The sequence below is a fragment of the Triturus cristatus genome, chromosome 12 (assembly GCF_964204655.1).
Source record: "Triturus cristatus chromosome 12, aTriCri1.1, whole genome shotgun sequence".
NCBI lineage: Eukaryota > Metazoa > Chordata > Amphibia > Caudata > Salamandridae > Triturus > Triturus cristatus.
The window spans coordinates 378,540,726-378,684,904 of NC_140595.1; positions in this window are offsets into that span (position 1 = coordinate 378,540,726).

Here is a 144,179-nt window from a genome sequence, read left to right on the forward strand (position 1 = left end):
GATTAGCATCTTTAACTAATTTTGCAAAAGTGACTGTTTTACTCTCTGGCAATGTCAAATAAATAAACCTTTCATTATCAACAATAGAGCCACATATATTATAACAATTATCACAACTATGTTCCCATTTATAAGAGAGACCAAAAAAAATGTCAATGGGAACTCCTTCTTCTTCCACTACCTGAAGAAAATACATCAAAAATTCATGTGCATCTTGCTGTTCATTTTGAGAAAACTGTGTTCGTCCTGAACATACATCTAAAAGTTTTCTAATGTCAGTAGCACTTTCTATCTGAGTTTTATCTTTACTCAGCTTTTGAAAAAGGAGACTCAGCTCTGAACAGAATCTTTTTCCCTGATTTACTATTATCTGCTCTTGCAAACTTTCCAGATAAAATGCAACATTCAGCACTACATTTGCGTAGCAGTTGACACCAGAGCTATTTTCAAAATGACATCCTACAACCTGTTCTTCATTTTCCTTTTTCTTTTTGCTTGCAATTACATCACTCCTCTTTTTTTTCCTCTTCTCTACATCTTCACTACAGATATTCTCATTTTTTCTTTTACGAGAAACTACACGTTTCTCCAACACAGGATACTGACCTAAATGAGGAGCATAGCTTCTTCTTAATCTATTATACTCCTTTACACAGTTTGTATCAGCACTAACTTTTGACTCATCAAAGTCTATCATGAATAAACCTGATAATGTTTTGACTCGTGACAAAGCAACATATGCCATACCTTCTTTGAACACAGTTGAACCAATGTTCACAAATGCACAATCTACAGTCAATCCTTGAGACTTGTGAATAGTTACAGCATATGCTAGAGAAAACGGAAACTGCTTCCTACGTACATATAAGTCTTTCACAAGCATAAAACGAACTGTACAACGACAAATATCTTTAACTTCATCTATCTGATCAAATTTTATTTTTAAACATTCAACTCCTTCTTTTTTCTGGTAATTAATAAAACCCACAACTCTTCCCATCGCTCCATTAACTAAACCTTTCTCAACATCCAAATTTCTCCTTAAAAACACTCTACAGTTCATGCAAACATATAGATTTTTTTCTAATCCAGCTGTTTCGGAGATGTTCTTCTCTAGTGAGTCCAATTTATTTTTCAGTTTGCCTGTTACTGTGACAGTAATTCTTCCATCCTCAATTTTGTCCACTGCTTCCAATTTCCTGATCTCTTCCTTTTCCAATTTCAAAAGCTCCTCATTGAATATTGAGCATTCACGTAGAGTTGGCATTAAGCAGATGACACTTTTGTTTTCTGCAATGTTCTTGTATATCTTCTCTGCAACTATTTCTTCCTTTGGAAATAAATTATGTAGCAGCCGACTCTGTAATGCTTTTTTGCCAACTTCTGTCAGTAGTCCAATCCTGATATCTTTCAGAATACTTCCATATTCTTCATCGTTTGCTTGCCTCATATTAGTAGTAAGTTCCTTGTACTCAAAGAAGGACCAAATATTTGTATTTCCGATGCTTCCCAATGACTTCTTCGTGTCTTCATGTGTCACAGTATTAAACACTGGTTGTCCTTTAACTGGAGTAAGTTGCAAAAGATCTCCAAAAACTATGACGTGTTTTCCACCAAATAACATGTCATAGTCTGTCTTCAAAATTTGCTGCATTCTTAAATGCACAAAGGCAAGCATTAGGTTTGATACCATGCTCACCTCATCAATAATGAGAACTTGCATCTTCTTCAATACTCTTGAAACTTCCAAGGATGCTTCTCCAGTTAGCTTGTTGAATTGTATTTTGTTCTCATGCTCCACTGGTAACATTAGCAAACGATGTAAGGTGATTCCTTTTATGTTATATGCTGCTAACCCAGTTGGAGCAGTAACCACACAAGACAAAGTAGAATCCGTTTTTTGCTGTAGGTAGCTTCTGATGACTTTTATTAGGAAACTTTTTCCAGTTCCAGCTTGTCCGCTTACATACATCCTGATTGGATGAAATGATGTGCATGAGCACTCTTTTTTTACATGTAGAAATCCGTGATCAATTTTGTTTTTGATCTCTTCATAAATTTGTTGCTGCTCTTGATTCAGTTGTCTTTCCAAATTTTCTAAGTCTATAAATTCTTCTTGAGCTTGATTCATAGCCGTTTCCACTTCATTCATGGCTATTGATGCTTCATTTTCAATGATTGCTTGTCCTAGGGGATCTTGACTGTGTGTTCCTGAACTTTGGCTGTCCTGAGAACTGTCTCTAGCTATTTCTGCTGCAATTGTAGTTTCCTGTTCAATTTCTTCATTTAACATTTGCAGATAAGTTGTGAATGTATTGCATTGTATGCTGTCTTTGCAAGCATTAAATGAATCTTCATAGCTTTGAAATTCTCCCAGTAGTTCATCCTCTGTACGCCATGGTTTAAACAACTGTAAAAGAGCCAAGTAGTAAAATTCTTTCTTGTCAGTAGTGTCGCAACTCAGCTTCCGGTGATTTATCAAACTTCCTTTTGTTTGCTTCACCAAACATCCTTCTTCACCAACGACTTTATATTTTCCATTATTGATGTCTTCTGTGGCTTTCCTTGAATAAATGTAGTTCTGCAGCACTTCATAGAGACACATGTTCTCCAGATGTTGACTTCTCTTGGGATAATATGTGTCCAACATGTTTGTTTTCAATATATCTGTACTTTCTGGGTCATTCTCGACCAAATATTCAATTTCTCCTACAGATTTCAGTACCCGATTTCTCATTGCTGCAAGGCCTAAACTTGCCCAAATTATTCTTCTTGACTTCGAGTAGAGACTTGCAGAAGATAACCTATCTGAACATTCGTAGGATCCAATTTCTCGATGCGATAACATCTTCAAACTGAAACTGTACAGCTTCTTACTGACAGTCTTCTCGTGAGAAATCTCTTCCCACATTTCCTTCAATTCTGTTTTTTCTGATTTCGTAATGTAAGACGTTACATATCGTGCAACAGCAATGGAATTGTCAGCTACATACTGTATATCCATGTTAGCGTTCCACATGGATAAAATGACTGGGTTGTAGTCATTTATATTTTTTGATTCTTCTTTTCTTTTAAGGTTGTAGGTATTCTTAGGTGATTTTCTTGTGATAGTATGTCTCACAGCTGACATAAAACTGTTTACTCTTCCATTTGAAAGAACAGGTCTAGGAAATCCAAATCGACATTTAGTGTAGTATTTTTCTTTGCTCTTGTATTTCCGTCGACAGTATTTTCCACACCGATGACTTTGGAAACGTAAAACTTGCTCCTTTAACTTGTTCTCTTCTGTGCTTTTTGGTATAGCACATGTTGCATATTCTTGAATGTAAGATAACACTGCTTCATCAGCATCTGTTCCAAACTTTGGGGCATCCTTGATCCACAACAGCATATGAATATGAGGAGCACCTCTTGCCTGGTACTCTTTTCTCCAAAAGAAATCCACTACTTCTCCAAGGGGTGGATTTTTTTTATTGCAGATGAAGGACATCATAGCCTCAAATCTATGATTGAAATATCTGCAAACATTAACCGGATCCAATGAGCACAGTTCTCCTGCTGTCTTGTATTCGATGTTTTTAATGTTTGAATTGGCCTCTCGTAGAAAATCCAGTAAATCATCCCAAGCGTACTCGGCACAGCTTAGGGTAAGGAACCATGTTGGTGTTCCTAAATTCCGTAACATGCATTTTAGTTCACCATGGCGTCGGTACCAATATTCATTTGTCCCACGCTGACAAGCCATCAGATTGATCAGTTGTGTTTCCAAATGATCATCTCGGTGCTGCACTTTCTCCATAAAATCCTTAGCAGACACATTTTGTAAATGTACTCCACTTTTTAAAATGTGATTTACTGCATAAGACAGTGCAGACAAGTCGCTTTCAAATAAAAGATGGAACAAATAAGGAATACTTTGTCGAAATCTGGGATCTTCAGCATATAGTCTTGTTGTCCGATACTCTGAAGCTGGAATCTGTTCTGGACGTTCATCGTATCGTCCTCCTTTTCCTTTAGGAAACAGCTGAGGAAAACATCGAGCTTCCAAGCTCTCCTCCCATACACTCACAGGAGTTCCTTTTGCTTTCTTCATCTGAAAGAGATCAATATTGTCTCCCATAACTTCTTTCGAATGAAGAGGATGTATGCTAAAATGTTCATAAATTTCTTCTTCCTTTGACTTGTCCACTTTTTCAATTTGTCCAGTTGGTGTTTCTGTGTCTTCTTGAAAATCTTCTTCTTCTTCTTCTATATAAATTGATTCATACCATTTGTTATTTTTTTTCAAATACAAATTTGCTCTTTGTACTTTCCGCACATCTACCAGCTCCTGCCAAATCTTCTTATTCTTTGTAGGTACACCATTAACCAGAATAATTAATGGTTCAGTTTCCAAAGTATCCGCATCAATAGTTTCCATATTTTTTTTCAAATCCAAGGGCAAATACACCACTCTACCTTTTAAACCTCTCAGTAAATCTGAAGGAGGTAATTTACCAGTTTTGGGCTCCATACGTACTATGGTCTGGAACGGATGAACACATTGAATGAGTATAGACTCATATGTATTTAATTCAGAAAGTTCAGCAGGAATAGCATCCAATTCTAAATTATTATGTACAGCTCTGGTCGGCATTCTATTTTCCTCTAACTTGTTGTAACAGTATTTACAAATACGCTGATCTTCACCCAATTCAAAACAATTTTCTAGAAATATATATGTGGCAAAATCCTTCCACTTATAATTATCTTCATTTTCACTCTTTCTGTAGAGATCAACATTCCTAGTTTGTTTTCTATAATGAGTTCTGCGGCAACAAATACAAGTAACATTTGGTCTTTCATTAGAGACTATTGCAAATTTTGTTATGTGATCATTAAATGTCTTACTTACAGAAGGTTCTACATTCTCTTCCACTTCTTCCTCATTTACTGTGTCCTTCTCTGCACTGTTTTGTTCAGGACCAAAGTAACAAAACTGAATTTCATCAACAACCTTCTCTACATCTGATACCGTTCCTCGGAACAGAGCCCTATTCAATTCATTTAACTTTATTGCTGGACTTTTGGCAAAATACAACCGTCTCACAAACTTTCTCATTTCAGTATGATGAACAGCCAGCATCCTAAAATGATGGAAAACACTATTGCACACTTTTCTAGATAGACAAGCCAGAGAATGACCCTGCAAACCAGTATTCTCTCTCACTCTGCATGGATCCAGACTTTGAAGCACCTTAATCTTCTGTTTTACACTTTTTTTACTATATTCTCTAAGAAACTCTCGAAATTTGTCAATAGAATCCTGACGCACAGTGCAAATACTACTACAATTCCAAGTGTACACTGGGGCTTTAGGACGTCTCCCCATTGCCTCATCTGCCATCACTTGTACCTCATCTCTTGGAACCATTATCTCCTTCTCCATTATGCAACCATTTTTCACTTCGTAAGCACGACCTTTGGTGTCAACTGCATGCAGCAAACTATTACTTTGAAAATAGCTCTCTTCATTAAAAAAAGGTTCACTACTTGAACTATGCATCCACTTTCCTAAAAACACTTTACAAAAGTTTGTTCTGTTCACTACTCTTTTGCTTTTGCTTTGTGATTTCAGTACATTAACCATTTTATCTAATGTACGCATCCTATTCAAAATTAATATGAATAGTTTCCTTTTTAATTCTAATGCCTTTGCTGCAATGGCTTCAATTTCTTTTTTTCTCTTGTAATATTTTGCCTTTTGCTTATATTTCTTCACATCCTTTATCAAATTGGACATAACTCTTCTCTGAAACATTTTTCTACGTATCTCTTTAAACGCTGTTTTTCTGTTTATGTAAATCTTTTCAGTTGCAGAAGGTATATTTGCATTAACTAAATTCTCAATTTTTTCCTGTTCTCTTCCTTTTGTAACATTCTTTCCAGTACAGACATTTTGTACATTTTTCTTTGTTTTGAATATATTTTTAAGAAATTGTTTTTTCTGCTTACCAGAAGATTTTTTCTTTTTCCCAACATGAGCATCTTCTACTAACTTTGGTCCTCCAGTTGTCTTCAAATATAGTTTTTTTTTTAGCGTTTTTTGAACTCTGGATTTTGTAGGCATCTTAAATTTTGTTCACTGCTCTTCAGCAATACCTGAAAAAAACTAAAAAAAAAATCCTTTATTGTATTTAAATATATTACTACATTTCTTTTCACAATAGTCACAAAACGAAATTTCTTTGCCAATTTGAATGCACACAAACTGCTCTTTTTTTTGGGCAAGTGAAAATCACTTTTACAAACTGTCACATTATGAAACCACTTTTCAGATTTTTTAAAAAGCCCATGTCCAGAGTGCTACACTCCAGCAAGGGCAACCAGCCTTAGTGATGCTGAATGTATTTGCATTACAGACTGAAACCTGAAAACCCCACTCGCTTGTAAATACTGTGCATGACTATACATGGCAAGCACATGGGTGTGTGCTAAGACTCTGCTTCTTCCCCCAAAAATTCGCTCCCCCTTTCCATCTAATGCAACTGTGAAATCACCAGAGCAATACGCAATAAATCTCTGCCTATAATTCCTCTCTGCACACAGAGTCATGTTTTCACATTAGTCCCAAAACTAAATTTCTTTGCCAATTTGAAAGCACACTTACTGCTCTTTTTTTTTTCGGGGCAAGTGAAAATCACTTTTTACAAGTGAAAATCACTTTTACAGACTGACACATTATGAAACCACTTTTTTTGATTTATTTAAATGCACATGTCCAAACTGTTTTTTCAGACCACCACCATGTGTATTCTCGGTGACTGCCTACACTCCAGCAAGGGCAACCAGCCTTAGTGATGCTGAATGTATTTGCATTACAGACTGAAACCTGAAAACCCCACTCGCTTGTAAATACTGTGCATGACTATACATGGCAAGCACATGGGTGTGTGCTAAGACTCTGCTTCTTCCCCCAAAAATTCGCTCCCCCTTTCCATCTAATGTAACTGTGAAATCACCAGAGCAATACGCAATAAATCTCTGCCTATAATTCCTCTCTGCACACAGAGTCATGTTTTCACATTAGTCCCAAAACGAAATTTCTTTGCCAATTTGAAAGCACACTTACTGCTCTTTTTTTTTTCGGGGCAAGTGAAAATCACTTTTTACAAGTGAAAATCACTTTTACAGACTGACACATTATGAAACCACTTTTTTTGATTTATTTAAATGCACATGTCCAAACTGTTTTTTCAGACCACCACCATGTGTATTCTCGGTGACTGCCTACACTCCAGCAAGGGCAACCAGCCTTAGTGATGCTGAATGTATTTGCATTACAGACTGAAACCTGAAAACCCCACTCGCTTGTAAATACTGTGCATGACTATACATGGCAAGCACATGGGTGTGTGCTAAGACTCTGCTTCTTCCCCCAAAAATTCGCTCCCCCTTTCCATCTAATGCAACTGTGAAATCACCAGAGCAAGACGCAATAAATCTCTGCCTATAATTCCTCTCTGCACACAGAGTCATGTTTTCACATTAGTCACCAAACGAAATTTCTTTGCCAATTTGAATGCACACAAACTGCTCTTTTTTTTGGGCAAGTGAAAATCACTTTTACAAACTGTCACATTATGAAACCACTTTTCAGATTTTTTTAAATGCACATGTCCAAACTGTTTTTTCAGACCACCACCATGTGTATTCTCGGTGACTGCCTACACTCCAGCAAGGGCAACCAGCCTTAGTGATGCTGAATGTATTTGCATTACAGACTGAAACCTGAAAACCCCACTCGCTTGTAAATACTGTGCATGACTATACATGGCAAGCACATGGGTGTGTGCTAAGACTCTGCTTCTTCCCCCAAAAATTCGCTCCCCTTTCCATCTAATGCAACTGTGAAATCACCAGAGCAAGACGCAATAAATCTCTGCCTATAATTCCTCTCTGCACACAGAGTCATGTTTTCACATTAGTCCCAAAACGAAATTTCTTTGCCAATTTGAAAGCACACTTACTGCTCTTTTTTTTTTCGGCGCAAGTGAAAATCACTTTTACAGACTGACACATTATGAAACCACTTTTTTTGATTTATTTAAATGCACATGTCCAAACTGTTTTTTCAGACCACCACCATGTGTATTCTCGGTGACTGCCTACACTCCAGCAAGGGCAACCAGCCTTAGTGATGCTGAATGTATTTGCATTACAGACTGAAACCTGAAAACCCCACTCGCTTGTAAATACTGTGCATGACTATACATGGCAAGCACATGGGTGTGTGCTAAGACTCTGCTTCTTCCCCCAAAAATTCGCTCCCCCTTTCCATCTAATGCAACTGTGAAATCACCAGAGCAATAAGCAATAAATCTCTGCCTATAATTCCTCTCTGCACACAGAGTCATGTTTTCACATTAGTCCCAAAACTAAATTTCTTTGCCAATTTGAAAGCACACTTACTGCTCTTTTTTTTTTCGGGGCAAGTGAAAATCACTTTTTACAAGTGAAAATCACTTTTACAGACTGACACATTATGAAACCACTTTTTTTGATTTATTTAAATGCACATGTCCAAACTGTTTTTTCAGACCACCACCATGTGTATTCTCGGTGACTGCCTACACTCCAGCAAGGGCAACCAGCCTTAGTGATGCTGAATGTATTTGCATTACAGACTGAAACCTGAAAACCCCACTCGCTTGTAAATACTGTGCATGACTATACATGGCAAGCACATGGGTGTGTGCTAAGACTCTGCTTCTTCCCCCAAAAATTCGCTCCCCCTTTCCATCTAATGTAACTGTGAAATCACCAGAGCAATACGCAATAAATCTCTGCCTATAATTCCTCTCTGCACACAGAGTCATGTTTTCACATTAGTCCCAAAACGAAATTTCTTTGCCAATTTGAAAGCACACTTACTGCTCTTTTTTTTTTCGGGGCAAGTGAAAATCACTTTTTACAAGTGAAAATCACTTTTACAGACTGACACATTATGAAACCACTTTTTTTGATTTATTTAAATGCACATGTCCAAACTGTTTTTTCAGACCACCACCATGTGTATTCTCGGTGACTGCCTACACTCCAGCAAGGGCAACCAGCCTTAGTGATGCTGAATGTATTTGCATTACAGACTGAAACCTGAAAACCCCACTCGCTTGTAAATACTGTGCATGACTATACATGGCAAGCACATGGGTGTGTGCTAAGACTCTGCTTCTTCCCCCAAAAATTCGCTCCCCCTTTCCATCTAATGCAACTGTGAAATCACCAGAGCAAGACGCAATAAATCTCTGCCTATAATTCCTCTCTGCACACAGAGTCATGTTTTCACATTAGTCACCAAACGAAATTTCTTTGCCAATTTGAATGCACACAAACTGCTCTTTTTTTTGGGCAAGTGAAAATCACTTTTACAAACTGTCACATTATGAAACCACTTTTCAGATTTTTTTAAATGCACATGTCCAAACTGTTTTTTCAGACCACCACCATGTGTATTCTCGGTGACTGCCTACACTCCAGCAAGGGCAACCAGCCTTAGTGATGCTGAATGTATTTGCATTACAGACTGAAACCTGAAAACCCCACTCGCTTGTAAATACTGTGCATGACTATACATGGCAAGCACATGGGTGTGTGCTAAGACTCTGCTTCTTCCCCCAAAAATTCGCTCCCCTTTCCATCTAATGCAACTGTGAAATCACCAGAGCAAGACGCAATAAATCTCTGCCTATAATTCCTCTCTGCACACAGAGTCATGTTTTCACATTAGTCCCAAAACGAAATTTCTTTGCCAATTTGAAAGCACACTTACTGCTCTTTTTTTTTTCGGCGCAAGTGAAAATCACTTTTACAGACTGACACATTATGAAACCACTTTTTTTGATTTATTTAAATGCACATGTCCAAACTGTTTTTTCAGACCACCACCATGTGTATTCTCGGTGACTGCCTACACTCCAGCAAGGGCAACCAGCCTTAGTGATGCTGAATGTATTTGCATTACAGACTGAAACCTGAAAACCCCACTCGCTTGTAAATACTGTGCATGACTATACATGGCAAGCACATGGGTGTGTGCTAAGACTCTGCTTCTTCCCCCAAAAATTCGCTCCCCCTTTCCATCTAATGTAACTGTGAAATCACCAGAGCAATACGCAATAAATCTCTGCCTATAATTCCTCTCTGCACACAGAGTCATGATTTCACATTAGTCCCAAAACGAAATTTCTTTGCCAATTTGAAAGTACACTTACTGCTCTTTTTTTTTTCGGGGCAAGTGAAAATCACTTTTTACAAGTGAAAATCACTTTTACAGACTGACACATTATGAAACCACTTTTTTTGATTTATTTAAATGCACATGTCCAAACTGTTTTTTCAGACCACCACCATGTGTATTCTCGGTGACTGCCTACACTCCAGCAAGGGCAACCAGCCTTAGTGATGCTGAATGTATTTGCATTACAGACTGAAACCTGAAAACCCCACTCGCTTGTAAATACTGTGCATGACTATACATGGCAAGCACATGGGTGTGTGCTAAGACTCTGCTTCTTCCTCCAAAAATTCGCTCCCCCTTTCCATCTAATGCAACTGTGAAATCACCAGAGCAATACGCAATAAATCTCTGCCTATAATTCCTCTCTGCACACAGAGTCATGTTTTCACATTAGTCCCAAAACGAAATTTCTTTGCCAATTTGAAAGCACACTTACTGCTCTTTTTTTTTTCGGGGCAAGTGAAAATCACTTTTACAGACTGACACATTATGAAACCACCATGTGTAACTACAAAAAAAACAATTTCCATTTCTATTATTCATTTCTTAAGTTACCACATACATCCCCTCTCAAACTGTAAACTCACCTTTAAAATTAGTTAGTTGTGAAAGAAATGTGACACTCAAACAGCAGATTATCAGAGCCAGGATCTCTGTTGTGTTCACCTCTCTCCTCTCAGCAGAACCAGATAATGGCAAACTTTCCCTCTATTTTTCCACACATATACTTGTAAGTTTCAAATCTCAGTGCTTCCCCCTTTTTTTCAAATGTAATCACACATTTCTATTGGTTGAAAACCAACCCTTTTCCAAAAGTACCCTTCCCCCAACTTGACTTCTGCCTAGTACCCTTCCCCCAACTTGACTTCTGCCTGCTACCATAGCAACAGCTCATGGAACACTGCTGTGTTGAGTTAGGTCAGAAGTTCGCCAAACAATGTTTCAATTCCACAGAGCAAGAGTGCTTGACTTTTCAAACCTAACAGCAAATCCATAGTACTGTTCTTTGGTTACACATTTTTTTTTACCAATACAAAACAGGCTTCTATTAATTTACACATACAGCCTAGTTTTTATTCTAGAATGGTATGAAACAGCCAATCAGTTCTTTTTGTTTTGAAAAAAATATGTATGCCTCCATTTCCAAACTGTCTTTCTTTTCATATTGCCATTCTACTGAAAGACACCTCCTGAGTGCATCCAGTTCTCCTTTGAAGATGTTCACAGTGTGGATTGTAGGGCACAGCTATGTCTTCTGGAGTGAAAAGTTTGCAGAGAAAACAGGTATGGTGAGAGACCTTGCTTTGCCAAATGTAGACATTAAATGGATTGGTCAGAGAGGGTTAAAGTGGCACCAATTGATGCCATTGGTGAAATCCTTCATTCAAATCCAACACCCTGACCTCATAATAGTGCACTGTGGTGGCAATGACCTAGGCACTTTGACTGGGGTAGGTCTGGAAATGCTTATGAAGGACACCTTTGCACAACTGTTTACACTTTTCCCTAAAACTGCCTTTGTGTTTTCCAACATATGCCAAAGGCAAAAATGGAACTGGTCCAATCATTTCTGTCCACAGATTGACAAAGCAAGAAAGCACGTCAACAAATCTGTTTCTGCTTTCCTCCGTGACTATGGTATGGGTGCCATTTACCACAACAACTTGCGTTATGACATGCAAGACATTTATAAAGGAGATGGTGTGCACTTCAATGATGAAGGGAACAGAGTCTTCCTCTTGAACCTTAGACTCTGCATCGGTACTTACTTGTAGGTACCACTAAAAAAATGACTTCATAAACACAACAGCTCTTTTTAGAGCTCCCTAATATCTAAACTCTTAAATCTGCTTTTCATTTATTTATTTTTATTTTTTTTACCGTACGCTTACCGTAAGCTTACCGTACGCGTACCCCGTGATTTTTTTTAAAATCAATAAATGTTTTTTTTGTACTTTTCTGTCCTTCTTTGACCCCCTTACAAATGTTAGGGGGTCTGTAACTCTCCTCATTGCCCCCTTTCCTTGTTTTCACTCTTTTTTTTCAGAGTGAAATACACAAAATGGCGGCCGCCGCTTCCTGGTTTCGACCGATTCGAATGTTTACTAAGATCTAAGAGCCAATCAGAATCGCGCTCGCGCACGCCACCGTACGCTTACCGTAAGCGTACGGTAAGCGTACCGTAAGCGGGCTCAGATATATATATTGATTTAAAGGCTATTTTCTCAGAATCTACTGAACAGATTTACACCAAACCTACAAAAGGCACTTCCTTGACCTAGGGACTACCTCTCTGCCAAATTTTGAGTAATTCTGTTCAGCCGTTCGGGCTGTAGCTCGTTCTAAAGGTCCTATGGAAAAATGCATGGGAAAAACGCGTTTTGGGACCCCCCTTTTATCTCAGCCCCCGCTTGACGGATCCCCCCGAGACTTTCAGGGTAGGAGCGGAGCGTAGCGCCCCACCTATTTTGAGAAATTCGCGAGGATTCGTCGACCGGCGCCAAAGTTATTCAAAATAGAATGTTGAGGTTTTCCTATGGAAACGTGGTCCTAACTATAACTACCTACTGGCGACCGCCAGTAGGTAATATACACATATATATAAATGCATATGCATATATATGCATATATATATGTGCATATGTGTGTGTGTGTGTAGAGAGAGATAGAGAGAGGTAGAGAGGTAGAGGTGTAGAGGTAGAGGTGTAGAGGTAGAGAGGTAGAGGTAGAGGTAGAGAGGTAGAGAGGTAGAGAGTGGAGAGTGAGTAATAGAGAGTAGAGAGTGAGTAGAAAAGAGTGGTAGAGAGTAGTAGAGAGAGTAGCAGAGAGTGAGTAGTAGAATGTAGTAGAGTGAGTAGTAGAGAGTGAGTAGTAGAGAGTAGTAGAGAGTGAGTAGTAGAGAGTAGTAGAGAGTGAGGAGTAGAGTGAGTAGTAGAGAGTAGTAGAGAGTGAGTAGTAGAGAGTAGTAGAGAGTGAGTAGTAGAGAGTGAGTAGCAGAGAGTGAGTAGCAGAGAGAGAGTAGTAAAGAGTGAGTAGTAGAGAGTCATAGAGAGGGAGTAGTAGATAGTGAGTAATGGAGTGAGTAGTAGAGTGAGTAGTAGAGAGGGAGTAGTAGAGATTAGTAGAGAGTAGTAGTAGAGAGAGTAGTAGAGAGTGAGTAGTAAATAGCAGTAGAGAGTGAGTAGTAGAGAGAGAGTAGTAGAGAGTGAGTAGTAGAGAGTAGTAGAGAGTAGTAGACAGTGAGTAGTAGAGAGAGAGAGTAGTAGAGAGTATTAAAGAGAGAGTAGCAGAGAGTGAGTAGTAGAGTGTAGTAGAGTGAGTAGTAGAGAGTGAGTAGTAGAGAGTAGTAGAGAGTGAGTAGCAGAGAGTAGTAGAGAGTGAGTTGTAGAGTGAGTAGTAGAGAGTAGTAGAGAGTAGTAGAGACTGTGTAGTAGAGAGTAGTAGAGAGTGAATAGTAGAGAGTGAGTAGCAGAGAGAGAGTAGTAGAGAGTAGTAGAGAGTGAGTAGTAGAGTGAGAAGTAGAGAGTAGTAGAGAGTAGTAGAGAGTGAGTAGTAGAGAGTCGTAGAGAGGGAGTAGTAGAGTGAGTAGTAGAGAGGGAGTAGTAGAGATTAGTAGAGAGTAGTAGAGAGAGAGTAGTAGAGAGTGAGTATTAGAGAGCAGTAGAGAGTGAGTAGTAGAGAGTAGTAGAGAGTGAGTAGTAGAGAGAGAGAGTAGTAGAGAGTATTAGAGAGAGAGTAGTAGAAAGTGAGTAGTATGGAGTAGTAGAGAGGGAGTAGTAGAGAGTGAGTAGTAGAGTGAGTAGTAGAGTGAGTAGTAGAGAGGGAGTATTAGAGAGCAGTAGAGAGAGAGTAGTAGAGAGAGAGTAGTAGAGAGTGAGTAGTAGAGAGTAGTAGACAGTGAGTAGTAGAGAGAGAGAGAGTAGTAGAGAGTATTAGAGAGAGAGTAGTAGAAAGTGAGTAGTAGGGAGTAGTAGAGAGGGAGTAGTAGAGAGTGAGTAGTAGAGTAGTAGTAGAGAGAGTAGAAGAGAGTGAGTAGTAGAGAGTAGTAGAGAGTGAGTAGTAGAGTAGTAGAGAGTGAGTGGTAAAGAGTAATAGAGAGTAGTAGAGTGAGTAGTAGAGAGTAGTAGAGAGTGAGCAGTAGAGAGAGTAGTAGAGAGTAGTAGAGTAGTAGAGAGTGAGTAGTAGAGAGTAGTAGAGAGTGAGTAGTAGAGAGTGAGTAGTAGAGATTGAGTAGTAGAGTAGTAGAGAGTAGTCAATCAGTGTCAGTCAGTGCCAGTCAGTGTCAGTCAATCAGTATCAGTGTCAGTCAGTGTAAGTCAGTCAGTGTCAGTCAATCAGTGTCAGTCAGTGTCAGTCAGTCAGTGTCAGTCTGTCAGCCAGTGTCAGTCAATCAATGTCAGTCAATCAGTGTCAGTCAGTGTCAATCAGAGTCAGTCAGTGTCAGTGTCAGTCACTGTCAGTCAGTGTCAGTGCGAGTGTCAGTCAATCAGTGTCAGTCAGTGTCAATCTGTCAGTGTCAGTCAGTCAGTGTCATACAGTCAGTGTCAGCTAGAGCAGCTCTGCTGACCTGGTTCTCTGGCTCTAAAGCAGCTCTGCTGACCTTGTTCTCTCCCTCTAAAGCAGCTCTGCTGACCTGGTTTCTCTGGCTCTACAGCAGGTCTGCTGATCTGGTTCTGTAGCTCTAGAGCAGCTCTGCTGACCTAGTTCTTAGGCTACAGAGCAGCTCTGCTGATCTGGTTCTCTGGCTCTACAACAGCTCTGCTGACCTGGTTCTCTGGTTCTAAAGGAGCTCTGCTGACCCGGTTATATGGCTCTAAAGTAGTTCTGCTGACATGGTTCTCTGGCTCTAGAGCAGCTCTGCTGACCTGGTTCTCTCCCTCTGGAGCAGCTCTGCTGACCTGGTTCTCTCTCTCTAAAGCAGCTCTACTGACCTGGTTTCTCTGGCTCTAGAGCGGCTCTGCTGACCTGGTTCTCTGGCTCTAGAGCAGCACTGCTGATCTGGTTCTTCGGGTCTAGAGCAGCTCTGCTGACCTGGTTCTCTGGCTCTAAAGCAGCTCTGCTGACCTGGTTCTATGGCTCTAAAGCAGCTCTGCTGACCTGGTTCTCTGGCTCTGAAGCAGCTCTGCTGGCCTAGTTCTCTGGCTCTAAAGCAGCTCTGCTGACCTGGTTCTCTCCCTCTAAAGAAGCTCTGCTGACCTGGTTTCTCTGGCTCTACAGCAGCTCTGCTGACCTGGTTCTCTGGCTCTAGAGCAGCTCTGCTGACCTAGTTCTTAGGCTCTAGAGCAGCTCTGCTGACTTGGTTCTCTGGCTCTACAAGAGCTCTGCTGACCTGGTTCTCTGGCTCTAAAGCAGCTCTGCTGACCCGGTTCTATGGCTCTAAAGCAGTTCTGCTGACCTGGTTCTCTGGCTCTAGAGCAGCTCTGCTGACCTGGTCCCTTGGCTCTAAAGCAGTCCTGCTGACCTGGTTCTTCGGGTCTAGAGCAGCTCTGCTGACCTGGTTCTCTGGCTCTAAAGCAGCTCTGCTGACCTGGTTCTCTGGCTCTAAAGCAGCTCTGCTGACCTGGTTCTCTGGCTCTAGAGCAGCACTGCTGATCTGGTTCTTCGGGTCTAGAGCAGCTCTGCTGACCTGGTTCTCTGGCTCTAAAGCAGCTCTGCTGACCTGGTTCTCTGGCTCTAAAGCAGCTCTGCTGACCTGGTTCTCTGGCTCTAAAGCAGCTCTGCTGGCCTAGTTCTCTGGCTCTAAAGCAGCTCTGCTGACCTGGTTCTCTCCCTCTAAAGAAGCTCTGCTGACCTGGTTTCTCTGGCTCTACAGCAGCTCTGCTGACCTGGTTCTCTGGCTCTAGAGCAGCTCTGCTGACCTAGTTCTTAGGCTCTAGAGCAGCTCTGCTGACTTGGTTCTATGGCTCTACAAGAGCTCTGCTGACCTGGTTCTCTGGCTCTAAAGCAGCTCTGCTGACCCGGTTCTATGGCTCTAAAGCAGTTCTGCTGACCTGGTTCTCTGGCTCTAGAGCAGCTCTGCTGACCTGGTCCCTTGGCTCTAAAGCAGACCTGCTGACCTGGTTCTCTCCCTCTAAAGCAGCTCTGCTGACCTGGTTCTCTCGCTCTAAAGCAGTTCTACTGACCTGGTTTCTCTGGCTCTACAGCAGCTCTGCTGACCTGGTTCTCTGGCTCTAGAGCAGCTCTGCTGACCTGGTTTCTCTGACTTTACAGCAGCTCTGCTGACCTGGTTATCGGCCTCTAGAGCAGCTCTGCTGACTTGGGTCTCTGGCTCTAAAGCAGCTCTGCTGACCTGGTTCTCTGCCTCTAGAGTAGCTCTGCTGACCTCATCTCTCGCTCTAAAGCAGTTCGACTGACCTGTTTTCTCTGACTCTACAGCTGCTCTGCTGACCTGGTTCTCGGCCTCTAGAGCAGCTCTGCTGACCTGGTTCTCTACCTCTAGAGCAGCTCTGCTGACCTGTTTTTCTGGCTCTAGGGCAGCTCTGCTGACCTAGTTCTCTGCCTCTAGAGCAGCTCTGCTGACCTGGTTCTCTCCCACTAAAGAGCTCTGCTGACCTGGTTCTCTGCCTCTAGAGCAGCTCTGCTGACCAGGTTCTCTGGCTCTAAAGCACTTCTGCTGACCTCGTTCTCTCCCTCTAAAGCAGCTCTGCTGACCTGGTTTCTCTGGCTCTAAATCAGCTCTGCTGACCTGGTTCTCTACCTCTAGAGCAGCTCTGCTGACCTGTTTTTCTGGCTCTAGGGCAGCTCTGCTGACCTAGTTCTCTGCCTCTAGAGCAGCTCTGCTGACCTGGTTCTCTCCCACTAAAGAGCTCTGCTGACCTGGTTCTCTGCCTCTAGAGCAGCTCTGCTGACCAGGTTCTCTGGCTCTAAAGCACTTCTGCTGACCTCGTTCTCTCCCTCTAAAGCAGCTCTGCTGACCTGGTTTCTCTGGCTCTACAGCATCTCTGCTGACCTGGTTCTCGGCCTCTAGAGCAGCTCTGCTGACCTGGGTCTCTGGCTCTAGAGCAGTTTTGCTGACCTGGTTCTCTGGTTCTAGAGCAGCTCTGCTGACCTGCTTCTTAGGCTCTAGAGCAGCTCTGCTGACCTAGTTCTCTGGCTCTACAACGGCTCTGCTGACCTGGTTTCTCTGGCTCTACAGCACGTCTGCTGACCTGGTTCTCTGCACTCACGATGCATGCACCCTACTTCGCGAAAATATATTTAAAAATAATATAATTTATTATAAGTACAAATATGTTATTTTTATGACTATCTTATATAATCTCTTGCCCTAATATGTATATTAAAGACACATACATATCATTTTGGAACATGACATTTTTTTGCAGGAGTTGCGCACCCAGCACGTCCCAGCACGTATATGACATCACGCGGGACCCACCACCGTGCAAGCATCTCATACCGCAATGCGCATGTGTCGTGAATGCACGGGAGCAGGAGTCGCGGACTGGTCGCATATCAATCGCGCACATCACGTAATATTAAATGTATATGATGTAGCTGAAAAACACACAGCCGTCGCACACTGTACGCGAATCCTTCACGGCTTTTCTAAAATAGCGGCTAGAATCCACGCACCCACCGTGATGGGTACGCTTTGAGTGCGCGACTCCAAATTTTTTGGGGAAAAAACATTTTTTTAAAGAAAATAAGATAAATATATTAAAATAAAAAATGAAAACAAAAAAATGTATCAATAATTCAGTTTGAATTTTTTAAAATGTTTTTTTTGCAATTTTCAGAAAAATATATGTTATTTAATGAATAAAATATTTATAAATGAACAATTAAAAAACTGTAGAAAATCAGTACAAAAAAATAGGTATAACTACTATCGCCCTTAAAAATTAGCATTTAAAAAAGCTTTGAAATTCACAGAAAAAAACATAGGTTTTAGGGGTGTTATAGTTAGCTGGCCATTTAACTTGTACAAAACCATAGAAATTCCTCCGTTATAGATAGGTCTGCTAACTCTAACTCGCGTGCCCGCAATGCACTGCTGATGATGTCACATATTGCATCATTCATGACATGGTCAGTGACATCACTGATGACATCACTGATGACATCTCAAATGACATCACTGATGACATCATCCACGTGACAATCTGATACACCTCATCATACACTAGTATAACCTTTCATCACTCACTGTAAAATACAGAGTACCATATTTGAAACCATTGACACACCAATACCAGTTACTACATACCCTCTCACTGATTCCTAAGTCTACACACACAACTACCCATTCAACAACACAATCATTTATACATGCAGTCACTAATTAATAGAACACTATCAAATGCACTTATACACATATATAGACATTGACACATCAGCAGTCATCCTATTCGGTTATGCAGTCATCCTACTCACTCATGAAAAAAATCAATCACACTTACATTTACTCACTTACACAATTATCCAACAACACCTCATTTATTCAAACACATAGTAACTCATAGTTAATATTTTAAAAAACTCACCATTACAATTATACACACATTCATATAGTTACTCTCACAATTACTGACTCTTACACATACTTATTTATATACACCAACTCTCACATACAATGCCTTTTATAATTTTACTTTGTTGAAGATGTACAACTAAAACATATATTCGCTCACCAACACACAAATAAATACGCTCAGTCACCCAAATAACTGTTTCCACATGCACTCTTAAACCTATACACCTAGTCAATCAACCATTCACACATCTATGCATAGAGTTATACACACCCCATCCAACCACACACAAACTCAGTGTCCCATACAAATACTCACCCAACTAATCAATACCTAATATACACACTCATGTAGTTAGTGACCAACTGATGCAGCATGTTATACAACAACAGAGACAGTGATGCACACATTCACATAGTTTAGATACTAATCCATGTATTAAGTGAGACACTTTTAATTACTCACTTAAACAGACAGTCAGACAGCTACGAAATCCTCCATCCAGACAGTTATATATCCACTCAATCTTCAATACAGATTGGTATATATATATAATACATATTTACATTTCAAACTAAACTACATTCACTGAATGATGTCATCAGTGATGTCATCAGTGATGTCACTGACCATGTCATGAATGATGCAATATGTGACATCATCAGCAGTGCATTGCGGGTGCGCAAGTTATAGTTAGCAGAACTAACTATAATGGAGGAATTTCTATGGTTTTGTACGAGTGAAATGGCCAGTTAACTATAACACCCCTGAAACCTATGGTTTTTTCTGTGAATATATATATATATATATATATATATAAAAACATTTTTTATATTTTGTTGACTATATAATAACAGTTATTTTCAGAACTTTAATCACTTATACTGTTGGGAATGTAAAAATATATTTATGTTGCTGTTGTTTTATTTTATAGTCACCAACGATTTGTGGAATACATGTGAGTGCTATTATTCTTTTGCCCTGATGAAGAGAAATATGTGTATCACAAAAACAGGTGGTAACATGAGTTATGAAATGATTCCTGTACAAAGTGGATTATTAATAGATAGAGGTGGTCACCATCAGCTAGTAATAATACCACAATCACTATTAGGTCCAGTCAAGTCTCAGTAAATGAATACTTGTTAAATTCTTGGTAGCTTGGCAAATGAACAGTCAGGCTTAACTTAGGAGACAAGTATATGTAAAGCATTTAATATCACCAAAAAAGTAAATAAGTAACAGATGCAACACAATAAAAATCCAACACCAATTTCTAACAATAGAAACTATTTTTATCTTTAATATGACATCAATATGACAAACATCGAATGAACGGAACCGGAGATATGAGTTTTTAAAGTTTAAATCAAAAATTGTGCATTCTAGCACCAAAAATCTAAAAGCGCCACTCGTGGCAATCTGGTTATTTTGGACCAGGACAAAGTCAACGTTTTAAGCCAATTACAATGGAGAGTAGGAGCGTGGGTCGGATAGGTTGAGTAATAGGCCACGGTCAAAAGTTTGCTACCAGACTTAGTCTTATTCTTGAAGCTTTCCTCTCAAACTTGATTCTTTAGGTACCTTAAATCTGGAGTTCCATTTGACAATGGGGACCTGCTGCAGCACAATACCTAAGTGAGCCTTTGGAAGTCTTTGTCTTCGATGGCCAGGATCTCTGGCGCTTCCAGCAGGGTAACCCAGCATGGTCAGGCCGATTCGCAGCTTGACATTGGCGGCTTGACTGTTGATGACGAGACAGTCTCCTCCTGGAGTTTTTCATCAAATCTTTGTAGAAAGTTTTCAGAATGTATTCTTTGTTGGTTCCTTTGGGGAGATAAGTGCCCACTTGCAGCAGCCAAGGGCTCAGATACTCTGGATTGCCTCTTGGGGGCTAGGACTCAATCTCCCACAATGTGGCTGTACAGCCCAGGAAAAATCCAGTAGCAACTGGTCAGCTGGGATGATGCTTTCTTTGGGGTTGCAAGTGACTTCTTCCAGCTTTGTTGTACATGATGCGGATCAGGGTTTCTACTCCTTTTCCTTTGAGTCAGGCACAGTCCTTTCTTTGCAGAGCCTTGAGAGTGCAGCAGGTACAGTCCTTATGAGGGAAAGCCTTCTGTGGTACAGTCCAAGGGTCGAGAAGGGAAGTCCTTCTTCTTCATTTGTTCCAGGCAGTGTTCTGAGCAGCTCCTGCAGCTCTCCCGTATTTTTCTCCATTCTGGGCTGGCAGGAGGGGAAACTCCCCATCCAATAGGGATAATGTTATCTCCCTCTGTTATGACCACGTCCTGCGAGGTGTGGCATCTTTTTAATCCAGAATGCACTGCTCTCCAAAAATCAAAATGGAGAAAATCTCTTCTTGATATGTGTGTCTGTGTAACCCAAGCCAACGGTGAGGCTAACAACTCACCACACTCCCCTTCCAGCCCCTCTTTTAATCTTATTATTGGGGTTCCCAACTGACTGGGAATCAAGGAAGTGGGGGCTCACCTGGGTCCTGTGACAAATGTTCTCCTTCCTTTGAAGTCCAACTTATCTCCCAGCCCCTCTCTCTCCCTAGCTTCCCCAGGAAACAAACCTCCTCCTACCAAATGGGTCTATTGTTTCAGCCCCAGGCCTCTTCACACCTACTCAAGGAGAAGCTTGGCTCAGGCTGTTAAAGGATGGCCAATCAGAAGAGGCAGCTACAGGCCTGTTTTAGGTACCTTCAGGATGGTAAGTTCTAAAACTACTTTCCTGTAATAGTTACATTAAATCTAACCTTGGCAAGTTGTTGAATTTATTGAAACCACCATTTTGATAATTTGGTTGAATTTTCTAGCTAGCGCCCAAAGCAAAGGCAGACTTTTTTAAGGTTTATAAAACCTTCTCATGTCAGCCTATGGGGCTGGCAGCACTATAATAGAGAAGAACGGCATTGGTTGTTTTTCACTACCGGGGCATAAAAAACATTTTTTATATTGTCCCTGATTTCATAAAAATGAACTCTGCTCTTCAGGCACCTAGGGGAGACCTTATGGGTGACTTGTAAGTTAGAAAATGGTAGTTTTGGACTTTGGAAGTACGTTTAATTCCAAGGTTGAATTTAAACATAGTTTTATATTAAAACCAGCCTGCAGGGCAGGCCTGGCTTTAAAATGACACCAAACACCACAGCAGTGCACACTTAAGTGCAATAAGTCCACAGGGGTCTCTAAACCTACATGCCCTACTTACAGGTAGGTTTTCTTTGTTAATCAGAATTATACCAATAACCATATACCCATAGCAGTGGCCCTGAGTCTAGATAACAGAGCCCAGGGCACTTTCAGAGTCAATAACCACCAACCTCAGTCAAAAATGGGGGTGATCAGGGCAAAAAGGATGACTTTCCTACCATTCCTAAATTCTGTGAACTTCCTGAATGTACTTAAATAGAACTCTCATTTGAAATAAACCAAAATTATATTTAATTCTGTGTTACTTCTGTAGTTAATTTCTGATTTACAGTGCCATGTTGTAATTTATTGGAATATGCGGTAAACCAACTTTAATTTAATGTAACTTTCCATTGAATTTGCATTATGAGTCAATGCCACTGTGAGTAATCTGATTTATCCACATCATTGACGTAGTAAATTGACAACATGCAAACAAAAAAAGTATTATTCAAACTAGCAAAACGCTATTGGCAATTGTTGGAAACGGGCTGTGCAGAATATTCCACATTTTCGTAGAAATATCTAATGCTGGAGATAGTATCTATAAAAAACGTAGAAACCTCTATAGAGTACCGCATATTGAACTCACATAACATTCCAAATTACCCTGACAATAATTTGGTGAACAGAATAATTATTTTAACCATTTCATTGTATAGGCTTGGCCAGCCGGCCTAAAAAGAGAGACAATGGTTCATCTTATAGGATTTGTACTTATTTTCATTCAGAAGCAAATGGTGTCTGGATGCCAATTTCAGGAAATAAATCTCATGATCAGATTGTATAGTAAAAAAAAAATCACCAAACACAGTGTTTTTGAGATAAAAACTGTATACATGATTATTTTCCATAAGCAGGTGCTACAGCAGGAGGTGATGAGGTCACACAGGTTCCTACAGAAGGCAAGATTAAACTCTATTATATATACTTATAACGCCTCTTTCTGTTTACTGGGCGGGAGCATATGTTTATTGTGCTACTGAAAATAAATAAAAATAATAATCAGCGTTATTTTGTTGTGCCCTCTTGCATGATTTAAAAGGAACATTGTGCACATGCCATCAGCGTCAGATGATTTATTTAGAACATTTTGAGGCCCTAAATTATTGTACACGTCGGTAGTAGAAATGTCAGTCCAGTTTTATTTTTCTATACACATCACCATAATCGAAAACTCTCAAGAGGGTTGTCCTTTAAAGATGACAATAATTGTAAAGCCGGCTTCAAAACTGGAACACTTTACAAGCAAAATATCATTTATACTGCTCTCCTCGATATTTTTTCTCCAAAAGATAGCTGTTGCATTTTTGATGAGAAATGAAAGTCTATAGTTGCTAAATATTGATGTATTGTCCTCATCCATTATTCATCTATCTAAACTATGTTCTTCAACCACCTCTAACTTTTAACAACATATTTATTATAGAAAGGTTAGCATCAAATGTTTTTCCTAAACTCTGCTTCATATGCTTCTGGATTACAGTAAATGTGTACCCTAGACAGAATAAAGAGCTGGGAAGAGAGTGTTTTCCAAACAAATGCAAGACAAATTGAAAGAAAATGCTTGATAGTGAATAGCAGCGCTTTCAAATTCCAAATGCCTGTCTATTTTCTTTTTAAAAGGCAAATATGTGCTCTACTGCCAATTGATTGAAAGCAGGACTTGGTGGTTTGCACAGTGATATGAAAAAGACCTTAAAGAAAAGGAAGATAGGATGGGCCAATGAAGTGATTTTCAGAAAAGTCAGATGAGCAAATGACAAATTATTGCAGGGAGGTGACATTTGATATCTGTTTGCCATCTGGTTTGGTAACTGGTTTGAATCTTGGATTTAAAATGAAACATTTTTTAATTGAAAAAACAAAACTTGAAAAAATCCCCTAGAACAGTGAGCTGTTTATCGTAAATATATTGGTTTTATAGTACTTACATTAGAATAATCTCCCTTTTGGGAGAAATACTTTACTTTGGACAAAGCCATGAGACTCTGATTGGTTTATAGAAAATGCAGCACAGATTGGCCAACAAAGAAGACCACCATTAATTACTATGCTTATATAGCACACTCAGACATTAACAGGTGTTGATTATTGCTTGTCAGTGGTCTCAGTTTATCAACCTTAGAAGGATGAAAGGCTCTTTCTTTCTTTCTTTCTTTCTTTCTTTCTTTCTTTCTTTCTTTCTTTCTTTCTTTCTTTCTTTCTTTCTTTCTTTCTTTCTTTCTTTCTTTCTTTCTTTCTTTCTTTCTTTCTTTCTTTCTTTCCCTTTCTTTCTTTCTTTCTTTCTTTCTTTCTTTCTTTCTTTCTCTCTCTCTCTCTCTCTCTCTCTCTCTCTCACACACACACATACACACACACATAAACACATACCCCTCCAGGCCACAACCTAGGTTCATCATATTGCACACGATCTATCCACCTAATATGTGAGCCTATCTCGTCCATGACCAACCACACACAGACACACCACTCTAATCCGACCCCTCCTCTAACTACAATACCCACCATCATTATATTTCACTCTCTTTAATCCCAATACACCAAAGTGCCTTTATTATTCATATCAGGGGTTCCATGCCGGAGATCTGACTTAGAACCCCTTCTTCTTTGCAGCTATGTATCCCTAGGTCTTGAGTTGAGATTGCTCTGGCAACTGTACAATTAAAAAGATAGTGCACCGTGGGCACCACTATGTTGGTTCATTTATTTTGTAGGTTTTATTTGCTACAGCATCTTTGTTCTTGACACTAAATTAGGTCTTTAAGGACATTACAGTTTTTTTCATTTTATTTATTTTTTATTTTATTTTGACTTGTTTATTGAAACTTTGCTGGAACAATTGTGCTGGTTGATTGCAACTTATGTTGTATTGAGGGAGCTCAGGAATGTCAATGGATATGCTTTAGTAGAACCCCTACACCCAAGTGGTGTTCTCTTTCATTGATCATTGATTCATTGATAAAATTATTTTTTATATTTTTCTTGCTTTCTAAGGTATAATAGCAGCAACACCCATCATAAATTCCAAAAATGGGACCTTCTCGTTGACCCCCTATAATGAAGTCTCTCAAACTGAAAAAAATGAAAACATAAGTAAAATTCAGCAACCCTGTTTCACTGGAAACTGAAGCCTGCTTACCTAGGAAGATGCACTGCTTGAGTTCCATTATTCACAAGGATTACCACTAGCAAGGCCTATCACTAAGCAAATTGGTTAATTTAAATATATACATCTAGGAAATCAGGTCCTTCTCCCTAAATATCATGATTTGAATATCCTGTAGCGATGAAGGAAGATGGCAATATAAAATGAACACTGCACAGGCGGTTCTCGCAAATGAAAAACAAATATATACAAAAATACTACCAAGTCTTTCTGCTTCAAATTCTTCCCATGTGAGACAGCGTCAGAATATCAAGCACAACATTTTTGTGCTACAAATACATTGGAGACGAAATATTGTGAGAATATGTATTGATTGTTGGAAGGTGGTTTATTAGTAGGTGTAGGTAGGTACTTACCACTAGTAATAAGGCCACAGTCACAATAAAAGGTCCAGTCAAGGTCTCAGGAAATGATTCCCTAGCTCAAACCTTGGTAGTTGGCTGTGAGCAGGCCGGCTTACCTTAGGAGACAGGGGTGTAATGCATTTAAAAACACCAATATATAAAGGGGCTCATTTATGAGCCCCTGCGTCACTTTTGCACCACAGGTGAGTCACTTTTTGTGATGCACCAGTGGCGTAAAACATGCGCCATGTTGCGCCATATTTACGAAGTGACGCATCTAGGTAGATGCATCACTTCGTAAACCCCTGTGCTACATTACACCTGCGCCAGGTATAATGTATGCAGGGTGTGCGTACCCCCGCAAGAAAGGGTCATCGGAGTGGCGCAGCGAAATCTATGAGATTTCACTGCGCCACTACTAGGACGCCAATACGTCAAAACCTTACGCCTGCCTCATGGCTTGCCCCATGTGAAAGGAACATTGCTGGAGCTGTGTCAGGCTTCCGACACAACTCCAGAAATGCGCCACTTTTTCAATTCAATTCAATTCAATTATCTTTATTCGGATATAATATATATCCATAAAAGTACAACATCACTGCTAATGTACATGTAACATACAATCTTCTCTCAAGCATAAAAATAGTTAAAATAAGATCAGACGATAAACTTGTAAAATTAAATGAGTAAATTAACCAATAATTCATAAAGAGACCAGCAGCATTACTGTGCAAAAACGCAAGATGAAAGCTTTAAACACTGTGCAAAATAAAATTTGTAGACATCCAACTGTGTAAAAAACGGGCTTATCACATATATTACAGTCTATTAAGTAGCATAAGCCTGGTATGTAGCTGAGGTGATAAGTGCAAATGGGCGATAGGTTTGCCTTATTTAGACCATACAAGTGCCGCCAGCATTACTGTGCAAAAATCGCAAAGATGTAAATATTGATCATAGTGCAAATAGGCAAATTATAACATCCGACTTTGTACAAGGTGGACACATCATAAACAGCATAATCAGATAAAAATATTACAAATTAATAACATGTTTCAAGGGGCATTCATAGAGGCTCGAGATTTAACCGCTGCTCGTAAAAAGGAGCTTACACGGTAAATCATGACCTCGCAACCCAATTGCAATATTTCTTGATATGCCAAATTATGATTAGACATCTCGTTTGCCTTAAAATACGGGATTAAATATTGTTTTGTGTACCTTACATAAAATTTGCAAGAGAACAAGAAGTGCGGCATTGTTTGTTTGCAACCATCACCACATGGGCAAAAAGTCTCCTCCAGATTTTTGTTAAAACCAATCGGAAAGCAGAGTAGATATTTTACGCTATTGTCCCTAAGACGAAAGAGCAAGCTCCTATTCCATCTCCCTATGTTTTTCCTTAGATACTCCTGTGGCTTAAAATAGTTGTTACCTGATGTCCTCAGGATAGGAATATATCTAATGATTGATGGCTTACGAAGCTCGGTCTTTTCTCTGTCTTCGCGATATAGATCATATAATGCGCCCCTCGCTGCTTTTAGATTTATGTTTTCGGCAGTTGAGGGAAGAAAAAAAGTATGTTCTAAATGAATGCTGGCTAAGCTTTTATGTACAGCACTAATCCAAGGTATATGTTTACCCCTATCACAGCTAAGGCAATCTGTAATGATTTGTTGGGTTAGGGTTGCAGCAGGGTTTTGCCATAACTTTAACCAAAATAAGGCAGGACGAGATTTGATAAAATCCTCCACATAGTGTAGGCTTAGTTCTTTATGGCATATAAAGGTGGGTGATGAGATTTGTGCCCCAAGTACCCTTCTACAGAATCTGTTTTCCTCCATTTGTATGCCACTGCAGTCTACGTACCCCCACACTTCGGCACCATAGGTGACGGTAGGCAGACACTGGGTTCTATAGATCTGCAGTAATGGGATCACCACTTCTGCCTTTCTGGGCTGTCGCAGGCTAATTGTAGAATTAATTGCCATACCAAGTTTATTTCTGCCTCTGGCTACATGCGATCGCCATGAACCCGTGTCAGAGAAGACTAGACCCAAATAGGGGAAATTGCTGGTGCTTTTTAAAAAGTCGCCTCCAGTCCTTATGTTCTTTATGCAGTACTTTTTAGGTCCACATGACATTATAAAAGATTTATTAAAATTAGTACAAAGTCCCAGCTCTTCCATGAAAGAGACAAAACCTGAGATTAAAATGCATAATGTTTTAGGTGTGCGGCCCATAAGGACCGCATCGTCAGCATATAAAAGTGCGGGGTAGAGTTGACCATTAATTTTCGGTACATCACTAGTCAGTTCAATCAGGGAGTTATTCAATTCATTAATATAAAGGATAAAAAGCAGGGGGGCCAGAATACACCCTTGTCTGACCCCCCTGCCAATTGAAATATCCCTGGAGACCTCTCCTTCGTTATTGATCCTCACCCGCGCTTTCAGGTCTCTGTGCAAATATGCCAAAAAGTGCACTAGTGCATCGTCCAACCCATAATTTAAAAGAATCTCTCATAAACGTGAACGATTAACAAAGTCGAAGGCCGAAGTTAAATCCATAAAACCCAAATATAAAGGTACCTTTTTAGCTACAGTATATTTCCCCAATATTAGGTTCAGATTTAGGCAATGTTCAACAGTTCCAACATGACTCCTAAAACCCAATTGACAGCAATTTAAGATTTGTTTTTCTTCTGCCCAATTTCTGATTTTATTAAAAACAACCCTGCCCAATATCTTCAAGGAGTTATTAATCAAGGATATTGGGCGATAACAGCTAGGGTTAGATCTGTCCCCTTTCTTAAAAATGGGCACTATTATACTCGTGGACCAAGTTTTTTGGATTGAAGTATTGGCCAGATTATTAAAAACATTACATAAAAGAGGGGACCAAAAGTCAGGTTCAGATTTGATAAGATCAATTGACAAGCCGTCTGGGCCAGGAGCTTTATTCCCTATGCTTTCATGTATTGCATCTTCAACTTCAGATAATAGTATAATCATGTTGAAGGGTGGGGGGAAACTATCGATGCTTACTGTTTTAGCTGACTATATTTTTGAAAAATGCTCCTCCCATGTATTACTTGGTATATTACAATTTAGGGGAGTGATGTTTGATCCTGTGGATCGCATTGCTTTCACCTCTCTCCAAAACCCCGTTACATCTTTGAGGGCAGCAGTGCAGACAAGGGAGTCCCACCGTTCCTTTAATACCACCTCTGCGCGTAATTTAGTTGCTTTCTTGTAGCGCTCTCTCAAAAGTTTTACTACTGCCATGTCCCTTGGTTCGGCTTTTAGTGCATCGCGTACGGCCCTATTAGCCCTAGAGCAAGTGCCGTCAAACCATCTGGGGTTCTTGCCCTGGGTCGTAACAGGTTTGGAGATTTCGTGTTTAATTCCGGCACATAACCTGGTAAAGGCCTGGATTATATCAGTTCCAGGGCATGTGCTAGACAGGCACGTCTCTATAAGTGATCGATGGGATTTTATGGTGCGAGCCAGTAAAACTTTGTTATCTATACCTTTCCAAATCACTTTCAACTTATCAGTGGATGGTGTCAGATCTTTTGCCCCTATTTCTTTACGTTTCCTAAATTTATTAAAAAATCTAATAGTGGTTAAAATTGGGTTATGGTCGCTGTAGCTAGTGCCTAAAACTTCGGCCTTTACTAAAAAATTCTCAAGGGAGGATGAGATGAAGATATAATCAATGGTGGATGAACAGCCACGACCCCTATAGGTGGGTAATAGACGGTTGTCTGGATCATGTCCAGCTTTTGCCATTACATTAACCAGATCGTGAGTAGATAGGTAATTAGACAGTTCTTCGCCTCTTCTACAGGGTATTTTCCTGACACGTCTTAAAGCAGATATATCTGTACTATTATACAGGTGGGCATTAAAATCCCCCCCCAAACAAATACCGTCTAGTCTACCATATTTATCTTCATCCGCCAAGTTATCAATGAATTCGAATAACTTGCTAAAATTTTTATTAGGCAGTGATGTAAAATCATTATTATAAAAATGTATTAGGCATACCGTGATCCTATGCGTGTAAATCAGGGCATGGACATTATCATCATTGGTCTCTATGGGTTTTATGATGATACCTTCAGTAATCTTTATCCATAAAGATAGGCCCCCGCTTGGTCTGCCAAAGTCAGGAGTGGGTGCAATTTTATTATGGCAGACAAATCCCTCGAGTAATAAACCACTAGTACACCAAGTTTCTTGAAACATCAGAATATCGAATCGACTAACCATATTAACCCATTCTTTTATAGTCATTTTGGCATTTAAGCCTGCAATGTTCCAGCTAAGTATGTTCAGGATTTGTTCATTGGGTCTTGATACAATGGTCACAGGAAGAGTGACCAATGATGGTTCTACCTGACATAATTCTTGGGAGTTTTCAATGGAACTGCATTCAGCTGTGTCTAAATGGTCCTGCAAAGGACTCAATTGTTCTGTTTCGACAACAACGGGTCTATATATTGGTCAATCCTGGTTCTCTAGATCTGATAAGGTACTAAACCTATTGGGTGTCTGTGGTATCTGGGTGAAAGTATTATATGACCTCGGTTGAGGTCTATAAAAGAAACCTAGTGGTACTAGGGTAATGTTTGTAAGGCTAGTGAACGGGTTAAATGGTGCATTCAACAGCCATTTTGCCAGTGAGGGAGACCTTAAGGACACAACTATGCAATCTCCCGTAATGTTTTTAATAGAAGGTCCCACCCAAGCCACCCTACGCACCATTAGAATATTATTAGCAATCTCCCACCCTGCACCCTTATGTTTACACAGCCAATCAATACATTTATTTTTGAGCTGATCCCAGGACTCAATTTGATCGTGTCTAAGGGAGGGTACGCCGGCTAATATTATGAGGTAAGGGCTGGCTTCTGGGGGCAACTGGAGAATGGCTTCCGCACACTTATTAGCCTGTGAGATGGTGTCGGGCCTGCTAGTTAACTCAGAGGCTGTTTTCACAGAGCCTAACATAGGTGCTATGGTTGGTGCTGCAGAGGGAGGTACCAAATTACCAAGGGGGCCATTCACAGTATGTACTTTTTGTAATAACGGCATACTAGACACAGTGCTAAGCGGGGGATTAGTTGATGATGAATTTAAATTTGCCCCCCGATGCATTTGTTACATACACTAGTTAAACCAGACGGTGCACTACTGCTATTACCCTCTGCAATTCCTTTATTAATAGCTTCCAGATCTTTTAATAGCTTGTCACCCCTGATTTGTTCTATGGTTATAGTCCCTTTTCTCTTTGTTTCCTCTTTTTTCACCAGGCTCTCCAGTCTATCAAATCTTTTAAAGATGGCATTGAATTGTTTATCCATTAAATCCTTCAATCGATTGAAGGTGGAGTCCACTATAGTATCAATTAAATTTCCAATCGGCCTTCCTTGTATATCATCCCTCGATGCAGACTCAGTTTGGGTGAAGGCAGAGGTACAAGCAACTTCCGCTGCAGTAGGGTCTAAGGTGATGGTTGCTAGTTGCACGGTGCGGCTAACAGGTACCCTGCTAGATTCTGCTGCACCTCGTGACCACATACTCATCGGCGTCAGTTGGAGTTTGTTACAAGGGGGCTGTTTCCTCTTACATCTAAAAGGTTTTCCGGGACCCCTCTTCCTTTTCTCCCCCAGAGTCTTTGCCAATGTGGCCGCTGAGTTGATGTTATTTACAGCATTAGGACTTTGCTGAGAGACAAGGATAGCGATCACGGCATCGGTGGTCACGGGGGCCTCGGGTATGGTTTCAGAATATAATGACTTATTAAATATTACAGTTGGTGATAGTGGGAGAGGGGCCGCAGACCCATTTTCCCATGAGCCCCCGGACGATGGTTGATGAGGATGTATGTAGCCCATGGAGAGTCTCCTCTCGGTGTTTTCAATCTCTTTGTTTACCCTATTAACTGCGTTCTCCAACATGTTCTCAAAGGAGGATGTAATCATATTGAGACTTCTAGGTACCGGAGCAATAGGGGCGGCGGTAGTGGTGGAAGTTACACGTTTACCCATGGCTTTGGTGTATATCCACTTACCGTCACTCACTGGTTAGAGGGGGGCACCAGCCCAGCCTCGGCCTGCCCCGGACGGCCACAAACGGCCCGCCCTTTGCCCGGACAAAGTCCGGCGCCGCCAGCGCGCGTCCCGCGTCGCGGGGGATGTCCGCAATTATATGCGCCTCCGGGCGCGATGATGACGGTGGCGGGCTTCCGCTGCTGAGGAGCTTGGGGGCTGTAGTCCCCCCTATGCACTGCGGCCGCGGTGGAATGTAGAATGTGGCTGCTGCAGCGGCGGCAGGAGGGAGAAGTGTGTGCCCCAGTGCTGCTCTGATGCGAGGTGCAGGAAGACAGAATGTTGCGGGATATTGCAGGAAACCACCATAGACGCCCGCTCTGCCGGGGATATCCGCAATTTTATGCGCCTCCGGGCGCGATGATGACGGTGGCGGGCTTCCGCCGCTGAGGAGCTTGGGGGCTGTAGTCCCCCCTACGCACTGCGGCCGCGGTGGAATGTAGAATGTGGCTGCTGCGGCGTCGGCAGGAGGGAGAAGTGTGTGCCCCGGTGCTGCTCTGATGCGAGGTGCAGGAAGACAGAATGTTGCGGGATATTGCAGGAAACCACCATAGACGCCCGCTCTGCCGGGGATGTCCGCAATTTTATGCGCCTCCGGGCGCGATGATGACGGTGGCGGGCTTCCGCTGCTGAGGAGCTTGGGGGCTGTCGTCCCCCCTACGCACTGCGGCCACGGTGGAATGTAGAATGTGGCTGCTGCAGCGGCGGCAGGAGGGAGAAGTGTGTGCCCCGGTGCTGCTCTGATGCGAGGTGCAGGAAGACAGAATGTTGCGGGATATTGCAGGAAACCACCATAGACGCCCTCTCTGCCGGAGATGTCCGCAATTTTATGCGCCTCCGGGCGCGATGATGACGGTGGCGGGCTTCCGCCGCTGAGGAGCTTGGGGGCTGTAGTCCCCCCTACGCACTGCGGCCGCGGTGGAATGTAGAATGTGGCTGTTGCGGCGGTGGCAGGAGGGAGAAGTGTGTGCCCCGGTGCTGCTCTGATGCGAGGTTCAGGAAGACAGAATGTTGCTGGATATTGCAGGAAACCACCATAGACGCCCGCTCTGCCGGGGATATCCGCAATTTTATGCGCCTCCGGGCGTGATGATGACGGTGGCGGGCTTCCGCCGCTGAGGAGTTGGGGGCTGTAGTCCCCCCTACGCACTGCGGCCGCGGTGGAATGTAGAATGTGGCTGCTGCGGCGTCGGCAGGAGTGAGAAGTGTGTGCCCCGGTGCTGCTCTGATGCGAGGTGCAGGAAGACAGAATGTTGCGGGATATTGCAGGAAACCACCATAGACGCCCGCTCTGCCGGGGATGTCCGCAATTTTATGTGCCTCCGGGCGCGATGATGACGGTGGCGGGCTTCCGCTGCTGAGGAGCTTGGGGGCTGTCGTCCCCCCTACGCACTGCGGCCACGGTGGAATGTAGAATGTGGCTGCTGCAGCGGCGGCAGGAGGGAGAAGTGTGTGCCCCGGTGCTGCTCTGATGCGAGGTGCAGGAAGACAGAATGTTGCGGGATATTGCAGGAAACCACCATAGACGCCCTCTCTGCCGGGGATGTCCGCAATTTTATGCGCCTCCGGGCGCGATGACGGTGGCGGGCTTCCGCCGCTGAGGAGCTTGGGGGCTGTAGTCCCCCCTACGCACTGCGGCCGCGGTGGAATGTAGAATGTGGCTGCTGCGGCGGCGGCAGGAGGGAGAAGTGTGTGCCCCGGTGCTGCTCTGATGCGAGGTGCAGGAAGACAGAATGTTGCGGGATATTGCAGGAAACCACCATAGACGCCCGCTGTGCCGGGAATGTCCGCAATTTTATGCGCCTCCGGGCGCGATGATGACGGTGGCGGGCTTCGGCTGCTGAGGAGCTTAGGGGCTGTCGTCCCCCCTACGCACTGCGGCCACGGTGGAATGTAGAATGTGGCTGCTGCACCGGCGGCAGGAGGGAGAAGTGTGTGCCCCGGTGCTGCTCTGATGCGAGGTGCAGGAAGACAGAATGTTGCGGGATATTGCAGGAAACCACCATAGACGCACTCTCTGCCGGGGATGTCTGCAATTTTATGCGCCTCCGGGCGCGATGATGATGGTGGCGGGCTTACGCCGCTGAGGAGCTTGGGGGCTGTAGTCCCCCCTACACACTGCGGCCGCGGTGGAATGTAGAATGTGGCTGCTGTGGCGGCGGCAGGAGGGAGAAGTGTGTGCCCCGGTGCTGCTCTGATGCGAGGTGCCAGGAAGACAGAATGTTGCGGGATATTGCAGGAAACCACCATAGACGCCCGCTCTGCCGGGGATATCTGCAATTTTATGCGCCTCCGGGCGCGATGATGACGGTGGCGGGCTTCCGCCGCTGAGGAGCTTGGGGGCTGTAGTCCCCCCTACGCACTGCGGCTGCGGTGGAATGTAGAATGTGGCTGCTGCGGCGTCGGCAGGAGTGAGAAGTGTGTGCCCCGGTGCTGCTCTGATGCGAGGTGCAGGAAGACAGAATGTTGCGGGATATTGCAGGAAACCACCATAGACGCCCGCTCTGCCGGGGATGTCTGCAATTTTATGCGCCTCCGGGCGCGCTGATGACGGTGGCGGGCTTCCGCTGCTGAGGAGCTTGGGGGCTGTCGTCCCCCCTACGCACTGCGGCCACAGTGGAATGTAGAATGTGGCTGCTGCAGCGGCGGCGGGAGGGAGAAGTGTGTGCCCCGGTGCTGCTCTGATGCGAGGTGCAGGAAGACAGAATGTTGCGGGATATTGCAGGAAACCACCATAGACGCCCTCTCTGCCGGGGATGTCCGCAATTTTATCCGCCTCCGGGCGCGATGATGACTGTGGCGGGCTTCCGCCGCTGAGGAGCTTGGGGGCTGTAGTCCCCCCTACGCACTGCGGCCGCGGTGGAATGTAGAATGTGGCGGCGGCGGCAGGAGGGAGAAGTGTGTGCCCCGGTGCTGCTCTGATGCGAGGTGCAGGAAGACAGAATGTTGCGGGATATTGCAGGAAACCACCATAGACGCCCGCTGTGCCGGGAATGTCCGCAATTTTATGCGCCTCCGGGCGCGATGATGACGGTGGCGGGCTTCGGCTGCTGAGGAGCTTGGGGGCTGTCGTCCCCCCTACGCACTGCGGCCACGGTGGAATGTAGAATGTGGCTGCTGCACCGGCGGCAGGAGGGAGAAGTGTGTGCCCCGGTGCTGCTCTGATGCGAGGTGCAGGAAGACAGAATGTTGCGGGATATTGCAGGAAACCACCATAGACGCCCTCTCTGCCGGGGATGTCTGCAATTTTATGCGCCTCCGGGCGCGATGATGACGGTGGCGGGCTTCCGCCGCTGAGGAGCTTGGGGGCTGTAGTCCCCCCTACACACTGCGGCCGCGGTGGAATGTAGAATGTGGCTGCTGTGGCGGCGGCAGGAGGGAGAAGTGTGTGCACCGGTGCTGCTCTGATGCAAGGTGCAGGAAGACAGAATGTTGCAGGATATTGCAGGAAACCACCATAGACGCCCGCTCTGCCGGGGATGTCCGCAATTTTATGCGCCTCCGGGCGCGATGATGACGGTGGCGGGCTTCCGCCGCTGAGGAGCTTGGGGGCTGTAGTCCCCCCTACGCACTGCGGCCGCGGTGGAATGTAGAATGTGGCTGCTGCGGCGGCGGCAGGAGGGAGAAGTGTGTGCCCCGGTGCTGCTCTGATGCGAGGTGCAGGAAGACAGAATGTTGCGGGATATTGCAGAAAACCACCATAGATGCCCGCTCTGCCGGGGATGTCCGCAATTTTATGCGCCTCCGGGCGCGATGATGACGGTGGCGGGCTTCCGCCGCTGAGGAGCTTGGGGGCTGTAGTCCCCCCTGCGCACTGCAGCCGCGGTGAAATGTAGAATGTGGCTGCTGCGGCGGCGGCAGGAGGGAGAAGTGTGTGCCCCGGTGCTGCTCTGATGCAAGGTGCAGGAAGAAAGAATGTTGCGGGATATTGCAGGAAACCACCATAGACGCCCGCTCTGCTGGGGATGTCCGCAATTTTATGCGCCTCCGGGCGCGATGATGACGGTGGCGGGCTTCCGCCGCTGAGGAGCTTGGGGGCTGTAGTCCCCCCTACGCACTGCGGCCGCTGTGGAATGTAGAATGTGGCTGCTGCGGCAGTGGCAGGAGGGAGAAGTGTGTGCCCCGGTGCTGCTCTGATGCGAGGTGCAGGAAGACAGAATGTTGAGGGATATTGCAGGAAACCACCATAGACGCCCGCTCTGCTGGGGATGTCCGCAATTTTATGCGCCTCCGGGCGCGATGATGACGGTGGCGGGCTTCCGCCTCTGAGGAGCTTGGGGGCTGTAGTCCCCCCTACGCACTGCGGCCGCGGTGGAATGTAGAATGTGGCTGCTGCGGCGGCCGGAGGGAGAAGTGTGTGCCCCGGTGCTGCTCTGATGCGAGGTGCAGGAAGACAGAATGTTGCGGGATATTGCAGGAAACCACCATAGACGCCCGCTCTGCCGGGGATGTCCGCAATTTTATGCGCCTCCGGGCGCGCTGATGACGGTGGCGGGCTTCCGCTGCTGAGGAGCTTGGGGGCTGTCGTCCCCCCTACGCACTGCGGCCACAGTGGAATGTAGAATGTGGCTGCTGCAGCGGCGGCGGGAGGGAGAAGTGTGTGCCCCGGTGCTGCTCTGATGCGAGGTGCAGGAAGACAGAATGTTGCGGGATATTGCAGGAAACCACCATAGACGCCCTCTCTGCCGGGGATGTCCGCAATTTTATCGGCCTCCGGGCGCGATGATGACTGTGGCGGGCTTCCGCCGCTGAGGAGCTTGGGGGCTGTAGTCCCCCCTACGCACTGCGGCCGCGGTGGAATGTAGAATGTGGCGGCGGCGGCAGGAGGGAGAAGTGTGTGCCCCGGTGCTGCTCTGATGCGAGGTGCAGGAAGACAGAATGTTGCGGGATATTGCAGGAAACCACCATAGACGCCCGCTGTGCCGGGAATGTCCGCAATTTTATGCGCCTCCGGGCGCGATGATGACGGTGGCGGGCTTCGGCTGCTGAGGAGCTTGGGGGCTGTCGTCCCCCCTACGCACTGCGGCCACAGTGGAATGTAGAATGTGGCTGCTGCACCGGCGGCAGGAGGGAGAAGTGTGTGCCCCGGTGCTGCTCTGATGCGAGGTGCAGGAAGACAGAATGTTGCGGGATATTGCAGGAAACCACCATAGACGCCCTCTCTGCCGGGGATGTCTGCAATTTTATGCGCCTCCGGGCGCGATGATGACGGTGGCGGGCTTCCGCCGCTGAGGAGCTTGGGGGCTGTAGTCCCCCCTACACACTGCGGCCGCGGTGGAATGTAGAATGTGGCTGCTGTGGCGGCGGCAGGAGGGAGAAGTGTGTGCACCGGTGCTGCTCTGATGCAAGGTGCAGGAAGACAGAATGTTGCAGGATATTGCAGGAAACCACCATAGACGCCCGCTCTGCCGGGGATGTCCGCAATTTTATGCGCCTCCGGGCGCGATGATGACGGTGGCGGGCTTCCGCCGCTGAGGAGCTTGGGGGCTGTAGTCCCCCCTACGCACTGCGGCCGCGGTGGAATGTAGAATGTGGCTGCTGCGGCGGCGGCAGGAGGGAGAAGTGTGTGCCCCGGTGCTGCTCTGATGCGAGGTGCAGGAAGACAGAATGTTGCGGGATATTGCAGAAAACCACCATAGATGCCCGCTCTGCCGGGGATGTCCGCAATTTTATGCGCCTCCGGGCGCGATGATGACGGTGGCGGGCTTCCGCCGCTGAGGAGCTTGGGGGCTGTAGTCCCCCCTGCGCACTGCAGCCGCGGTGAAATGTAGAATGTGGCTGCTGCGGCGGCGGCAGGAGGGAGAAGTGTGTGCCCCGGTGCTGCTCTGATGCAAGGTGCAGGAAGAAAGAATGTTGCGGGATATTGCAGGAAACCACCATAGACGCCCGCTCTGCTGGGGATGTCCGCAATTTTATGCGCCTCCGGGCGCGATGATGACGGTGGCGGGCTTCCGCCGCTGAGGAGCTTGGGGGCTGTAGTCCCCCCTACGCACTGCGGCCGCGGTGGAATGTAGAATGTGGCTGCTGCGGCAGTGGCAGGAGGGAGAAGTGTGTGCCCCGGTGCTGCTCTGATGCGAGGTGCAGGAAGACAGAATGTTGAGGGATATTGCAGGAAACCACCATAGACGCCCGCTCTGCTGGGGATGTCCGCAATTTTATGCGCCTCCGGGCGCGATGATGACGGTGGCGGGCTTCCGCCTCTGAGGAGCTTGGGGGCTGTAGTCCCCCCTACGCACTGCGGCCGCGGTGGAATGTAGAATGTGGCTGCTGCGGCGGCCGGAGGGAGAAGTGTGTGCCCCGGTGCTGCTCTGATGCGAGGTGCAGGAAGACAGAATGTTGCGGGATATTGCAGGAAACCACCATAGACGCCCGCTCTGCCAGGGATGTCCACAATTTTATGCACCTCCAGGCGCGATGATGACGGTGGCGGGATTCCGCCCCTGAGGAGCTTGGGGGCTGTAGTCCCCCCACGCACTGCGGCCGCGGTGGAATGTAGAATGTGGCTGCTGTGGCGGCGGCAGGAGGGAGAAGTGTGTGCCCCGGTGCTGCTCTGATGCGAGGTGCAGAAAGAAGAATGTTGCGGGATATTGCAGGAAACCATCATAGACGCCCGCTCTGCCGGGGATGTCCGCAATTTTATGTGCCTCCGGGCGCGATGATGACGGTGGTGGACTTCTGCCGCTGAGGAGCTTGGGGGCTGTAGTCCCCCCTACGCACTGCGGCCGCGGTGGAATGTAGAATGTAGCTGCTGCGGCGGCGGCAGGAGGGAGAAGTGTGTGCCCCAGTGCTGCTCTGATGCGAGGTGCAGGAAGACAGAATGTTGCGGGATATTGCAGGAAACCACCATAGACGCCCGCTCTGCCGGGGATGTCCACAATTTTATGCGCCTCCGGGCGCGATGATGACGGTGGCGGGCTTCTGCCGCTGAGGAGCTTGGGGGCTGTAGTCCCCCTAAGCACTGCGGCCATGGTGGAATGTAGAATGTGGCTGCTGCGGCGGCGGCAGGAGGGAGAAGTGTGTGCCCCGGTGCTGCTCTGATGCGAGGTGCAGGAAGACAGAATGTTGCGGGATATTGCAGGAAACCACCATAGACGCCCGCTCTGCCGGGCATGTCCGCAATTTTATGCGCCTCCAGGCGCGATGATGACGGTGGCGGGCGTCCGCAGCTGAGGAGCTTGGGGGCTGTAGTCCCCCCTACGCACTGCGGCCGCGGTGGAATGTAGAATGTGGCTGCTGCAGCAGCGACAGGAGGGAGAAGTGTGTGCCCCAGTGCTGCTCTGATGCGAGGTGCAGGAAGACAGAATGTTGCGGGATATTGCAGGAAACCACCATAGATGCCCGCTCTGCCGGGGATGTCCGCAATTTTATGCGCCTCCGGGCGCGATGATGACGGTGGCAGGCTTCCGCCTCTGAGGAGCTTGGGGGCTGTAGTCCCCCCTACACACTGCAGCCGTGGTGGAATGTAGACTGTGGCTGCTGCGGCGGCGGCAGGAGGGAGAAGTGTGTGCCCCGGTGCTGCTCTGATGGGAGGTGCAGGAAGACAGAATGTTGAGGGATATTGCAGGAAACCACCATAGACGCCCGCTCTGCCGGGGATGTCCGCAATTTTATGCGCCTCCGGGCGCGATGATGACGGTGTCGGGCTTCCGCCGCTGAGGAGCTTGGGGGCTGGAGTCCCCCCTACGCACTGCAGCCACGGTGGAATGTAGAATGTGGCTGCTGCAGCGGCTGCAGGAGGGAGAAGTGTGTGCCCCGGTGCTGCTCTGATGCAAGGTGCAGGAAGACAGAATGTTGCGGGATATTGCAGGAAACCACCATAGTACCCCGCTCTGCTGGGGATGTCCGCAATTTTATGCGCCTCCAGGCGCGATGATGACGGTGGCGGGCTTCCGCCGCTGAGGAGCTTGGGGGCTGTAGTCCCCCCTACGCACTGCGGCCGCGGTGGAATGTAGAATGTGGCTGCTGCGGCGGCGGCAGGAGGGAGAAGTGTGTGCCCCGGTGCTGCTCTGATGCGAGGTGCAGGAAGACAGAATGTTGCGGGATATTGCAGGAAACCACCATAGACGCCCGCTCTGCCGGGGATGTCCGCAATTTTATGCGCCTCCGGGAGCGATGATGACGGTGGCGGGCTTCCGCCGCTGAGGAGCTTGGGGGCTGTAGTCCCCACTACACACTGCGGCTGTGGTGGAATATAGAATGGGGCTGCTGCGGCGGCGGCAGGAGGGAGAAGTGTGTGCCCCAGTGCTGCTCTGATGCGAGGTGCAGGAAGACAGAATGTTGCGGGATATTGCAGGAAACCACCATATACGCCCGCTCTGCCGGGGATATCTGCAATTTTATGCGCCTCCGGGCGCGATGATGACGGTGGCGGGCTTCCGCCGCTGAAGAGCTTGGGGGCTGTAGTCCCCCCTACGCACTGCAGCCACGGTGGAATGTAGAATGTGGCTGCTGCGGCGGCGGCAGGAGGGAGAAGTGTGTGCCCCGGTGCTGCTCTGATGCAAGGTGCAGGAAGACAGAATGTTGCGGGATATTGCAGGAAACCACCATAGACGCCCGCTCTGCTGGGATGTCCGCAATTTTATGCACCTCCAGGCGCGATGATGACGGTGGCGGGCTTCCGCCGCTGAGGAGCTTAGGGGCTGTAGTCCCCCCTACGCACTGCGGCCACGGTGGAATGTAGAATGTGGCTGCTGCGGCGGCGGCAGGAGGGAGAAGTGTGTGCCCCGGTGCTGCTCTGATGCAATGTGCAGGAAGACAGAATGTTGCGGGATATTGCAGGAAACCACCATAGTACCCCGCTCTGCTGGGGATGTCCGCAATTTTATGCGCCTCCAGGCGCGATGATGACGGTGGCGGGCTTCCGCTGCTGAGGAGCTTGGGGGCTGTAGTCCCCCCTACGCACTGCGGCCGCGGTGGAATGTAGAATGTGGCTGCTGCGGCGGCGGCAGGAGGGAGAAGTGTGTGCCCCGGTGCTGCTCTGATGCGAGGTGCAGGAAGACAGAATGTTGCGGGATATTGCAGGAAACCACCATAGACGCCCGCTCTGCCAGGGATGTCTGCAATTTTATGCGCCTCCGGGCGCGATGATGACGGTGGCGGGCTTCCGCCGCTGAGGAGCTTGGGGGCTGTAGTCCCCCCTACACACTGCGGCCGTGGTGGAATGTAGAATGGGGCTGCTGCGGCGGCGGCAGGAGGGAGAAGTGTGTGCCCCGGTGCTGCTCTGATGCGAGGTGCAGGAAGACAGAATGTTGCGGGATATTGCAGGAAACCACCATAGACGCCCGCTCTGCCGGGGATATCCGCAATTTTATGCGCCTCCGGGCGTGATGATGACGATGGCGGGCTTCTGCCGCTGAGGAGCTTGGGGGCTGTAGTCCCCCCTATGCACTGCGGCCGCAATGGAATGTAGAATGTGGCTGCTGCGGCGGCGGCAGGAGGGAGAAGTGTGTGCCCCGGTGCTGCTCTGATGCAAGGTGCAGGAAGACAGAATGTTGCGGGATATTGCAGGAAACCACCATAGACGCCCGCTCTGCTGGGGATGTCTGCAATTTTATGCGCCTCCAGGCGCGATGATGACGGTGGCGGGCTTCTGCCGCTGAGGAGCTTGGGGGCTGTAGTCCCCCCTACGCACTGCGGCCACGGTGGAATGTAGAATGTGGCTGCTGCGGCGGCGGCAGGAGGGAGAAGTGTGTGCCCCGGTGCTGCTCTGATGCGAGGTGCAGGAAGACAGAATGTTGCGGGATATTGCAGGAAACCACCATAGACGCCCGCTCTGCCGGGGATGTCCGCAATTTTATGCGCCTCCGGGCGCGATGATGACGGTGGCGGGCTTCCGCCGCTGAGGAGCTTGGGGGCTGTAGTCCCCCCTACGCACTGCAGCCGCGGTGGAATGTAGAATGTATCTGCTGCGGCGGCGGCGGCAGGAGGGAGAAGTGTGTATCCCGGTGCTGCTCTGATGCGAGGTGCAGGAAGACAGAATGTTGCGGGATATTGCAGGAAACCACCATAGACGCCCGCTCTGCCGGGGATGTCCGCAATTTTATGCGCCTCCGGGCGCGATGATGACGGTGGCGGGCGTCCGCCGCTGAGGAGCTTGGGGGCTGTAGTCCCCCCTACGCACTGTGGCCGCAATGGAATGTAGAATGTGGCTGCTGCGGCGGCGGCAGGAGGGAGAAATGTGTGCCCCGGTGCTGCTCTGATGCAAGGTGCAGGAAGACAGAATGTTGCGGGATATTGCAGGAAACCACCATAGACGCCCGCTCTGCTGGGGATGTCTGCAATTTTATGCGCCTCCAGGCGCGATGATGACGGTGGCGGGCTTCTGCCGCTGAGGAGCTTGGGGGGTGTAGTCCCCCTTACGCACTGCGGCCACGGTGGAATGTAGAATGTGGCTGCTGCGGCGGCGGCAGGAGGGAGAAGTGTGTGCCCCAGTGCTGCTCTGATGCGAGGTGCAGGAAGACAGAATGTTGCGGGATATTGCAGGAAACCACCATAGACGCCCGCTCTGCCGGGGATGTCCGCAATTTTATGCGCCTCCGGGTGCGATGATGACGGGGGCGGGCTTCCGCCGCTGAGGAGCTTGGGGGCTGTAGTCCCCCCTTACGCACTGCAGCCGCGGTGGAATGTAGAATGTATCTGCTGCGGCGGCGGCAGGAGAGAGAAGTGTGTGCCCCGGTGCTGCTCTGATGCGAGGTGCAGGAAGACAGAATGATGCGGGATATTGCAGGAAACCACCATAGACGCCCGCACTGCTGGGGATGTCTGCAATTTTATGCGCCTCCAGGCGCGATGATGACGGTGGCTGGCTTCTGCCGCTGAGGAGCTTGGGGGGTGTAGTCCCCCCTACGCACTGCGGCCACGGTGGAATGTAGAATGTGGCTGCTGCGGCGGCGGCAGGAGGGAGAAGTGTGTGCCCCGGTGCTGCTCTGATGCGAGGTGCAGGAAGACAGAATGTTACGGGATATTGCAGGAAACCACCATAGACGCCCGCTCTGCCGGGAATGTCCGCAATTTTATGCGCCTCCGGGTGCGATGATGACGGTGGCGGGCTTCCGCCGCTGAGGAGCTTGGGGGCTGTAGTCCCCCCTATGCACTGCAGCCGCGGTGGAAAGTAGAATGTATCTGCTGCGGCGGCGGCAGGAGGGAGAAGTGTGTGCCCCGGTGCTGCTCTGATGCGAGGTGCAGGAAGACAGAATGTTGCGGGATATTGCAGGAAACCACCATAGGTGCCCGCTCTGCCGGGGATGTCCGCAATTTTATGCGCCTCCAGGCGCGATGATGACGGTGGCGGGCTTTAGCCGCTGAGGAGCTTGGGGGCTGTAGTCCCCCCTACGCACTGCGGCCGCGGTGGAATGTAGAATGTGGCTGCTGCGGCGGCGGCAGGAGGGAGAAGTGTGTGCCCCGGTGCTGCTCTGATGCGAGGTGCAGGAAGACAGAATGTTGCGGGATATTGCAGGAAACCACCATAGACGCCTGCTCTGCCGGGGATGTCCGCAATTTTATGCGCCTCCGGGCGCGATGATGACGGTGGCGGGCTTCCGCCGCTGAGGAGCTTGGGGGCTGTAGTCCCCACTACACACTGCGGCTGTGGTGGAATGTAGAATGGGGCTGCTGCGGCGGCGGCAGGAGGAAGAAGTGTGTGCCCCGGTGCTGCTCTGATGCGAGGTGCAGGAAGACAGAATGTTGCGGGATATTGCAGGAAACCACCATATACGCCCGCTCTGCCGGGGATATCTGCAATTTTATGCGCCTCCGGGCGCGATGATGACGGTGGCGGGCTTCTGCCGCTGAGGAGCTTAGGGGCTGTAGTCCCCCCTACGCACTGCGGCCGCGATGGAATGTAGAATGTGGCTGCTGCGGCGGCGGCAGGAGGGAGAAGTGTGTGCCCCGGTGCTGCTCTGATGCAAGGTGCAGGAAGACAGAATGTTGCGGGATATTGCAGGAAACCACCATAGACGCCCGCTCTGCTGGGGATGTCCGCAATTTTATGCGCCTCCAGACGCGATGATGATGGTGGCGGGCTTCTGCCGCTGAGGAGCTTGGGGGCTGTAGTCCCCCCTACGCACTGCGGCCACGGTGGAATGTAGAATGTGGCTGCTGCGGCGGCGGCAGGAGGGAGAAGTGTGTGCCCCGGTGCTGCTCTGATGCGAGGTGCAGGAAGACAGAATGTTGCGGGATATTGCAGGAAACCACCATAGACGCCCGCTCTGCCGGGGATGTCCGCAATTTTATGCGCCTCCGGGCGCGATGATGACGGTGGCGGGCTTCCGCCGCTGAGGAGCTTGGGGGCTGTAGTCCCCCCTACGCACTGCAGCCGCGGTGGAATGTAGAATGTGGCTGCTGCGGCGGCGGCAGGAGGGAGAAGTGTGTGCCCCGGTGCTGCTCTGATGCGAGGTGCAGGAAGACAGAATGTTGCGGGATATTGCAGGAAACCACCATAGATGCCCGCTCTGCCGGGGATGTCCGCAATTTTATGCGCCTCCGGGCACGATGATGACGGTGGCGGGCTTCCGCCGCTGAGGAGCTTGGGGGCTGTAGTCCCCCCTACGCACTGCAGCCGCGGTGGAATGTAGAATGTGGCTGCTGCGGCGGCGGCAGGAGGGAGAAGTGTGTGCCCCGGTGCTGCTCTGATGCGAGGTGCAGGAAGACAGAATGTTGCGGGATATTGCAGGAAACCACCATAGACGCCCGCTCTGCCGGGCATGTCCGCAATTTTATGCGCCTCCAGGCGCGATGATGACGGTGGTGGGCTTCCGCCGCTGAGGAGCTTGGGGGGTGTAGTCCCCCCCTACGCACTGCGGCCGCGGTGGAATGTAGAATGTGGCTGCTGCGGCGGCGGCAGGAGGTAGAAGTGTGTGCCCCGGTGTTGCTCTGATACGAGGTGCAGAAAGACAGAATGTTGCGGGATATTGCAGGAAACCACCATACACGCCCGCTCTGCCGGGGATGTCCGCAATTTTATGCGCCTCCGGGCGCGATGATGACGGTGGCGGGCTTCCGCCGCTGAGGAGCTTGGGGGCTGTAGTCCCCCCTACGCACTGCGGCCGCGGTGGAATATAGAATGTGGCTGCTGCGGCAGCGGCAGGAGGGAGAAGTGTGTGCCCCAGTGCTGCTCTGATGCGAGGTGCAGGAAGACAGAATGTTGCGGGATATTGCAGGAAACCACCATAGACGCCCGCTCTGCCGGGGATGTCTGCAATTTTATGCGCCTCCGGGCGCGATGATGACGGTGGTGGGCTTCCGCTGCTGAGGAGCTTGGGGGCTGTAGTCCCCCCTACGCACTGCGGCCGCAATGGAATGTAGAATGTGGCTGCTGCGGCGGCGGCAGGAGGGAGAAGTGTGTGCCCCGGTGCTGCTCTGATGCAAGGTGCAGGAAGACAGAATGTTGCGGGATATTGCAGGAAACCACCATAGAGGCCCGCTCTGCTGGGGATGTCTGCAATTTTATGCGCCTCCAGGCGCGATGATGACGGTGGCGGGCTTCTGCCGCTGAGGAGCTTGGGGGCTGTAGTCCCCCCTACGCACTGCGGCCACGGTGGAATGTAGAATGTGGCTGCTGCGGCGGCGGCAGGAGGGAGAAGTGTGTGCCCCGGTGCTGCTCTGATGCGAGGTGCAGGAAGACAGAATGTTGCGGGATATTGCAGGAAACCACCATAGACGCCCGCTCTGCCGGGGATGTCCGCAATTTTATGCGCCTCCGGGCGCGATGATGACGGTGGCGGGCTTCTGCCGCTGAGGAGCTTGGGGGCTGTAGTCCCCCCTACGCACTGCAGCCGCGGTGGAATGTAGAATGTATCTGCTGCGGCGGCGGTGGCAGGAGGGAGAAGTGTGTATCCCGGTGCTGCTCTGCTGCGAGGTGCAGGAAGACAGAATGTTGCGGGATATTGCAGGAAACCACCATAGACGCCCGCTATGCCGGGGATGTCCGCAATTTTATGCGCCTCCGGGCGCGATGATGACGGTGGCGGGCTTCCGCCGCTGAGGAGCTTGGGGGCTGTAGTCCCCCCTACGCACTGCGGCCGCGGTGGAATGTAGAATGTGGTTGCTGCGGCGGCGGCAGGAGGGAGAAGCGTGTGCCCCGGTGCTGCTCTGATGCGAGGTGCAGGAAGACAGAATGTTGCGGGATATTGCAGGAAAACACCATAGACGCCCGCTCTGCCGGGGTTGTCCGCAATTTTATGCGCCTCCAGGCGCGATGATGATGGTGGTGGGCTTCCGCCGCTGAGGAGCTTGGGGGCTGTAGTCCCCCGTACACACTGCGGCCGCGGTGGAATGTAGAATGTGGCTGCTGCGGCGGGGGCAGGAGGTAGAAGTGTGTGCCCCGGTGCTGCTCTGATGCGAGGTGCAGGAAGACAGAATGTTGCGGGATATTGCAGGAAACCACCATAGACGCCCGCTCTGCCGGGGATGTCCGCAATTTTATGCGCCTCCGGGCGCGATGATGACGGTGGCGGGCTTCCGCCGCTGAGGAGCTTGGGGGCTGTAGTCCCCCCTACGCACTGCGGCCGCGGTGGAATGTAGAATGTGGCTGCTGCGGCGGCGGCAGGAGGGAGAAGTGTGTGCCCCGGTGCTAATCTGATGCGAGGTGCAGGAAGACAGAATGTTGCGGGATATTGCAGGAAACCACCATAGACGCCCGCTCTGCTGGGGATGTCTACAATTTTATGCGCCTCCAGGCGCGATGATGACGGTGGCGGGCTTCTGCCGCTGAGGAGCTTGGGGGCTGTAGTCCCCCCTACACACTGCGGCCGCGGTGGAATGTAGAATGGGGCTGCTGCGGCGGCGGCAGGAGGGAGAAGTGTGTGCCCCGGTGCTGCTCTGATGCGAGGTGCAGGAAGACAAAATGTTGCGGGATATTGCAGGAAACCACCATAGACGCCCGCTCTGCCGGGGATATCCGCAATTTTATGCGCCTCCGGGCGTGATGATGACGGTGGCGGGCTACCGCCGCTGAGGAGCTTGGGGGCTGTAGTCCCCCCTACGCACTGTGGCCGCAATGGAATGTAGAATGTGGCTGCTGCGGCGGCGGCAGGAGGGAGAAGTGTGTGCCCTGGTGCTGCTCTGATGCAAGGTGCAGGAAGACAGAATGTTGCGGGATATTGCAGGAAACCACCATAGACGCCCGCTCTGCTGGGGATGTCTGCAATTTTATGCGCCTCCAGGCGCGATGATGACGGTGGCGGGCTTCTGCCGCTGAGGAGCTTGGGGGGTGTAGTCCCCCCACGCACTGCAGCCACGGTGGAATGTAGAATGGGGCTGCTGCGGCGGCGGCAGGAGGGAGAATTGTGTGCCCCGGTGCTGCTCTGATGCGAGGTGCAGGAAGACAGAATGTTGCGGGATATTGCAGGAAACCACCATAGACGCCCGCTCTGCCGGGGATGTCCGCAATTTTATGCGCCTCCGGGCGCGATGATGACGGTGGCGGGCTTCCGCCGCTGAGGAGCTTGGGGGCTGTAGTCCCCCCTATGCACTGCAGCCGTGGTGGAATGTAGAATGTATCTGCTGCAGTGGCGGCAGGAGGGAGAAGTGTGTGCCCCGGTGCTGCTCTGATGCAAGGTGCAGGAAGACAGAATGTTGCGGGCTATTGCAGGAAACCACCATAGACGCCCGCTCTGCCGGGGATGTCCGCAATGTTATGCGCCTCCGGGCGCGATGATGATGGTTGCGGGCTTCCGCCGCTGAGGAGCTTGGGGGCTGTAGTCCCCCCTACGCACTGCGGCCGCGGTGGAATGTAGAATGTGGCTGCTGCGGCGGCGGCAGGGGGGAGAAGTGTGTGCCGCGGTGCTGCTCTGATGCGAGGTGCAGGAAGACAGAATGTTGCGGGATATTGCAGGAAAACACCATAGACGCCCGCTCTGCCGGGGTTGTCCGCAATTTTATGCGCCTCCGGGCGCGATGATGATGGTGGTGGGCTTCCGCCGCTGAGGCGCTTGGGGGCTGTAGTCCCCCGTACACACTGCGGCCGCGGTGGAATGTAGAATGTGGCTGCTGCGGCGGCGGCAGGAGGTAGAAGTGTGTGCCCCGGTGCTGCTCTGATGCGAGGTGCAGGAAGACAGAATGTTGCGGGATATTGCAGGAAACCACCATAGACGCCCACACTGCCGGGGATGTCCGCAAATTTATGCGCCTCCGGGCGCGATGATGACGGTGGCGGGCTTCCGCCGCTGAGGAGCTTGTGGGCTGTAGTCCCCCCTACGCACTGCGGCCGCGGTGGAATGTAGAATGTGGCTGCTGCGGCAGCGGCAGGAGGGAGAAGTGTGTGCCCCGGTGCTGCTCTGATACGAGGTGCAGGAAGACAGAATGTTGCGGGATATTGCAGGAAACCAACATAGACGCCCGCTCTGCTGGGGATGTCCGCAATTTTATGCGCCTCCGGGCGCGATGATGACGGTGGCAGGCTTCAGCCTCTGAGGAGCTTGGGGGCTGTAGTCCCCCCTACGCACTGCGGCCGCGGTGGAATGTAGAATGTGGCTGCTGCGGCGGCAGCAGGAGGGAGAAGTGTGTGCCCCGGTTCTGCTCTGATGCGAGGTGCAGGAAGACAGAATGTTGCGGGATATTGCAGGAAACCACCTGTTGGACTTGGCCCTTCTGGCAGGTTCACCCCTGGACTTTTTGGCTTTTTATTGGTGACTTGGTGTGGTAATTTTTTTGGTTTCTGCGCACTTTCCCTGTGTCCCAGGGTAAAGTGCGTGCGTGCTCTGAGTGCATGTGGTGAGATAGGCCTGCCCTCCCATAGGAATGCATGGGGAGTGTATGTGTCCCTAGTAGTTCCTGATGCGTGGGGTGTGCAGGCCCAAGTTTGGTATGTGCGGACTCGTGGGAGTGAATGCTGCGCGATGATGTGTGCGGCGTGCATGTACCTAGTGTGGAAGTGCCACTTCTAGAGGTGGGCACTTCTGTGTGCAGTGTGTCTGTCGCGTGATTGGCTGGTCATGTCATGTGATGGGCTAGGGATTCCCCAGAGTCAGGATGAGTCACCCAGTGGTGAATGGGGAGATCAGCAGCTAGATGGGGGGGGAGGAGTACACCTGGGTCCAAAATAGGACAGGGTTTTCCACACACAATGCTGGCCCCGCCCCCTGTGGTGCGACTGACGACCCTAGCCCTGCCAGTGAATAGAGTGAGGGGCTGAGCACATCAAGGGTGCTCCCCAACCAGCTGCGACTGGTTTTCCCCCTCACCCTGAACCCAGAACAAAGGGTTTGACTGTATAAAAATGGGGCTGTGTCCCCACAGAAACGGTTCTCTGCCAGGATCTTACCTGAGGGGGGCTGCTGCTGCTGCTGGACCAGAGGACCGCCACTTGGACTACCTCCCTGCCTGGAGGCCCAGTGAGCTGGCTCTGGGTCCAGCCTTGCCCCCCACCCCTGCCCTGCTGCACGCAGGGAAGAACTTTGCTTGGATCCTGCTTAAAGCGCTGGGAGCGCTTTATTGCCCCCCTAAAAACACCAGGAAGTGCTTTTCTTTCCCTCATAGCGCTGGGAGCGCTGGATGTGTTCCCCTAAGCGCCTGCAAGCGCTTTCCTGCTCCCCGAAGCGCCTGGGAGCGCTTTCAGTTGCCTTATAGCGCTAGGAGCGCTTTATGTGGGCCCCGAAGCGCCTGGGAGCGCTTTCACTGGCGTCATAGCGCTAGGAGCGCTTTATTCTTGAAAGCCGGTGCCCACCCGGCATTTGCCCCAGCTTCGTGGATCTTAAAGCCTCCTGGCAGGTGCCCACCCTGCCAGGGACATTGCCACTCGTTAGCAGGTGCCCACCCTGCATCTGTGCCATTTTTGGAGACGAAGAAAGTCACCGCCGCGGCCCTTGGGCACACAGGAAGTCAGGCGACCTCCATCGAGACGTGGGCGGGTCCTCGCCTCAAGCCGGAAGCCGTCGGGAGCCCACCCCGCGCTCCGGCCCACGAAGCAGGAAGAGAAGCGGAGCCGTGGGTTCGGCGGGAGCTCACCCCGCCTACCGAAGAAGAGGAGAGCCCCGTGACAGGTCCAGGTGCGCCGCCGGAGTCCCGGTAAGTGGGGACGACCGTGTAGTGCTCGGAGCAAGTGCGCTCCAGTGGGGCTCTTGCCGGGAGGGGGCCGGAGCAGCCGGGACAGTCACAGAGCGCTGGTGCGCTCCAACGGCCGCATTGTATCCACCCCCGTGAGCGGGACACATATTTGTCTAGAGAGCCATGAAGGCTCCAACGAACGGGGGCACTTTGTCTTAGGGGTCAGAGAGACTGCAACGGTCGAGGGCAGTTGTGTCGTGGAGAAGAGCGGCCCCGGAAGGCAGCGGGCCGCTCCACCATTGGCCCCAACATTGGTTTAGAGCCTGCAAGGCTCAGGGGGCATGAGTAATTAGAGCGCTAGACGCTCCAACGAACGGGGGCATTTCTTGTGCGATTGAGTGGCCCCAGATGGCAGCGGGCCACTCCCACCTTGCCCCCATTATTTCTAGAGCCTAGAGGGCTCTAGGGGGCAGTTCCTGCTGTGCAGAGCCCACGAGGCTCAGGGGGCATTTCAGTTGTTTCAGAGCCCTGGGAGGCTCCAACGTTGGCCCCAGCATTTCTCCAGTTGCCCAGCACTTAGTGGGCAACTGCTACGTGTAGGTTGTGCTTTGTGCGCGCTGGTTTGCGCAGCCTGCGCAGGCGCGCCCTGACTCTGCTGGACAGGGCGTCCAGAGCCCCAACAAGGCCAGGTGGCCTAGGGACTGCCACAGATAGTGGCTAATGTGAGTTTTCACGTTATTGTTTCCTTCCCTGCACCTCTGAATGTGTTTATGCGTCATGTGCTTTGCTTTACACCGCTGAATGTATTTTATGCATCATGTGTTTCCCTTGTTTTACACCTCTGAATGTGATGCATCATGTGTAATGTGCGTTTTACCCCTACAGGTATTGTGATACTTAGGTGGTTGTTTTCTCCCTAGTACAGGTAGTGCCAGTGAGGTCCTGATTCCCTGCGCAATATTTTCCTAAGGTGGTTAGGGTTGCGTAGGTGGTACTTACCTGATACCAGTAGTGACTGGTTGTGTGCTAGGTGTAATTTTGTGCAACAGTAATTTTATTTCCTATGTTCTAAGTGCTATGTTCTAAGAGTGCTAATTCCTGACAGTGGTCCATGTGGCCCTGTCCCCTGTATATATAATCCCTTGTAAATTCTGCCCGTGCCTGTTGGCACATTGTAGAGTGTGTGTTTTTATCTAATGTGTTGTGTATAACACATCGCCTCAGAGATAAGCCTGACTGCTCGTGCCAAGCTACCAAGGGGGTGAGCAGGGGTTATCTTTGGCGTGTACCTTCCTTGCCCTGACTAGAGTGGTGGTTTCTGCCTGGCTTTGGCGCAAGCCCTAGCCAATCAGAAATCCCATTTCTAACATTGGTGATCAGCGGTGGGATTTGGACTTGCGTTTGCGCTGTACCGTAGCAGCAACTGGCCGCACTACAAAACTCTGCATTTAGATAAATCACATGGTATAGGGATTATTGTTCTAAGTTTGTTTTTAATTGTCATTTATTTGGAAATGTGGTTTTGTGCACTGTGAGTTAGGTGTCCCTAGCTCGGGAGGGTAGATCATCCCCCTTAGTGCATTGTGTTTCTGGATTCACCAGAGGGTGGGATCCAGTGGTGGCAGCGTAATAGTGTCCTGTACATTTGTCCCCCGCCCTGCGCCCAGAGTTGGTACCTGTGTCACGTGGTGGTCAGGTTGAGGAATCAGGGGTGGTAGAAACTGCCTTACCAGTCCGAGGGGAGGGTTGTGTGTGTGGATGAATGGTGTGTGGCACTAGGCAAGTGAGTGTGAGTTCTCTGGGTTAGAGAGCTTGCTGAATCTTTTTGTGAATTGTGTGCTCCTGTGTTAAACGCAGACCCCTAGGTTCCCTGTGTGATCTTTTCTCTAGAACGTCTGCCAGAATGGAGCCTGCTTTTGATCTCAGTGATCTAATTTATTACAGTATGCAGGAGTTGGAAAGGTTCTGTAGAGAGAGAGGCATAGGGGTGAGAGAGTCGGACACTATGTGTGAACTTAGGGGCCACATGATCCAGTGGGTTAAGAGGCAAAGGGATCTTGAGCGCAGTACGGAAAGGGCCCAGGCCTCACACCTGGAGGGTGGTGGGTCTGTGGGGAGCCCTGAAGATTCAGAAGAGGAGGTAGAGGATGACAATACCTGGACGCCAGTAGAGAGTGAGGACCCCATAGGTAGGGCGTCCCTTGCTGGGTCCAGCGTAGGAGGCAGCACCTCATCCCTTTCCCTGTCCCCAGAGGAGTGGGAAGATAGGAGGAAAGAAAGGGAGCACCAGCTGGCGTTAGAGAAGCTCAGGTTAGAGCATGCTCAGGCTATGGCGCAGCTGGAGGCCAGGAAGCAACAGCGAGAGACTGAGTGGGTCTTGGCGCGGGAGAGGGTAGAGGAGGCTGAGAGGGCCTCCACCAGAGGCAAAGTAGCTCTGGAGGGTAGACTATCCCCTGCGCGCAGTTTTAATTTTCTGGACTCCCCAGGGAGGGTTGAGTCCAGTGGTAGTAGCGATGTAGATTCCAGTGTAGGAAATCCCAGTCCCCCCAGTCTGGTACCTGTTCTCCAGGAGGAGGAGTTAAGGTTGAAGTTCAGGGGCAGTAGGAAACTGTCTCACCAGTCTTGGGAGGAGTTTGTGGATGAATGTGAGGATGCCCTGTTTGATTGGATAAGAGTTCCCGCAGAAGCTGATTATGATAAACTGTGTGATCTGATTCTCAGAGAACACCTGCTCAATTGTTGTGCGCCGGGGTTGCGCCAACACCTGTTAGGGTGTGGAGTGTCTGCGCCATTTGAGCTTGGAGATGAAGCAGAGAGCTGGGAAAGGGCTAGAGGTTCTCTAGAGTCATTAGGGAGTGACTCCAAAAGTAGTGGGTCAGGTATCTTCCAGCCCAGCGTGGTGGAAGAGGCTCAGTGTAGCCCAGCTAGGTCCCAGGATAGCGAGGAGGGTGTAGGGGCTCACTGCCTGGCTCAGTGGAGCAGGAGTGAGAGGGTGACCGAGGGTCCCCGGACGTACGAAACCCTGCCTCAGGACTTGGATGGTTTCATGAGGGAACACCAAGTTGGGGACCTAGGCTGTCCTGTTAGCCCATTTGAGGAAGATCTCCTGGTGAGTAGAGGACCTGGAGCACCTGTAACCAGGGCTCCTGTGGTTCTAGAGTCTGGCAGTACCGCTCCGGTAGGGAGGGTACAGGAGTCCAGTGTGAGGAGTGATTGGGGGATGAGTTTCCCAGTGGAAGAGCCTGTGGGTCAGGGACTACCCAGTTGGGCTAGGATCCCGTGTAGTGACCAGGGTGGCACCACTTCTGTTCTGGGGGATCTCCGCGCACTGTCAGGTGGACAGGGGACGGGAGATCAGCGCCAGACAGACAGTCGCTCAACATATGTGTCCTTTGATAGCCTCAGGGGGATGGAGTGGAAATCCCCAGAAGTCATGGAGTGCCAGGCAATTATTCCACCAAAGGTTCTAGGCCGGAGGTTGGGAGGCCAGGTTCAGGATCAGCCTGACCTGAAGGGTGGGACGTCTGTAATCAGCATCCCGACCAGTTCTTCTTCTAGAGGTACCGCCCCAGTTGGTAGGGAGCAGGGTTCTGGAAGGGGGTGCAGAGGGTGGGAGAGCCCACCTCTGCCCACGGTACAACCTGAGGGGTTAAACCCTGGGTTGGAATGGCGTTCTAGGTGTACCCCTCGCCAGAGGAGGAGGAACCCTAGGAGAAGAGGTAGGGGGAGGAGAGCCTTCCCTGAGACTCCTGGTCCGCCTGAGGGTGTAGACCCTAGGCTGGAGAACCAGTGGCAGTCTAGTCCTGTCTTTCAGAGAGGAAGAGTGGAGAATGGCCGCTATGTGCCAGGGGTTACTACCCCCCACTCTGTGGTTAGGCAAAGACCAGTGGCACCTGGGTGGCCTAGGGCCTGGTCTTGGCCGCGGACAGCTTGGGAGTACCAGTGGGGTAGCACAGTTGGTCCAGACAGTGGTGTTAGAAAGAATTCCATGGGTTCACAGTGGCGTAGAACCGGAGGGTGTCCCTGCAGTTGCGGGCCTGCGTCCGTGTTCTATCGCCCCAAGCAGGGAAGTCCATCACGGTGGTGATTGGTCTGCCCTGCGTTTTGGCTGGAAGGGGGTTGTGTTGGACTTGGCCCTTCTGGCAGGTTCACCCCTGGACTTTTTGGCTTTTTATTGGTGACTTGGTGTGGTAATTTTTTTGGTTTCTGCGCACTTTCCCTGTGTCCCAGGGTAAAGTGCGTGCGTGCTCTGAGTGCATGTGGTGAGATAGGCCTGCCCTCCCATAGGAATGCATGGGGAGTGTATGTGTCCCTAGTAGTTCCTGATGCGTGGGGTGTGCAGGCCCAAGTTTGGTATGTGCGGACTCGTGGGAGTGAATGCTGCGCGATGATGTGTGCGGCGTGCATGTACCTAGTGTGGAAGTGCCACTTCTAGAGGTGGGCACTTCTGTGTGCAGTGTGTCTGTCGCGTGATTGGCTGGTCATGTCATGTGACGGGCTAGGGATTCCCCAGAGTCAGGATGAGTCACCCAGTGGTGAATGGGGAGATCAGCAGCTATATGGGGAGGAGGAGTACACCTGGGTCCTGAATAGGACAGGGTTTTCCACACACAATGCTGGCCCCGCCCCCTGTGGTGCGACTGACGACCCTAGCCCTGCCAGTGAATAGAGTGAGGGGCTGAGCACATCAAGGGTGCTCCCCAACCAGCTGCGACTGGTTTTCCCCCTCACCCTGAACCCAGAACAAAGGGTTTGACTGTATAAAAATGGGGCTGTGTCCCCACAGAAACGGTTCTCTGCCAGGATCTTACCTGAGGGGGGCTGCTGCTGCTGCTGGACCAGAGGACCGCCACTTGGACTACCTCCCTGCCTGGAGGCCCAGTGAGCTGGCTCTGGGTCCAGCCTTGCCCCCCACCCCTGCCCTGCTGCATGCGGGGAAGAACTTTGCTTGGATCCTGCTTAAAGCGCTGGGAACGCTTTATTGCCTCCCTAAAAACACCAGGAAGTGCTTTTCTTTCCCTCATAGCGCTGGGAGCGCTGGATGTGTTCCCCTAAGCGCCTGCAAGCGCTTTCCTGCTCCCCGAAGCGCCTGGGAGCGCTTTCAGTTGCCTTATAGCGCTAGGAGCGCTTTATGTGGGCCCCGAAGCGCCTGGGAGCGCTTTCACTGGCGTCATAGCGCTAGGAGCGCTTTATTCTTGAAAGCCGGTGCCCACCCGGCATTTGCCCCAGCTTCGTGGATCTTAAAGCCTCCTGGCAGGTGCCCACCCTGCCAGGGACATTGCCACTCGTTAGCAGGTGCCCACCCTGCATCTGTGCCGTTTTTGGAGACGAAGAAAGTCACCGCCGCGGCCCTTGGGCACACAGGAAGTCAGGCGACCTCCATCGAGACGTGGGCGGGGCCTCGCCTCAAGCCGGAAGCCGTCGGGAGCCTACCCCGCGCTCCGGCCCATGAAGCAGGAAGAGAAGCGGAGCCGTGGGTTCGGCGGGAGCTCACCCCGCCTACCGAAGAAGAGGAGAGCCCCGCGACAGGTCCAGGAGCGCCGCCGGAGTCCCGGTAAGTGGGAACGACCGTGTAGTGCTCGGAGTGAGTGCGCTCCAGTGGGGCTCTTGCCGGGAGGGGGCCGGAGCAGCCGGGACAGTCACAGAGCGCTGGTGCGCTCCAACGGCCGCATTGTATCCACCCCCGTGAGCGGGACACATATTTGTCTAGAGAGCCATGAAGGCTCCAACGAACGGGGGCACTTTGTCTTAGGGGTCAGAGAGACTGCAACGGTCGAGGGCAGTTGTGTCGTGGAGAAGAGCGGCCCCGGAAGGCAGCGGGCCGCTCCACCATTGGCCCCAACATTGGTTTAGAGCCTGCAAGGCTCAGGGGGCATGAGTAATTAGAGCGCTAGACGCTCCAACGAACGGGGGCATTTCTTGTGCGATTGAGTGGCCCCAGATGGCAGCGGGCCACTCCCACCTTGCCCCCATTATTTCTCGAGCCTAGAGGGCTCTAGGGGGCAGTTCCTGCTGTGCAGAGCCCACGAGGCTCAGGGGGCATTTCAGTTGTTTCAGAGCCCTGGGAGGCTCCAACGTTGGCCCCAGCATTTCTCCAGTTGCCCAGCACTTAGTGGGCAACTGCTACGTGTAGGTTGTGCTTTGTGCGCGCTGGTTTGCGCAGCCTGCGCAGGCGCGCCCTGACTCTGCTGGACAGGGCGTCCAGAGCCCCAACAAGGCCAGGTGGCCTAGGGACTGCCACAGATAGTGGCTAATGTGAGTTTTCACGTTATTGTTTCCTTCCCTGCACCTCTGAATGTGTTTATGCGTCATGTGTTTCCCTTGTTTTACACCTCTGAATGTGATGCATCATGTGTAATGTGCGTTTTACCCCTACAGGTATTGTGATACTTAGGTGGTTGTTTTCTCCCTAGTACAGGTAGTGCCAGTGAGGTCCTGATTCCCTGCGCAATATTTTCCTAAGGTGGTTAGGGTTGCGTAGGTGGTACTTACCTGATACCAGTAGTGACTGGTTGTGTGCTAGGTGTAATTTTGTGCAACAGTAATTTTATTTCCTATGTTCTAAGTGCTATGTTCTAAGAGTGCTAATTCCTGACAGTGGTCCATGTGGCCCTGTCCCCTGTATATATAATCCCTTGTAAATTCTGCCCGTGCCTGTTGGCACATTGTAGAGTGTGTGTTTTTATCTAATGTGTTGTGTATAATACAAAGGCTATTTTTATAGAATACCTTGTGTGGAGTTTCCTTTGTGGTGGGCCTTGGGTGTTGTTGCTGGGTGCGCGCGCAAACGCTTTACACATCGCCTCAGAGATAAGCCTGACTGCTCGTGCCAAGCTACCAAGGGGGTGAGCAGGGGTTATCTTTGGCGTGTACCTTCCTTGCCCTGACTAGAGTGGTGGTTTCTGCCTGGCTTTGGCGCAAGCCCTAGCCAACCAGAAATCCCATTTCTAACACCACCATAGACGCCCGCTCTGCCGGGGATGTCCGCAATTTTGTGCGCCTCTGGGCGCGATGATGACGGTGGCGGGCTTCCGCCGCTGAGGAGCTTGGGGGCTGTAGTCCCCCCTACGCACCGCAGCCACGGTGGAATGTAGAATGTGGCTGCTGCGGCAGGAGGGAGAAGTGTGTGCCCCGGTGCTGCTCTGATGCGAGGTGCAGGAAGACAGAATGTTGCGGGATATTGCAGGAAACCACCATAGACGCCCGCTCTGCCGGGCATGTCCACAATTTTATGCGCCTCCAGGCGCGATGTTGACGGTGGCGGGCTTCCGCCGCTGAGGAGCTTGGGGGCTGTAGTCCCCCCTACGCACTGCGGCCACGGTGGAATGTAGAATGTGGCTGCTGCAACAGCGGCAGGAGGGAGAAGTGTGTGCCCCAGTGCTGCTCTGATGCGAGGTGCAGGAAGACAAAATGTTGCGGTATATTGCAGGAAACCACCATAGATGCCCGCTCTGCCGGGGATGTCCGCAATTTTATGCGCCTCCTGGCGCGATGATGACGGTGGCGGGCTTCCGCCTCTGAGGAGCTTGGGGGCTGTAGTCCCCCCTACGCACTGCGGCCGTGGTGGAATGTAGAATGTGGCTGCTGCGGCGGCGGCAGGAGGGAGAAGTGTGTGCCCCGGTGCTGCTCTGATGCGAGGTGCAGGAAGACAGAATGTTGCGAGGTATTGCAGGAAACCACCATAGACGCCCGCTCTGCCGGGGATGTCCGCAATTTTATGCGCCTCCGGGCACGATGATGACGGTGGCGGGCTTCCGCCGCTGAGGAGTTGGGGGCTGGAGTCCCCCCTACGCACTGCGGCCGCGGTGGAATGTAGAATGTGGCTGCTGCAGTGGCGGCAGGAGGGAGAAGTGTGTGCCCGGGTGCTGCTCTGATGCAAGGTGCAGGAAGACAGAATGTTGCGGGATATTGCAGGAAACCACCATAGTACCCCGCTCTGCTGGGGATGTCCGCAATTTTATGCGCCTCCAGGCGCGATGATGACGGTGGCGGGCTTCCGCAGCTGAGGAGCTTTGGGGCTGTAGTCCCCCCTACGCACTGCAGCCGCGGTGGAATGTAGAATGTGGCTGCTGCGGCAGGAGGGAGAAGTGTGTGCCCCGGTGCTGCTCTGATGCGAGGTGCAGGAAGACAGAATGTTGCGGGATATTGCAGGAAACCACCATAGACGCCCGCTCTGCCGGGGATGTCCGCAATTTTATGCGCCTCCGGGCGCGATGATGACGGTGGCGGGCTTCCGCCGCTGAGGAGCTTGGGGGCTGTAGTCCCCACTACACACTGTGGCTGCGGTGGAATGTAGAATGGGGCTGCTGCGGCGGCGGCAGGAGGGAGAAGTGTGTGCCCCGGTGCTGCTCTGATGCGAGTTGCAGGAAGACAGAATGTTGCGGGATATTGCAGGAAACCACCATATACGCCCGCTCTGCCGGGGATATCTGCAATTTTATGCGCCTCCGGGCGCGATGATGACGGTGGCGGGCTTCCGCCGCTGAGGAGCTTGGGGGCTGTAGTCCCCCCTACGCACTACGGCCGCGGTAAAATGTAGAATGTGGCTGCTGCGGCGGCGGCAGGAGGGAGAAGTGTGTGCCCCGGTGCTGCTCTGACGCAAGGTGCAGGAAGACAGAATGTTGCGGGATATTGCAGGGAACCACCATAGACGCCCGCTCTGCTGGGGATGTCCGCAAATTTATGCGCCTCCAGGCGCGATGATGACGGTGGCGGGCTTCCGCCGCTGAGGAGCTTGGGGGCTGTAGTCCCCCCTACGCACTGCGGCGACGGTGGAATGTAGAATGTGGCTGCTGGGGCGGCGGCAGGAGGGAGAAATGTGTGCCCCAGTGCTGCTCTGATGCGAGGTGCAGGAAGACAGAATGTTGCGGGATATTGCAGGAAACCACCATAGACGCCCGCTCTGCCGGGGATGACCGCAATTTTATGCGCCTCCGGGCGCGATGATGACGGTGGCGGGCTTCCGCCGCTGAGGAGCTTGGGGGCTGTTGTCCCCCCTACGCACTGCAGCCGCGGTGGAATGTAGAATGTGGCTGCTGTGGCGGTGGCAGGAGGGAGAAGTGTGTGCCCCGGTGCTGCTCTGATGCGAGGTGCAGGAAGACAAAATGTTGCGGGATATTGCAGGAAACCACCATAGATGCCCGCTCTGCCGGGGATGTCCGCAATTTTATGTGCCTCCGGGCGCGATGATGACGGTGGCGGGCTTCCGCCGCTGAGGAGCTTGGGGGGTGTAGTCCCCCCTACGCACTGCGGCCGCGGTGGAATGTAGAATGTGGCTGCTGTGGCGGCGGCAGGAGGGAGAAGTGTGTGCCCCGGTGCTGCTCTGATACGAGGTGCAGGAAGACAGAATGTTGCGGGATATTGCAGGAAACCACCATAGACGCCCGCTCTGCCGGGGATGTCCGCAATTTTATGCACCTCCGGGCGCGATGATGACGGTGGCTGGCTTCCACCGCTGAGGAGCTTGGGGGCTGTAGTCCCCCCTACGCACTGCGGCCGCGGTGGAATGTAGAATGTGGCTGCTGCGGCAGCGGCAGGGGGAGAAGTGTGTGCCCCAGTGCTGCTCTGATGCGAGGTGCAGGAAGACAGAATGTTGCGGGATATTGCAGGAAACCACCATAGACGCCCGCTCTGCCGGGGATGTCCGCAATTTTATGCGCCTCCGGGCGCGATGATGACGGTGGCGGGCTTCTGCCGCTGAGGAGCTTGGGGGCTGTAGTCCCCCCTATGCACTGCGGCCGTGGTGTAATGTAGAATGTGGCTGCTGCGGCGGCGGCAGGAGGGTGAAGTGTGTGCCCCGGTGCTGCTCTGATGCGAGGTGCAGAAAGACAGAATGTTGCGGGATATTGCAGGAAGCCACCATAGACGCCTGCTCTGCCGGGGATGTCCGCAATTTTATGCGCCTCCGGGCGCGATGATGACGGTGGCGGGCTTCCGCTGCTGAGGAGCTTGGGGGCTGGAGTCCCCCCTACGCACTGCAGCCGCGGTGGAATGTAGAATATGGCTGCTGCAGCGGCGGCAGGAGGGAGAAGTGTGTGCCCCGGTGCTGCTCTGATGCAAGGTGCAGGAAGACAGAATGTTGCGGGATATTGCAGGAAACCACCATAGTACCCCGCTCTGCTGGGGATGTCCGCAATTTTATGCACCTCCAGGCGCGATGATGACGGTGGCGGGCTTCCGCCGCTGAGGAGCTTGGGGGCTGTAGTCCCCCCTACACACTGCGGCCGCGGTGGAATGTAGAATGTGGCTGCTGCGGCGGCGGCAGGAGGGAGAAGTGTGTGCCCTGGTGCTGCTCTGATGCGAGGTGCAGGAAGACAGAATGTTGCGGGATATTGCAGGAAACCACCATAGACGCCCGCTCTGCCAGGGATGTCCGCAATTTTATGCGCCTCCGGGCGCGATGATGACGGTGGCGGGCTTCCGCCACTGAGGAGCTTGGGGGCTGTAGTCCCCCCTACACACTACGGCCGCGGTGGAATGTAGAATGGGGCTGCTGCGGCGGCGGCAGGAGGGAGAAGTGTGTGCCCCGGTGCTGCTCTGATGCGAGGTGCAGGAAGACAGAATGTTGCGGGATATTGCAGGAAACCACCATAGACGCCCGCTCTGCCGGGGATATTCGCAATTTTATGCGCCTCCGGGCATGATGATGACGGTGGCGGGCTTCCGCCGCTGAGGAACTTGGGGGCTGTAGTCCCCCCTACGCACTGCGGCTGCGGTGGAATGTAGAATGTGGCTGCTGCGGCGGCGGCAGGAGGGAGAAGTGTGTGCCCCGGTGCTGCTCTGATGTAAGGTGCAGGAAGACAGAATGTTGCGGGATATTGCAGGAAACCACCATAGACGCCCGCTCTGCTGGGGATGTCCGCAATTTTATGCGCCTCCAGGCGCGATGATGACGGTGGCGGGCTTCTGCCGCTGAGGAGCTTGGGGGCTGTAGTCCCCCCTACGCACTGCGGCCACGGTGGAATGTAGAATGTGGCTGCTGCAGCGGCGGCAGGAGGGAGAAGTGTGTGCCCCGGTGCTGCTCTGATGCGAGGTGCAGGAAGACAGAATGTTGCGGGATATTGCAGGAAACCACCATAGACGCCCGCTCTGCCGGGGATGTCCGCAATTTTATGCGCCTCCGGGCGCGATGATGACGGTGGCGGGCTTCCGCCGCTGAGGAGCTTGGGGGCTGTAGTCCCCCCTACGCACTGCAGCCGCGGTGGAATGTAGAATGTGGCTGCTGCGGCGGCGGCAGGAGGGAGAAGTGTGTGCTCCGGTGCTGCTCTGATGCGAGGTGCAGGAAGACAGAATGTTGCGGGATATTGCAGGAAACCACCATAGACGCCCGCTCTGCCGGGGATGTCCGCAATTTTATGCGCCTCCGGGCGTGATGATGATGGTGGCGGGCTTCCGCCGCTGATGAGCTTGGGGGCTGTAGTCCCCCCTACGCACTGCGACCGCGGTGGAATGTAGAATGTGGCTGCTGCGGCGGCGGCAGGAGGTAGAAGTGTGTGCCCCGGTGCTGCTCTGATGCGAGGTGCAGGAAGACAGAATTTTGCGGGATATTGCAGGAAACCACCATAGACGCCCGCTCTGCCGGGGATGTCCGCAATTTTATGCGCCTCCGGGCGCGATGATGACGGTGGCGGGCTTTCGCCACTGAGGAGCTTGGGGGCTGTAGTCCCCCCTACGCACTGCGGCCGCGGTGGAATGTAGAATGTGGCTGCTGCGGCGGCGGCAGGAGGGAGAAGTGTGTGCCCTGGTGCTGCTCTGATACGAGGTGCAGGAAGACAGAATGTTGCGGGATATTGCAGGAAACCACCATAGACGCCCGCTCTGCCGGGGATGTCCGCAATTTTATGCGCCTCCGGGCGCGATGATGACGGTGGCGGGCTTCCGCCCCTGAGGAGCTTGGGGGCTGTAATCCCCCCTACGCACTGCGGCCTCGGTGGAATGTAGAATGTGGCTGCTGCGGCGGTGGCAGGAGGGAGAAGTGTGTGCCCCGGTGCTGCTCTGATGCGAGGTGCAGGAAGACAGAATGTTGCGGGATATTGCAGGAAACCACCATAGACGCCCGCTCTGCCGGGGATGTCCGCAATTTTATGCGCCTCCGGGCGCGATGATGGCGGTGGCGGGCTTCCGCCGCTGAGGAGCTTGGGGGCTGTAGTCCCCCTATGCACTGCGGCCGCGGTGGAATGTAGAATGTGGCTGCTGCGGCGGCAGCAGGAGGGAGAAGTGTGTGCCCCGGTGCTGCTCTGATGCGAGGTGCAGGAAGACAGAATGTTGCGGGATATTGCTGGAAACCACCATAGACGCCCGCTCTTCCGGGGATGTCCGCAATTTTATGCGCCTCCGGGCGCGATGATGATGGTGGCGGGCTTCCGCCGCTGAGGAGCTTGAGGGCTGTAGTCCCCCCTACGCACTGCGGCCGCGGTGGAATGTAGAATGTGGCTGCTGCTGCGGCGGCGGCAGGAGGGAGAAGTGTGTGCCCCGGTGCTGCTCTGATGCGAGGTGCAGGAAGACAGAATGTTGCGGGATATTGCAGGAAACCACCATAGACGCCTGCTCTGCCGGGGATGTCCGCAATTTTATGCGCCTCCGGGCGCGATGATGACGGTGGCGGGCTTCCACCGCTGAGGAGCTTGGGGGCTGTAGTCCCCCCTACGCACTGCGGCCGCGGTGGAATGTAGAATGTGGCTGCTGCGGCGGCAGCAGGAGGGAGAAGTGTGTGCCCCGGTGCTGCTCTGATGCGAGGTGCAGGAAGACAGAATGTTGCGGGATATTGCAGGAAACCACCATAGACGCCCGCTCTGCCGGGGATGTCCGCAATTTTATGCGCCTCCGGGCACGATGATGACGGTGGCGGGCTTCCGCAGCTGAGGAGCTTGGGGGCTGTAGTCCCCCCTACGCACTGCGGCCACGGTGGAATGTAGAATGTGGCTGCTGCGGCGGCGGCAGGAGGGAGAAGTGTGTGCCCCGGTGCTGCTCTGATGCGAGGTGCAGGAAGACAGAATGTTGCGGGATATTGCAGGAAACCACCATAGACGCCACTTGTTATACCGACAGATACGTCAGTTATACTGACGTATCTGTCCTTCCTTGCGACATGATACGTCATATTATAAATATGACGCATCATTGGTGTCGCAAGGAGGGCGCGCTGAGAAGTGACGCATCGCTGCTTTCACGCAGCGATGTGTCACTTCTCATAAATGAGGCCCTAAATACCTACGACAGCATGCACATTAAAAATCCAACATCAATTTATAAAAATAGGAAACATTTTTATGATTTAAATGAGTGATTTAGGGAATGAGAGATATGAATTTTCAAAGATAACTGATTTCTAGTGCTTAAAAGCCAAAAGTGCCAACTTGGGACATCTGGTCACGCTACACTGGGACAAAAAGGTCGACCGCAACTGTGAGCGGGTCAGATACAATGAGCGGTAGGGCCTGGTCTAGTTTTTGCTTTATGACTTACTCACTTTTTTGGAACTTTTTGTCTCGGGATCGAGTGGGTCTTCTCAGCAGGCCAAGGTTTGGATTTGATGATGATAGCTTGCTTCAATGGGATGCCTTTGTTGATTCCTGGTAGTATTGTTGACGACGAAAAGCTCAAAAGCTTCAGCAGGGCAAACCTGAATTTCAGGCTAGGTCACCCTTCGAGGTCACCGGTTTGACTCGTGATGACGGGTCAGTCAACTTATGGAGCTTTTTGGTCAAAATGCTCCAAATGATCTCTAACTTCTGGAGATGCTTCCAGGCGGTCCTTTTGGATTCTTCATTGGTCCACAACACCATCCAAGGTTTCAGAAGTTCTGAGTTGCTCCTCGGAGAGTTGGTACTACCGTCCCCAAAATGCACCAAGCCAATTTCCTCTATAGTCCAGCTGAAGGTGGCCAGCTGGTTTCTTCTTGGTGGAGATAATGCACGTGCAGATCATTTAACCTGTTGTTTTCAGGGAGCCCACTCCTTAATGTTCTAGTGCAAGGCAAAGTCCTTATTTTGCTGTAGTTCCAAAGTGTGCAGCAGGTGCAGTAATTCAGAGTGTACTCCTCTTGGTGCACGCCAGGGGTTCCAGCACAACAGTCTTTTTTCATGTTTCTTCAGGAAGGGATCTGAGTTATTGGGCTGCTCTCCCACATTTATCTAGGCTCCTGGGCTGGCAAACAGTGGGGCACCCCTGACCAAAAGGATGCAGGGTGCCACCCTCAATGATGACCACTTCCCATGAAGTGTGGCTAATTCTTGTCCTAGAAAGCACTGTTGTTTAAAAAACAAAATGGAGAAAATCTCTCCAGGAGATTTAGGTCTGGCTAACCCAACCTACAGGCACAGCTACGTTTCCCTAACACTCCCCTTTCAGCCCCTCTGTAAATCCAATTGCAGGGGCTCCCATCTGGCTGGGGGTGAAGGAAGTGGGGGTGGGCCTGGGTTTCTGTCCGAAGTATCTTTCCCTCTTTGAAGACCAGGTTGGCCACCCAGCCCCCTTTCTGCCTTTTGCTGTGAAACTTGCAGATCTCCTCCCACCAGATGTCTGTTTGTTTCCTTTCAGGTCACTTTCCCCTCACCAGAGCATCTTGGTTCAGCTTGTCAAAGGCTGGCCAATCAGGAAAGGCTACTCTAGAACAGGATTTAAACACATCAGAAAACTATTTCTATAACTTCTTTTCTGTCATAGTTATAATAAATCAAACCCTGGCGAGTTGTTAGATTTTTTCCAACTATCATTTAGACATTTTGAAGTATCATTTTGACTCACTCTTGTGAATAGTTAGACTTTATTAAAGTTTAAAAAAACCTTCCCATGTTAGCCTATAGAGCTAATGTTCAACAGTGGGGAGAAACTAAGGTAGCATAGTTTCCTTCACCACGGCATATAAAACATATTTTGTAATGTCCCTGCTTACAGCACACTAACCCTGGGGCTCCTAGGAAAGACTATATAGGTTATGTATATGTAATATTAAGATAGTTTAAGACTTTGGATGTACATTCAATTCTAAAGTCAAATTTGCATATGATTGTAATTTAAAAGCAGCCTAGAAAGCAGGGCTGACTTTTAAAATGACAGCAGGCCACACACCAGTGCACACTTAAGTGCATTAAATCTGCTGAGCCTCAACACCTATGTGCCCTAACATATACTAGGGGCTTACAGGTAGGTTGTCATACCAATTGTAATTACACCTAATTACCAAATACCTTGTACACAGGGCACTGGCCCTGGGTCTGGTTAGCAGAGCCCAGGGCACAATTTTAGGGCCTTATTATGACTTTGGAGGTCCTCTGGCGGAGTGCCATGCCAGCACTCCACACCACCAAAGCCCTGCACACACCACCTACTGGATTACAATTGCAATCCTTTGTGGGTGGGCATGCTGTGGCGGTGTCACGGTGGTATCCTTCAAAGGCCCATAGGAGAGCCTTAGAAAGGCACCAACATGGGACGTCACAGACCTGCAGGGCCTCCTGAGTTGCCTAACTGACATCCTTTACATGGTGGGCTCATGGTGGGGTCCATCCAGCAAAAACGTTTTCCTACCCAGAATCCCCTGCCAACCTCAAATTTAGCTGATTTAGTGATTGTTTTCAGCTATGTTTGAGGTTTGCAGGGGATTCTGGGTAGGAAAATGTTAGGGGACCCACGCAAGCCATACTTCGCTGGACTCCCCTGAGTCTCTAGTTTTCAGAAATGTGTTGTTTTGATAGGTTTCCCAACCATGCCTGCCGAGCCTGGGGCCAAAAACCCAGGTGACTCCCCATGCAAAACCAGGTTGTTTTGTGATAGGTAATTTTGATGTCACCTCAATACATTTTGGGCTTGTACTTGACCCACCCACACGATTGAGGTACCACATTTATTGGGAGACCTGGGGGAATGCTGTAAAAGAGGAAATTTGTGGGTCCACGCAGATTCCAGAACTTTCCCTCACAGAAATGTGAGAAAAAAAGTGATTTTTTTCAGCTAGATTTGAGGTTTGCAGGGGATTCTGGGTAGGCAAATGTTGGGGGACCCACGCAAACCATACCTTTCTGGACTCCCCCAGGTGTATAGTTTTCAGAAATGTGTGGGTTTGGTAGGTTTCCCTAGATGGCCGCCAAGCCCGAGGCCAAAACTCATGGGACCCCCCTTGCAAAACCAGGTTGTTTTGTGATAGGTAATTTTGATGTCGCCTCAATTGGTTTTGGGCCCTCGCCTGTCGCGGGTACTTGACCCACCCACACAAGTGAGGTACCATTTGTCTCAGAAGACTTTGGGGAATGCGGGTTGGGTGGAATGTTGTGCATGTGAGTGCATGTTTTACAAATTTTGAGTTTTGCAAGGGATTCTGGGTAACAGAACCTGGTGAGAGCCAGACAAGTCACCCTATCCTGGATTCCCCTGGGCATCTAGTTATCAAAAATGTATAGGTTTGCTAGGTTTCCCTAGGTGCCAGCAGAGCTAGGGTTCAAAATCTACAGCTATGCACTTTGCAAAAAAAGGGTCTGTTTTCATTGTGAAAATGTGGTGTGTCCACATTGAATTTTGGGCCATTTCCTGTCGCGGGCACTGGGCCTCCCCACACAAATGAGGGTCCATTTTTCTTGGAGACTTTGGGGAATGCGGGGTGGGTGGAATTTTGTGGATCCACTCAGATTCCAGAACTTTCCACCACAGAAATGTGAGGTAAATGAGTGTATGTTTTACAAATTTTGAGTTTTGCAAGGGATTCTGGGTAACAGAACCTGGTGAGAGCCAGACAATTTACCCCATCCTGGACTCGTCTGGGTGTCTAGTTTTTAAAAATGTATAGGTTTGCTAGGTTTTCCTTGCTGCCGGCAGAGCTGGGGTTAAAAAACTTCACCTGGGCACTTTGAAAAAAAAGGGTCCGTTTTCACTGTGAAAATGTGGTGTGTCCAAGTCGCATTTTGGGCCGTTTCCTGTCGCGGGCACTAGGCCTACCCACACAGTGAGGTACCATTTTTCTCAGAGGACTTTGGGAAATGCAGGGTCGGTAGAATTTTCTGGACCCACACTGATTCCAGAACTTTCCTCCACAGAAATGTGAGGAAAATGTGTTTTTTTGACAAATTTTGAGGTTTGGAAGGGATTCTGGGTAACATAACCTGGTGAGAGCCAGACAAGTCACCCCACCCTGGATTCCCCTTGGTGTCTAGTTTTAAAAAATGTATAGGTTTGCTAGGTTTGCCTAGGTGCCGGCAGAGCTAGGGTTCAAAATCTACAGCTAGGCACTTTGCAAAAAAAGGTCAGTTTTCACGGTAAAAATGAAGGGCCTCATTTATGAGGTATTGCAGCAGGGCAGCGCCGCAGGCCGTCCTGCTGCGCTTCCCTACGGCAAAACAAAAGGGCAGGAATGCGCCGTATTCATAAGATATGGCGCATTCCTGTCCTTTTCCCCTGCGCCGGTGCACAATGGGCAGCCGTGCTCAAACGCAGGCACCTTTACACCATGGTGTAAGGGTGCCTGCTTTGCAGGGAAGATTATTTATGTACAGGAAGGGAAAGTTTTTTGTACAAAAATAATCACAAGAGGCTTAAATATCACGCCGGCTTCTGCGCCAGGGAACGTCACAAAAAGTGACGTTCCAGAGGCGCAAGTAGTCTCATAAATGAGGCCCAAAGTGTGTCCACGTTAAATTTTGAGCAATTTCCTGTCACGGGCACTAGGCCTACCCACACAAGTGAGGTATCATTTTTATCGGGAGACTTAGGGTAACACAGAATTGTACAGCAACTGTTATTACCTATTGACTTTGGCAAAAAAGAAGTCACTTCGAAAAATGTCCTATAATTCTCATGCTGGTATGGGTACTCACAATTTCGGAACTGTACAAATAACTACTGTTTCTAAACTCTTTTTTTTGTTCCAATTTCAGAAATACATAGGTGTCTTTCATATCGATTTTTCCATGTATATATTTTTCCAAATTAATTGCTATATACCCAGTACATAATAAAAACCATTGCAAGACGCTGCTCAGTTATTGGCTCTGAGTTCGTCAGGTTCTTGGTGAAGTCCTATATATCCCCACAACCAGAAAGGTCCAGCGGATGTAACAGAATATTGCTTTCAAACAGCGGTCATAATTACAAGAAGTTACAGGTGAAAACGTTGGCACAAATAGCTGTTTTTTTCAACTAATTTTAAATTGTTCCTATATTCAACTGTTAGTTTCTATAAAGAAACCTTGAAGGATCTACACAAATACCCCCTTGCTGAAATCTGAATTGGGTCTACTTTTCTGAAATGTATAGCTTACCAGGATCCATTATTGCTTTCATACCCATTTCTACCATTAATTGGAAGAAGGCTGAAAGCACAAAAAATTGCAAAAATAGGCTATGTCCCAGGAAAAATTCTAAATCTGTGTAAAAAATGTTGGTTTTCTTACAAATGTCTGTCAGTCCCTAAAAGCTGGGAAAATGGTGATGTCAGCCCCACAAACCCTTTGTTGATACCATTTGCAGGGAAAAAAACAAACGCTTTCATTTGCAGCACTTTTTCCACATTCCCCCCCCCAAAAAAAAACATTTAGCTGTATTTTGGCTAATTTCTGGGTCTCCTTCAGAGGAATCCACAAACCCTGGTTATCTTTAGAATCCCAAAGATGTTGTAAAAAAAGGATGCAAATTTGGTGTGGATACCTTATGTGGTCAAAAAGTTACAGGGGCCTAAGTGCAAACTACCCCAAATAGCTAAAAAAAAAGGCTTAGCATAGGGGCAGAAAAGGCCTAGCAGTGAAGAGGTTAAAGCCATGGGTAGACGGAAAACTACACTAGCCCCAAATCCCAACAGTTCTACATTGGATGGTTTCTTGCAAAAGCTGTTGGGGTAATCAGTAAGGAAAACAAACTCACAGTACGAAGACTATCTCTATGACCTACTCTATCATTATCTCCCCAGTATTCTGCAGATATTATTGTCAGTGACACGAAGCCCAGGACTTTGGTACCACTGTCTCCAGTGGCGAACATTATTGATAACACTAATGTTTCTGTAATTGCTAATACAAATAAATTACAAAACCTAATTTTGAACAAGGAGGAAACAATATGCCACAAGCTTTAGGGGGGAAATGGAAAAGGGCAGAGGTGGATCCCAAATCAAAGGGGCAGTGTCCTGCGTTAAAAAAACCTGGCAAGAATCCTTAGTGGGGAATGTTACTAGGACAAGATGTGGAATGGGTATGGGGGCCACATTGGAAAAAGTGGATTCTTCTTTCTTCAAAAGAGTTAACTAACTGATATCAGAGGCCTTGAACTCTATCTTAGAATGGTTGGGGTGTGTTGAAGAACAGCTCCCTCTTGTGGTGAAGGATTCAAAAGAAAACATAGCACAATGAAGGATGAGGCCACTTATACTGATATACAAGAAATCCCCCCTCACTAAAGGGGTACTCTCCCAATATTAATACATATCCAAAATTGAATGAGGTTTCCCTTAATAGGTCTTCTTTGCCAATTGAAAGGAACTCCTGGGAGACAGTCCCACTTAGGAGAAATCAGAAAGTGGGTTCTGGGGTTAGCACCACTTAGGCTAAGCGATCTGGTCAGGGTTTGCAGAATAATGACAGAAAGAAACGTATCAATCCTAATCGTAGAACATATGTACCTACTCTCGGGGAAGGGGCGCAAGACCTGCTAAATTTACCACCAGATAGCACCCCCTGTACTTTGATATTAACAGGAGTCCCCCATTGGGCTATCATTAAGACTGTCAAAGTCTTATAAATAAATCAGCCCATTGGTGCATTAGCAAAATAAGATGTCAGACGAAGCTAATCGATAACATCATCATGGCACAGCAGATTAGCTGGTTAGGCTGTACACCGAAATCTGTGGAAGGAGATTGTGTGGTCTTAAATTTCAAGGACTGTAGGTGTGTGCTTTTTGTGTTGACACGGATAAAGAAATTGATGGGCGAGAATGGTCCCATAAGGGCATATCCTCTGGGATTTTATGTCCTCCCCATATGGGACCCAGTTCTCTACAGAGGCTAGACCAAATTCAGCCTAAACACTTCAACCTTACGCACTTACAGCTGATTAACCAGTCAAACTGTTTTGAATCACTTTCCTGGCCTAACTAATATTGACTGATGCAGGATTTGCCCTGTCAAGTAGACAAGGTAGGGGGGTTCAGATTTTTTAAGTAACAACCAACAGGAAATAAATTGTGAGGAGGAACATGTATCTGAAGAAGTGGCCTTGTCCTCTGCTGGTATCTCTGATGCATCTGTTAATGTAAATTTGGGGCAAGTTCCGCAGAGTAATACCACTACTAACTTTAAAATGTTATCATGGAACATAGCGGGAGTCCATTCAAAATTGGGGAATGAGGATTGATTGGGCTTTATTGGAGGTTTCGATCTCTTATTTTTACAAGAAACCTGGTCCACAGATGATATTTTTATAGATGGGTATTGCTCTTTCTGGGTCCCTGCTGTCCCATCCTCATCAGGAAGGGCTAAGGGTGATTTTGTGATGCTTATTGTTGTAAAATACGCTTCTGTAAAAGCAAACATATGAGCTCATCCCCCTGCTAGCAATTAATAATGATCTCTGGTTTGGCCAAGGTTAAAATACTATTGGTGAACTTGTACTATAATATCTTTGACAAAATAAATTGGCAAGTAATAGAGTCCCTGCAAATGGAAAGTCGGAGATTTTAATTGCACAATTTGTAAACACAGTCCTCAACATGTGTGTGGGCTGAAAGACACTGAGGGACACCCCTTGGTTCAGTTTATTTATTCTTCCCAGAAGGAAGCCCTAAATTCCATTTTGGTAGTAAATGACCTTATCTTTTAAATAATTCACGCCCGCAACTCCCCTTTGCAGTGCCCAACTTATGTTGGTGGTTGTAGGGGCAGTTCTGTCGATTTTATGCTAATGACAAAGAATTTTACCTCTCTTATTCAGGATTTTAAGGTCATGCCAAACTGCTCCGGTGACCATTATCCTCTAATCGTCTTTCTTAATATAAAGCCTAAGATGAGGCACACTGATTAACTTCTGATTCAACACAAACCTAATAGAGGAATTAGATTGAAATGGGGTCAGGTAAACCCATCAAAATTTGAGCAAGATATGATCCAAAGAAATTATAACTTAATAGACGGGTGCCTGAAGCTAGACTCTACCCTGGTTGAAATGGTACTGGAGTTTGAGCTGCTCTGTCTGACATTGCCTAGAGGTTGGTCAGGAACATCACTCAAAATAAATCACCAGAGGCGTGCTGGTTCAACACTGAATGCTCTAATGCTCACAAGGAACTAAAAAGTGCCATACACGCCACTCCTTGTGATAGAAAGCTAATTAAAATCACGAGGAATATATACAAAAAGGTGATTGAATGAGGGATGATGGAACTGAGGAGGATGGCGTGGGAGGATCTGGAAAGAGCAATTTCTCTTAAAGACTCGAAAACATTTTGGGAAATTATTAATTGCCCAATGTTCACTGAAGATGAGAGACAGGACTCATTGATCTTGGGTGAAGCATGGGAAGCCCAATTTTCCAGTATTTTTAACACTTCGCATAAGATGTTAGTGGAGGATTCAAAGGAAATACCCTTTGATCTAACTGTAGCCATTCAACTTAGGGGCATATTTACAAGCCCCTATCGCCCCCACATGGTGATAGGGGCCTCTCCTTATTTACTAGGCATTGTTAAAGCACTTAACATGGCTTAACACTGCCTTGTAATTAAGGCAACCATTCACGCTGTAAAGGGGAGGGCAATGTTTGTTGTGGTGGGCATTCTACCGCAACACCCATTGATTTTGATGCTGCCCCTATTTACAGAGGCAACGTAAATAGGAGGCAGCACCAAAATTAAGACCAGGGAAAACCTAGTCTTAAACCGGCGAAACAAGGAGAAATGCTTTATTTCGCCTCCTTTTTGCTGTTTCCATGTGTGCTGCCTTGTAGAAACAGCAAATTACCAATGATTGTTTATGTGCAGGATGGTCCCCCTTCATGCACATAAACAATCATTAAAAAAAAATGATGTTTTGCAACTTCTATGTGTGCTGAAATAAGGAGCACACCTACAAGTTATAAAACGACATTTAAAGATTGTTTATGTGCAGGAAGGGGGACCTTCCTACACATAAACAATCTTCCCCCAACGCATGTGCCTGCTTTGGAGATGGGCAGCTGAACTCAGCGCCAGCTGTAAATATGCCCTCAAGTGTGACCATCACAGTCCAAAAGGTAGAGGTGGCTTCAGCACAGGGCATTTGTTTGAAAGCCCCTTGATCTTTTTAAGAGAAACCACAATCTGTGGGCACCACTATTAACAAAATTTTAAAAAGGGTGGTAGAAGTGATCCGGCGTGGTACAGGCCAATATCACTGATTGATGCAACAGCAAAGGTATTGGGCAGGGCCCTTCTTGCACGTTTAAAAGAGTGGGCATCCACCAAAGGGGTCTATTCAAACACACAATATGGTTTTAGGAGGGGGCCGGGCACGACTGAACATTGTCTTAATGTGTCCTTAATTGCCAGTAAGCAAGTGAGGTTCATGAAGAGCTCTATTTATCTGGCCTTCATGGACTTATCTAGTGCCTTTGAAACCGTTAATCAGGACAAATTGTGGGATATGATGGAAGACATGGGTGTTGAAAAAGTATTAGTAACCCTTCTCCATAGGCTCCATACAAACACCACAGTTACCATAAGTTATGGCAGTAAGAGGGAAAAACCTATCCAATCATCTCCACTTAGGGGGTTCTTCAAGGATGTATTTGAGCCATGTTCCTGCTTTTAATTTATACAATGGGCTGGAGGTTTTTTTGTTAAATAGGGAGCTTGATTTCCCCAAAATTGGTTTTAAGTCTGTTACCCTACTTTCACAGGCAGACAATACAGTATTATTGGCAAGGACAGCCATGAGCTTGTAGAAATCCCTTGATGCTTTTACTGATTTTATGACATCCCTTGATTTAAAAGTTAATTTTATTAAATCATACATTATGGTATGTGACCCAAAGACCACAAAAAACCAAAACCTTTATTGTTCATGGAAAGAAGATAGAAAAGGTTAATAATTTCTCGTATCTGGGTCATTTACAATAATCAGATGAAGTGGGAACCACTCTTAACCATTAGAGCACAGCAGAAAAGCAGGGCTGTGGATGCGTTATTTCGGTTTGCTTTGCAAAGTGGGGTATAAACCAGTGAAGGAATTATTAACTCTTTATAGAGCTAAATGCCTCCTATTTGCCATAAATGGGGCTGTGGTATGGGGGTACAATAGAAGTCAACTGCTCCAACTAGTAGAGAATACATTTATTAAAAGACTACTGATATTAGCAAAAAGTGCCCCCACTTTATTTTGCCATACTGAACTGTGCCAAGAGTTCATAGTAGATCGTATTGCCTGTGCCCCTTTGTATTTATGGGCCAAGATTTGGCTTTCAGAAGACCTAGAGTTTTCAAGAGATGTTAGTAAGGATTGCCTTAACATGTATAATGCTCTAAAGATCCCCTGGCTTTACTATTTGAGGGAAAAGTACCAAGAGATAGGCCAAGGACACTTTTTTGAAAACCCTGAAAGAATCTCTCCAAATGCTTAGGCCATTATTAAAGAGGTGTTTCTCACCAGGGGCAGTATGCATAATTGTCAACAGTGAGGTGATATGGGAGTGTTTCACTTGTCTCCTGTCCGCTCACAATTTTATCTAACCTTTTCAACAAATTCGCAGATTAAATTTTATCTAACCAGGTTTCGCCTACGAACTGTGCACTTTTTGTTGGCGTTCCCTTCTCAAGGAGGATGGACGGGTAGGCTTATACCTTGCCGGTGTGATAACTCTTCTATGCAAAGCATGATGCACTTTCTATTATGTTGTACATTATACAAGCCAGTGCGAACTAGATTTTTGCTTGCAAAATTTGAGAATATTCATTCTTGTTCATATAACAATGGTGGTAGTTATTTGCACACATTGGCCTTCTCTGATATCTGCATTGCGGTAGCAAATTTTATGAAGGCCTTTATCGTGATTAGAAAGTGCTATGAGTGAAATTTGTATAGGATTATCAGGGTATTATTTTGTTATTTTAACTGTCTTTTTTAAGGAAGTAACATGATGCTTTTAATTGCCTTTGCAGAAGCCTTATGTATTGTTGTTTTTAAATCTTTCTTTGCTGATATTTTATGAATTGTAAATATTTTTATGTTGTGAAACTTTCATGGTTCTTTGAACCAAAATAAAGTTATTCTTGACTTGAAGTATGATACATCATGTTCGACTTCTTCCAATAAAGAATGTCCACTGTTTCATATCTACTGAAAGTTTCTAATAAGAAAATGTAAACAAATAATAATTGATTAATCACTTTAACAGATGTTCTGCACTTGAGCCTGATCGATTTCACCTCAATATAAACAAGGTTTTATATTCCTACTATGTGATAGTAGAACACACCTGAAATGTTGGAAGGAATGTGCTTATTAGGCAATGAGTAGGCATGTGTTTTTATTTAATTCTAATTTGTCATACTTATAATAGATTTTAATGTTTAGTGCAAAAATATAACAAAAATTGAAATAAATGTATGAACTTATCAAACTATTTAAATAAACATTAAGTAAATATTCTAGATGATGGGATTGTAATTAAGAAAATATATTAATATTATTAGATGTAGACATTTGATAATTTTTATATTTGAGTATGAAGTTATGAATACATTTTAAAGTGTTTCATATAAAGTGTTGAATTGATTAAAATGATTTAGTAACATGCTAAAATATTTATTTATAAAAAAATAAAAACTCATTAATTTGTAGCCTTTTGTGTAAATATGAGTTATCTTTCATGATTGCGTGGAGAAAGTCAAGCAGTATGTCGCAGAATGTCATTGTTGTTGAAAAAACCATACAGAGGATGTGGTCACTATTTTTTTTGGTGGGTTTAGAAGTAGAGGAAGTTTTGTGGAGTTGGCTAGCAATTTTGGAGCATGTTGAGGAGTTTTATGAGATTATCTATTGTGTTTATTCTTGTAATTGTGTTTGAATTGTGTGTTATTGTCCCCAGTTCATTTTAGTTCTGTAAAGCATTAGTTTTTATAGATTCTGGGATTTGGTTTTGGATATTATGGTTAAGGATGTCTGTGACAAAAAGTGAAGGGATGTGTGTGTCTAATTTTGAGGGTAAAGATGTTAGAGCTTTGTGCTGGCTTTTGCTCTATTGTGGTCCACATATATTAGTGGTAAATGGTAGCATTGGGCAGGGCTAACCCCTTACAAGAGAGGAGATATAGATATAGATGACAGAGGGTCACCCAACATTTAATTGAGGCCAGCACACAGAGGACCCTCCAAAAAGTACAACATCATTGCGCTAAGGTGTTTTCTCAGGAGTGTGACATTCTTCTCTACCTGGCTTTGAACTGTCAGTTAAATTGGTGGGAATATATTTTTGAAACTGGAATAAAAAAATGAATGTTACGTTTGCTATTTTTAGACATTTTTTTAATATTTTGTATTATCTTCATTTGGATACCTCTTTATTATTTTTAATTGAGACAGATTTTTTAATGTGTTGTAAAAATATGTGATTACTATTACATTATTTTTCCATTAATAACATTAACTAAACATTGTTTGAATGTTATTTTTTTAGACAGACCACCTCTATTTAAACAGGATGAGATAGATTCCTTCAGCAATACTAAATAATCTGTAGGTTTCTAATCTTATAAACATTATCAAATGTACACTTGTCAGACCCAGTTTGGGTGGACAAGGGGCAAGCAGGGGCTACTGGACACAGGTGGTGATACTTTGCTCATGTACCTCAGTTGTCCTAGGCCACATCCTACTATGGCGCTGCAAAGTAGGCCAAGTGCAATCTCTTCGTCACTTGACGCTAAGGGCCTGATTACAAGTTTGGATGATGGGTTACTTCATCACAAACATGACGGATATCCCGTCATCCGTATTACGAGTTCTTTTATGTTCCATTAGATTGATAGGATCTCGTTATACGGCGGACGGGATATCCGTCACATTTCTAATGGAGTAACCCATCAGCCAAACTTGTCATCAGGCCTTTAGTGTTATGGACGACATGCTTCTTAGGAGGGTAGTGTGAGAGAGCATGAATATCAGACAGTAGCAATCAAGCAGCAGCACACTAAAAGATTGTCCAACCCTCTCTTATCTATATAGAAAATGTTAGATCTGGGGGTCTCTAGTTGGCAGGGTAGGTACCACTGTCCAAGTAGGGACCCTTGCTTCTAGTCAGGGAAAGGAGGATACACTGTTAAGATAACCCCTGCTCACCCTCTAGGTAGCTTGGCCTGAGCAGTCTAGGCTATCAAAGGCAATGTGTAAAGTATTTGTACCAACACTCACAGTAACACAGTGAAAACACCACAGATTTACTCCACACCAGTTTTAGAAAAATAAGGTATCTTTACTAAAAACTTCACAAGACCAAATACTACAGAAAAACCAACATACAATTAAAAGGTTACTTTAAAGATAGTTCAAGAGTTTGCAGAAAAGTACTCCAGGATGTAAAAGTCAGTGTCCTGCACAATGCGACTCTCAATGCACAAAATGCGACACTCTCGTGCCCAACAGTACCTGTAGTTGCGATAAGGTTCCCAAAAGCTATAACAAGGAAGATGGCAAAGGCGATGCGATACTCCTGAGATCCTGGGGAGGCTTTGCAGCAGCCCTGCTTCACGCAGCAGAGGTGGATGCGCCGGCTCCGATCTGTAAGGGGAGGATGCGATACCTTTGGCTTTCGTTGCGTAGGTTTCTTGGGGGGAAGCTTCACGCACAGGTTCGATGCGACACTCTTCGATGTGGTGCGATGCGTGGCGCAGCGCAGCGTTGTCTTCCGGCGCCGCAACTCTCGATGAGCCACGGAACGGGACTCTGCGTCGACGCACCCGATGACTGGAGACTTTTCACACACCGGCAGTGGTGCGGCTCGCAAACTGGTTCTGCGACAACCCTCGCAATGGCAGGAATCTTCACGCTTCGGGACGATGCTCGACGCACTCGGCGATGCGGGGACCCTGCGTGTTGCGATGGTGCCGCGATGAAATTTTCCTCGCACTCTCGTTCTTGCGACACGCAATCGGATGATGCGTTGGGTACCAGTCACTCTTGTTCACGCTTCTGCTTCCCAGCTCCCAAACACAGCAAAATGACCTCCTGAGGCCCCAAGACTGGGCAAGCACTCCAAGGCAGGTCAGAACTCTCTCAGCAGAGTTCCAGGGGAGCTGGTGGTGAAGTCCTTTTGTTCCTGGGACTTCTTAACAGGGAGCCAGCTCTTCTCAGGCCCTTGGAGATCAGAATCAAAAGAAGGGGACAAAGCAAAGTCCTTCCCCTCTCCTTGGCAGCAAAGCAAAACAGCAAGCAGGCAGTCTTCTCCTCTTCAGTTCTTTTCAGCTTTCTCCTTGGCAGAGGTTTCTTCTTAGTTCCAAAGTGATCTAAAGTTTTAGGTGTCTGGGGTCCTCTTCTTATACCACTCCAAGTCTTTGTCTCTCTTTGTTTAAGTGGGGGGATTCCCCTGCTCAAACCGGTTCCTGGGTGTGCTCTGCTCTGGAGCACCTGGTTCCTTTCAGAGTGAGGGGCAGGGTCGTTAGAAGCTCAGCAGGAGGTGGAGCCTTCTTTGTGCCAGCAGAGGCAGAGTCCTCAGCCTGGCCAGCAGGGGGTGGAGCCAGCTTTGTGTTGGCAGAGGCAGCCCTATTCAAACCCAGGGACTACTCCTCCCACCCATCTAAAGCAGATCTCCCTATTCACCCTGCTGCTGACTCATCCAGGCTCCTGGAGCCACCCAGCCCATCACATAACACCAGTCAGCCAACTAGCACACAGGCACACAGGAAGGTTAAACAGGAGAATAGCTACGTTCTACAAAGTGCTATTCCCACACAGTGAATTTAAAAACCAAAAAGATGTATAATTAAATTCTGAACACAGAGATACCAAACTTGGATTTTCTATCTTGCCCTTATGGGAAGATAGGCATGTAAACAGCCTTCCCCATTCTATCCTATGGGCAAGATAGCCTCTCAGCAGTGAAAAACGAAAATGGCTGTAATTCACTACCAGGGCATGTTACACACCTCAGTACATGCCCTACCTTTCAGATACACTGCACCCAGCCCAGGGGGGTACCTAGGGCCACCATAGGGATGCCTGACATGTACAGAAAGGGAAGGATAAGGCCTGGTCAGTGGGTGCACTGGCCAGGTCGACATGGCAGTCCTGGACTGCACATAGGCACTGCAAGCAGGCCTAAGACATCATTTTAGCGCTACTCCTGTGGGTGGCACAATCAGTGCTGCAGCCCACTAGTAGCATTTGAATCACCAGCCCTGGCACACGCAGTGCACTTTACTAGGGGCTAACAGGTGAAACAAATATACCAATCATGGATAACCAATCAATATAACAATTTACCAAGGGAGCACTTGCACTTTGACACTGATCAGCAGTGGCAAAGTGCCCAAAGCATCTAAACCAGCAAAAACGAAATCCAGCATAGCATCAAAAATACAGGGGGTAGAGGCAAAAAGTCAGGGGTAACCACGCCAAAGATGCCAGGTCTAACAGAAAATATAATAATTATTCATTAAAAAATTTAAAAATTACTAACACATAAAGGCACTAATCCATTGGCCTGGGGCAAATGTACTTAGAATTTTAGACTGGACCCTTCCCTCACAGGTTTCTGCTTAACTTTGTAAAAGTATACTATGGCAGGTTTTAATCATTGATACCTTTCTGCTGTTTTGAGTTTGTACAATGTGTTGCAATTTTCTAGTTTCAATATCAATCTCAGCACTGTAATTTTTTTATTTGGCTTACAGCCCTTGTCGGGCCAGCAGTATGTGCCTGGTCTCTCCACCCTCGTCCTAGAGATACATGCCCTGGCTGCAAGAGTGGTGGCACTCCAAATCTGATTTGGGACATAGCAGATGTGGACCCTTGTCTGGAGGTTCAGGCATCAATGAGAGGCATCAGCGATTAAAGGCCTTCTTCCAAGCTAAGGTTGATTTATTCAGTGTCAGAGGTTATGGGGTCACCTTTGGAAATGCCCAAGGAGCAGAGTTATCCAATATAATTTTCTACAATAACATAGCAGTTTGGTCCACTTTTATACACACTGTTAACAGTCACAGGGGCACAGTCTGCTTAGGCATACTTCAGTACAGTGCCACAGCATGGTCGACTACATGCAATAGAGAAATTGCTCATGTTCTGGACCACAGTGGGGTTCCTCCCTCCTGAATCTCTTCTGGGCAAATGGACCCACAGCTCCGGGGTTAGCTGCTTCGTGCTTGCCATGGTAGACACCACCCCCAGTGGAGTTGGAACACTCCTTTCCTCTTCTTCTGTGGGTGGTCAACCTCAAGACACATGATGACAGTGATACAAATTAACCTTCCAGATGATGTATGTTCACCTTTGGGAATCTGGCTTGCTCCCCATCTCTTCCAGAGTTCTGAAAGTCCCTGAAGACCAGGCTATTTGGCTACTCAACTGTCTACTGCCAGTGCCTTGATACCCTCACGGGTGACAAGTAATGCTCTACAAATCTACTGATTGATGGATTGTCAGGGAGACATCAGATCTGCTGCAAAATAGTTTTCTCTATACTTTGGGAAACCCCCCTTATTTCAACACAGAAAACTTTGAACTTGAGCTACAAGTGGGTAACGAACCTTCAATTTTATGCAGAATAATTTTGCAGTTTGTGTGTATTCTTTGTATGCACTTTCAGAACAAGATTGGCTAGGATGTTGTTTCATGTGACTTTCACACTTTCTTCTAGACTTAGGGCCTGATTACGAATACGATGGTCCGCAGACTGCTGCACCCATGGTGGCGGTCCGACCACTACCTACTCGTCAGACCGACCTCTCTATTATGAGAAGGGCAGTTGGAGCACCTCAGCCCGCCACAAGACCATCGATATACCCGACCGCTGCAATGCCGGTATCGCATTCTGACTGCCAAAGACGAAATCAGGCCCTAAGCCTTTGTGTATGGTGATGCTCATCATAGCAGGGTCCTCTCCCACTAAGATTACCCACACCAGCAGCACAAAGAGATATGAGCATGCTGTACCTGGCTATCAACAGACACAATTGACAATTATTATGAAGAGACCAAAGGCTGGCCTTAACTAAAGGACCATTTACACTCTGAACAACATGGAATGGAGTTAAACCTTCAACCCCATCATATACAAAATTGCAGTGTTCTTGAAGACTCATCATCAGCTATGCTCAACAAAAGTAGGGAATTGAATTTAAAAACAAGCCAGACTCTTTTTTTCCTATTTTTGTGTTTAGGTCTCCTCCAAATAGCTTTTGGAATGTCAGCCATACACTTTGATTTTCTGTAAAAACCTCACCACCATGTTTTGCACAAGAGAAGCCCATGGGTTTTTAAATTGGAACCCACAGGCCTTCATTAATCTAGCTCACTCATACACACAGTGTATGCATCATGGAGGTCTCACACAAATCTACATGCAACCATACAGGAGAATGAAAGCACTAGGACCTGGGTTAGTGTGCAGCAGTGAAAGTTTATGCAAATGGGCTATTAGTCCTCCACTCCTCTGACACAGGTCAAAAGGGCGGATCACCAGTAATGTTTCACAAAACACAGTACCACACTAACATTGTGTTACATACTAAACCGATTATGGGGCAGCAGTCCACTCTCTTAGGAGAACATGGTTTGTGTACTCCTCCAAGTCCAGGATATCTCTCTTGTAAAAGTGCAAGCCTGTGCACACCTTGTAGATTAGCATGAGCCAATGAACATATACCAGATTGTCACAGTTAGGCACTTACTACAGGGTAAGACAACTCTACCACATCCCTGGGACATTCTTTTGCATACAATAATTTTTATAATTTTAAAAGTTCTGAGAAATCAGTTTTTAGAATCAGAGACAGATTAAATAAGTTAACAGTGATTGTATATTTAAAAATTATGTTGATGCTTTGTGTTGTATAATCTTTCCAAAAATATAATACATAAATATGTAGTATGATTGGCCTGCACATGCTGTTATCAAAATTGTTTCCCTAGTACAGTGTGCAGCCTCACTAAATGGTACTGACAGCGTATGTTTGGAAACTAACATTGTAAATTATTAGCTTAATAGTGAATAAAAAAATAATTGGCAGCCTCACATCATGCAAGGGTTTTCATAGTTGCATCAAAACAACATTACATTTATCACAAATATTAATTCAATATCCACAAGATGTCAGTGACTTCTTTAAGTAGGTTTTCCTTTTTGAAACAAAGCATGGATGGTCTTTTAATCTTTTTTAAAGAACAATACATTAGTATTTCAATGTTTGCAATGTTAACATTTAGTTCTAACTACTTGATGCAAAGAAGCATAATTTTTTTTGTAAAATCTCAACCATATTTGCTATATTGTGCATTACATCATTTCACTCAAGCATGAAATAATAAGGAATAAATATAAGCCATTTATTTGCTAAATAAATATGTATATTTGCAAATATTATTTCCATAATCAGAACTATTAGTAGCATCATTATGGCCTTGGCTGGCAGACAAATTTTATCCATATCAGAAATAATTTTTGCCATTTGTCATTAGAAAACCATGCAGCCATATGTCAAGGCAAGAGTTGAGTAGCAAATAATGTACACATTATTTTGAATTAATTTTACAGATATACTTTATTAAACTGTTAATGTTTTAAAATAATAAACATTATGGGCCTAATTATGATGTCAGGCGGACACCGTTGCGGTCTGTAACCGACTGACCATAGGTCGGCGGTTATAACCGGCAGAATTGGATGTGACCGCCCTACGGGCGGTCGGAAACAACCATTTCCCAATGGCAGCTTGTGCAGCGGGGACAAAAGGCCCACAGCGTAAGCAGCCATTGGGAAAGGGATATTTTCAAACATCCCTGCACCACGTGGCAGGCACAATGCAGTGCTTGTCACACGATACAGGGATGTTAAGGGGGCATCATAGGGCATCATAGGTGCCCCCAGGCCCCATAGCGGAGTGCCAGAGAGGAAAGGGGGACCTGCAAGGGCCCCCCAAATCACTTTATGCCTGCCTTTTCATGGCAGGGGATCATCATGAGAGGGCAGGGGGAAAGTGCCATCATAATCCCAGGGGAGTCGAGCCTGGCTCTACCATCATTAGGGGATTATGGTTGCTCCCAGCGCTCTGACGGGCTCCTTGAACCTGTCAGAAGCACATTGCCATCCCCCCGCAGGTCTCACTTTGACCGCCGTCATCCTAATATGGCGGTCAGACTGAAACATATGATGTCAGGTGGAAAGCTTCCATCAGCTGGTCGGAGGCTTTCCACCCAACATCGTAATTGAGCCCTATATAAATTTCCTAAAAATATATGTTTTTCAATTGAGAAATATACTTGATTTGTGGCTAATCAGTTTGTTTTGTAAGTGTGGACACCAGAATTGAGAATATATGAATGAAACATTTACATCAATCGATGACTTGACATTATTGCAATGGAAATATGATTATTTGTATTTTTTCAACAATTCTGAACTATTTATTTATGTATACAAAATTTCAAAAAATGAATTGTGATTATTGTAAAAAATTTTAAAAGTAGTTAACATAACATTACCATACTAAGGGTCATTTCAAATATATCAAAGATAGGGTTAGTAGGGCAAAATCATCTGTAAACTCTAAATAAAACGACAGATTATATGTTAATAGATTTTTTTAAAATACATAAATAATTTTATTATAATGAATAACTTTATAAAAAATGTGATATGCTTGTATTCGTTTTTGTGGAAGCACACAAGCCAAACAGTGGTTTAAAAAAAAAAGGTTCCTTCCTACAGAGTCAGATCCGTATATGTTGGAAAATTCAGTAGTCTTATAGGTAAGTGCTGAATAGCACAAATAGGACCTCCTAAAATGAATATACAAATATTATTGAATCAACTGCAATATAATTGGAAAATAGTAAATTGATACAGATTTTATCAATTTGCGATAATTTTTGGTGAGAGTCAGAATTGCTGTAGAAGTGGAACCTCATTTTGAACATAACAGTCCAATGGTGATTAATGCCCACCATAGTTGTGAAGCATTGATCTCCTAGGTAGTTGAATACTTCACTAACTTTTTTGATAAAATAAGTATCTAATACTGTGGAAAGCAAATACATTAGTAAATTATGTAAAAACACATGTGTAGCTTAAAGATTTCCTGCAAAAACAATGTCTATCTTTTTAAATATATATATTTTTTTAATTTGCAAATTTGAAATAAATAAACACCATTTGGTTGTAACTAAGGGGCTGATTACGAGTTGGGTGGTGCTGCGCTTCTTCTCCACCGGCAGAGAACCACTAAAGACGCACAAGGACTGCCCTCCTTATTACGAGTTGAACTCGTATAAGGCGAACAGTCATTTGCCTTACCCATGGCGGTGCCTGGAAAACAGGAAACTCAATGGGAACGGCTAAAAAAGTTCTAGCACAGCATGGTAACGTCCATGCTATGTTGGATCTTTGGGAGAATACAGACAGGGGAGCACATGTTGTGCCCTCCTGAATGTATCCCCTTGTCGGCCCCCTTTATTCCTGCACTACCAGCCTTTTCATGGCTGGGGTCCCTTACACTGAGGACACGTCGCCACACGACATTACCGTGTATATGCCGCCTTGGAGGAGACCTATCGTAGCCTCGAACTCCGCTGCAATTTAAAACTATAAGACATTCATAATTGTGAACATTTCTCAGCGGGAAGGAAGCCGGAGAGGTTCTACATTATAAGAATGCAGTTCAGGCTGGACTGTTCCCATGAGGCACAGGGTCAGACTGATTTGCACATGGCCATGTCTGAACTGGGTTGGCGGAGTGAGCTAAAGAATGATGATGGATTAAACCCAGATCAGTTGACTGGGGGTGAGTGCTTGCAATGTTCAACACTCCGTCCATCATCCCCTTTGGTTTTGCTTTGTTCGCCCTAAGTTGGCAGGGTATGCCCAGACGTGGGTCCCTTGCTCACTTTGCTACTGGATTCAAGCTAGCCTGGCTGATGACGGCTGATTAGCCAGAAACCGGTCCCAGGATGCTTGTTTCTGGTCCAGGGAAGACATGGCTTGGCAGTTCGGGCTGGACTGTTCACATGAGGCACAGGATCAGACCGATTTGCATATGGCCATGTCTGAACTGGGGTGGTGGAGTGAGCTAGACGATGATGATGGATTAAACCCAGATCAGTTGACTGGGGGTGAGTGCTTGCAATGTTCAACACTCCGTCCATCATCCCCTTGGTTTTGCTTTGTTCGCTCTAAGTTGGCAGGGTATGCCCAGCCGTGGGTCCCTTGCTCACTTTGCCACTGGATTCAAGCTAGCCTGGCTGATGACGGCTGATTAGCCAGAAACCGGTCCCAGGACGCTTGTTTCTGGTCCAAGGAAGACATGGCTTGGCAGTTCGGGCTGGACTGTTCCCATGAGGCACAGGGTCAGACTGATTTGCATATGGCCATGTCTGAACTGGGGTGGCGGAGTGAGCTAAAGAATGATGATGGATTAAACCCAGATCAGTTGACTGGGGGTGAGTGCAGGCAATGTTCAACTCTCCGTCCATCATCCTCTTTGGTTTTGCTTTGACCACCTCCATTGTGTACATCTGGCACCCTTCAAATGGTACCAAATACTGATATCTGGATTTTAAAATACATTTTTATTCAGTTAAACCCTTTGTTTTTAATTGCAGAATTAAATGTATTTTCTGAAAAAATCTTTGGTTTGACTATTAATGTCATCAACTGTGGCTGGAGAACAAAATGATAGTTGTAAAAATAAAAGTGAAAAATATGTTTTAAATCAATCAATCAATAAGGATTTGTAAAGCATGACTTATCACTTGTGAGGGTCTGCAGGTGCTGTAAACCCTGCAGGAGGGAGGGTTCAGTTGAACAGACAGGTCTTGAGTTTTTTCCGGAAACTTAGAAGTAAGGATGAAGTTTGGAGGTGAAGAGGATGTTGTTCTAGGACTTGGCAGTGAGGTAGGAGAAGGAGCAACCTCCACTGTTGCTTTGTCAGATGTGGAGGTGTGAGCGAGGATGAGAAGTGCAGGTGTCTGGTGGGTTGATGGAATTTCAAGCCATGGTTGATATATGCTGGTCCTTGGTTGTGCAGGGTTTGTACGAGTGGATCATCAACTTGAGTTGACATCTTTTCTGAATGGGCAGACAATGAAGCTTCCTGAGGTGGAGGTGATGTGGGTTTATCTGGGGAGGTCGAGGAGAAGTATGGTAGCTGAATCCTATATTGTCTGCTGTCTTTCCAGGAGGTGTGTGGTGATTCCTGCATAGAATGTGTTGCCATAGGCCAGCCAGCTGGTGACTAGGGCTTGAGTCATGGTTCTTCGCATTTTGATGGGGAGCCATTTCAAGATCTTCCAGAGTATGCGAATGGTGAGCAAGCAGGCAAATGAGACTGCATTGATCTGGTTTTCAGTGGTGAGCTTGCTGTCCAGGATAATGCCTAAGCTGTGAGCATGTTCTGTCGGAGTATTCGAGGGTCCAAGTACAAAGGCCACCAGGAGTCGTTCCTCGACAAGGTGTTGTTCCCGAAGATCAGCACTTCTGTTTGTCTATGTTAAGTTTTAGGTAGTTGTCTTTCATCCAGTCGGAAACACTTGTCATGCATGTGTGGAAGTTGTCCATGGTAGTGGAGGGGTCTTCCTATAGCATGAGGATAAGCAGGGTGTCATCGGCATAGGATATGATGTTTAGTCCTTGGCTTTTGACGATGTTGGCCAATGTGGTCATGTAGACGTTGAACAGCGTAGGGCTGAAGGATGAACCTTGAGGAAGGCTGCAGATGATGTTCTTTTGTTCTGAGGTGGATGGAGGTAGGCAGAATCTCTGTGTTCTTTTGGTGAGGAAGGAGGAGATCCATTTGAGGGCATTTCCTTGGATTTGAATATGATGTAGTTTCTTGAGGGATATGGTGTTGAACACGGCTGAGAGGTTGAGGAGGATCAGGGTTGCTGTTTCTCCCTTGTCCAGGAGGGTTCTGATGTCATCATTTGCAGTGATCAGGGCGGTTGGTGCGCAATCCGGATCGAGAAATGTCCAGAAGACTGTTGTTCTCCAGGTATTCCGTGAGTTGGTGGTTCATGGCCTTTTTGAGGACTTTGGCTGTGAAGTGGAGCAGAGAGATGGGACAGTAGTTCTTGAGGTCTCTGGGGTCAGCAGATGGCTTCTTGAGAAGGGGATTGACTTCTCTGTTTTTCTATTCTTCGAGGAAGATGGCCATGGAGGTGGATGCATTTAAGATGGTGGTGAGCTCATTGCTGATTATCTTGCTCCCAAGACTGAAGATGTGTTGGGGACAAGGGTCAGAGGGAGCGCCTGAGTAGATCCACATCTTGAGTGGTAAGGTGGTCCCAGATGGTGAGCTGGTTGGTAGGGTCAGGACTTGTTTTCGTGAGGTGGTTGAGGGCATCGGTGGAAGTGGGTTGGGGGATCAAAGTTTTTGTAGATGGTGGCGATCTTGTCTTGGAAGAGGTTCACCAGGGTGTCACAGAGCTCCTGTGAGGGAGGTGATGATGTTCTTGGTGGCTGAGGGGTTGCAGAATGCTCTAATGATGTTGAAGAGTTGTTTGTTGTGGTTGGAGCTGGCTTTGATGTGGTTGGTTCAGGTGTTCCTTTTCATTTTTTTCAAGAGTTTGTGGTATTTGTAGAAGGATAAGTTGAAAGTGGCTTGGTCCATGGGCCCCTTGGTAATGCCCCATCTCCTTTCAAGATGCTTGCATGTGGATTTGGCGGTTCACAGTTCTGCTGTGTACCAACTGGCTTGTTTGAAGGGTTTCTTGAGTTTGGTGGGTGGCAGTGAGGGCGCTGGTCCACTGAGTCTCAGATACTTTGGTCCGGCTATTTAGGTGGGTGCTGGGCAGTTTGGTGGTGGAACCAGTTGCTCCTGTCATGGTAAAGTGGACAATGGCGTGGTCTGTCCAGGTGAGCTCAGTGACATGACTGTACTTGATTCTGTCGCTGGCTGTGAAGATGGGTTCGAGTGTGTGCCCTGCTATGTGCGTGGGGTTTGTGACAACCTGGGAGAGCCCGATGCTGTCCATGTATTCCAGGAGGTTTGTTGTGTGCTGTTGGTGAGGTGAAATTTTAGGTCTCAGAGGAAGAAGTAATACTTAGAGTCAATGGCGAGCGGGACGACGAATTCGGGAATGGTGTCGCAGACCTGGGATGAGGTATTGGAGGTCTGTAGGCTAGGGTGCCTTTCATGCTAGTTTTGCCATAAGTTTGGAGATGGAAGTTAAGGTGTTCCAGGACCTGGGTGGCATCACCCACGGTGGTGGTGGAGGTGTAGAGGATGGTTTATTTGTGGATGATGGCGATACCACCTCCGTGTATGATAATGTAGTCTCTGTGAAATAACATTTAGCCGTCCGGTGCTTCTGAGGTGATATCAGGGACAGTAGCTTTACTTCTGAATAGTTTTTTTATTTAAATAAACTAAAAATTTAGAATTTAACTACTTTATTATATCATTACAATTTGTTTAGAAAAATTAAAACAAATGGCATCTAACAAATCATATTATTTCTAAAAATATATATTGATCTCTACTCCAACTGTCTCTTCAGTGGTTTCTATAGCATGTATGATACCAGAATAAAGTTCAAACAAATCTTTCAAATGACCTGGTAATCAGCAGGGGGTTCCTCTTTGTTTTATTTCCAATTATATTTAACAGGATATGCTTGAACATTAGCAAATACCAGTGCATATCTAGGCTAAGGAATAGGCAGTGAATTTGCTTTATCTTACAGTCCGTGTTTTACTTCATCTTGATTAATTACAGATAGCAATTGGTTGGTTAGAGCGATTAGGTTGTTGGTTGACTGGAGTGTTAGCCCTGGTCATGCAACAGCTGCATTCCCTGGCTGGATGAGCCCGTTCAGTGCGGCAGGAATGAGGGGGCAGCCTACAAGCCCCAGGAGCCTTTGCCTTGCGGTCGTTGATGCCACTGATAATCCGCGCCCTGAGGCACTTAAATCTTATGCATGGGTCCCGTACCACGGGAGCCCATTCAGTACAGCAAGAAGGAGGGGGCAGCATACAAGCCCCAGGAGCCTTTGCCTCGTGGCCGTTGCCACCACCGCTAAATGTGCCCGGAGGCGCTTAAATCTTAAGTACTGGTCCCGCAGCGCGGGAACCGGTTCAGTGCAGCAGGAAGGAGGGGGTAGCCTACAAGCTCCAGGAGCCTTTGCCTCGGGGCCATTGCTGACACCACTAATCCGCGCCCGGAGGCGCTTAAATCTTACGCATGGGTCCCACAGCACGGGACAGGAGCGGGCGTGCCCAGGGCAAGGTCAGTGGCCGGAAGAGGCTGGGCTGGGCCCACTCTCTTGGTTTGAACTCCTGTCAATTGCAGTGGACTACTAAAGTCGGTAAAAGGATGCCAGCTGTGTAACTCCAAGGATTGGAGCAGAGTAAGTCTGTTTTCCCCTTTTTGTGGTCCTTTTATTTGCTGAAAATATAACTAGTAACCTGAACAAACAAAAGGTGGGGGGTACAAAGCCATCAACTGAGCAGCCCAGCACCCCTAAGCATACCACCATGTTGGAGCCCTATCTTAGAAATCAACATAGCGGAGCGGCGCAAGTCCCTTACCGCAACTGTCCAAACTTGGGGAACTGGGGGTACTCAATGTGCAACATCCACTAAAGGGAAGCCGGGTCTAGGCATTGATCAAGATGACCAGAGTGCAGGATGCACAAGCAACATTATTTGTCAAGCACCAACTCCAATTGTATTAGAGCAGGGAATAACCTTCCCTCCCCCGGATCCAGCAATCTCATGGGCAGTCAAAGCGCCAATCGTGGCCCGCCAATCAGCAGCTAAACGGAAAAGAAAGACACTTGTTGATTTAAGATCCCCAGGTGCACTTCTTTTAATGGGGGGGGGACATAGAACTAACACTATGGACAACCAGATAAGGGCATCATTTTGGGACAAATTAACATCTGTCATTCGTAACTTATTAAACCCAATCAAAGACAGGCTGGATAGGGTGGAGGAGGAAATGAAAAAGCAACTTGCTGAGAGATCCCCACTAATAGACACTGGTTTGAATAATGCCATAGGTTGCAAGCTCCCACATAATGAGGGTTTAACCCATCCCAGACATGATGTGATGTTGATCAAAAATGTACAAGAGCCGAATGGTAAATTTACTAGGACAGATATTATGGCACAACACCAAGGAGGCTCTAATATGCATCCCCCCAATATCGTCACTGATGTGCCCTTACATGATCTAGTTACCATCAATTTGCCACCTGCCAGCTGTCCATATGTAGCTGTATTAGTCAGCACCGAAGACACCATCCGCACGATGAACTCCATCCACTCCGGATCACCGACCGACCCCTGCCCTCACCACGTCTTCAACAAGGCCGACGCTGTCATCGCACCCCACCTGCGAGACATCATCAACACTTCCTTCGACACCACCATCTTCCCTGAGAGCTGGAAGCACGCCGAACTCAGCGCCCTACTAAAGAAACCTACAGCGGACCCCACCGACCTCAAGAATTACCGCCCCATCTCGCTCCTCCCGTTTCCAGCCAAAGTCATCGAGAAGACCGTCAACAAGCAGATGGCCGCCTTCCTCGAGACAAACGGATCCCTCGACCCCTCACAGTCCGGCTTCCGAGCCAATCACAGCACCGAGACCGCCCTCATCGCCGCCACCGATGACATCCGAGCCCTGATGGACAATGGAGAAACAGCGGCCCTCATCCTCCTAGACCTCTCTGCGGCATTCGACACGGTCTGCCACCGCACCCTAGTACGGCGCCTCAGCAACATCGGAATCCAGGACAAGGCGCTGGACTGGATCATCTCCTTCCTCGACGGAAGAACACAGAGAGTCCGCCTACCACCGTACAAGTCAGAGGCCTCCGAAGTCACCTGCGGCGTCCCTCAAGGATCATCTCTGAGCCCCACCCTCTTCAACGTCTACATGAGCCCCCTCGCGGCCATCGTACGCAAACACAACCTCAGCATAATCTCCTACGCCGACGACACCCAACTGATCCTCTCCCTGACCAACGACCCCGCCGCCGCCAGATCCAACCTGCACGAAGGGATGAAAGAGGTAGCCGAGTGGATGACGACCAGCCGCCTGAAACTGAACTCGGACAAGACGGAGGTCCTCATCCTGGGCTCCTCACCCTCCGCCTGGGACGACTCCTGGTGGCCTCCCGCCCTGGGCACCGCACCCAAACCGACAGACCATGCACGCAACCTGGGCTTCCTCCTGGACTCCTCCCTCTCCATGACCAGGCAAGTCAACAACGTCTCCTCGGCGTGCTTCAACACCCTACGCATGCTACGGAAGATCTTCTGGTGGATCCCCACCGAGACCAGGAAGACCGTCACCCAGGCCCTCGTCACCAGCCGACTGGACTACGGCAACGCCCTCTACGCCGGTACCACCGCCAAGCTCCAGAAGAGACTCCAGCGGATCCAGAACGCCTCAGCCAGACTCATCCTCGACATCCCACGAACCAGCCACATCTCCGGACATCTGAGAGACCTTCACTGGCTCCCCGTCAACAAAAGAATCACCTTCCGCCTCCTCACCCACGCACACAAAGCCCTACACGACCAAGGCCCGAGCTACCTCAACAGCCGAGTCAACTTCCACGCTCCCAAACGCCACCTCCGATCAGCCAACCACGCCCTCGCCGCCATCCCCCGCATCCGAAGAGCGACTACAGGAGGAAGGTCCTTCTCCTACCTGGCCGCCAAGACCTGGAACTCCCTCCCGACCGACCTGTGCCTGACCCAAGACCACCTCTCCTTCAGGAAGAAGCTGAAGACCTGGCTGTTCGAGCAGTAGCGGCACCCCCCCCTCCCCCCCCCCAGCGCCTTGAGACCCTACGGGTATGTAGCGCGCTTTACAAGTGTCACTGATTGATTGATTGATTGAATGTCCGCCCACTAAAATTAGGGGCTAGGGAAACTACAGAATGTTTGAAGAATAAGGTGGTTCATTTGCTCAGCTTTAGACATTTATTTTCTTCTAGTAGGGTACATGAAATCTTGTTTACAAGGAGATTGGGGTTGTTTGGGCCTCTGGAAAGAAATCTTGGTGGTGATTGCGTCGTAGGTAATTTAGAAGCCCAAGAACTGCTGGTGGTATCTATAAAATCACAGAGGCATTATCAATGGAGACACAAGATGTGGGCATACTTACATTGGGGTTCTTTTGCCATCACCTGAAGTGCTTAGATGAACGTCACAGTGGTGCACTGAATTTCAAAAGACTAAGGGCTACCCAAAGTTTGTACCCGTTACAGGGTCGGAATTTGCAATGCCCAACAGATATGAGGCGCTGAGTAAATTAGATGATAACGAATGACTTATCCCTGACCAAAGTTATGCTGGGGACCCTAGAAATCATCAGAGATGGTATTTCACAAGAGATCCTATATTCAATCAGATAAAGCACCAATTCCCAAGAGACCATACACATTTCACGCAGGCACCTGCAATCCCTGGGATGGTAGAAGCCAAGGTCTTTAAGGCTATTAGATAATTGTAACACACCTATAAGTGTACCAAACACCTACTCTGCAGGACAGCCCACATGAAAGGGTTTGAGTTTGCAACCTGGAATGTGAATGGATTATCAAATAAGGCTGCAAATACTGATTGGGTTAGTACCATATCTAGTTACGACATCATATGTCTACAAGAAGCTTGGTGTATAAGCCCTGTACATGTGGAAAGATATTCCTCACATTTTTAGCAGTTATAGGGTCACAAGCTGTGCGAGCAAAAGGGGGGGCTGCAATGTGTTTGGATTTAATCACTTAGTCTAAAATCTCTAGTGAAACAAGGCAGGAGGCTTTAGCAAAGGACAGTTCCTAGAGATCAGATGCCCATTTGGTGAAGGACTGCTGAACAAAACAAAATGTAGCGTGAGCAGCCGCAAAGTGAGGCTGCCCGGCAATGCACCTTGGGCGGATCAACACGCAGGTTGGTGCCAGACTTCCCTTGGTTCTCAAAGCAGCTTTTAGTCAAAATTTCTAGGTCCCCAGCTTTTTATTTTCACTATCTGGGCACCTTTAGCACCACGACCAAGGGTTCAGGACTGGGGGGACACCACTTGGGGGTTTAGGACTCACCCAGGGTTCAAGATGCCGTGAGCCTTTTATGTCCCTGTGGCTCTAAAACGGAGGCCAGCAAACTAGCCCTTGGAGTCACTCTGGTAGTCCTGGGTTCTGAGGAAGATGCAGAGCTGGCCTCTGAGGGTTCAAGGCAGACTCCAGTCAGCAAAGCACCCCTTCACAGCGCAGGAAAACAGTCTTGTTGAGATCACAGCAGGCCACAGCAGTAGGCAGTCTTCTGAGAGCCCTTCTGCAGGTCTAGACAGTGAACTGAAGAGTGGGTATGTACCTGATGCCTTCTTTGAAGTTGGGAGATTTCCCCTTTGAAGTGTTTGGAATTTTGAGACTCCCCTGCCCTGTCTCCAAGCTAGCTGAGGAGAAAATGTATAGGTGACAAGCCCATTGTGTGAAGGCGGGGCACAGCCTACTCAGTTGCAAGTGGGGCTGTGCCCAACTCTGCCCCCTCATCCTGCCAGCAGATGGCCCATTCAGACACACCCAATCAATCCATTATGTGACTGTCTGGGAGGAATTCACAGTCTAACTGCTGGTTACATCCAGTCATGTAACCCAGGAGAGGCTGCATGCACCACATGTTTAGAGCAAGAAAATGGCGACTTTCTAAAAGCTGAATTTTCAGAATTGTGACTTCAAATCTAACTTTACCATTAAATAGGGTTTTTAATTTGAGACACCAAACTCGATATTCCTACCTGCTCCCAAATCAAATTGTCAGTTTAAAACTGCATTCAGGCTGCAATGGCAGATCTGGTATATGTTTTAAGATTGTAGCACAATATGTGCTGCAGTCCCACTAGTAGCATTTAACATACATGTCCTGGGTATATGATATACCAATCGACAAGGGATTTATAAGTAAATTAATTATGCCAGACAGGTGTAATCCATGCTCAACAGTTGGCATCAGACCATGCAGATTTATAGCATTCAAAAACTGTTTAAAATGTTTTCATAAATGTTTAAGGGTATCATGTATTTTAAGGAATCATAATGAGATGTTTAGGAAACTGGATGCAGACCAGGGAACAGGAATAAATACTCAGTCTCTTAACCTGTGACATGGGCTGTCACTGATTTCGGCAAAAGCTGAAAAGGGTGTCATTCAAGTTAAGGTGCTCTTTCAAGGGCTTTCCTCCCTTTATCCTGCACTCATTCTCAGACTATCCTCAGTGATTGTTGGTCTGCACACCCATTCACTTGGAAGCTTCCAAGCAATGGGATACTAAACATGATCAATTTGTGGGTGGCAAGTATGGAGCTGTCAGCCTCTTGTTCTTGTGTCTGTCAGTCTGTTGCTGTCTCAATTTGCCACATACCCTGTGCTCTGCTTCACTCCCTAGCAAGATGTTTGCCTGTGTCGCTTACACAGAATTATTAACAGATAATGTCCTGTTCCCAGGCATTTCTTGTGATACACTCTTGTCATCTCCTTTGGATATGGGGGAGAACTCAGAGCATCCAGTATATCCTACACACTTTCTTCTACTGCTATAGGTGTCTAAGTAATATTTTGAGGAAACATATAAAGATGTTATACACTATATGCAAAAGCTGTAACTCAATCCTTCAAGCGACCAGTTCTTTATCGCATTTTTTAATGGGTGCCTTTCAAGCCCCACTCCTAAGATTCTTGCTTCCAATAGCTTCTCATATCAGTTTAAAAAAGGTGTCCATTGTTCTGGAGAAGATTTATACTTATGATCTTTCAATCATTTCTAAAGGTTATTCAAGTACTCAAGATCACAGGTACCTTCTTCTGTACAGCACTTGTTAAAGCCAATCTTTAATATATCTGCATGTGCTTTCACCATACTGGTGGCATGATATATGGGCAAGAATCCCTTTTCCTAGGGCTTTTTCCTGTTTCAAATAAGCTGGCCCAATTTTCCGAACTACTGCCTCATTCACAAGCAGGTACGTGTCGATCTGTCTGCCAGTCATATGCTTCAGCTCATCCCCTGGAGGGGTGAGGTAATAGAGTAAGGAGGGAAAGGCTAGATCTAAGGTTTTGGAGAACCACGGTTACAATTTTTTGAGGCTTGCAGACATTATTGGTGGCTAAACCAGAGTACCTCTTACATTCACACATTTATCTGCTGGCATATGTACAAAGTGTTTTAGGCAACGTTTGCCTCCCTGTATGTTTCTAGAGCCACTTGCTCTTGTAGTATACATTTTCTGCTGACATTGAACTCCTAATATATTGAGAATCCTCCAACACCTATCCAAAACATATTATCTTGGTGTCACCTGTCCAGGCAATAATATTACAGTTTCCACCACATATTATTTTCACATAGTTGGTAAACCAAATAAGACTTTAAATTTCATAAATTTCAGCGACACTTTCTGGCATATTCTATGTGTTATGCACCAGGATATTCTCTACCCTAGCTACCCACATATAAACCTCCATCTTACCCTTGTCACATGGGCGGTCATGGGATTTATAGAACATCAATTGTCAGACATTTCCAATCAGTTCTTCTCAGTACATGCTTTTTTGTATAATGTGACAATGAAGAGCACCATTGCTCTACAATGTAAGCACAAATCCCCCTCTGTGTATGCCATCAAAGGAGGCAGCTTATAGTACTGTAGTTTCTGATATCATGCTAGCTGTCAACTGAACATCAAATGGAAATTAAGTCTAGGTAAGTGGTTCTTAACCTGTGGTTTAGAACCCCTAGTTGTACCGACACCTTCTCAGTAGATCCGCAACTGTTTAGAAAATGAAATCATATTAACACATTTTTTAATTGTATATAAATATAGAAGCACATTGTAAAAATTTACATTTTTAAAAGTCGAGTAAATATGAAGTAATTTCAAATTGGAGGCTAAAAATTAAGTTGGCATCCTCAGATTGATTTGTGAGAGGAGTGAAGTGTATCAAACAGAATTTAGTGTAGACAATAGGTGGTCTCAATTGAATTTAGAAAATCTTCAACCTTTCCATTAAAACTAAACAACTTTTTAAATATTTGTTAGACCTGGCACCATTGGCGTGGGTCTCCCTTCCATCTATCACTTTTGTCTCCTCTGTGTTTGCTGGTGTTAGATGCTCTGGGCGCTGTGCCACTGCAATTCAGTGCCGCAGCGCGAATGCTCCCTATTGTAAATTGACTGTATGAATTGGTATTCCCATAATTGGCTCATTTGATTTACCTGTTAGTCCCTAGTATAGTGCACCGTGCATGCCCAGGGCTGGTAGACTGAATGCTGCTGGTGGGCCTACAGCACTGATTGCGCCACCCACATAAGAAGCTTGTAAAATGTGTCTCAGACCTGCCATTGCAGAGTCTGTGCGCAGTCCAGAACTGTCATTTTGACTGTGAAGTAAACCCACTTCCCAGTCCCTAAACCTTCCCTTGGCATCATGTAAGTCACTCCTATGGCAGGGTGCATTGTATGTGAAAGGTAGGACCTGCCTTGGTCTGTGTGGCATGTCCTGATAGTGAATTGCACTCCATTTTGTTTTTCACTATTGCAAGGCTATCTGTTCCCTTAGGCCAGAATGGGCAGTTTGATTATTACATCCTATGATGCTAGCTGACCCAAGGAACATGTTTGGAAAGTCGAACTTAGTATGCCTGAGCTCAGAATATTAAAGTACATCTTTTAGTGAGGATTATTTTTATATTCTGTGTTTGAAAATACCACTCTTAGAAAGTAGGTATTTTCTTGCCTAAGTCTTCCAGTATGCTCCGCTGTTATGTGTATTGGCTGTCTGGTTTTGGAGTGACAGGGCAGGCTGAGCCCGACCTGGATTGAATAGAGAGATCTGCAGTTGGAGTATAGGGAGGGGTGACCCTTTGATCTGAGCAGGGCTGTGCCTAGCAAGGTGAATGATGGTTCCACCTCCCACTGTGCATCTGATGGCAGACTCCCTCTTCCTGAAAGGCAGGATGCAGCCTTGTAAACAAAGTGCTTCAGGACCACACCAAACTGGTTCTGGCTGGGTTCAGTGACTTGTGACTTTTGAGAACAAAGACTTTTGGGGTATAAATATCTGCGCTAAAACCACTACACGGTGTGATACATCTGGATGTCAAGACGAACCTCTGTCTGTGTAACTGGAGGAAAAGGACTTTGAAACTTTCATCCATCTTGCTGAAGCAACTACCCAAGGGCCTGATCTGAGCTTGCCTCCTGCTGAAGTCTCAGGGACATTAGAGTTCACCCATCAGCCTTCTGAATTCCTATTGAGGGGGATTCTACTCGCAGATGAGAATCATCGCTATCGTTATTGTGGGCCGCTGCAGCTAAAGAGCTGTTGCCGCTGAGAGCCCGTATCTGTCTGTGCTACGAGAATCATGGCTATTGCTATTGTGGGCCGCTGCAGCTGAGGAGCTGTGCTGCTGAGTGCCCCCACTGGTCACCGCATCGAGGATCTTTGTTATCACCTGCGTGGGCCGCCGCCACCGAGCACTGTTGCCGCTGGGTGCCCACCTTTAATCACCGTCCCAGGTTCATCGTGAGTGCACGCCGTGGACCGCTGCAGCTGGGAGCTTGGGTCGCTGCGAGTCCGCCTGTCATCATCGCGGCTTCCTTACGAAGCGCCGTGCTGTGCCCCTTTAAACCTCAGGTACATTGTGCATCACCGGGTCGCATAGACCTCGGCCTCAAACTAAGTTCGTTTCATACGCTTTTGAGTGCTTTTATTGCTTTTTAAGTGAATCTATATTTACGTGCATTGTGGCTTCTTGATCGCTTTTGAGCTTTTTGTTAAGCCTATATAAAGATGCTCATTTTTCTATAGCTACTTGTGTGGTGTCCCTTTGTAGTGTCTTCACTGCGTTATTGTGTATGGTCATAAATGCTTCACACACTGCCTCTGAGATAGGCCTGTCTGCTCATACTCCTATGCACAGGGCTGAGCAGGGGTTATCAAAGGGTGTAGCCCCCTTACTCTAACTTAGGAAGAAGGATCCCTATTTGGACATTGGCGCCAGCCGCTGCCAACTAGAGATCCCCATTTCTAACAAAATTTGTTTGGGAATAAAATAAAATGTTTCACCAGTTGTGTCTGTGCTTAATGAATGCTTATATCTGTAATGTTGTGTATTGCTTTGCAGTTCAAGTGATCACAATTGCGGAGACCCGGGTCCCTGGGTTCCAATAATGGCTCCGTGGGGATCCCTGGATTCCAATACTCATTTAATAGGGGTCAGAAGATTCTAGTAATCATTCATTGTGGGTCCCTGGGTTCCAGTAATGCCTAAGTGGGTCTCCATAGAAGTCAAAGATTTAAGAACCACTGTGTTAGAGAATTTCCTATGTCTAATCCTAGCAACTTTCACACCGAAACCAAAAGTTGCTTTTTTTTTAGTTTATGGCACACCTCTCAAGTGCCCATTATCCAAGATGTCCATAGCCTTCCCCATCTGCAGGAACCTTGTTCTTCCTTGTTCTCCTTTCTCTTAGCTCCTGTAGGGATTTGGGTTATCCTCACCACTTCCAGTGCTAGAACTGGCTTTCCATTCATTTTGGAGCTAAAACAGAAACTCTAGGGCACAGGTCTTCAAACTGTGGGGCGCGCCCCCCTGGGGGGGCATGGATGGGTTCCCAGGGGGGCGCAAAGGCCTCTGCACGCACATGTAAATGAAGACGCCAGGAAGTGCAGCAATGTTTATTTGCTGCATTTCCAGGCTGTCTTCATTTACTCAGAAGCCTTCAGAGTGCTGTGGGGCCAAAGGTCAGTGGGTGTGCTGCTTGGGGCTCGGCTGGGCAGTGTCTGGAGTCTTATTAAGACTCCAGCATGCCCCGGTTTTTCACAGGTCTTTAAAGACCATTTGCATACCTTTGGAGACTGGTTACGGAGGCTGTTTTTTTTCTTTTTCCAGTACCCCCTGGACCCCGACTCTGCCTATTCCTCCTTATATTTGTATTTTAAATATACTGCTGTAGTGTGAACATGCATTTCATGAAAAGGAATATAAAAAATGGTTGCCAATAGAAAAAATGCCAGCCATGTATGTTTAAAGAGCCTGCAAAGACCTTGCTTTGACACTAAATAGGGTCTTAAGTAAAAAAGTATGTATTAATTTGTAATTTGACTCTGTCTGTTCCTTTTATTTTCAGTCATGAAACTTTCAGGCAGCCCTGGAACACATTTAAAAGTGCTTTATATTTGCTTGTCGAAGTACGCACAGATAGGTGCTGAAAATAGGGCTTTAGGTGACTGTTTATTTTTGTACTGTCTTCAACATCAAAATAATGAGCTGGCAATGGTTATCATAAGACTGGAAGTGTGTTGCAGGATCAGCACATTATTTATTTCCTTCACCCTCGATTCCCTGATTTAATTCCATAGTAGCAATAGTTTAACTTATATCTGAAACCCTACGCCCCGTCAATAACATGCTGATTAACTTCAAGTGTCTGGGAATTCAACCTGCATTCAGACAACTCACTCCTTATTCGCACCCTTCACTTTCACACTCACCCTGCACTCACAGCGCATAGTTATGGTTTTCAAGCATTTGCCACAAAATCCATCGTCTGCTGTATAATTTGCAGATTGAAAAATGCAGCAACACATGATACCTCACAGTGGAAGGCCCTTTCTAAAGGTTGACTGGTCACCTTTCTGTTGCTTATTGCTATATGTGGGTGTTAATGTGGTACTTATGAGGGGCAATAAAGGCCAGGACAATGTTAACAAGTGTAAAAATAGCAAAATAGTGCAGTAATGCTATCACAAAACATGCAGCATAATTTGCCTTTGCTTGCTGCAGAATTTAGTCAACCATGCTGCATAATTTGGTCTTCTACTGCCGCATAATTCCAATGGCCCTGTTTATAGTGCTATGAGGTCCCAGCCTGTGGCAGAAAGCACTGTGAATATGTAAGTCATTATTTTAAAACAGTATTTACATACTCTAAGCTAGGCTGCTGCAACATGATGCAGTGATTGAGATAAAACAAGTTCTTACAAAACATACTTTTTAGTAATAAATAATCAAATTGTATCAAATGCAGACATTTTTGTAAGTGTCTCCACTATTCCAGATTCCAGCTGATAACTCCTTTACATTACATCTTAAAAAGAATAGATCTTTGCCACCATAAAGCTTTAAGCAGATCCACTGGAATTATTCAGCAGAAGAGGACAACATTATGCGGAAGGTTTGACTAAATTATGCAGCAAGAAAAGTTAAATTATGCGGCACAATGCACCACATTTTGTGGTTAGCATTACTTCATTATTTTGTCATTTTAACTCACGGTAACACTGTCGGGGGAAATATTTCACCTCATTAGTACCAGTGTAGCACCCAAATACAGCAGTAAGCAACTGCAAGATTACCAGTCAATCTTTGCAAAGGGCCTTCCACCGCTCCGGAACACTTTGTCACGCTTTAAGTAACTTTGTTTGAGCTAGAATCAAGTTTTTTTTTTTTAAATCTGCAGATTATGTAGCAAGTGCAGTAGTACACTGATAATTATGTGGAAAACACTGCTGCAGAAACTCATAATTCCATGGTTTCTTTTTTAACTTTCTGCACTACCACCCACACTTCAATTTCAGGCAGAGGCATCTCAAAGTCAGTATTAACCATTCAGGGGCAGTTTTTTTGTGAAAGCTGAGTCCATGGGGTGGCAGGTAGAAGGCCAACAGGGTTGCATTCAGATTCAGAGCCCTAATCCTCTCAATCCCTGGGGGCCTCACGGTATTGGTCTAGGAGACAGAGGAAAGGAGCGAGATTCATAGATATTGTCAGAGAAGGCCCAGAATAGGGAGCACTGTATGCAGACTCATTTTTATGTTTACAAATGGCCAGAGACCGCTTCTTCAGCGAGATACCCCAAAGGAGGGGACAATATAAGTGTTTTTTTTTTTAAAGGGACATTCATTAGTGAAGCTGGTACTGCCACCAAGTGTGTAAGTGGCCACAGCTGGTTATCATAAAGGAGCAGATGCAGCAGGACTGGGGCCCAGGGATTTGGGGGCCCACTGCATCACAATTATGACTGTCTACCATTAAAAAAAGGGGCATCAGAGCTTGTCCTTTCAAGCATTTGGACGGAGGTGATGATACATCATGGAGGGGACGAGGTAAAAAAGGCAAAGGAGATAGCCTGCTACTCAGGACTGCAGTTATCATTAGTGCAGCAGGTATAGTTGCATTGGGGTCTAAGAGTGTGAGGGGCTCACAACACCCCAATTATGGGTAGCAGTTTGTTTGGGATATCTGTTTTTGTTTGATGCATTTGCTGTTTTATAAGTCTCATATTTGGTGCAGTATATAAGCTATAGAAAAAGTATTCCTGAAATCATCTCATAAGCCCCGCTCCCTGCACGCAGCCATGTCCCTCCCGCTCCCCCAATCCTTGTCATAAGGTTTTGGAGGGGGGCCTGACCTCAAAACATTTTGCTTAGAGGGGTCAGAGTAAAAAAGTTTGAAGACCTCTGCTCTAGGGTGACTCTGGGCAGGAAGGATTTCTATTCCTGAGACATTGGAGATCTACACTACAAGAAATAAACATTTTGGCTATCCTCTGCTTTGCATTTGCCAACAGTTCGTATGCCCCTCCCAGATCTATAATTCCTGCTAAGTGGCCACTGTCCAAACGTCCAGTCTACCTGCTCCCAAACCCATTGTCCTTGTGGGGCAGAGTGACTAACAGAGGATGTGGGTTGTGTATTCGGTCTCTGGACCTGACCTTCTGGACCAATCAGTTCTAAACAAGTTTTCTCTTAGGTAGAAAAAGTGTATTTTTAAAAACCTGCTTTCCACTAATCTTGCCAAAAATCTCCGTTCACCATTGAATTCGTTTTTTAATAACAAATGGAAAAAAACCTTTAATTGAAAGTTATATCATTTTGTCATGTAGAGGTATATAGATCATGGGTCAGTTTTACTAACATTTTGCACTGGGATTGCATCACAAAACTGATACAAACCAGCGCAAATTGTTTTTTAATACTTTACTTTCCAGTGCAAAACTTGTTTTGCCCCAGAAAATAGTCTGCAAGTAACGCAAATCAGTGAGAATCACTGCTTTGCATTACTTAGCATCGGGGGGGGGGGGTTACATGGGTTGTACATGGGTGTTCCCAAGCAACCACCCATGGTTTTTTATGCAAAACCATATCTAGTAATAATAGTAGACAAGGTTTTGCATCAGAGCATTAACACCACTTGAAAGCAGGTGATAAAAGGACAAATGTTTTTATTTCTCCTTTCTTTTCCATCTTTGCATGTGTGCTGCACTGTACAGTACACTTAAAAAGTACGAAATGTTTTAAGAGTTGTGTAGGGATAGTTTTTTGTACTGGAAGGGTACCTTTCCATTATAAAACCTATGATAGACTACACACACACCCTTACACTGTGGCACAATGGTGTGGGGGGCTCTGCAGCACAATTCTGCAATGGAGGTAGGGAGAGGGGAGGAGAGTGCTGTATCTCTGTAGAGAAGGCACTCTCCTGATCTCTCTCTATCTCCCAATGCAGTGCAGCATTTTTGGTTGCAGAGCTGAATTTTTTGGTACTTTGGTAAATCTGGCCCCATGTGTTTATTCATAACTGGGCCTCTTCAGAGAAATGTATGTTTACAGCACAGTGAAAAACAACTTTTTACAACTTTTCACTGGGAAACATAATATATTTTAATATCTACCATGTCTCATTTTGATATATTAAGCATCCAAGTATGTGGGCTTACAAGGCACACTTTAGGAGTGGCTTAGTATTAGAACTTGAGGTAATAATCGGGGCGGTAGGCACCCACCTCAAATAATAACCATAGCCCTTGTCAATGTGAACCTTTGAAGTCACTAAATTAACTTGAGCTCAACTTCCTGGTAGCTCTGATACAGAGGAGACAGGCTTACCTTAGAATTAGTTTTAATTAACTGTACAATAAACGTACTACTAAAAGAGGCAATTTGTAACGTATGTATGCCGTGCCAACACTGTCATTTTGTCAAAACACCACACCAGAAAAATCCATTCCAATTCAGAAAAAATAAAGTACATTTTAATAAATAAAATAACACCATAATGACAAAATCCAAGAAGGGAAACTTTAAATGTGAAAATAGCACCAAAAAGCATTAATCACTTCTGTGGTCATCTGGCTGGCCGTGACCGGCACCTAGGCATTAGTTAAGGCAAACCACAATGGAGTGCTGCTCGGATATAGAAACCATGTGCATCCCAGTGTGAGGTTTTACCTTCGGACCTAGTCTCAGCTGGGAAAGGCATCAGGCTGTGGCTGAAGAGGGCTCCACATCAGCAGAAGAGGTCTCAGTGAAGCCATTTGACTTTTGGGGTGAAAACTCATAGTGGGAGAAATTAGAATTTTGTGCCCAGATAAGGGTCCATGGCCAGCTGGATACTTTTCACCTTCTGACTTAGGGTCTGATTTATAATTCCGCTGTGTGCTATTTAGTCACAAACATGACAGATATTCATTTTGCCATATTGCAAGTGCTTTATATCCAATGGCACCTGTAATACGAAGGACAGGATATCAGTCATGTTCTTGAAAGAGTACCCATCTGCTGAACTCAAAATCAGGGCTTTATTTACTTTTTTGGAGCTCAAATAGTTTCAGCTGGGCTAGGCTGAGGCTGTAGCCAAAGTGTACTCTGCAAGGTTGGATACCTTTTTTGAGAGATCCGCTGAATCGGATTTGGTGCTGTGGAAAAGCACAGAAAGAGCAACTTGAATCTCTGGCTGAGCGACAAAGCACTTTTGTTGGATAAACTTAGCTGGTTGGTCGCAGTTCTCTGGAGGTATTGGTTTCCTTTTTCAAGTCCCAGGTATCAGGAAAGGTTAGGAGGAGTACACTTTGATGCCAGCCAGCCTTGGTACAGCACTTGGGGGTCAGGACTCACTCCCTCATAGGCCAGCAGCCTGGTCCAGGGCAGGGCTATTTGGAACTAATCAGCTGGGGATTTGTAGAAAGGCCCTCTTGTAGCTTGTTGTGTCACTGTAGCTTCAGCAGCAGGTCAGCTTTATGACCCTTGGAGTCCACTTCTTTGTCCTGGATACAAGAAGGAGAACATGCCCGGTCTTCTAGGCTTTTCTCAGGTCAAAAACAGCAGGTCAGTACTCTTCTGTTCTCCCGTAATTCCAAATAGTGGTCTGATGGGGGTAATTTGGGACCCACTTATGCCTGTTCTGGGGGGAGGTGATGCTGGGCCACTCCCTAACCAATAAGGTAAAGGTTCCCAGGGCCACAGGGGCACCCCTACCCACTGTCGCAGTGCTTCTTGTGTTCCTGACTATAAACAATCCCACAGTGCCTTTCTCTGCCTGAATCCAAGATGGTTGAACCCATCTCCCCTTTCCATGACAGAGCTTCTGTTTCCACTGCGTTAACTGTCTAAAACCTCTAGAAGCCAATTTGCATGAGCTTCCAACAGTCACCCAAAAGCTGAATAGTCCATTGATAAGGTGCTATCTTGCTCTCAGATCAAGGACAAATGCCTTGGGTGTTGAGAGGATTTCTGTTTACCTGGTAACAGGACCATCTGGACTTAATTAATTTCAAAGAAGCCTACTCTGTCACAGACAGATATGGCTAACACCTGGGCCTGCCCCTTTCTTTGTCTTATTAGTAAGCCAGGCACCATTCCCAGTAGGAGAGTGGCTGCACCAGATCCTGTTTTCAATGACCACTTAGGAGGGCCTACTTATTTCTGTGGCCACACCTCTGGGGTTGGCACAAGAGCTTTGCTCAGTGGAAGAAAGATTGTGCCTTGTTGGAGTTAGGTAAGGAGTGGCACTGTGGGATTCTTTGCAGCAGGGCACACAGAAACTGCTGCAAAGGTGAGTAAGAGTACTCCATGGAACTATTTCATATTGGTTAGGGAGGGGTGGGAGTTACCCCCAACCCACAGTGCCAGTCATGAATATGACACCCCTTGGAAACCTCTTCAGAACACTACTGTACCTGTGAAGGAAAGAAGAAGGACTGGAGCTATTGAGACCTGTGAGGAGACCTGAAAGGCCCGACCTTCTCCCACGTGTACCCAAAACAAAGAAGTGGACTGACTTCCTGTTAAGCTACAGGAAAACAACAAGCTGCTAGAAGCCCCTGTCCTGGGGAGCTCAGCTGACTGGTTCTAACTAGACTTGCCCTAGACCCTGCTGTTGGCTTTTTGTTGGGGTGAGTCTTGATCCCCAAATGTTGTTGCTGAAGTCCTGGGTCCCATGACTGTGTCAAAGTGTACTTCTCCTAACATCCTGAGAAACCTGGGACTCAGAAATGTGTGTTTACAAAAACCTCTGTAGGTTAGGGAAAAACCCTCCAGGTCAATCTGACAAAGGTGCATTGCAGCTAGGCTAAAGATTGAGGCTGCTTACACTCAGAACCTTTTCAGAGCAGTAAATCTGTTTCAGAAGGTGAAGGTTTCAGCCCTGTTTGACTACAGTTTTCAGACTTGCCCCACTGGAGGAATCCAAGCTCAAAAATAGGCACAGAGGATACAGCTATGTCTAGCTAAGTCCGAACATAGAAATATTCCCTTTACAAAGGCACCAAAAGTATCCAACCAATTAATGACCTTCCTTGGGCCCAAATTTTGAATTTATTCCACTCAACTTTACCACCAAAAGCTGCCTTTATCACAGGAACCTCGCCAATTGGCTATTTGGCCTAATAGAGCCATTCTATGCCACAGCCTGCTGCATTTGTCCCGCTGAGGACTTTTGAGATGAAGTCAGAAGGTAAACAGAAAACTTCCGACCGGAACAATCCTGGTTTCTGTATCCAACCCAGGCTCCATTGAGGCCGGTCTTAAAACGCAACTGGGTACCGATCCAGTGCAACCAGAAGACTACGGCTGGCATTCAACGATTTTGAGAGCTATTTCTTTTTTAAACTTTAAAAATTCATATCTCCAAATTCCCTTATTATTTTTTTTGTAATTTTGGTGTAATTTTGCTCATTAAACTATTCTCTATTTTTATAAATTGGAGTGGTACGAATAAATGGTTTACACATTTTCATAAGTTAAGCCTGTCTGCTCCGTGCCACAGCTACCTGGGGATGAATTTAGGCTTAAATCACTGATCTGTTTACCGGACCTAAGAATAATGACCTTATTGCTTGTGGTGGGCTACTATCCTCCCCAACTAATAATCATCTTTCTCGTAGACACCATCCAGAACATTCATTTAGAATCGTACACTCCACTGCACACCTTTTACTACGTTTTAGGTCACATCTACAATACCAGTGATGTGCACCTGTGACTTGATATTGCTGTCATTGGCAGGTCTGAGAAGAAACAAAACCTCTGTATTAGTATCATGCACAATGAAGCAACTCACTTTAATTCCTCAATAAGCTAATCATTAAAAAGAGGTACTGAAGAGCAGTACTGCATCAATAGTACTACTGCTGTGCCTGTTATGTGAGTTCCTTCTCATCACCCAAAGTGCTCCCTTGCCATTCAGGCCACCTCTCTCGATCTAAAAAACAAACATGACCTTGTGCTTCAAAAGACTTTATTTAATTGTATGTTGTTTTCACTCTCTGAAATCCCCTGAACGATCCTACATACCATTGCTGTGTAGATACTGCTTGCTGGTTTTGTCATGGATGGAGAAGGCTACATCTGTGCCTGATTGTTTTGTGCATACGTGCGCATACATGTGCGTTTGGTCTGCGTTTTTGGGTACCTGTGTTTATTTGCTCTGTGAGTGCCTCTATATATGTGCTAATGAAAGCATGCATTGATAGCTGCACGTGTTTGAAGCGGGGCTGCATGTATGCTCTGAGTGATATGTCATAGGATGATTCAATGACACCTGTACATGTCTTTCCTGGCCGTTTGCTTTCAGATTTGATAGTCTAATTAGATCAATTGAAATTAACCAATAGTTAATCGTTCAAAATCAAACAATTTGTCAAACTAAATGCCCTGACCCAGAAACCATGTTTCCCTGTGACGTTGACACATATGACATTAACCCTGTATGTATTTGTTGTTTGCCTGTGCGTTCTGGCCCTGCATTCGCATGCTATATCTATAAGAAAGTCAAACCTACCGACTTTGTCAACGGGTTTTTCCTTCCACGGCCCAATAACTAGTTCGACTCACATCGTCTGTCAGAGAATAGCAGTCCCACGCTGAGATTCCTGGTAACGCAGTGAAGTCTGAGAGGAGAACAGCTGTCCAGCCACCAACCAGGATGTAGCTTTGATACGTCTCTGTTTACATCGGACACAGCAGATCAAGAAATTGGTGAAGCTATCAGTTGTCACAACATATGCTTTTATTCGCAAGCTGAGTTGTGACAGCAGCACACCCTCTCAGCGGCAGATTTACACAGCTAAATGTAAACCCAAGAAATAGGGACGCTTGGTTACAGCAGACACCTGCTCCAGCACTTCACTGATGCATCTTTTTGGATTTCAGTTTAATAAAAATTGTTTTTGTCACTCAGTATCTGAAAATGGAGGTGTTTCTAGCTCACTAAAGATGAGGTTTTTCAAACACCTGATGTCAGAGCAAGTTTCACGAAGGTAGGATATAAGAACGTACGGGGCAGATTTATAAACCCCTTGCGCCACTTTTGCGTCACTTTTAACATGGGAAAAGTGACGCAAAAGTGGCGCAAGGGGCTCATAAATCTGGGGCTCATAAATCTGCCCCGTAATATAAAGTCTAAAAGATGTGTAGTGTATTCCTTCATCTGACTATAAATTCATAATTATTCCTATTCCTGATGAAGTGGTAGATGTCGCTTTCAATCCTGTATAAGTGTCAGGTGTAGAGCTTTTGCTGGTATGTTATAGCTCAGATGCCTCAGATCTAAAACTCCATCAGAAAAAACAGCAGAAAGTATGTCTCTGCATGTCTTCAAATTTCAAAACCTTTTTAAAGCTTCTGCCTTCATCTCAAGTAGGTCTACATGTCCTATTTAGTCTGCCCCTTCTCAGTGCGTTTCTTTAGAGTACCCAGCAATAAAGAGGCATTGCCAATGCCAATATGTTAAGCTTTGTCATAGAGCATGCGCATATGCACACAGTTGCATGTATTTTTCACTGAGTGATTAATCAGTTTGAGATTAATCGTGGTTGATTAATCTCAGAATGGTTCATCTTGGATTTATCTTTTTACTATTCAATTTGAATAGTCTTTATGCGGCTTTGCAGCCATTAAAAAGCAAAATGAAAACACAATAGACAAAAAATGCATAAAAGCAATAAAATACAGTAATTTGAAATAATTCATAAATACAATTAATTGAAATGCTACCTAAAAGTATAAATCAAGAAATACAATTCAATTCTGTGCAATTTATAAACAGAAGCAAACGATTGCTGAACACTGAGATCGGAGAGGAATAAGCAAGGACGCGCACATCAAAAAGACACCCTCATCTGAGCCTCCACATAAACATCAAACACCGAGAGACAGCAAACACAATAAATTGCCATGAGTCACTTATTAAAATCCCAAACTAGACTCTAAAATCCCTGACACCCAGACTAGGGCACACAGCAAGAATCAGCTTCCTTCTCTTACCACCGTAAATAGGACAGAAGAAAACAACATTTTCAACATTTTCCTCCTCCTGGCAGCAAAAGGGACAGGACTTGTCAGATTCACAATGGTCATGCTTCTAATTTGCTGCAAAAGAACAGAGTGGCAGCGTACCCAAACAAAATTTAATGTAAAGTGACTTGGCAAGGGAAGGCTTAATGTCGTAAAAAAAAACCCTCAAGGCAATAATAGTCTTTGAACATGAAGGAAGCTACTAGGGCACCAACCTTGAAAGAGTTTAGACTCAGAGCATCTATGTAACACCCGTAGGCACCTTTTAGCATTGTTTTCGAAACCGCAGTAGGGTCTGCGGGAGTGGACCAAAGGTTCTCATATCCAATCTAGCACAATCAAGGCCTTATGGACTGAAACCAAAGATCTTACAGGCCCCAGGCTGCCCCCAAAACATCCTCTAGGGCCCTTCCGTACTGCAAATGCTCAGGAACCTCTCAGAATCTTTGCCAATATAATAGGCACAGGGTCAGACTGATTTGCATATGGCCATGTCTGAACTGGGGTGGCAGAGTGGGCTAAAGAACGGTGATGGATTAAACCCAGATCAGTTGACTGGGGGTGAGTGCTTGCAATGTTCAACACTCCGTCCATCATTTCCTTTGGTTTTGCTTTGTTCGCCATAAGTTGGCAGGGTATGCTCAGACGTGAGTCCCTTGCTCACTTTGCCACTGGATTCAAGCAAGCCTGGCTGGAGACGGCTGAAATGCCAGAAACTGGCCCTAGGAAGCTTGTTTCTGGTCCAGGGAAGACATGGCTTGGCAGTTCGGGCTGGACTGTTCCCATGAGGCACAGGGTCAGACTGATTTGCATATGGCCATGTCTGAACTGGGGTGGCAGAGTGGGCTAAAGAACGGTGATGGATTAAACCCCGATCAGTTGACTGGGGGTGAGTGCTTACAATGTTCAACACTCCGTCCATCATTTCCTTTGGTTTTGCTTGGTTAGGTCCAACTATGCCATTGATACATCTGGGGCCATATTCTAGTCCTAAGAGAATAAGAAGGGAACTAACATGGAGCTAACTAAGATTACGCATAAAATGATTTCCTATAATCTCCAAAGAACTAATGTTGTCACGCCTCATAGTTTCCCACCATGTAAGGTAGCCCCAAGGGCTTGGCATTTATAAATTTCGAGGGCTGATGTTATTGGGTGAAAAAAAGAGCCATGTTGGACTCTCACTATACCCCCACAGTATTTGCTCTAAATTAAGCCTGAGCTTACATACATGGACTGACCAATCAAAATGTTCTGTAAGGGTGACCCTGAGATAGTCAAACAAATGGACTCTCTCCAGCGGTACACCATTACGGGTTGGGTTAGGACGAGATGTTCGGCAAGGATTGAAGACCATGTACTTGGTTTTACCTAGGTTAATCTCCCAGCCCCAGTGCCTGCAGAAAAACCCCAAATGATCCAAAAGCTTCTGGAAACCCATAGGAGATTTAGATATCAGGAGGTGAGCATCCGCAAAGAGAAGGGCTGGGATCTTCACCCCAGCTAACCTCGGGGCATCATTCTCACACTTCTACAGCTGGTACATCAAATAGTTAATGTAAAGGAGAAAATGAGTTGAGGCCAACACGCCTCCTTGCCTCATGCCCTGTTTGACTGAAATGGAGACGGTCAGTTCACACTGGGACCCACATCTGACCTGAGCAAAATTGGTGGAGTGCAACCTAATTATAACACTCAAGAGAAATGAAGGTACCTGTTGTAATCTTTACTTGGTGCGCCCCGCACCCCCATGCCCTCCTTCCCCTTGGTATGTGCCAGGCAAGAATGCAGGAACATTCCACAGCTGACTCCAGCTGACTGGAACCTGTGCTGGTGTATAGACGCAATAAAGAAGATTTCTCTACTTACAGTGTGCGTCTCTGCTTTGCAACACTGCTTTGCAACACTGGCGACGAACAACTAGTGTGGGGACGGTCCACACCGTCAACCCCAATACGTACTCCAGTACAAAGTAGTGAGTACTTATCTTACCTTGAAATGTTGAGCTCAGCTGAAAGCGAAGAGTCCATAGCTTGCGATTCATGCAAGGAAGCGACTGCTGAAGCAAGGACCACAGTGTTGAGGTGGTACACATGTCTGCTGTGTATGTGATCCCAAGCTCTTATAAATGTGGAAGAAAGTGATTGCGTCCAGGGAGTTGCCTCTTCACGAGTGGTGCAGCGCTGCTCTCACCGTCCACTGACAAGGTGTGGTGGTTCCTCACACATCATAGCAAATACGGGGACACTGCTGTGTAAAATACGGGCCTGGGACAGCAAAGTAGAAAAGACCTGTATGCGGGGAACTGGCAGGCGTCTAGGCGCTGCAGCGGAAAGAAAAGGAGGCAGACCAGGCATTAACCTCTCGGCGGAACACTGCCCCGGCCGGGCGACGTGGGTGTGAGGAGAGTGACGTGGGTGAAGTCAGCATCGGCGTCCTTGAGACGCTAGAAGTGTGTGGAGGCTTGGGGAATTCAAAGGAGACAAACGGAGAGGACACGCCACAGTACAGCCATTCCCGCAAGGTTCAGCGGTACAGATTGCAGCCTGATGCCCGAGAGGAGGGAATCCTCGTGACCAGCCGCTGGGGAGTCGTTTCACCTCAGTCTTGGCCCCTGCTCTCCAGCTTCTGCATCTACATGCTGCCCTCGTGAGGCGGAGCAGCAGGCGGGCCTTGTCAGGAGGCGTCTTTTATTGAAGCGATCGCCGTGAGGAGGTTGGAGTTAACCCATTCCTCCCTCCCGCACCTCTTCTAGTCAGAAGCTGATGACTTTACCTTGCTTTCTCCCGCATATTTTGCAACCTGAGTCGCCCCTGCACGCTGACAGGCACAGTGGACTAGAAGTTGTCTAACCTCACAGCCTGTCTCATTTTTCCATGCTGACAGGCACAGCTGACTAGGAAGTTGATACACCTAACCACGCCTGTCACCATTTTATCATGCTGACAGGCACAGCTGGACTTCCTGACATTGGTTATTACCCAAGCTTTGTTACCCAAGTGTTTTCACTATCTGAGTGGGGGCACACTTCAATGGGGGGGCGCCTACCCATAGTTAGCAGCTTCAGCACTGGGGGTTCTCTAGGCATACCCCATACGACATGGCAAGTACAAACATGTCGCAACCACCCCTGTTCCTAAACGAAGTGAGAGAACCACAGCTACCGTGGAAGCAATGGTTTGGGCTGCTAGAGTCCTACCTAATAGCAATAGGAGGAGAAAAAATTTCAGGCTTGCGGAAGTTACATACTTTGCTTCATAACCTAGGAATTGAAGGGTGTAAAATATATGACAATATTTCAGCAGAAGCAGAGGAGGACAGTGACGATGATGAGAATGTGTACCTAGCGGCATTAAATAAACTTGAAAAGCATTTTGGTAAAACTATAAATGTGGTGTTGGAAATGCACAAATTCTTTTCAAGGGTACAGGGAAAGGATGAGAAAGTCAAAACGTACATTGCAGCCCTTAAAGGTCTGGCTAATACATGCGAATTCGAGGCCCTGCAAGACTCACTCATTAGAGATCAGTTGGTAAGGCGCACCTACAACCCCAAGATACAAGAAAGGCTATTAGTCGCTAATCCTGACCTGAAACAAGCTATAGACATAGCGGTAGGGACTGAGCATACTGCTGATTGTATGGTAGCAATGAAAGGGAATGGAGACAAAAATCCAGAAGTAAATGCTGTAAGCAAACAAGAGGTCACCAAGCAGAGCAGAAACAAAGGTCCCAGTGTTCTCCCTACAGGCACCAACCTCAAATGTTATAGGTGCGGTAGCCCTACACATCTGGCTAATTTTACAGGGTGTTAAGCCAGATCGGTTACCTGTCATAAGTGCGGAAGGAGGGGTCACTTGGCTAGGATTTGTAAGGATCACCAACCTAAATCTCTTTTGGCCATAGAGCAAGAACCTCCCCTAGAAAATAAACTAATTTCCCAACAAAAAACGGTGAAAAGAGGAATGACTTTCCGTCTTGCACTATCACTTTGGACAAAAGAGAGGTGACGGTCTTTGCCGATTCATGCGCACCCTATACTTTAGTGGAAGCTGAGGCATTTACTAAGTTGTTCCCCTCATGGCAACAGGGCATGCAGCCTCCAGACATACATCCAGGGAGTTGCAATGGGGTCCCCATACCCTTGATAGGCATGGCAACCATGAACATAGGGTTTAAAGTGAGGTGTACTGTGGGTAAAATTTACATCACACAGAAGGGATACAACTTGTTGGGGTGGAAACACCAGAAGGAACTGGGCATCAAATTAAACCCCAACAGCCCTGACCAGGTCTTCCTAGTTGACCGGCTGGTGGGGGGGGGACAGAGGTTTGCAATGACTCTCCTGAGGTCTTTACGGACAAAGTAGGTCTACTAAGAAACTATCAACACTCTATTAAGCTTAAAGCAAATGCAAGACCAGTGGCCCACAAGGTTAGGCCCATACCACATATGATGCAAACACCCCTCCAAGCAGAATTAGACAAACTCCTGTCACAAGGGGTCATTGAGCCCATTGAAAGCTCTCAGTGGTTGGCCCCCATTGTCCTTAAGACTAAGGCGTCCAGCAAAGAGATCAGGTTATGTGTGGACCTGAGGGACCTTAACAGTAACATATGGGTGGATAAGCATCCCCTGCCATGCATTCACGAGGTTCTCACCTTAATCAAAGACATGAGCTGCTTCAGTGTGTTAGGCCTCTCGTCCGCCTACCACCAGGTAGAGCTACACCCTGACTCCCGCCACTTAACCTCCTTCATAACCTTGCTGGGAGCGTCCCAGTACATGCGCATGCCCTTTGGGTTGGCCTCAGCAGCCGCTGCCTTCCAGAGGATCATGCTACACGTACTTAAGGACATTCAGTGTACCATGTGCTTCCAGGATGACATCCTCATTTATGAAAAAGACCTAGAAGAACATGATACCATTTTGAGGGAAATACTGACCAAACTAGAGGCGGCGGGCTTGACCTTAAAGAGGGACAAGTGTCGCATAGGGGTAGGATCTGTTGAGTACCCAGGCCACACCATTTCCCAAGATGGAATTAAACCAAAGATTAACCTTGTAGAAGCTATTCAGGGGACAGCTGCTTCGTTAGAAATTATGCAAGTATTGTAGAACCATTGAGAGCTTTACTTAAAGCAAGGACCCCTTTTGTATGGAGCAAAGATTGCCAAGCGGCGTTTTTCACGGTGAAGGAGAGCATTGCCTCGGCCCCATTGTTGGGCAGATTTGACCCCACCAAGCCCACTGTCCTGTACACTGACGCAAGTAATAAAGGTTTGGGTGCAAGTCTCACCCAGATCATCAACTGCAAGGAGCAAGTGGTGGCGTTCGCTTCTCGCGTCCTTAAAGGAGCAGAAGCAAATTACTCAGTAGTCGAGAAAGGAGTGCTTGCATGTACATGGGCAATCAAACACTTCTGCTTCTTCCTGTGGGGCATTCCCTTCACGGTGAAAACTGACCACAAACCCCTCATGTATGCATTCACAACTAAGGTGTCTGAAAAGACCACACCCAGGATAGCAAGATGGATTTTGGGGCTGGAAGGGTACAATTTCAATGTAAAGTATATGCCAGGTTGGAAAAATGTGGTGGCGGATTTCCTCTCTCACTCACCCATGGATGTTGATGACAGTATATCTCATGTTGACAATGATGATGTAATTCTGAAGGTAACTTGCCTAAAAAAAGAATATTGGGAAGAGTGTGTACGCAATGATGAGGAAATGAAGATCCTCAAAGGCTTCATTGTCAAAGGGTGGCCCAATGAGAAATGTAAAGTCGCCACTGCATTGAGCTGGTTCTGGGATGTAAAGCTGGAACTAAACATCCAAGAGGGGACGGTTTACAGGGGAGAGAAAATGGTTCCGCATGTAGCACTTAGGCAGAATATTGTGGACCTAGCCCATATTGGTCATCTGGGGCGCAGCCTCACTAAAAACAAAATAGGATTGAACTACTGGTGACCAGGAATGGATACAATGGCGGACCAAACGGTGAGGGACTGGCTCGAGTGTAGCTGTTCAGACAGAATTCAACAGACAAGGAAACCCCCCCTATCCCCTGTCATCGTGCCAGATAAACCATGGTCCAAACTAGCCCTGGACATAATTGGTCCCCTCAACCTTAAGTCCTTGAAGGAACGATTCGTGTTGGTTATGGTGGAATACCACACTAGGTGGGTCGTCTACAAGTGCGTGCACCAGATTGACACAAAAGTAATGATAAAATTCCTGAGGGACATATTTTTTGAGGAGGGGATCCCGGATACTTTGATAACAGATAATGTGGTGCAGTTTACCTCAGAGAACATGTCTGAATTCCTATCCGAAATGGGTATCACCCACCACAAGACGGCCCTATAATGTCCCGGGGCCAACGGGTTGGTAGAAAGCATGAATCGCATGATAAAAGAATGCTTACAGCGTGCTGGGATATTAGGCATCTCAGCAGAGGACACTTTGCAAGACACACTTTGGGCCTATCGTACAACCCCTAACCTGGTCACAGGGGTGTCCCCCTGCAGTTCGCTGAAGGGTGGGGTTCCCAAAACCAGACTCTCCCCTCCCCTAAAAAGACAGAACACCTGTGCTGTGAATCATGACGAGATTAGGGAACGAGTTGCCAGTCATCAAACCAAGTACAAGGTCAGGTATGACGCAACTAAACACGTGAAGTCCCGCATGGTCAGAGAAGGGGATTGGGTCCGTGTAGATCTTCCTAAACAACGCAGGAGGGAGGCCACAATATTCTCAGAACCCATGAAGGTAATCAAGGTGGGGCGAAATTTAGTTCAGCTTACCAATGGGCAAACTTGGAGCATGGACAGAATTGTTCCTCACAGGGAGGTACCGATCCCCCAAGTCAGTGCTCCAAGGGGGGGAATGCTAATGTGGCTCATAGGAGATCATTAAGACCTATGACTGCACCTAGGTGGGCAAGAGATTATTGTTTCACATAAGTTCATCACATGTTGGTACTGCAATATAACAAGGTTGGAGTTCCTCGGGGTATCTATGTGGTTCTCGTGACCCCACTGCATGTATCTTGATGCATCCTGGAAGTAACTTTGTTTTCACCTTACCCCTTCCCATCCGCCGTCCCTTTTACCCTTCCCTATGTAAGGAGATGTGTTGTAATCTTTACTTGGTACGCCCCGTCACCCCGCCCTCCTTCCCTTTGGTATGTGCCAGGCAAGAATGCATGAACATTCCACAGCTGACTCCAGCTGACTGGAACCTGTGATGGTGTATAGAAGCAATAAAGAAGACTTCTCTACTTACCGTGTGCGTCTCTGCTTTGCAACAGTACCCCCCATTTCTCCCAACATGTTGCACAATGACTCTCTGGGTACAAGGTCCGAGACAGACCGAAGGTCCACAAATATCACGTACAATCTGCCTCCGCACAGGGTAATATATTTCCAGTACAGCAGCTGGAGGTGGATCCCCTGATCAATAGTTCCTAGTTTGTGCCTGAAACTGGCTTGTAGTTTTGGTCAACCCTCTAGTGTTGTCTATCCATTTGCACAACCTGTCCAAAATGGCCCGGCAAAACAATTTTGGTGAACTGTCAATGACACTAATAGGCCTGTAATTAGAGGGTAAGGACCTGTAGCCTTTCTTAAAAATAGAAATAATATCAGACCCTGCCCAAATAGTGTGTTATGGATTGTACCAAATGTGGTAAAATTGTGCTTTTGTCAGACAACAATAATGTTGGGATGGTGCAAGACTGATTCCCTGCACCCCCTCAGGAAATGCTGGCCTATAGTCCAGCTAGTGCTAACTCACAGTACACCATCTGAACACAAAATTAACAGAGTGACAAATGTGTGTGTAACTTCAGAACATGAAGACCCTGATCCCCCTATGAATCATGACAACAGACCTAGAACGTTTTCATTTGGATTCTCGTGCGTACCCAAAGAAGTACTCAAGAAAAACTCAGCAAGGCTTTACAAAATTTTAATTAACATACTCATTCTAGCATAGAATATGTGTGCTGTGACATGGGTGGTACATGGGTGTTCCCAAGCAACCACCCATGGTTTTTGATGCAAAACCCTATCTAGTAATAATAGTAGACAAGGTTTTGCATCAGAACATTAACACCGCTTGAAAGCAGGTGATAAAAGGAGAAATGATTTCATTCTTTCCATCTTTGTATGTGTGCTGCACTGTACAGTACACTTAAAAAGTAGGACATGTTTTAAAAGTTGTGTAGGCATAGTTATTTGTACTGGAAGGGTACCTTTCCATTACAAACCTATGATAGACTACACACACACCTTTACACTGTGGCACAATGGTGTGTGGGGCTCTGCAGACCAATTCTGCAATGGAGGTAGGGAGAGGGGAGGAGAGTGCTGTGTCTCTGTAGAGAAGGCACTCTCCCGATCTCTCTCTATCACCCAATGCAGTACATCATTTTTGGCTGCAGAGCTGCATTGGGTGCTACTTTGGTAAATCTGGCCCCATGTGTTTATTCATAACTGGGCCTCTTCACAGAAATGTATGTTTACAGCACAGTGAAAAACAACATTTTGCAACTTTTCAATGGGAGACATGTTATATTTTAATATCTACCATGTCTCATTTTTATATATTAAGCATCCAAGTATGTGGGCTTACAAGGCACACTTTAGGAGTGGCTTAGTATTAGAACTTGAGGTAAAAATCGGGGCGGTAGGCACCCACCTCAAATAATAACCACAGCCCTTGTCAATTTGAACCTTTGAAGTCACTAAATTAACTTGAGCTCAACCTCCTGGTAGTTCTGGTGCAGAGCAGACAGGCTTACCTTAGAATTAGTTTTAATTAACTATACAATAAACGTACTACTACTAGAGGCAATTTGCAAAGTATGTATGCCGTGCCAAAACTGTCATTTTGTCAAAACATCACACCAGAAAAGTTCCATTCCAATTCAGAAAAAATAAAGTACATTTTAATAAATAAAATAACACAAAAATGACAAAATCCAAGAAGGGAAACCAGGGTATTTAACTTTAAATGTGAAAATAGCACCAAAAAGCATTAATCACTAAGTGCGGTCATCTGGCTGGCCTTGACCGGCACCTAGGCATTAGTTAAGGCAAACCACAATGGAGTGCTGCTCGGATATAGAAACCATGTGCATCCCAGTGTGAAGTTTTACCTTCGGACCTAGTCTCAGCTGGGGCAAGGCAGCAGGCTGTGGCTGAAGAGGGCTCCACATCAGCAGAAGAGGTCTCAGTGAAGCCATTTGACTTTTGGGGTGAAAACTCCTAGTGGGAGAAATTAGAATTTTGTGCCCAGATAAAGGTCCATGGCCAGCTGGATACTTTTCACACCTTTGCTCAGTGAAATATTTCACCTTCTGACTTAGGGTCTGATTTATAATTCCGCTGTGTGTTATTTAATCACAAACATGACAGATATTCATTTTGTCATATTGCAAGTGCATTATATCCAATGGCACCTGTAATACGAAGGACAGAATATCAGTCATGTTCTTGAAAGAGTACCCATCTGCTGAACTCAAAATCAGGGCTTTATTCACTTTTTTGGAGCTCAAATAGTTTCAGCTGGGCTAGGCTGCAGGCTGCAACCAAAGTGTACTCTGCAAGGTTGGATACCTTTTCTGAGAGATCCGCTGAATCGGATTTGCTGCTGTGGAAAAGCACACAGAGAGCAACTTGAATCTCTGGCTGAGCGACAAAGCACTTTTGTTGGATAAACTTAGCTGGTTGGTCCCAGTTCTCTGTAGGTATTGGTTTCCTTTTTTCAAGTCCCACGTATCAGGAAAGGTTGTTAGGAGTACACTTTGATGCCAGCCAGCCTTGGTACAGCACTTGGGGGTCAAGACTCACTCCCTCAGAGGCCAGCAGCCTGGTCCAGGGCAGGTCCATTTGGAACTAATCAGCTGGGGATTTGCAGAAAGGCCCTCTTGTAGCTTGTTGTGTCACTGTAGCTTCAGCAGGAGGTCAGCTTTATGACCCTTGGAGTCCACTTCTTTGTCCTGGATACAAGAAGGAGAACATGCCCGGTCTTCTACGCTTTTCTCGGGTCAAAAACAGCAGGTCAGTACTCTTCTGTTCTCCCGTAATTCCAAATAGTGGTCTGATGGGGGTAATTTGGGACCCACTTATGCCTGTTCTGGGGGGAGGTGATGCTGGGCCACTCCCTAACCAATAAAGTAAAAGTTCCCAGGGTCACAGGGGCACCCCTACCCACTGTCGCAGTGCTTCTTGTGTTCCCGACTATAAACAATTCCACAGTGCCTTTCTCTGCCTGAATCCAAGATGGTTAAACCCATCTCCCCTTGCCATTTCCACTGCGTTAACTGCCTAAAACCTCTAGAAGCCAATTTGCATAAGATTCCAACAGTCACCCAAAAGCTGAATAGTCCATTGATAAGGTGCTAACTTGCTCTCAGATCAAGGATTAATGCCTTGGGTGTTGAGAGGATTTCTGTTTCTCTAGTAACAGGACCATCTGGACTTAATTAATTTCAAAGAGGCCTACTCTGTCACAGACAGATATGGCTAACACCTGGGCCTGCCCCCTTCTTTGTCTTATTAGTAAGCCAGGCACTATTCCCAGTAGGAGAGTGGCTGCACCAGATCCTGTTTTCAATGACCACATAGGAGGGGCTACCTATTTATGTGGCCACACCTCTGGGGTTGGCACAAGAACTTTGCTCAGTGGAAGAAAGATTGTGCCTTGCTGGATTTAGGTACGGAGTGGCACTGTGGGATTGTTTGCAGCAGGGCACACAGAAACTGCTGCAAAGGTGAGTAAGAGTACTCCATGGAACTATTTCCTATTGGTTAGTGAGGGGTGGGAGTTACCCCCCACCCACAGTGCCAGTCATGAATAAGACACCCCTTGGAAACCTCTTCAGAACACTACTGGACCTGTGAAGGAAAGAAGAAGGACTGGAGCTATTGAGACCTGTGAGGAGACCTGAAAGGCCCGACCTTCTCCCACGTGTACCCAAAACAAAGAAGTGGACTGACTTCCTGTTAAGCTACAGGAAAACAACAAGCTGCTAGAAGCCCCTTTCCTGGGGAGCTCAGCTGACTGGTTCTAACCAGACTTGCCCTTGACCCTGCTGTTGGCTTTTTGTTGGGGTGAGTCTTGATCCCCAAATGTTGTTGCTGAAGTCCTGGGTCCCATGACTGTGTCAAAGTGTACTTCTCCTAACATCCTGAGAAACCTGGGACTTAGAAATGTTTGGTTACAAAAACCTCTGTAGGTTAGGGAAAAACCTTCCAGGTCAATCTGACAAACGTGCATTACAGCTAGGCTAAAGATTGAGGTTGCTTACACTCAGAACCTTTCCAGAGAAGTAAATCTGTTTCAGAGGGTGAAGGTTTCAGCCCTGTTTGGCTACAGTTTTCAGACTTGCCCCACTGGAGGAATCCAAGCTCAAAAATAGGCACAGAGGATACAGCTATGTCTAGCTAAGTCCGAACATAGAAATATTCACTGGACAAAGGCACCAAAAGTATCCAACCAATTAATGACCTTCCTTGGGCCCAAATTTTGAATTTATTCCACTCAACTTTGCCACCAAAAGCTGCTTTTATCACAGGAACCTCGTCAATTGGCTATTTGGCCTAATAGAGCCATTCTATGCCACAGCCTGCTGAATTTTTCCCGCTGAGGACTTTTGAGATGAAGTCAGAAGGTAAACAGAAAACTTCCGACCGGAACAATCCTGGTTTCTGTATCCAACCCATGCTCCATTGAGGTCAGTCTTAAAACGCAACTGGGTACTGATCCAGTGCAACCAGAAGACTACGGCTGGCATTCAACGATTTTGAGAGCTATTTCTTTTTTAAACTTTAAAAATTCATATCTCCAAATTCCCTAAAAAAATTTTTTTTAATTTTGGTGTAATTTTGCTGATTAAATTATTCTCTATTTTTATAAATTGGAGTGGTACGAATAAATGGTTTACACATTTTCATAAGTTAAGCCTGTCTGCTCCGTGCCACAGCTACCTGGGGATGAATTTAGGCTTAAATCACTGATTTGTTTACCGGACCTAAGAATAATGACCTTATTGCTTGTGGTGGACTACTATCCACCCCAACTAATAATAAACTTTCTTTTAGACACCATTCAGAACATTCATGTAGACTCCACTGCACACATTTTACTACGTTTTAGGTCACATCTACAACACCAGTGATGTGCCCCTGTGACTTGATATTGCTGTCATTGGCAGGTCTGAGAAGAAACAAAACCTCTGTATTAGTATCATGCACAATGAAGCAACTCACTTTAATTCCTCAATAAGCTAATCATTAAAAAGAGGTACTGAAGAGCAGTACTGCATCAATAGTACTACTGCTGTGCCTGTTAAGTGTGTTCCTTCTCATCACCCAGAGTGCTCCCTTGCCATTCAGGCCACCTCTCTCGATCTAAAAAAAAAACATGACCTTGTGCTTCAAAAGACTTCATTTACTTTTATGTTGTTTTCACTTTCTGAAATCCCCTGAAAGATCCTACATACCACTGCTGTGTAGATCCTGCTTGCTGGTTTTGTCATGGACGCAGAAGGCTACATCTGTGCCTGATTGTTTTGTGCATACGTGCGCATACATGTGCGTTTGGTCTGTGTTTTTGGGTACCTGTGTTTTTTTGCTCTGTGAGTGCCTCTATATGTGCTAATGAAAGCATGCATTGATAGCTGCAGGTGTTTGAAGCGGGGCTGCATGTATGCTCTGAGTGATATGTTATAGGATGATTCAATGACACCTGTACATGTCTTTCCTGGCCGTTTGCTTTCAGATTTGATAGTCTAATTAGATCAATTGACATTAACCAATAGTTAATCGTTCAAAATCAAACAATTTGTCAAACTAAATGCCCTGACCCAGAAACCATGTTTCCCTGTGACGTTGACACATATGACATTAACCCTGTATGTGTTTGTTGTTTGCCTGTGCGTTCTGGCCCTGTATTCGTATGCTATATCTATAAGAAAGTCAAACCTACCGACTTTGTCAACGGGTTTTTCCTTCCACGGCCCAATAACTAGTTCGACTCACATCGTCTGTCAGAGAATAGCAGTCCCACGCTGAGATTCCTGGTAACGCAGTGAAGTCTGAGAGGAGAACAGCTGTCCAGCCACCAACCAGGATGTAGCTTTGATACGTCTCTGTTTACATCGGACACAGCAGATCAAGAAATTGGTGAAGCTATCAGTTGTCACAACATATGCTTTTATTCGCAAGCTGAGTTGTGACAGCAGCACACCCTCTCAGCGGCAGATTTACACAGCTAAATGTAAACCCAAGAAATAGGGACGCTTGGTTACAGCAGACACCTGCTCCAGCACTTCACTGATGCATCTTTTTGGATTTCAGTTTAATAAAAATTGTTTTTGTCACTCAGTATCTGAAAATGGAGGTGTTTCTAGATCACTAAAGATGACGTTTTTCAAACACCTGATGTCAGAGCAAGTTTCACGAAGGTAGGATATAAGAACGTAATATAAAGTCTAAAAGATGTGTAGTGTATTCCTTCATCTGACTATAAATTCATAATTATTCTTATTCCTGATGAAGTGGTAGATGTCGCTTTCATTCCTGTGTAAGTGTCAGGTGTAGAGCTTTTGCTGGTATGTTATAGCTCAGATGCCTCAGATCTAAAACTCCATCAGAAAAAACAGCAGGGAGTAGGTCTCTGCATGTCTTCAAATTTCAAAACCTTTTTAAAGCTTCTGCCTTCATCTCAAGTAGGTCTACATGTCCTATTAAGTCTGCCCCTTCTCAGTGCGTTTCTTTAGAGTACCCAGCAATAAAGAGGCGTTGCCAATGCCAATATGTTAAGCTTTGTCATAGAGCATGCGCAGATGCACACAGTTGCATGTATTTTTCTCTGAGTGATTAATCGTGGTTGATTAATCTCAGAATGGTTCATCTTGGATTTATCTTTTTCCTATTCAGAAAGCCCACAGGCAATTAGAAATGCTTTCTCCATTATATCAAGGGAGATTAAGAATTTACTCTCTAGGGCACCTAAGAAATTTTCACAGAGCAGTATTGGCTGGTTTGATCGATCATGCACCAAGGCCTTGAAACGTTTAAAAATAACCCTGCAAAATAAACCCCGTAACCTATCGGAAATTAGAGACGCTAGACAAAAATATCGTGCAGCACGGGTGTCAAGAACTAAACAGTTAAAAACAGAGGCATGGCAAGCGTTACAGGAAGCTGCAAACAATAGGGATAACACCGCCTTCTGGAAAGCTGTTAATGCACCTTTTTTGAAGGGTATTCGAGATGTTAAACTCGAGATGGCTATACCCGCTGATATCTGGGTTGACCACTTTGGCACACTATACGATATAAGTGACGCTATGGTCCCTACAGCTTGTCTGGATCCCCACCATAACCAAGACAAAGAGCTGAATGCTCCCTCTCTTTTTCCCTTAGACCTTATTTTTGATTGTACTGAGGTCCTTATGGCATTGACTGAAAGCCCCTCTGGGAAGGCCCCCGGCCCTGACTGTGTTCCTATTGACGTTTTTAAAGCACAGCTGGACTTATGGGCCCCCCTGTTAACAAACGTCCTAAATTCCCTGAATCAAACAGGTTTTATAGACACATGGCCCGAAGCGGTCGTTGTCCCGATTTTTAAAAAGGGTGATAGGAACAATCCCTCTAACTACCGCCCTATCTCTTTGCTCGACTCTCTCATGAAAGTCGCAGGGCGCATTATTTTAAATCGGATGCATGACTGGTTGGGTGAACATGACATTATTTCAAATTTACAATATGGTTTTAGACAGGGCAGAGGTACTATTGAGCAAGGTCTGAATTTGACCCTTATTATTGCAAAATATACTCAGGCAAGAAAGGGGAACCTGTTCGTGACCTTTGTAGACCTCAGTTCTGCATTTGACTGCGTTAACCATGAGATGCTTTGGGAATCCCTGGCCGAGATTGGCATTGAGCTCCCCATTCTCGCCTTTATTAAAGAGCTATATAGGGGTGCATCAGCTCGTGTCAGATATGGCAGACAAGGAGAGTGCTCGGAGAGGTTTTACATTAAAAGAGGTGTAAGGCAGGGCTGTATTTTAGCTCCCTTACTGTTCACTCTCTATATAAATTCAGTAGGCCAGTATCTTAACAGAAATTATCACGATTACCCCACTATAAATGGGAAACCCATACCCATATTACTTTATGCGGATGACGCCGCAATTATGTCACAGACCCGCATGGGCCTCCAACGTGCAGTAAATGATTTTACAGAATTCATGTCACACCGAGGTCTAAAAATTAATGCATCAAAGACTTTTACCATGTCTTGCGGCCTGGGAATAGGGAAAAGAAAATGCTCCATTTTCATTAACGGTAGCAAGCTTGAAAGTGTTGATAGGTTCCCCTATTTGGGCATTACCTTCGAGAAGAAGGGCTCCTGGCGGGCTGCTGCCCAAGCTAGAGGAGTTGCCTTTTCTAAAGCCATAGGGGCACTTATAAATTTCTCGAAAAAACTAGGGGGACGGCCAATCATCCCCTTATCACAGATCTACCGTGCCAAGTGCGTTTCCACATGCACATATGGATCAGGGATATGGGGTATTGGCCAGGCAGACCCCATACAACGCTCTGAGAACCGTTTTCTAAGATACCTTTTGGCAACACCACCCGGCACTTCTGTTTTTGTTTTGCATAAAGAACTTGGTTTTACATATATTATGGACATGATAAAATCTGCACCCGTTATATTATGGCACAAAGTGTGGACTACCCCTGAAACACACCTCAACAGGGAAATTATTATGGACTGTCTCAGCCTGAGCAATGTGCATAGTTTAAAATGGCTGAACTATGTCAGAAAAATGCTACACGACATGGGACACCCAGAATTTTTCACTGATCCAGCCACCCTAAATAACATCCCTAGAGTGACTCTAAAACGCTTGGCCATTAGCCACCTGGCAAATCGACGCTGGATCACTGAAAACACCAAGTATACTGTACAGGAACATCAACTCTGCACTACTGTGGAAGGGATGCAACACTATCTTTCTGTAATTCCTTCTCCTTTCTCCCGCATGCTCGTGACCCGGCTCCGCACTGACACTTTTTTCAGACTGTTGACATTCCCTAATCAGAACTGTTGGTCGAGAAACTTGGAGAAATGCCCATGTGATGGCCTGTCATCTCAGTCCAACATTCACTGCATCCTTTTTTGGAAATTTTACCAACTGCCAAGGGTTGCCTATCTGAAACCGCTGCTCAAATCCTGGGGACTTCGTTCCTGCAGGGCAGCCTATCTTAAAATGAAAGCTTTAGACAGCCCTCTAGCTATCGCAGTGATTTCTTTTTATTTAAAAAAGATTTTAATGACTAGGGCTTCTATGCACCCATAAAAGAACACATTGCTTTTATGCTCATTTATTGAATTTGATATGTCTACTATCACTCTTTTAAACTTTTATTTTATTTCATGATGTGATAATGTGATTTTATTGTACTTTTATGATAATGCTTTTGCATGTCGAATAAAGAATTTTGACTTGACTTGACTTGAATAGTCATTATGCGGCCATTAAAAAGCAAAATAAAAACACAATAGACAAAAAATGCATAAAAGCAATAAAATACAGTAATTTGAAATAATTCATAAATACAATTAATTGAAATGCTAGCTAAAAGTATAAATCAAGAAATACAATGCAATTCTGTGCAATTTATAAACAGAAGCAAACAATTGCTGAACACTGAGATCGGAAAGGAATAAGCAAGGACGCGCACATCAAAAAGACACCCTCATCTGAATAAGCCTCCACATAAACATCAAACACCGAGAGACAGCAAACACAATAAATTGCCATGAGTCACTTATTAAAATCCCGAACTAGACTCTAAAATCCCTGACATCCAGACCAGGGCACACAGCAACAATCAGCTTCCTTCTTTTACCACGGTAAATAGGACTGAAGAAAACAACATTTTCAACATTTTCCTCCTCCTGGCAGCAAAAGGGACAGGACTTGTCAGATTCACAATGGTCATGCTTCTAATTTGCTGCAAAAGAACAGAGTGCCAGCGTACCCAAACGAAATTTAATGTAAAGTGACTTGGCAAGGGAAGGCTTAATGTCGTAAAAAAAAAACCCTCAAGGCAATAATAGTCTTTGAACATGAAGGAAGCTACTAGGGCACCAACCATGAAAGAGTTTAGACTCAGAGCATCTATGTAACGCCTGTAGGCACCTTTTAGCATTGTTTTTGAAACCTCAGTAGGGTCTGCGGGAGTGGACCAAAGGTTCTCATATCCAATCTAGCACAATCAAGGCCTTATGGACTGAAACCAAAGATCTTACAGGCCCCAGGCTGCCCCCAAAACATCCTCTAGGGCCCTTCCGTACTGCAAATGCTCAGGAACCTCCCAAAATCGTTGCCAATATAATAGGTGTTAGGTCCAACTATGCCATTGATACATCTGGGGCCATATTCTAGTCCTAAGAGAATACGAAGGGAACTAACATGGAGCTAACTAAGATTACGCCTAAAATGATTTCCTATAATCTCCAAAGAACTAATGTTGTCACGCCTCATAGTTTCCCACCATGTAAGGTAGCCCCAAGGGCTTGGCATTTATAAATTTCGAGGGCTGATGTCATTGGGTGGAAAAAAAGAGCCATGTTGGACTCTCACTATACCCCCACAGTATTTGCTCTAAATTGAGCCTGAGCTTACATACATGGACTGACCAATCAAAATGTTCTGTAAGGGTGACCCTGAGATAGTCAAACAAATGGACTCTCTCCAGCGGTACACCATTACGGGTTGGGTTAGGACGAGATATTCGGCAAGGATGGAAGACCATGTACTTGGTTTTACCTAGGTTAATCTCCCAGCCCCACTGCCTGCAGAAAAACCCCTAATGATCCAAAAGCTTCTGGAAACCCATAGGAGATTTAGATATCAGGAGGTGAGCATCCGCAAAGAGAAGGGCTGGGATCTTCACCCCAGCTAACCTCGGGGCATCATTCTCACACTTCTACAGCTGGTACATCAAATAGTTATTGTAAAGGAGAAAATGAGTTGAGGCCAACACGCCTCCTTGCCTCATGCCCTGTTTGACTGAAATGGAGACTGTCAGTTCACACTGGGACCCACATCTGACCTGAGCGAAATTGGTGGAGTGTAACCGAATTATAACACTCAAGAGATATGAAGGTACCTGTTGTAATCTTTACTTGGTACGCCCCGCACCCCCCTGCCCTCCTTCCCCTTGGTATGTGCCAGGCAAGAATGCATGAACATTCCACAGCTGACTCCAGCTGACTGGAACCTGTCACGGTGTATAGACGCAATAAAGAAGACTTCTCTACTTACCGTGTACGTCTCTGCTTTGCAACACTGGCGACAAACAACTAGTGTGGGGACGGTCCACACCATCAACCCCAATACGTACTCCAGTACAAAGTAGTGAGTACTTATCTTACCTTGAAATGTTGAGCTCAGCTGAAAGCAAAGAGTCCATAGCTTGCGATTTATGCAAGGAAGCGACTGCTGAAGCAAGGACCACAGTGTTGAGGTGGTACACATGTCTGCTGTGTATGTGATCCCAAGCTCTTATTGCCTCTTCACGAGTGGTGCAGCGCTGCTCTCACCGTCTACTGACAAGGTGTGGTGGTTCCTCACACATCATAGCAAGTACGGGGACACTGCTGTGTAAAATACAGGCCTGGGACAGCAAAGTAGAAAAGACCTGTATGCGGGGAACTGGCAGGCGTCTAGGCGCTGCAGCGGAAAGAAAAGGAGGCAGACCAGGCGTTAACCTCTCGACGAAATGGTGCCCCGGCCGGGCGACGTGGGTGTGAGGAGAGTGACGTGGGTGAAGTCGGCATCAGCGTCCTTGGGCCGCTAGAAGTGTGTGGAGGCTTGGGGATTGAAAGGGAGACAAACGGAGAGGACACGCCACCGTACAGCCATTCCCGCAAGGTTCAGCGGTACAGATTGCAGCCTGATGCCCGAGAGGAGGGAATCCTTGTGACCAGCCGCTGGGGAGTAGTTTCACCTCAGTCTTGGCCCCTGCTCTCCAGCTTCCGCATCTGCATGCTGCCCTCATGAGGCGGAGCAGCAGGCGGGCCTTGTCAGGAGGCGTCTTTTGTTGAAGCGATCGCCGTGAGGAGGTCGGAGTTAACCCATTCCTCCCTCCCGCACCTCTTCTAGTCAGAACCTGATGACTTTACCTTGCTTTCTCACGCATATTTTGCAACCTGAGTCACCTCTGCACGCTGACAGGCACAGCGGACTAGAAGTTGTCTAACCTCACAGCCTGTCTCACTTTTCCACGCTGACATGCACAGCTGACTAGGAAGTTGATACACCTCACCACACCTATCACCATTTTATCACTCTGACAGGCACAGCTGGACTTCCTGACATTGGTTATTACCCAAGCTCTGTTACCCAAGTGTTTTCACTATCTGAGTGGGGGCACACTTCAATGGGGGGGTGCCTACCCATAGTTTAGGCCCAGATCTCTGTACTGGGGTGAATGTATGACATTGTTCTGCATTCTGTCCATCAATTGTAGTTTTTGCAATTGTCACCCCGAGTGGGAAGGGTATGCCCAGACGTGGGTCCCTTGCTCTCTATGCCACTGGAATCAAACTATCCTGGCTGAATAGGGGTGAAACCCCGAAACCGGTCCTAGGATGCTTGTTTCCAGTTCAGGGAGGACCTGGCTTGGCAGTTCGGGCTGGACTTGTTCCCATGAGGCACAGGGTCAAGACTGATTTGCATATGGCTGGGTTCAAACTGGAACGGCATGGTGAGCAAAAAAACTATGGATTTAGGCCCAGATCTCTGTACTGGGGTGAATGTATGACATTGTTCTGCATTCTGTCCATCAATTGCTGTTTTTGCAATTGTCACCCCGAGTGGGAAGGGTATGCCCAGACGTGGGTCCCTTGCACTCTATGCCACTGGAATCAAGCTATCCTGGCTGAAGAGGGGTGAAACCCCGAAACCGGTCCTAGGATGCTTGTTTCCAGTTCAGGGAGGACCTGGCTTGGCAGTTCGGGCTGGACTTGTTCCCATGAGGCACAGGGTCAAGACTGATTTGCATATGGCTGGGTTCAAACTGGAACGGCATGGTGAGCAAAAAAACTATGGATTTAGGCCCAGATCTCTGTACTGGGGTGAATGTATGACATTGTTCTGCATTCTGTCCATCAATTGTTGTTTTTGCAATTGTCACCCCGAGTGAGAAGGGTATGCCCAGAAGTGGGTCCCTTGCTCTCCATGCCACTGGAATCAAGCTATCCTGGCCGAAAAGGGGTGAAACTCCGAAACCGGTCCTAGGATGCTTGTTTCCAGTTCAGGGAGGACCTGGCATGGCAGTTCGGGCTGGACTGTTCCCATGAGGCACAGGGTCAAGACTGATTTGCATATGGCTGGGTTCAAACTGGAACGGCATGGTGAGCAAAAAAACGATGGATTTAGGCCCAGATCTCTGTACTGGGGTGAATGTATGACATTGTTCTGCATTCTGTCCATCAATTGTTGTTTTTGCAATTGTCACCCCGAGTGGGAAGGGTATGCCCAGACGTGGGTTCCTTGCTCTCCATGCCACTGGAATCAAGCTATCCTGGCTGAAGAGGGGGGAAACCCCGAAACCGGTCCTAGGATGCTTGTTTCCAGTTCAGAGAGGACCTGGATTGGCAGTTCGGGCTGGACTGTTCCCATGAGGCACAGGGTCAAGACTGATTTGCATATGGCTGGGTTCAAACTGGAACGGCATGGTGAGCAAAAAAACGATGGATTTAGGCCCAGATCTCTGTACTGGGGTGAATGTATGACATTGTTCTGCATTCTGTCCATCAATTGTTGTTTTTGCAATACCCATAGTTAGCAGCTTCAGCACTGGGTGTTCTCTAGGCATACCCCATACGACATGGCAACCACCCCCGTTCCAAAACGAAGTGAGAGAACAACAGCTACCGTGGAAGCAATGGTTTGGGCTGCTAGAGTCCTACCTAATAGCAATAGGAGGAGAAAAGATTTCAGGCCTGCGGAAGTTACATACTTTGCTTCATAACCTAGGAATTGAAGGGTGTAAAACATATGACAATATTTCAGCAGAAGCAGAGGAGGACAGTGACGATGATGAGAATGTGTACCTAGCGGCGTTAAATAAACTTCAAAAGCATTTTGGTAAAACTATAAATGTGGTGTTGGAAATGCACAAATTCTTTTCAAGGGTACAGGGAAAGGATGAGAAAGTCAAAACGAACATTGCAGCCCTTAAAGGTCTGGCTAATACATGCGAATTCGAGGCCCTGCAAGACACACTCATTAGAGATAAGTTGTTAAGGCGCACCTACAACACCAAGATACAAGAAAGGCTATTAGTCGCTAATCCTGACCTGAAACAAGCTATAGACATAGCGGTAGGGACTGAGCATACTGCTGATTGTATGGTAGCAATGAAAGGGAATGGAGACAAAAATGCAGAAGTAAATGCTGCAAGCAAACAAGTGGTCACTAAGCAGAGCAGAAACAAAGGTCCCAGCGTTCACCCTACAGGCACCAACCTCAAATGTTATAGGTGCGGTAGCCTAACACATCTGGCTAACTTTATAGGGTGTCAAGTCAGATCGGTTACCTGTCATAAGTGCGGAAGGAGGGGTCACTTGGCCAGGATGTGTAAGGATCACCAACCTAAATCTCTTTTGGCCATAGAGCAAGAACCTCCCTTAGAAAATAAACTAATTTTCCAACAAAAAAACGGTGAAAAGAGGAATGACTTTCCGTCTTGCACTATCACTTTGGACAAAAGAGAGGTGACGGTCTTTGCCGATTCATGCGCACCCTATACTTTAGTGGAAGGTGAGGCATTTACTAAGTTGTTCCCCTCATGGCAACAGGGCATGCAGCCTCCAGACATACATCCAGGGGGTTGCAATGGGGACCCCATACCCTTGATAGGCATGGCAACCATGAACATAGGGTTTAAAGGGAGGTGTACTGTGGGTAAAATTTACATCACACAGAAGGGATACAACTTGTTGGGGTGGAAACACCAGAGGGAACTGGGCATCAAATTAAACCCCAACAGCCCTGACCAGGTCCTCCTAGTGACCCGCTGGTGGGGGGGACAGAGGTTTGCAATGACTTTCCTGAGGTCTTTACGGACAATGTAGGTCTACTAAGAAACTATCAACACTCTATTAAGCTTAAAGCAAATGCAAGACCAGTGGCCCACAAGATTAGGCCCATACCACATATGATGCAAACACCCCTCCGAGCAGAATTAGACAAACTCCTGTCACAAGGGGTCATTGAGTCCATCGAAAGCTCTCAGTGGTTGGCCCCCATTGTCCTTAAGACTAAGGCGCCCAGCAAAGAGATCAGGTTATGTGTGGACCTGAGGGACCTTAACTAACTTAACAGTAACATATGGGTGGATAAGCATCCTTTGCCATGCATTCACGAGGTACTCACCGTAATCAAAGACATGAGCTGCTTCAGTGTGTTAGACCTCTCGTCCGCCTACGACCAGGTAGAGCTACACCCTGGCTCCCGCCACTTAACCTCCTTCATAACCTTGCTGGGAGCGTTCCAGTACATGCGCATGCCCTTTGGGTTGGCCTCAGCAGCCGCTGCCTTCCAGAGGATCATGCTACACGTACTTAAGGACATTCAGTGTAGCATGTGCTTCCAGGATGACATCCTCATTTATGAAAAAGACCTGGAAGAACATGATACCATTTTGAGGGAAATACTGACCAAACTAGAGGCGGCGGGCTTGACCTTAAAGAGGGACAAGTGTCGCATAGGGGTAGGATCTGTTGAGTACCCAGGCCACACCATTTCCCAAGATGGAATTAAACCAAAGATTGACCTATTAGAAGCCATTCAGGGGACAGCTGCTTCGGGTGTGTTGAAGACTTAAAGTAATTCTTGGGGTTATCAGAATACTACGCCAAGTTTGTCAGAAATTACGCAAGTATTGTAGAACCATTGAGAGCTTTACTTAAAGCAAGGACCCCTTTTGTATGGAGCAAAGATTGCCAAGCGGCGTTTTTCACGGTGAAGGAGAGCATTGCCTCGGCCCCATTGTTGGGCAGATTTGACCCCACCAAGCCCACTGTCCTGTACACTGACACAAGTAATAAAGGTTTGGGTGCAAGTCTCACCCAGATCATCAACTGCAAGGAGCAAGTGGGGGAGTTCGCTTCTCGCGTCCTTAAAGAGCAGAAGCAAATTACTCAGTAGTCGAGAAAGAAGTGCTTGCATGTGCATGGGCAATCAAACACTTCTGCTTCTTCCTGTGGGGCATTCCCTTCACCGTGAAAACTGACCACAAACCCCTCATGTATGCATTCACAACTAAGGTGTCTGAAAAGACCACACCCAGGATAGCAAGATGGATTTTGGGGCTGGAAGGGTACAATTTCAATGTAAAGTATATGCCAGGTTCGAAAAATGTGGTGGCGGATTTCATTTCTCACTCACCCATGGATGTTGATGACAGTATATCTCATGTTGAAAATGATGATGTAATTCTGAAGGTAACTTGCCTGAAAAAAGAAGAATGGGAAGAGTGTGTACGCAATGATGAGGAAATGCAGATCCTCAAAGGCTTTATTGTCAAAGGCTGCCCAATGAGAAATGTAAAGTCGCCACTGCATTGAGCTGGTTCTGGGATGTAAAGCTGGAACTAAACATCCAAGAGGGGACGGTTTGCAAGGGAGAGAAAATGGTTCCGCCTGTCACCTAGGGCGCAGCCTCACTAAAAACAAAATAGGATTGGACTACTGGTGGCCGGGGATGGATACCATGGTGGAGCAAACAGTGAGGGACTGGCTCGAGTGTAGCTGTTCAGACAAGGAAACCACCCCTATCCCCTGTCATCGTGCCAGATAAACCATGGTCCAAACTAGCCCTGGACATAATTGGTCCCCTCAACCTTAAGTCCTTGAAGGAACGATTCTTGTTGGTTATGGTGGACTACCACACTAGGTGGGTCGTCTACAAGTGCGTGCACCAGATTGACAAAAAAGTAATGAGGGGATCCCGGATACTTTGATAACAGATAATGGGATGCAGTTTACCTGAGAGAACATGTCTGAATTCCTATCCGAAATGGGTATCACCCACCACAAGACGGCCCTATAATGTCCCGGGGCCAACGGGTTGGTAGAAAGCATGAATCGCATGATAAAAGAATGCTTACAGCGTGCTGGGATATTAGGCATCTCAGCAGAGGACATTTTGCAAGACACACTTTGGGCCTATCGTACAACCCCTAACCTGGTCACAGGGGTGTCCCCCTTCAGTTCGCTGAAGGGTGGGGTTCCCAAAACCAGAATCTCCCCTCCCCTAAAAAGACAGAACACCTGTGCTGTGAATCATGATGAGATTAGGGAACGAGTTGCCAGTCATCAAACTAAGTACAAGGTCAGTTTTTACGCAACTAAACACTTGAAGTCCCGCATGGTCAGAGAAGGGGATTGGGTCCGTGTAGATCTTCCTAAACAACGCAGGAGGGAGGCCACAAGATTCTCAGAACCCATGAAGGTAATCAAGGTGGGGCGAAATTTAGTTCAGCTTACCAATGGGCAAACTTGGAGCATGGACAGAATTGTTCCTCACAGGGAGGTACCGATCCCCCAAGTCAGTGCTCCAAGGGGGGGAAATGCTAATGTGGCTCATAGGAGATCATTAAGACCTATGACTGCGCCTAGGTGGGCAAGAGATTATTGTTTCACATAAGTTCATCACATGTTGGTACTGCAATATAACAAGGTTGGAGTTCCTCTGGGTATCTATGTGCTTCTTGTGACCCCACTGCATGTATCTTGATGCATCCTGGAAGTAACTTTGTTTTCACCTTACCCGGTCCCATCCGCCGTCCCTTTTTCCCTTCCCTATGTAAGGAGATGTGTTGTAATCTTTACTTGGTACGCCCCGTCCCCCCGCCCTCCTTCCCCTTGGTATGTGCCAGGCAAGAATGCATGAACATTCCACAGCTGACTCCTGCTGACTGGAACCTGTGATGGTGTATAGAAGCAATAAAGAAGACTTCTCTACTTACCGTGTGCTTCTGTGCTTTGCAACAGTACCCCCCATTTCTCCCAACATGTTGCACAAAGACTCTCTGGGTACAAGGTCCGAGACAGACTGAAGGTCCACAAATATCACGTACGGTCTGCCTCCGCACAGGGTAATATATTTCCAGTACAGCAGCTGGAGGTGGATCACCTGATCAATAGTTCCAAGTTTGTGCCTGAAACTGGCTTGCAGTTTGGTCAACCCTCTAGTGTTGTCTATCCATTTGCACAACCTCTCCAAAATGGCCCGGCAAAAGAATTTTGGTGAACTGTCAATGACACTAATAGGCCTGTAATTAGAGGGTAAGGACCTGTAGCCTTTCTTAAAAATAGAAATAATCTCAGACCCTGCCCAAATAGTGTGTTATGGATTGTACCAAATGTGGTAAAAGTGTGCTTTTGTCAGACAACAATAATGTTGGGATGGTGCAAGACTGATTCCCTGCACCCCCTCAGGAAATGCTGGCCTATAGTCCTGCTAGTGCTAACTCACAGTGCACCATCTGAAAACAAAATTAACAGAGTGACAAATGTGTGTGTAACTTCAGAACATGAAGACCCTGATCCCCCTATGAATCATGGCAACAGACCTAGAACGTTTTCATTTGGATTCTCGTGCATACCCAAAGAAGTACTCAAGAAATACTCAGCAAGGCTTTACAAAATTTGAATTAACATAGTCATTCTAGCATAGAATATGTGTGCTGTGATTATGGGTAGAATGAAACAGATTAACGTAATTAGCATTACAGAAACTGTGAAAAGAATATACATTTTCACCATTGTGTTCAGACAGTGTATATAGACAGGCATATAAGTACTGTGTATTTGTGAATTCCTAACAAGAGCTCCCTAACCTAGTCATGTCGCAACCCCTGTTTAGACTGCAGTTGTTTATTCTAATTGGAAAGCCATGTTGCCAATTGGACAAATAACAAATATAACATTTGCATAGTGAACTTTATCCTTTGTGCTAAATGTTCATGGTGTCGTGATAATGTACCCACAAAGTAAAAATTCAAGCAATGCAGATTCAGAGAATGTTATCCTGCATTGACAAGCAACAAATGTATGTCAAAAGTCATAGGGTGTAAAACAGAAGGCAACTTAAGAAGCATGAGCATGTGAATGGCAGTTTTTCTGCTAGGTCTGTCCTGATCACATCACAGTAGGGGACATAGGGGTGCCTTTTATTATAACACTGAATACCAGGGAATAATTGAAACAACGTACATCCCTGCGTGCCTTAAAGAGGTCACCAGGAGCCTTATTAAACCCTGGAGCTTTGTTAGGTGTGATCCAATCCAAAGAATTGGCGATTCCTGCACTGGAAATAAAACAGGCCCCTTGGTCCTCTGATTCTGAAATGAAGGCATCTGTAACAACACGATTAGCTTCACAACCCCTTCCTCCATCCTTCTGCCCAGAAGGCACATCCTGGGAATATTCCAGCCCAGTAGCACCCGAATATAAGTGTGAAAAATGGTCAACCCAGGCAGCAGCAGAAATATCAGTGCTCAACAGAGCATGGATGCAGGAGTCACCACTAGCAAGGATGCACCAAAAGAGCAATAATCATTGCCTTTGATAGCACAAAGAATGGAGTTCCATTTAGCTCACTCCCAGGTTCTTTTGCCGCTTCAAATCATAGCTTTATAAAAATGACCTGACTTCCTGAATCACGTTTCTGTTCCTGGCGTTGATGGTGCTAGAAATGGGGGTCTCTAGTTGGCAATTTTTTTGCACCTTTGTCCAAATAGGGACCCTTCTTCCTTGTCAGGGTAAGTGGGATTCATTCCTAAAATAACCCCTGCTCACCCCCTTGGTAGCTTGGCACGAGCAGACAGGCTTACCGCAGAGGCAGTGTGTAAAGCATTTGTGAACACATACAGTAATACAGTGAAAACACTACAAATGGACACCACACCAGTGTAGAAAAATAAGTAATCTTTATCTAAATCAAACAAGACCGAAACGACAATAATCCACAATACAGTGATAAAACTATGACTTTCAAAAGGTAGAACTAGTTCTGTTCATAAAAAATGGTGGATACAACACTTTCAAACACAAAGTACCTTGGATGCGTCAAAAACAAGCAAAAAGGGTCACAGGGAAGGTGATTGGTTGGTTCCTTACACACATGGAAGGTGATGTGTCTGCTCCTTGCTATGGGGGAGGTGATGCACCACATCCTTACTGCTGCACAGGGGAGGTTATGTGTCAGTTCCTTACCAGACAGGAGGTTATGTGTCAGTTTCTTACTGCGTGGGGAGGTAATGCATTGGTTTCTTACTGTATCCCCAATGATGCGACAGACCTGGTGACTTGATGTGATGCGTGGGGATCCAGATGGTGAGATGCGTAAAGATCTGGGATGTGCTGTGATGATTCCAGCAGCGTCCCCTCGATGCATCGGTTCTCAAACAGCAGGGCCTGCGTCAGAGTTGGTGTGGTGATCTCGGATGTCGGAGATTGGTGCACAGGACTCATCACATAATTTATGTGCACGTCAACGGCAATTCCGAAGAAAAGCTTGAGGTAAGGAGAGTCTAAAACGGATTACTTAAGCAAAGATTTGGCTATAGATAGTAAGAATTAAGAGTCTAGAGTGACTACTACTTTCCGTTTTTTGACAGAGGCGAAGCGCAAAGATATTTCAAGTATACCCCCAAAAATCGATAATACGAAAAGTGTGACGAGTCATTACATTGCGGCTCAATAGTGATGTGAAAGGTAGGAAGTTTTTTGGATTACTTTTGGAGTAGCCTATAAAATATGGCTATCCTTTTGGCAAATTACATTGTTTGTTTTGGATGTTTGTTTTCCGCTACAGATAACGATTAAAAGTCATTTATTTGAAAGAAATACAAAAAATATAACAGTTCAATGGTGGAACAACAGAAAGACTCTTATTAGTAAGTAAATATACTTAATAGGGGTGTGTTGATTATTAGAATTTATCATGGAGATATTTATTCTATATGGGATTTTTTTTGTCTTTAGCTTGCTAAAATAAAAAAGGAAAAAGGGAGGACTCCCATTTATCCCAAAAGATTGTTGGTGGAAAAAGAGGTAATATATACTTTTCCTCTTATATGGTGATACACAAAAAAAATTCTCTGGTTAATATAGCGGAATTATATCATGAGCCTTTCTATACTCACTACATTTCAGTGATAAGGTAGAACACGTATAAAGTGGTTGAAATACACAATTGGGTGTTTTGATTAAATTCTTCTTATGGGCCGCCACTTCAGCGTTTGCAATATAACTGTAATATAATGGAATTCTATTGTTGGCCAACATGTTCCTGTGTGTGTATATAGTGTATATAGTAACAAGATGAACAATTTAACTGATTAAAAGGAATATTTAATTTGTTCCTATAGGTAGAACTTTATGAAATTACACGTTCTGATGCCCTAGTCCTGATGAGGCCTTAAAAGTTATTTGGCTGAAACGCGTCAACATTGATTTTGAAGACACTCGCCTGATTGTGTTTTGTCTTTGGAGTAAATAGTAAAGAGCACTCTAAATAGGTTGGAGGTTGTAACAAAAAAATCTCAAAGTGTCTCTGAAAGAGTGATCTTCGATATATAGGAATGCTGTAGCAAAATAAGTTTATAGGCATCCTGTTTGAAATATAGGGCTTTTGTTGATATGTATATGTTCAGTTGCTTTGTTGTATGCAAGTATTGTAAATATTGTAAATGTTTGTATATATATATCTAAAAAAAGAGATTTCTATAAAATTGTGAAGAAAAGTGAAGTACAAAATAAATATACTTACACTATTAAAAAATCGAAAATTTTCTTGGGAATTGCCGTTGACGTGCACATAAAATATAGCAACAAAGGTTGTTTTGGAGAAAGAATATTACTCAAGGAAAGAGATAATTTATCTATCTTTTTGCCGAAATTTATGTTACATTATTGGTCCCTAGGCATTATTCTCTTGTATTATTGTTTATATACCCAGATGCCGGAGGGTTATTGATTTGGGTTTCCCCCTGTTTTGAACAGGACTCCTCACATGGAAAACACTTCAGCCATCGGCATACGCTGAGTCGATTCGGCGTCGATTTTCATAGTTATTTAGTCTTCTGCAGTTCCCAGCCCCATCAACAACCTCAAGAGGTCCAGAACACTGACAGGCACCTCTTGGCAGGTCAGAACCCACAGCAAAGGAGTTCAGGGATGGCTGGGGGTGATGTCATAGTGTCCCTGAGGCTTCAGAACAGGAGACAAGCTCTACTTAAAGTGCTTGAAGATCTTCCTCAATCAAGAGAAACAGCACACAGCAAAGTCTTTATCCTCTCCTTGGCAGAAACAGTCACTGCAGGCCAACCCCAGACAGCACACAGCAAAGGGGCAGTACTTCTTCAGTGTTCCCAGCTCTTCTCCTTGTCAAAGTTTCCGCTTGAATTCCAGAAGTAATCTGAAGTTCAAGGGTCTGGGCCTCACTCTTTATAGCACAAACTCCTTTGTTCTCTTTTGTGGCAGAGAAGCCCCGTTGCCCAGTCAAAACCGGTTCTGTCCTCTTGGGTGCAACTCCAGTCAAGATAGCTATGTAAGGGCAGCATTCAGGGGGAAGAGTCAAACAAGACTGGTGGGAGGGGGATTGAACCTGTGAATTACACTCCTGTATATGCTGCCTATTCACAACTACAGGACCTTCAAGTTGTACCCGGGGACCTCCTTCGCCTCCCTCACCCAGCTCCAAAGAACACAAGACACCTGGGGCTTGCATAGACAGGGACTGACCTTTATTATCAGGTAACCCTAGATGGGCTGATTTGAGGCTGTAACTACGAGCAGTACATGGTGTCAGGGACTGGGCAACTTTGGAGGAAGATGGATAAGCAGGGGCCTGCCTAACTGATAGATTATTCCCAGATGAAATTAGCTGACTAATGGTGTTTTCCAAAGAACAGATCCTGTCCACCACGGGAGATACACAAGTGTTCAACAATATTTTACATTTTTTCAAAATATTTTTCCAGGCAATAGTGAGTGGCACACAGTTCCCTTCATGTGCCTTAGTAAGACCCTGTCCAGGATGCAACAAGGAAGATTTTGCAGGGTCAATATGTCCAACGCTGGGCCTATGAAATGTTGAAGCTTTAGCATGGACCCCTTGCTTGTTGTACACTTCCTTTTTCCAATAGGCTCACTGTTGCTAAGATTCATAACTTCAGAATTGCAAGCTGGCAATGTAGCGATAGGAGAATTGTCCTGTGTTGCAGTCACAGCAGGCAACATGCCCTGTTGCCTGATGGGGCATTACCAGTTGGGCCTAAAATTGGCCCTGTTGAGATGTTATGTTATGTTATGTTATAAGCATTTATACAGTGTACATACCCCAAATAGTCAATTGGTAATATACAACAGAACTATCACAAGGCACTCGCAGTTTTAATCATAGGCTTGTTTAAAAAGCCAAGTTTTCAAAAGTTGTCTGAATCTGATGTAGCAGGAGGTCTTCCTAACTTCAAATGCATGGAGTTCCATATTCGAGGGATGAGGGTGGAGAATCTAGAACCTCCAAGTCTTTTCTTTTTGAAAAAGGGAAATGATAAGAAGATTTAGGTGAGAAGATATTAGATTGCAGGTTGGTGTGCATTTTTTAACGCAAGTTGAAATGAAGGCTGGACTGCTGCCATATAAAGATTTGAAAATAATGCACCCAGTCTTAAATATTATGCACTTTTTCAACGGGGGCCAGTGCAATTCCCTCAACAGGGGCTAATGTGGCATTTCCTATGCCTTTGATAAATTAGCATGGCCGCCTGGATTTGTACCAGTTGTAGCCTATGGTTAAGGCTCTCTGAAAGACCTAAGTAGAGGGAATTTGAATAATCTAGCATCATCTAGCCAAGAGGTCATTGGTGCCATAATTACCTGAATGAGGGCTTCAAAGGTAAGAAATGTTCCTATTTTCCTTATTTTGAGCAAATGCAAGAAACAGGCTGATTTAATAGCTCCTATTTGGGGTTACATGGACAAGTTATTGTTGATCAAGACCCCAAGACTCTTGACTTAGCTCTTGGGTTGAGGAGTGGTGCCCAATTCTGCTGGTCAAAAGCTGGGGTTCGATGCATTAGACTTGGTACTGGCAATGGCAATTTAACTTCAGCTGATTGCAGTTCATCCAGTCCCTGATGAATAGCAATGTATTTTGAAAAGCAGCTTGAGAATCTGGTGAATTGTCAATAGCAAAGAGCAGTTGCATATCGGCTGCATAATTACAGATTTTCACCTTCATCTTTACCAGGGAGTGTACCAGGAATGTATGTATAAATTGAAAAGGTATGGCAACAGGGAGGACCTATGAGGCACTCCACAGGGGAGCTGGACCTTAAGAGAGCCAAAAGAGGATAAGCGGACCAAATGGCAGTGGTGTTTCAAAAAGGACATTATGCAGTTCAGTGAGGCATCCTGTAGGGCTACAGCTGTTGCATCGTCCACCAACAGATCATGGTTGACCATGTCAAAAGCAGTGGAAAGATAAAAGAGGGCCAGTGCCTGAGGGTTACCTCTATCCGCTGCCTCCCTCATGTTGTCTACAACTGATGAAATGACTTCTTCAGTAGAATGGGCTGGTCAGAAACCTGCCTAGTGGGGTCGAGGAAATACGTAGTCTCTAAAAAGGAGCAGAGGCAGTCTGCCACATGTGCCTACAGAACCTCTGCAAAATATGGTAGAAGGGATACGAGGCAGCAGTTTTTCAGTATGTGTGGATCTTCACCAGCTTTCTTTAAAAGTGGGACCATCATTGCCTCCTTGAAGGAGTTTGGTACCACAGCTTGCCTCAAGAAATTATTAAAGAAGGATAGAGCTGGGTCCAGAAAGGCAGAGAATACTTCTTGTAGGACCTCTGGAGGACATAGATAATTGGGAGAAGCTGACTTTTCTTTCATTAACAGGTCCAAGAAGAGTGACTTATGGTTGGCCACTCAGCCAATGGAAACTGATTCCTGTCCTTGGTTAAGGCAGCAGCAGAGGGCGGATGGGGAATGCCATCTTTGATCATTTACATATTATCAATAAAGAAGCCATTAGGACTAAGACCACAGCATAGGATCTGGGTAGACTGAATCATTGCAATCAGTCTATCAGGGTTGGATCATTAAGAAATGATTTTGAAGATTTCCATAGATTTGTTGGTAAAGTTTGTTATTTTGTCTGAGAAGCATGCCAATTCTGCTTGATTAATAGATTTTTTATATTGTTTCAGGTGGAGCAAATAAACTTCCTATTTCCTGGGTGAGTAGCCTTTCCACCAGGTATGCTCAGCTCTGTGAAGTTCAAGTTTAACTGCTCCAAACTCTTCGTAAAACATCTGGTGTCTGAGTTGTCAGATTTTCTGAAGGGGGAAATGCATATTGCTGGCTTCTATTAGACAAGTGGTGAGCCCCTCCTCCTGTTGGTTAACATTGGTCTTCATACTGGGGGGAGTTGTAGCCAGTGATGTGCAAAACAGTGCAATGTTAATTCTGTCCCAATTTCTAGATGGAACATCTGTATTGGTAGAACATTTAAGGAGGGCCAGATCGATAAGGGCTAATGTTACTAAGTAATGGTCAGACCATCCACATGGAATGATCGTAACATTTGGACACAGATATGTTAGTTGACCACACCTGATCTAAGGTGTGCCCTTTTTTGTGAGTAGGCGCAAGCACATACTTTTCAAAGTTCAGGTTGCTTAACAGATCACTGAAATCCATAAACAGGTGCCCACCACTTTTCTCACTAGCCCAGTAATTGAAATCTCCAATTATCAGTATTTTTGCATACTCAATTACCAGGGGTGGAGAGTAATCCCTCCAAGGTGTGTAAAAAATAGGGCATATAGCCTGGGGGTCTGAATATCAGGGCACAAATGAAAGATGAGATTGTGGAGTCAAGCTTAATTAGAAGACTATTGACAGCAGGCATGACAAATAATTCAGGGCTAGTACATCTTAAATGTTTCACAATAACTGCTGCCACCTCCTCCATTTTGCCTGCTGATCTATTGGCTTGCAGAAGGTAGTAATTTCCTGGAGCTTGGAGAAGGTAGTTATGTCCTGGGGCTTGGAGAAGGCAGTAATTTCCTGGGATAGCAGTTAACATATCAGGAGAGGATTCATCATTTAACTAAGTTTCTGATGGTAACAGTATATCAGGCTAATCAGAGTCTAATTGGTGAAATATTTATAGTTGATGCTTAACCATAGATCTAGAATTAAGATAATAAACGTGATCTGATTAGAAGAGTCATCAGACACACTGTTGCCCCTCGTTAGGGGGATAGCGAGTTTATTCAATTCGATGGCTGGACTATTTTTATTGAGTAGCCCTAAATGGAAATATGGAGTAAAATAGAAAAGTCCGGTGTGATATTTACCAAATGCAAATCTCTAAGTTCGGTGGATGTTTCGGTCACTGCTACCGGCATTAGGTGCTGCAAGCTCTAACAGGCTCCGCTCCCCTTCCCACTGATTGGTTACCCTCCATTCAATCAGTTAGTGCATTGAAGCATCTATCGCGGCTGGCAACGACAAGTCAGAATATGCACACAGCAAATTTTAAGTGCAATTTTGAAAGGCATTTAAAAGCAATAACAGGTTTAAAAAACTGAGAGTGATAAAACAATCAACTGTAGCGAGTCAGTCTGATAAAAGCGCCGCAGCGCTGCAGCAAGCATTAGGGGCTTCAAGCTCAAACAGGCTCCGCCCACCTTCCCACTGATTGGCCCCCCTCCGTACAAATCAGGGAGCAACTTGAAGCGTCTAACACGGCTGGCAACAGCAAGTCAGAATATGCAAACAGCAAATTTAAAGCATAATTTTTAAAGAAATTCTAAAGAAATAAAGGGTTTCAAAAAGCAGAGCTTAATTAAACAATCAACTGTTTTGAGGCATTCTGGTAAAAGTACGACCGCACTGCTGCCATCATTAGGGGCTGTTAGCTATAAGATGCACCGCCCACCTTTCTACTGATTAGTTCCCCTCCATCTCAAAGGGACAGCCCAGGCCTCAGTGGCGGCCGGTGACCTTCAGCAGTGGAGGATTGTCCAGCCGAGTGCCAAAGCCAGTGGGAGACCCTGTAATAAATTAAAATGTCTTTAGGCTCATATTCCAAAGCTCTCAATGAGACACAAGCAGAGAAAGGTAGAGACCCCGATTTGCATTACTAGCTATACTCCTCGCAAAGCGAAGCATCGCAATGTACTGGCACTCACTGGGTGGGTCCCCAATAGCTGCATGGTGGGGGGTGGTTAAGAAGTGGGGCGTGGCTGAGGAGGACATCATCAGACAGGAAGAGGCATGCGGCGCGGAACAAAACCCCATATCGATGGAATGGTCAATGCTCCTCCATACCTTTATACAAACACAGGCCATCCCTGTGGAGACTCCAGAGGCCACCAAGACTGAGCCAGGTCCAAATGCACCTCGACCCTCACAAGGCCCCTGAACTAGGCCACCCCCTCGACCACCCTGAGTAGATCACCCCACTTGCACTGATGGAAAATCACCACTCGCTGATAATAGACCTGCGAGGAGCTACGCCCCTATCCCTTGCCCCCATCTCCCCGAGTTCTATCTTCCCAGTTCGGTTGTACAAATGGATCGTCCCCTTGAACCATCACACATAGGCAACATAGGTCCAACACTCCCTCATGGGGAATGGTTATTCCATACGGCCTCCCGACATCCCCAAACAGGCATTCATCTAGGCCTGCCCCACATGTGAAGTGCGGCATCCCCCTACATAGACACGTAGTTATCCACTACGAAAATGTTGACAATGAATGTTATGAAATGATAAATACTATCGACTGTTATATAACCTGTATGATAACTGTAAAATCCAATAAAATGTTTTACAAAAAAATATTCCAAAGTTCTCAATCATGGCTCGTTAACAGATGTATTAACGGGTCATGACTGAGAGTTCCAGAAATAAGGCTGAAGGCACTGTGAGTTTCTCACAGTGCCTGTCAGTGGGTCAAAAAAATAAAAAGTAAAAGTAAAACATACTTACCCACGCTTCCTCAGCAGTCAGCTCGAATACTCCTGGAGCCTCTGCTGACCCTCTCCAAATTCCGATGCTGCTCTCATGCTGCAGATAAGCAGCATGAGAGCAGCATCAGGATTGGCTGGAGTGGGCTGTCAGAACTCTACAGCAGTCACAGGAGACGTCTGCCTGCTCTCCACCCAGCTGTCTAAGACAGCTAGGTGGTGAGGTTTACACTGTGCATGCCAGGCTGGCCATTGAAAGACAGCCGCCCAAAGTGACATGTATAGTGTAAACTTGTGGAGTGAGCACCACTCCCCTGCTGCCAGTCAGCAACAGTGCTCTGCCCCCAAACACTGCTCAGGGTGGGAGCAGTGAAACTTTAAAATAGTAATTCATTTTACTGTTCACTTTTGCTGCACTGGCAGCAGGGGGCTACGCTCCTCTGCCCAAATGGGGGGGGGGAGGGGGTTGCTGCCGCAGGGCTTGCTCCCAAGGATAAGCAGAGGCACCTCTCCACTAGGTCGTTTTATTTGGTGATAACACCAACTGCATGCACCAAGAAGGAGTCAAGTGTTGTCCTCCAGATGATTTAGGAGTGGCGGTGTCTCTACCCCCAGGAGATTGCATTTGCCAATGACTCTAAAAAGAAAAACAGTTCACCATATCCAGCAGCCAAGGGAAATGACCCAGCCCGGCCTCTTCTGACACATGTGTCCCAGTGAGGATTAACTTGCCACCAGCTTGTTGACCGTATGTGACTATTCTTGTCAATGTCTCCTCCCCTGAATCCTATATCAAGTGAAACTCCTGAAACTTTGAAGAATAAAGTAGTGCACTGGCTAAACATGCTTCATATATTTCCATCCAGTAGAGCACACCAAATGTTGTTAACTAGGAGAGCGGGATGGATTTGGCCATTAAAGAAAACTTCAAGGAGAACTGTATCATCAATAACTTCCAACAACCAGGTTCTGCGGGGGATACCTTGGCAAGGGCAACACCATCCTCCCTGTTTGCGAGGAACATGTTTCTTTTTCAAGTGAGTTTTTTCAATGGTCATTTATGTAGTTCTGAGTCTGGGTTTAATGACAAGCCTAACCCACAAGGGGTGATTGGACGTAATCCTCTTTCTACTCTCATTTAGTTATGTCCAACAGATTCCAAGCATTGAACTCCCTGCAAGATATTGATTGACTTAATTATAGCGTGCCTGACCCACTGATGTGTTGTGAAGAACACTACCTGGTTGATTGCAAAAGGCTGTGTGTGGTGTGGGGTTGCCAGCCTATGAGGGGTTGGCTGCCTTCAGCTGGATTGGCCACAGTCAGGCTCACTGGCCAACCTACGGCAGAACATGGCCCAATGTTGTCTGCAGCATGGGGTTGGTTGGCTCAAGGTGAGTTTGTCACAGGCCAGGCCCCCTCACCAACCCACCACTGTGCAGAAGGCCATGCGAAGTGTGGGGTTGGCTGCCTCTGGGTGGGTTGGCTGCAGACCAGGCCCTGTGGCCAACTGTTGTAAAGTGCTTCTTTGACATAGTTAGTTCCCACTTTTTGCTTAATACCTAATGTGATTGCTAACTGTAAGTGCACTGGCTCCCTGCTAACCAGGTTCCCAATGCCATATCTCTTTCCCAAAACTGTATCACGATTGGCACAACCTCAGCCACCCTTGTAAGTACCTAGTAAATGGTGTGACTGGTACCTAGGGCATGGGTACTGAAGAGAGTCCACTGGGGCTGCAGCACGAATTGTGCCACCCAAGGGACACCT